Raw genomic sequence first — 117,939 nt, forward strand, 5'->3', positions numbered from 1 at the left:
AATTAACAAGGAGTAAGTAAAAAAATACACATTATACAATATAATATAATATACACTCGCAAGCTTAATAAAAAAGGCGTAATAATTAGTAATAAAACAAAGCACTTGATTTTTTTTAGTAAAATATAACTCTGTAATTCTTTATCAAACTTAACACTGCTTCAAAATGTTTTAATTTATTTTTTTTCTAACAAAAAGTAAAAAAAAGTCACCTCGTTTAGTATAAAAAGTGTAATGAACAAAATTAAGTACACAGATTCTCTGAGCAGCACCTTTCATCTGTTATTTTATTTATTTATATTATATAAAAATAAATTGTTTTTAGATTGTAATAAAAATTATTCATAAGAGAGCTTCAAATATATAAAATAAATTATTAAATTAAATTTGTGTCGCCGAATAAAAAAAATATCCTCATCAAAATAATAATAAGTTAATCAGACATTCGTAAGTCATTAGTATATCGAGGCTTGGTATACTCGAACAATAAAAAAAAATTGTTTTCGTCGAAATAATAATTTAGTTTTTTTCCCCCCAAATTTCACTAATATTTTAATAATTTCTCCGAGTGAATATTTAATAAGAATTATTATAAAATCAACAAATCAATAAAAATAAATTGAGCAATTTACAAAAAAAACATGATCGCTAAAATTATCTAATTGATACCTAAAATACATCTCATATTAAAAAAAAAAAAAAAACTGGTTAAAAAGCATAATAATTCATTATTAATTATACTGACGTTAAAATATTAATTGATGTCGCATTTATAATATTAATTATTTTAAAAACTTTTTTTGGATAGTGTCATTATTGCCCCCAGAGCATTAGACATGGATATTTTAATAATATATTAACAAATTATTACAGGATTTTTGACATAAAGTTTAAAATATATTTCAACGCAGTACATGATCGTGAACAGTTCAAGGCTGGTCTAAGTGAACTTCACTATCCATTAGCAGATCGCGTGACATTTCTGACAAATGAGTTAACTTCAAAGATTTGTCTTCCAATGTTAATTTAAAAATTTCTCATAATATCTTCAACAAATACTTTTCTTATTCAAAAAAGACGATTTCACCAGTAGATGTCAGTCGTGTCATCTTGGTCCATCAATGAATAGCGCCATTCGATTTATTATAACTCAAATTGGATTTATGTTGCCGTGTACAAAAAATCATGACTCAATGACACAGCATTGGTTATATTTTGGGTTCCCACAAGAACAGCCAACATAATACAGCACCGATTTATAAAGCATTTTCATAGACACAAAATAATGGTAGATTATCAATAACAGTCATTGCCGTTAACAGTACACCATGCGACAGCAGTACTGTAAAACGGGATGACTTGAACTGCCCAGGTGATAATGGGCCATCGCTAAAAGTACTTAGTGTCCCCTTTCCCATTTTATAGAATAGATTATGTAATATGTGCAAACATAGACACTAAATAACCACAGACAACAATCGTAAGCCAGCTGTTAGGATGACGAATGCATTTTCGCTTTTAGCTAGAGAGCTTAAAATCCATCCATTAATTCATTTGTAAAATTACAATCAATTAGCCTATTTCCAATAATTAAACTGTAAAAAAAATCACATGGGGAGGGAGGGTATCAGAATAAAATATCAATTAGTATAGTACGAGGCACGGACATGTGAATGCCAACCAAACCTTTTATATAATTATATCAAAATATTTTTTTAATACGGTACATGCTAGGATAGATTTGAAATAATTAAATTTTTCCAATTTATACAAAATACATTTTTACCAGCAAAAACGACAGGTAATAATATGTCCGTTGTACACGCGTCAACAATTATTTATCTGTCGAATCAGCGCGTACATAGCACTAAGGGGCCATCCATATATGATATCACACTCTAAGTGGGGAGGGGGTCCTAATGTAATGCAATGATTTGAGACAAAGGAAAATTTATAGAAAATGTAATCACAAAACTGACAAAAAATAAATTCATTGTTTTCGAGAAAAAAAATCGTTTATTAACACATTCGCGAACACATGATAGCTAATGTCACGTTAGTGATATGACACATTAAAAATTAAATTTTTTAAATTTTCGATTTAGATATCCGTCATTTATGGACGACCCCTAAATAAAATCTATAGTATTCAATCAAGGCACTGCTTTCGATAGAGACAAAAAGAATACAAAATTACTACGTATTATTAACATTATTCAAGAGTATCTTACAAAAGTATTGAAAAAGTAAAAATCATACAATACTGAAATTGACGACCATTCTCTTCTATGCACACCCAATCATCGTGATATTAAAATAATACTATTGAGGGATTAGAAATAGTAAAATTAAAAACATACCTTTTATATATTCATTTTGTAAATATTTCAGTATTTGCCTCTCTTTAAAAATAGAGTAGAGATAATATAATATACATTCAATATAGTCATATGGTATCAAATGCAGAACTATCCCAAATTGTGGGATAGTTCTACTTTTGATACCACACAATTCATATTATTATACATTAACTGAACCATTTAATTCATCAATATATTGTTATTACTCTATTAAACTTTTTTCATTTATAATGAACTGTTAAAAAATTATATTATTCAGTAATTCTTTTAAATATTATGCTTCATTTATCTAAAAAAAAACATAGTTATGTTTTTGAGACGTATTTTCTATCAAAATATACATAAATGCTAACATTTTATAAAACTAATGCATTCACTTCACAGTCAAAATAATATAAAAAAAAAAATACCTACAAACAGTACAATTTGCCTCAAATTGTTAATTATTATTAAATTCATATTGGAAAATTTATTTATGAACATGGCAATGTTGAAGATTCAAATTCGAATTTCAAAATAGAATGGAACAATACGAATTTGCAAATTACTCTTTGTAGGTAGGTAATCAATTTTTGACTATTAAATATAAAATTTGTTAATATCTATCGGTTTTATTTAGTTCGTCAATTAAGACAATAATTGTATAACAAAAAAATCCATAGTTTCATAAAATGTCACCATGTAATTGAAACGGCATGTAAAAAAAGCAGTCGATTAGTACGGATCCGTCATAAAAAATAAACAGCTATTAATAATATAAATAAATGATTTTGAAGCGATAATAATTATTAATATAATAAAAGGAAGACACATTCATAATGAAGTCAGCAACGGTTCATCGCTTCACTTTGATACTGAACGAGCGGCAAACGGACAATCGCTCGCCGTCCGGCATACTTTCGCACCGGTCACTCTTGTAACTACATTCACACGTAAGTCCTTATAATTTCAACCGACATTCCTCCGCAATACATCCTTCGACATTAGAACTTTTACATAGCATCTGAGGGGCCGCGCTAAATAGTTACGACAATAATAATATTAAACACTCGATATATAAACAAGTAAAAATGTAAATTTCCACTTAAAAATAGAACATAGAGGTAATTTTCAAAAATGGCCAACTCCAACTGCTATATTATACATAATATATATCAATCAATGTTTTTTTTTTCAAACCTAAAATAATTGGTTTAAAAATATTGTCCTCCTCTCAACATGCGTGCATTTATTTTTCAAATGCACGTAATTATAATAACTCAGTCTGCTTCTAGCTAAAATTTGGACTTGGCCACTTTTGAAAATCATAAATCAACTTGATCTCACATAAATTAGCAGACTCCACCAAAAATTAGCCAAATCACGTTAACCTGTCTCTTAACATGCCACGAAATCTGTAGTTCTGTGCTGTTGCAGTACATTACCGCACTAGTTCCACGACATGATAGAATATTGTCAAAATGGAAATAGCGGTTCTGGCAATAAGGCATAGATACATTTGTAAATATTTCTCCATCACTATTCGCTATTTATTATATCGATGATTTTAGAAATAGCTAAAAGGTAAAGTGAAATATAAAACATTTTAAATCTTGCGTAACATGATTTGACCTCACAGAATGGGCAAAGTTATCAGAAAGAAACTTATATGTAAGAAATGATAGAATCCATAATGGAGTTCCGTAATAGAAAAGTTTTTCAAACACATTCAAAAAATATTCCTGCAGCCCTATTTTAGCCAGTTGTGTTTATTGTTAGCAGAGGATTTAGCACTGTATTGCCATAGAAATAAATAATGGGCACAAGGTTTTTAACGGTTAAAATTTCGTGTAATAGATATGGCAACTTAAGTTGTCCCGCTATTCGAATTTGGAACTAAGCTCATCACAGTATAAAAAAAACCGGATGCTATGTCAAATCTTAGCTTGTGGCGCAGACAATTTATATTGATATGTAGATCTATAATGGTAAACATGACTACTTTTAATTCTCTTAGTAGAGCTTCATTATAACTGTGAGAAACAAATATCTTCACTTCGTGTAATGATATCATAATATAACAGCGCAATAAATTATCATCAATAAGGCCATTGAGACAAGCCCCGTAGACACCCACGCCGTTGACCTCATTAGACTTCGTCAGGGGCAAACTTGGAGTCGGTGTTGTTGGTGTGGTGATCGTTCTCATCAGGGTCGTTGGCGTGCGAGGGAGCTTGAGGTGGGGGCGTTGCAGCGGCAGGTGGGGGTGTCGCGGCGGCGGCCTTGGCCCCGGCCTCTAACGCTCGTATCCTGTTCTCGTGCTTCACAATCATCGACTTGAGGCGGCGGATCTCTTCCATGAACTCCGCCAGCTGCTTATCCTGGGAATAACACACATAGATAAAATAATGAATCTATGAATGGTGTAGCAGGTTTGACACACTACTAGTGTGTCCATGGACATAATACGAGGGTGGGTCAATAAGTCCTTAGAAAAGCCGACAGGTGGCGCGACTAGTACTGTAAGCGGTTTGTTTTCATGCAGCGGCACTACCGATTCAGTATGCTGCGAAGTTTCAATCAGATTGGTCGGGTTGTTGTGTGTTTCTCGTACATTTAAAAAAAAAAATTGCTTGTGGAAAATGGAAAATGGAGAAAATTGAGTTTAGAGCTGTTATTAAACATTTTAATATAAAAGGGTTAACAGCAAAGGAAATAAAAAATGAGTTGGATTTAGTTCACGGCATATCTGCTCCTTCACTTGCAACTATTTATAACTGGTTAAATGAATTTAAACGTGGTCGTACATCAACAAAGGATGAACCACGCTCAGGACGTCCTGTAGAGGTGACTACACCAGAAATGATCAATAAAATCCACGATATGGTGTTAAGTGACCGAAGATTAAAGTTGAGTGAGATAATTGAGGTTACAGGGATCTCAAAAGGTAGCGTCATTTCTATTTTACATGACAAATTGGGCATGAAAAATATTTCTGCAAGATGGGTGCCGCGTTTGCTCACAGTCGACAATAAACGCAATAGGGTGGTGGCCTCTAAAGCCCTGCATGAAAAATATTTCTGCAAGATGGGTGCCGCGTTTGCTCACAGTCGACAATAAACGCAATAGGGTGGTGGCCTCTAAAGCCCTGTTGTCGCTCATGCAACGCAATCTGGATGAATTTTTTCGTCGCTTTGTGACTGTAGATGAAACATGGATACACCACTATACTCCCGAGACGAAAGAACAGTCAAAGCAGTGGATTGCGAAGGCAAACCATGTCCAAAGAAGGCGAAAACCGTAAAATCAGCTGGTAAGGTTATGGCTACTGTATTTTGGGATGCACGTGAAATTATTTTCGTTGACTATTTGGAAAAAGGAAAAACAATAACAGGGGATTATTATGCATCTTTACTGGACCAGCTAAAAAACAAAATTGAAGAAAAACGGCCTCATTTAAACAGGAAAAAAATCCTCTTTCATCAGGACAATGCCCGTGTTCACACATGTTTACGATCAATGGCTAAAATTGAAGAATTGAAGTTCGAATTGGTCGACCACCCACCGTATTCGCCAGATTTAGCCCCCAGTGACTTTTTCCTTTTCCCAAACTTAAAAAAATGGCTAAGTGGACAACGTTTTTTTTCAAATGAAGAAGTCATCGATCGGACAAATGCTTATTTTGAGGACCTTCCGAAAACTTATTTTTCTGACGGTTTAAAAAAAATTGAGAAACGTCTAACCAAGTGTATTGAGCTCCAAGGAGATTATGTTGAGAAATAAAAAAAAAATACAAAAATAAAAACTGTTTTAATGCTTTTTTCTAAGGAATTATTGACCCACCCTCGTATTATGGGTAGAACGCAATTGCAAGCTGCATTTAAACCCAGATAAAGGAATCATTTAATAAATGCATGCCGGATGCGATGCGGAGGGTCATCTCTTTTCGGTATAAATGGCTCATGGTGAACTATGATGCGGCGAACTGCATATGAACAATTATAATCATGTAACCATTTTTTATATCTTTACATTTGCAACATTATATTCTTTTGAAATATCTTAGATAGCATAGTTATAAGAATTAGGTTGCATATGTGTGTTTCCGAGTTTTAAAATGATGTATATTTTTTTTTTAAATTGTGGAAAATCAACGTTTTGTTTGAAGATGGCAGCACATTTGATCGCAAAAAGCGACATCCTCATTCGTGTACTTGTAAATATCTACTCAGAAAGGTGTTTTAACAAGAATGACTTAGTTAAGTTAACTTTAGGCATCTATGCACCTGGAAATTAGTACCCACTATGATAGATATTATAATATATATAATTTTCTATCAAAAACACACAATAAACTAAACATGCAGTAAAGCAAAACTTACAGAGAGCGCAGGTGCGGGCGCAGCCATCGGAGGTGGCGTTGACTCCACGGCCGACGCAGTAACATCAGCGGATGGCGAGCCTTGCTGAGGAGTGGGCGACCTTCCCGCTCGGGGAGCCCGCCTGTCGAGGGCGTTTGACCGCTTCACCACCAGCTGCTGAGCGCCCCCGCCGGACACGTATCCCCCCTGTACCACAACACAACGGTCCTACCCGTGAAACTTGGTAAACATCTCCGCCCATCACCCAATGAATTGTTTGCTTTTGTTTTAATACTACTGCTCGAATTACGGCCGACACCATTAATCTGTAGTACAAGCAGAAATCACCGTTTTTTTTTGTTTTTTTCGCGTACCTAGTCGAAACTGCTACTTACTGCTTTCGAAGCAAACACTCTACCACTACTCGTGACTATGAGTATAAATATATGGAATAATTTAATATGGCTACGGCTTGAGTGAGCTCGCAGGTTTTATATTCAATACTAGAACGATCATAGTCGTTGGATCGATTACGTGTGGCACTATGTCACTAGTTTGCTTCGTGTCTGTCACTTTGTGTGATTTGTGGTTGCGACTAGCCGCCCTAATCGGCAGGAAGTCTAAAAGAAACAATGAATAAAATACCAACACACTTCAAGAACTCAAGAACATTATTGAAGACGTATTTTATCTATCTGTGCCCATGGTGGAGTAGTGGTAGTGTTTCTAAAGCCGTGAGTTGCGTGTTTGAATACTATATCTGCCGTCTTTGATCCAGAGCGAGGACCGAATGGGTTGAACGAACCTCCACTCTGTGGATGTTCGTATGCTTCCCTCTCCGGAAGTAGGACGGGAATCCGTCGCTCTTCTTTGAGTGCAATTTTGAAAGTTTAAATTCAGAAACTATTCAGTGATTTATTGTGTATACCCAAAACCATAAACTACATTATAATAAACATACATGTGATAAATCCAGACAATAATTACCAGTTTCAGTGCTGCTACCTAGTGCAGTTTAAATTCTAATCGGTGAGACGTTTGAACTATTCGAAAGGAATCAGTTTCATCGACCCGAGTTTCATTTGTCTCGGCTTTACATGGAATGTTCTTCACAAAGATTTGCATTTGAAGGCATATAAAATACAGTTAAAACAAGAACTTAAACCGAATGACCATTTGGTGCGTCGAAATTTTCCTGAATTTTTGATTACCCTATATACCAGAGCTGGCGAACCTTTTTACGTATGTGTGCCAAAAGTTCCTAAATGTTGTTTTTTGACTGTCTGATGTGCCGAGCATTTCGAGCGAGTTTTTCAGAGAAAAAAAAAATAGTAATGAGAATTCTATTTAAAAAAATTGAAAAAATATAATAATTGAGTTCTTGACTATTACTGTATTACTTAGTTTAGTTCTTTACGCACAAATTGATGCCAAAATTGCTCCGATCAGATGTGACGTTCTCTCGCTATAGTGCTCTCAAACATTGTAAGTAAATCGGTCAAAATCAGAGGTTCGCCGCTCCTCTTTCTCCGCCGCCTGTTGAGATCAGTGCGATAATATTATGTGCATAAAACCTAAGGACCATCCTACGCAATTTAAATTATATTGGTATTAGTATCTGTCTGCTATTTTTATACAATGTGATTTGTCATTTATGTATGAATTTCGTCGTTTCCGTTTGCGCATTGATCGGTAGGTATTATTAAAAACCGAAGAAAATACACATGGCTATGTCGTTATTATTTTTAATATAACATAACATATATTTATTTCTAAAACATTTTTGTAAAACAAAAATTTTATCAAAATATTATATCTATTTTTTTCTCTCCCTTCAAAATAAAACATTTGCATGCCATGCGAAATCATCTCGTGTGTTCCTAGTGGCATGCGTGCCATAGGTTTGCCATCACTGCTATATACAATAGCACAATGTTAGTATTAGAATGCCTTAGCGCTTGGCCACAGTGACGGGCGGGCAGCGGCGTGTAAAACTCAAATGTATAACATTTCACACACGGTTATACGTTTGAGTTGCGCACGCCGCTACCGCGCCGCCGCCTGCCCGACCAATACGTTCAAAAAAAATATTTACAAGATTTACTTATTTTACATTTACTTATTACGAAGCGTTATTTATCTATATACATATAATAATATATAAAATACATATATTGTTTGTGACCGTCTGCTGTCAGAATTATCTACAAAACTTAACTTAACCCGACATCTGGGTATTTCTTGCACTGGATACACACATAATAAATGAATAAGTATTCTTTTTTTCTTCTTTCGACCATGTCCGATCCTAATAGGATCATATGGGCCACCACAGAGTGGAGGTTTGTATTAACAGATTTAGTTTTTACGAGAAATGGATGTCAGCCACTTGCTCAACCTATTAAGTCCATACTCTGACTCATACACAAACTAAAAAACCATTTATGTGTGCTTGTCAGACCCAGGATTCGAACCTGGGACCCACGACGCTATAGGCCAACGCTTAAGCCGGGCGGTCATCATGGGTATGAATAAATATGCAGTCAGCATAAGAGGAGGTATTCGATTCTACGACATTCTAGTAAGTTAAATATTAATATCAAATGCTCATAATCTTATAACATCGCACAACATAAAATTATTTTATATACAGAATAATTGGACCTGAGAGTCTAGGTGTCGTAAGCGAAACACAGAGCCAAATAGGTTATGGGTGAGTAATACATATTATATTATATTATATTACAACACAATATTGGTAACATTCAATTATTGTCATTATAGAAATGAAAGTTTGAAATTGTAAAACCAAAAGCAAGCGGGTTGGCAATATCATGGCAACAATATATACACATTTAACAACGATTGATAACCGGTATTGGTGAATAGTTATATCAATCTGTACACCAGTGGCGAATGTGGAGGTAGGCTGTGGAAATCCGATATAAATAGTGCACACTAAACTTTGTCAGACAAACATATTTGTTTTCATTGATTTACGACTACAATGTGTAGACAGTAGAGTGTTTGTTAGTTTTTACTGTCACTTCTAGTTTGCTCATGAAATCTATCGAATCAGCATATCGAGAACAATGCTTTTTTCACATCTTAACCAACAGGGTACATGATTTCAAATTCAGATTGTATTGTGAATTCGCCATTTTGCTCTGCGGAAAAGCTGAGGTTATTTGAGGTGCTGAGAATTGAATGAATACAAAAGTACACCAGTGCCCAAGTTGAGTAAATCGACTTCAAAATTAAATATGTGATTGTAAATTATATAAAACTGTTTCCAACATTCTACAAATGATTCTTTATTATTTTCTACGAAATAATATTAATATTTATGCATGTTTATTAATTAATGTTTCAAATCAAATTTTATACGATTGCTATCAAAATATATATTGGGCATTAAATGCATATATATTTTCGTACAAAGCAAGTTACATGAAGCGCTTACCTACTTTCAAAAGCGGCTAAAACGGTTTTTCGACTTTCGGTTTTTGAGTTGGATATATGTTTTGATAAATATATTTGTCTAGTATGGTCTGAGTTTTAATTTCAAGCTCAGCTAAATACGTCAATATTAATTATTAAAAATCCATCTTAGTTTCAAAATCGGCTAAAACGGTAATAAAAGATATATGTTATTTAATTTATCTCAAAATTGCATAAAACCGTTTTAGCTGCTTTTGAAAGTAAGCGCTTCACATGTTCAAACTCTGTTTCACGCATAAACAGATATGTGCTGAAGTCAAAATTGCCGCAAATCATTTTTTTAATTACATGTTGTACTCGTTCAATTCGAAGGACCTAATTGATTATGTCGTTCAACAGTTGATATATACAGATTTATTCGGTTATTTCACACATATATTTTTGTCCCGGGGCATACGTTGTCTCGTGGTAATTTGAATGAAGATATTGGATGGCTATCTGAAGTATATTTTATATATTTTATAGTAAATAAAACCTTGAACTGCTTGAATTGAAAAGCTTCTGAATTTTCACGCGACAGTTGGGATTAGTTCGATTTCTGCGCCTGCGCAGTAGAACGATAGTGGCGAACCTGCCAGTAAAAAAATCAACTACACCGTGCAGATTCATTTTGAGATTAACCGATATTGACGACCTGTCAAATAGTACTATAAAATGATAACACCGTGTCTCGCTTATTCTTGAAGAATGAGATTGGAGAGAGTCAGCACTTTTACGTGTAAACAGTTATTATCGCAATAGTTTAAAATACCCACTATTGCTGCAAGTAAATCCATGCATACAGGCATTATGATTGATTTTTCTTATCAACATCCAAAGCGGCTGCCATCTTCTGCCACGATTTCAAGCAAAACATCCGGTCATCCATGATTGTAGTGTACATGTTACACCGAATGTGCGAAATTGACTATTACATGAAATGGGCTAAATTTTGGCTAATTCATGTAATAGTCAAGCCTGTTGCCTTATTCATGAATAAGGTAAATTTTCTGCCGAGTACATGAAGTCGCCAGGGCATGGAATTCTTAAACTGTCAACATGACAGCAGAAAAAGTAAATATAATACGGATGATTTTATTAGTTATAATTGGACATAATATAATATTATTAGGTTAGGTTGGCTTAGGTTAGGTTAGGTTAGGTTAGGTTAGGTTAGGTTAGATTAGGTTTTGAAATTCTGAATTATTCAACTGAATGTCCATTTTGAGGTTAGCTAACAAGTGTCAACAATACAATCGACCATTGCATGTACGATACCCAAGCACGAATCAAATCGCGAAAATACCTTTAAATAAAATTCATCCGTTATCATATTATAGTTCTAGTTTTTTTGCGCATAGTAAATGGACATGAACGTCATTTTAGTTATTGATTGGTATATTTTTATATTATAATCAATGACATTTGACACAAATTTGGTTAGTTGCAAAAAATACCACCGGAGCGCGACCACCTATTTCGACCATAGACAATATACGTATATTTTGACCAATCGACGAGCATTTCACACATTTAGTTTAGTTGCAAAAAATACCACCGTAGCGCTAGTATCTAATTTGTCCAAGACATGAAGTAGGCAGAAAAATTACTGCCAATTTCACGCACTCTCCAGATATTTTGTCTAATTCATGAATAAGACAACGGGCTTGCATTTTTCATGATTTAGGCAAAATTTTGCCCATTTCATGTAATATTCAATTTCGCACATTCGGCGTAACATACATAAGGAATATATTTCAGGTAACTATCCAATTTCTTCATTCAAAATCCCATTACAAATGCCCCAAGACTAAATTAACTTTTTGTTGAAATACAATAATAATTGTAATATAAATGATACAGATAGGGTTATAAAAACAGGAACACATTCAGGCAAAACATGGCAATGAAATGGAATTTGTTTTTGCCCCGCAATTTGTATTAAAAGATATGATTATTTACTACACATTGTGAATAAAATAAGCTCATTTCACTGGTCCAAATTGCTCGCCTGAAGCATATTACAATTCGGCTGTCACCATGTTTAGCCTGAATAGAGCCAATGCATATAAAAATAATAATGCTAAATAAATAATTATATTAGACAATATTTTACAAAACAAAAGCAAACATATTCAGGGGTAGCAGTTATGGGGGCGGGGGGGACAATATATTTTTTAATAAAAAAATTATAACATTATACGTACGTGTCTTTTTAGTCCTACGTGTGTGCATGCGTAAAACATATCGAAATTTACAAATTAATAATAAAAATGACAACGTTAATAATTGATGTTAGTCATTGAAAAACGTTTCACATTTAAACAATAAAGGTAGATATCGTCGGTGTTTTGTAAAAGGGGCGAATTAACCAAAATGCTATTTTACAGGAGGAGGATTTTTAACTTTTGACATTTATTTGTTAATTACCAGTTGATGATTATAAATGCCTAACAAGTTTATAATATAGCTTAGAAAGAATACTGTCTTTATAATAATTTTATATATGAAAAAGCCTAATATGTCACATTCGCTTTTTATTCGTAATACTAAGTGGATATTCGCCCTCATGATTATTGTTTTTAAGTACTTTCCTGCGGGGATATAAATTCGCCGTTTTTACACAAATCTCGATTGCGCCAAAATGGTTGATTCGCCCTTTTTACAAAACACCGACGATCCTGCCATCCGTCTGACTATTGTAGCAGAATTTCATGAAGCTAATCAGAACTTTAGCCAGCGTTTATAGGTGGACTCTACTTTTAGTATAAAACAATTAGTTATCGTTGACAATTGAGGTGCTGGGGGAGAAACTTTTGTCAACACAGTATCAATACTGAAGGAATCGCAAATATTTTACGTAGATCCCTCTCCTATCCAGTTCCTCAATTGTCAACAAATAATATGAATATTATTTTTGTTCATTAAGACCTGACTTTGTGACGGTTGTAAGGCTATCTTAGGGTCAACAGTGTAAAATCATCGATAATGCCTTTTCAGTTTTTCGTATTTTCTAATATTTTTTTCAAATCACTGACCTAGGAACATTATAGATCAGTATAACTAAATAACGAAAGTTGATGTATATATATATATATCGTCTCTGTTCTGGCAGAACACACTAACTGGAGAATACTAGTTTTGAGTAATTTGACTTTGAAGTTGTTAAAATGTTTGAAATGGTCTATCATGTGAGTTTATTAAGTAATCGTAAAAAGGATGACTTTAAAATAAAGACTGTTTATTTATTAAGAAAATTTCCAGACGGCAAAGTTTGAAATAAGGAACATTTTGGTATAACTAACTCAATATGTAATTTTTTCGAATTAGTGTCTTCTGCCAGAACAGCGATGATATATTATGTACCCGCTTAGACGTGAAAATGTTAATTTACCACATGTACATATCACCTATGAACTGTTAAAACTTCCATTGACAATTTTATCAAAATTATCAATTTTGACTATCTGTTATGACAATTGAAATTATTTACCAAACGCATGAAGCATTGGTTAAGCTGGTAAACCCCACAATTAATATTAACGTCGCTCAGTGTGCATTTCGATTTTCTGACACACTATGACTACCATTTTTTATTTTCATTGTGATTACTCACTCGACTGCAATAATATGTAATCAGTTTTACACAAATTTTACAGGATTTTTCAACTAAATAATAATAACGAAATGTAGTATTATTGACTGCTTATCTACTCATTGTGACGAATTCACTTTTCATATGCCCTGCAAATTGGCAAATAAATGTCATAGCAGTAGTGTGAAGTTATTAAATTTCAACTAACTTAACCGGTGGATCAGTGTACTTTTTCTTACTTAAACTTCATACATTTAGGCTCCATCTCTATAGAAGAAGGTTTTTTTCAACATATTTGTTTATATACCATGTGCGATGTAACATGTTTCATTTAAATGAGATGTATGTAGTCATCACATCCGAGCATTTACAAACACTCGATGATGATGTCGTGCCACCCAATACCTGCTGTTTACGTAATTCGAAGTCTACCTTCATCTTCGTGCTTCTAAAACAGTTTTTTGTCACATCGGACGTTTTAACAGTTCTACGACAATATATTTTTGTATTTATACACGCAAAATGCCATATTATAAATGGCTTCATTTTTGCAATCGTATTACGAATGAATGTGCTGTCTGACGCGTCCCTAAGATAGCCTTAATGATAAACACATACTGATTTGACAACAGAACAGTTGGATACTTACCGACGGCTTTTTCCCGACACGACTTCATATTTCTAAGACGAAACTAAATGGATCTAATTGTTATTGCAGAATTATTATGTCACAAAGCGAACAATAAAATATTAGCTTTAAAAATAACATAATATTAGCACAAAGCCTTCTTCTGACATCTCGTTAAATGTATCGCGTAATGCATTTATTTATAAGTCATGTAACGTTTCGTGAATCTGACATGAAGGGTTTTAAATTTTTTTTTCCTAAGAGGATGTTTCATAGTTTTTTTTACATTTATATTATTTACATCTAAAGTTTTACAAGTAGTTGATTTCGCATTTGCCGTGGAGTTGGGAAATCAACACCCATCTATAATTTCATCTATAAGTCTCACATTTGAATCCTGTGGCTAGATCAAATTCATATAGTTTTTCAATATGCATTTGAATCTAGAGCATGGAATGGCCCAACAGCCATTCCCTATAAAAAGGTCATCTCGGTAACCGTGGTAATAATTTATTTCACTCTTAATAGTAACCAACTATTTCTCGAAACACGTTACGACAATTAATATTCTGCGGTCTCTAAAATAATGATTTTCGGACGGAAGTGAATCTTCAATATCCAATATTGCTGGATATCGTCATACCCAGTCGCGGAACGTATTCCGAGGCTGAATACATTACCTTCAGCGAGATGGTGAGGGGATCGGCATTCTGTCCGGCCATCCATTCATCGGCGGAGAGCGGCGCTACGTCGCTGATGGTGTCGGGGTATAAGTCTTCTTGGAAGAGTTCTGATTTGCGGGGGACGGTCATTGATACCACCTTTAAATAAATAATTCTATTTCAAAAATCTGTGCGCGCCACTGCCAATCTCACTGCTAAATAGAAAAAAAATTTAAATAACCTGTTCATGACGTATGTACATATCATGTTTTGCATTGATAAAACCTTGAATAGATATTGCCTTCTGATGTATGTGTCTTTTAAATTCTGAAAACAGGTAGGCTGTTAAGATTCGACATAAAGAATGCACACTAAGCCAGAATACAATTCACAGATGGTGCTGGATAGTTTTTAAAATTCAATTAAACCCTGCGATACCAAACTATAATAGCCAGTGGCGAAGGCTCCCCTACTAGGCGATTATTTAAAGCCTATCTCCTAAGAAAAATATATCTTCAAGTATTTGATTTATATTAAAATAGGTAAATAAAAAATATGCATGCAAAATATAAAACAATTGAGAGTCATCTATTGTCAGTATTTAGAATACCGTTTAATTTAGTTGAGTTTCGAATAAAAAATAAGTGGCCACAAGCGCCATCTATTTTCAACTGAATTAGCTTCGGATTCCGATCGACAGAATCCAAACTACATTTTGTATCGCTATGACGTCACATAGCATCAAGCATGTCTGTAAATTTGAACCGAATCTATAAGCGCTACAGAATACGCTTACTGTAGACCCTACACTCCTTAGGAATATGTTTATTGACGATGTCTGTCGCTTTAAGCAAATAATAAATACATAAAATGATTTAAAAAATAATTTCTATTGGATTTAATGAGATATAATTAAAAATTGATTTTAAAAATAAAAGATAATTGTATCTTGTGATGTGTGTCATTGTGTTGTGTACATATTCAACAGTAGTAATATCGGATTATCTCCTTATTACCCGTAAGTAGGTATATCTGACAAGTATATTTTTTTCTCATATCTCCACAGCCTACCTCTTTCCAAAAGTCACCCTTCGCCACTGATAATAGCTAATAGTCAAAAAATACTTGAATACGTGTATTAATTAAGGCTCTAAGTACCAAAAACAAAAAAACTGACATTTTTATAGAAAAGTGTTCTACATACTAACGACAATAACTTCAACTATAGTCTAAGTGCCTCAAGCAAGTCAAAAAAATACAGCAAAATATTTAAACCTGTCGACGTTGTAAGTCCGTTGGCCTGTTTTATTTATAATGGTGTAAATAGCACTACAGTGGTCAACCTCATTCAATATAAAATGGCTGACGATGGTGTGTTGACACTTGCGAGTTCTTAATACCTAAAATTATAGAAGCTGGTGCGATTGCTTCACACTGTAAAACCACATTTTTCAAAAGGTCCGCTTCATCAAATTTTACTGCAATGACTCGGTATTTTGTAACTACAGGCAATACTACTTTTTGGTACTTAGAGCCTTATTTAATACACGTATTCACTTGTCTATCTATAAAATACCAAAAATTATACAATTAAATCGTACATAACTTTGGACAATAGAATATTTTTTATCTCTAGTTTGGTAGAAAATGATCCAACAATGTAATAAGTATGTATTTTTATGCCAACGAAAACAAATAAGTATGAATGAAAAAGTGTGCACAGTCTTGTCATATCGCCCAAAGGATACCAAAACTATTTCGGTTTGGTTTAGGCAGGGTTTAATTGATTTTTTAAAACTAACTAACACCATCTGTAAATTATAGTAGCTTAGTTAAATAAAAACAAATATGTATAAATAACGAAGTTTAATGTGCACTATTTATGGCAAATCTTAACAGCCTACCGTTCGCTACTTATTGCGGACGTGAAGATCTCTTCACATAACTTTGTTTGTCCGTAATGTTTTAACTTTGTTTGTTGTATCTTATATTGAAATATCATTAAATTCATTTATTTCTGTTAACCGTGCCTTTCTCTCCCATGGCACTTTTTATTAAATTACGTCTTTCAGTAAACTCAGTCAATGCTCACTTGAGAGCCTTGGGGCATCTGCTCCTGAGACACTCCCAGGCGTACTGCTGATGCTTCACATGGAAACGTAGGGCCTCGTGATACGCTCGATTAAGACCGAGTGTGGTGCGGGCGGGTTGGTTTGGAGGATTAAATTTAAGTACACAGTCAGAAGTCATACATACAATAGAGAAATCAAAACTACAAGTCACAGTGTTTCAACACAACAGATCTTCAACCCAATAAAAAAATATATTATAACACGTATTTCAAAATACAAAACATATTTTTTACTACCGGTTACAAAACAGCTAAGTATAAAAAAAATGTATTTAAAACTGACCTGACATAATCCAGAGTTGTTTAATCTATAGAATTTGGATATTTCACAGGTCGTTACGTCACACCCTCTCTTTGGCATCATGCCAATACCTGGAATCAGATAATAAATAAAATTCAACGTTCAGCTTACGATAAATAATTGTAACAGATAATTTAAAATTCTGATTTATTTAGCTTTGTACTATTTGAGTCATGTTTTGCGACTCGGGCTACTTTTTTTGGCATCTTCCGGCACTATGCACACTCACCAATGGTAAATGCAGAATACAACTAATTCTCGTTTATATACAAAATTAATAAAAGAATTTTTTCTATTTATATAGAAGGAACCTAATAGCACCTGTACATGTGCATGGATTTATTTGCACCAATAGTGTGTATTTTAAACTGTCACGATGATTGTTTACACGTAAAAGTGCTGTTCACTCTCCTCTGTATTTGACAGGTTCGTAGATAATTGGGAATCGTCAAAATATTCTGTGCAGTGCAGTTCATATTTTTTCCGGCAGGTTCGCCACTACCGCTCTACTGCGCATGCGCACTCACTATGCATGCAAGTACCAGTTCAGAAGCTTCTGAACTTTTTTGATCCATGTATGCAATCTTGCAACTTGCACGATAACACGTGTTTATACTTATATTAAACAAATTATCATAATGAAATTTGAATGATTCAAATGCCGACATCCAGAGAAGTATAAACTTCCTCATGTATGTATTATTTAAGGGTATATTTCCGGTAAGCGACGTCTTGGCATTAGGGAACATCCTGGCTCAAAAGACAAGGAAAAGATTGCCAAAACCATCGCACGACATCTGGCAACGGATACGGCACAAAAAGAGATCACAATGTGAATAAAAAACAATGCAAGAACGTTTTTACATCTCTGTGAGGGGGGCAAACATAATTAAATGACAAATTCTTTACGAGACGTAACTTTAATTGACTTTTGACGTACATGAAGTAATAAAGCAGAAATATTTTACCTCTCTGTGGGTCAGGCGTTTGGAAGGTATTGATGTAGTGGACGAATGGAGGCTCGGGCGTGATCTGAAATAAGACGAAGTCATCGAATTATATCGATCAGTCTACCAGTTCAAAGAATTTACAAATGGCATCAGTATATGGTGCATTTGTGCTGTCGGGCATACGTGCCTGTGAATCGTAGTATCACTTCTTTTATAACTAGCAACCAATGCTTCAAATCAATATCTGTGTTCGTCATTAGATTAAATATAAAAATTAACATACAGTACAATAAGCCAAAAAAAAATCACAGTACACCCTTATAATTGAAATGATCATAAATTATGTAAATCTGTCAAAACTTATTCAACTAAATCTCACCTCAAAGTACCGAATGACTGAGTCCCCTTTACCACACAGGAAGACCATGCTGGTGTCGGGATCGTAGAGGGGGAACATGACTCCGTTAGACGTGTCTAGTTCCACCATCACGATGGGTTCGTCCAGCGCGTCGGGAGCCCGCAATGAATACTGCCTTTCTGACATTTTGCTGAAACTGTTTTGCAACAAATAGTTAGGATACCAAAGATTGAATCCTTTATTATTTCCATATATACAAAACATTGATTTATTCCAGCTCCCTTTTTCAACCATCGAGTTACCAGGATTTGGATCAACAACGCCCATTTACTCCAATAACTCACCCGGTTGTGAATACAAGTCCGTGTCTGAGGAAGATAGCTCTCGATGCTTTTGTTCCCTCGTGACATATCGCTTCTCCTTCCAATTCACCTGTTCTTGGATCGATTAATCTGAAAATAAAGTAATTTTATTAGCAATATCTCAGATATTGAAAGCATGAATAATTCGTGGAAAAGTTTAGTTTTTTTAATCAATTTCCTTTTTTTGCAAAGTTATAAACATGACAGAATAAACGATTTGTCATTGTTTATTCGATATTAGCATTCACCTTAAACCTCATTTTCTTGCCAAAAAAATTAAATAATTATTGATTACTTTTATTGACGATTTATAAATGTGCTCGTTTACACGTGCATGGATTTATTGTTGACAGTACGTATTATCGCGGCCATAACAATAAAATGCATGTGTAAACACGTATTACCGTGCAAGTTGCAAGAATGGATCAAAAAGATCAGCAGCTTCTGAATTTTCATGCGATAGTTAGAACTTGTGCGATATCTGTGCCTGTGTCGGAAAAAATATAAACTACTCTAACTCAACCATGATATGTGCAGAACACCTTTTGTCGTGCGCATGAAGTAGGCGGGGATTAATTATCCCTGAATTCAGTTCTGTTAAAATCGGTTTCTGTCCGCAAAAAGTCTGTTTTACACGATATAATAGTATATCAACAGTTTTACAATGAATCCCTCATCTCGATCGGAGCATTACAAGAAACCTTTTCAAGGACAAACGCGAGCAATTATTGTTTTTTTTATGTTAGCGAATATTTAAAAGCGATGAAATAATATTGTTAAATTGGCAAGAGAAGCAACCATTAAGGGAATGATACGGGAAAGGAAAGAATCGATGGATCTGACAGGTAACACATTATTTAGTACTCCGAAAGGCAACAACATTTCGCAAAATTCATGAACTGCATACCGTAGGTACATAAAGTTATTTAATATTTCATATTGAAAGTAATTTTAACAATTATTATTGCAAAATTTACTACGTGTAATATAGATTGCTCCCCACTTAGCCGCACTTGTAATTGACAGAAAACAGGTGGACACGACTGACTTTCTAAACATTAACACTTACGTAGTCGAGTTATAATAACTGATTTATGAGGTTTGCACTATGATCGTCAGCTTTATAAGGTTATAAGAACTAAACAGGAAAGACACTCTTAAAAGAGTAATTCCAAAAGTAAAATAGATTAATTATTATTTTTCCGGCAGTTTGAATTTTTAATGGATTACTTCTATCTCTTCTGCTGTGGGTCATGTTCACAGTAATTTAATCATATAAATGTCATAGTCCTATGCTTCCAACAAGTGAAAAATTTACGATTACGATATTTAAGATAATATCATTATCTATGGTTACATTCGTTGGTGAAATTACGCTGAAATTACACAAAATGACGATCCGCATATATGTGCTGAAAAACCCGATTATTGTAGTCATCCTGTGTCACAGAGTGTAAATACGATGGCATAGAGATAAATGCACACAGAAAATGGCCGCATATAGTCAGACAATATCGTTTTTCTATTCCGAGGTTTTATTAAGACCTGTGTTACAAAGTGCAGTTTGGCGTATTGTCTGACCTGATTTTTTTATCTTTGCAGGTAGTGAGAAGTTTGGAGCCGTCCCAGTTAAAGCAGGCCGAGTAGACCAGGTCAGGGTGGCAGTCCAGCTGGAGCAGCATCTCCCCCGTGCCAACGTTCCAAATGGCAACCTGAAACATCACAATAAGCCACCTGTGAGAAAACAAAAGCGTTCATGGGAATAAATCGCACTACCTCAAAATATTTTCATTTCACGCCGCCCTAAAGATATATTTAATTACCGAGATGGGAGAGCCTATTGTTTACCAGTTTCTTTAAAACACATATTAAATATTATTATCGATCGGTGATTGGACCGGCATAGAGGTTATTACGTCCATGTTACTGGGCCCAAACAGACATTGAAAAAAAAACAACGAGAATTTCTCAAACCCACAATTCGATCCCGATGCCCATGACTTTATAAGCCGACATGATACCGCTCGGCATTGGCGAAGAGTGGAGGTAGGCTGTGGAAATCCGACAAAGATAGTGCACATTAAACTTTGTCAATCATGCTAATTTGTTTTCATTTAACTGCTTTTTAAAATTCAATTACACCCTGCCTAATCCAACCATAGTAGTTTAGATATGCTATGGGCGATCCGACAAAAATAGTGCACACTTTTTCAGTCATACTTATTTATTTTCATTGAATTAAGAATGGTATCGGTTAGTTTTTTTAAATTCATTAAGCCCTGCCATAATAGATAAAAATTATTCTCCTATCTATAAAAAATTGTATATCATTTATAAATAAATGAATGTTTTTTTACTGTTATCTACCTATTTATGGCATGGTTTACGCAGGGTTTGATTGAATTTGAAACCAAAACCATCTGCAAATTGTTTTCTTAGTTCGATGAAAACAAATAAGTATAACTGACAAAGTTTAATGGGCACTTTTTATGTCGGATTTCCACAGCCTACATCCACTCGGGTACAGTGGGCACTGTCTTTCTTTTACATATATATCACGAAGATTATATAACTGATGAGTAACGTTGTATGAATGCGGAGAACCTTAGTGGAAGTGACGGTGGAATGGATTACAGTGATTCCGTGCACAGTTACGACGATAATGTTGTAGATCATCAAAATGGAAAGCAAAACAATAGTTCCACTTCTATCATGTGTGGTTACTAGGGCGTGCAGAATTAACGAGAAAAAGCTTTATCAGTAAATATAAAGTAAACGCCGTTTTCCAGTAATTAATCAAGTATTAAAAAAGACGTTCCAGTATTAAATAACCTAATAAAAATAACATATTTTGTTAAGAAGACGATATTTATGATTTGAAAAATTTCAAAATATCTCATGCATATACACACGAGAAAAAATCTCAAAGACACCTGACAGGACTTGAACCTGTATCTGCTGGATTCGCGCCAGTATGCTTTTCCAATTAAGCTACGGGCATCTTACTAAATTACGACGATTGAAACTAGTAGTTGTTACATGAAATGCTTATTGAATTGCGTTATAATATTGGCTATCGGTTTTAGCATATTAAATTAAGGTAGGCATCAATTAATTTCTTAATTAATTCCGCGAATCCAGCAGATACAGGTTCAAGTCCCGTCGGGTGTCGTATTTTTTTCCACAAAATGATTTTTTCTAGTGTGTATATATGCATGAGATGTTTTCAAATTATGTATCTTCAATATATAGAATGTTACATGTACATGGTGATACCAATTAATTTAATGAGATGTATGAATCCCAGATTGAAAATCTTGCAAAAGGCAGAGTTAGATTAAAGTCCTATTATAATAGCATCGATCAAAGTAAATGATGAAATAAAAATTAAAAAGATGGTAATTTTGTAGATAGGCTGTTTTGTCAGAATGACGTTCCGCTGCAAGCGTTCAAGTGACGGGTGGTATAATAACCTGGTTGTCTGATCCAGCGGTGAGGAGGACATTCTGCGCGGTGGGGTGCCACACGACGAGCCCCACCCGCCGCTGGTGGAACACCAGGTCTACCACCGGCTCCGTCAGCGTCCGAGACAGACCTCCGTCTGGGATTTGCCATACCTGCAATAAATAAAACATCAATATCAACAATCATCCATTTCTGTTATGGGATTAAAATAGCTTTCTATCAATTTCAAATAGTTCAGACTAATAAAGAGGGACCCTTTGTATTTAAAACACTCTATAGGAAAATTAATGTTATAAGACCGTTAGAAGCCGGCTCCGGCCTAATCCCCGAAGGTGGTCAATATAGTGGAAGTTAACTGATACGACCGCATTATAATCGCTTGAGTTAGTCTTCAGTGACTGACGTAATCATGAAGATTTGATTCATATGTTCTGGAAAGGACGACACCCTGCAGCGGTATAACCTCAAGGATTCCATCAGCGTGGGTATTCGTCCTGACTCTGTAGTGGTACTGGAAAAGCGATCTACGCCCTGCAGGCCTCACATAGCGAGAAGCCTGTGCTTGTGCTATGCTGCAGAGTACCAGGGTGCAGTAAGTGACTAGTTGTGCGACTATTAAATTATCCTTATTATTGTTATCGGTAAAGAGTTGTTTGGGCAATAACGAGCTGGAGCCTTACTAACTTTGTTTACCACAACACTTGATGGCAATTCCTGCTTCCGATAGCTTCCAAGGTTGTAGTGCCAGAAAATACAAAGGATATTGTGGATTATTACATTCACACATTTATAGCAGAATAAGTGCACTACATTAATTATACTTGATCTGAAATCACTCTTTCACTCCTTTTTCACATACACTCAGATGCATAGAATGCCACTAAGAACTAAAACCTAAGTAGCCGTTATTCAGGTAAATAGTATTTAGTATTTAATGAAAAGTATGTGAGTGCATAATCTGCAAATTATGTTCATATTATAGCCAGAAATGAAATAAAAATACAGTTTTTAATGTTGTTTACTTGTTTCCGACAAAATGGAAAATTTTTGTTTTAATTTAATTAAATGCAATTTTTTTTGGTACCTATTCCACTTTTAATCAATAAATTAGGACCGGGTTCGTCCGCCTCAGAGGGACATTTTGGGGACAGTTGAAAATATCCCTCTGAGGCGGATGAAACCGGTCCTAATTTATTGATAAGTGGAATAAGGACTACCAAAAAAAAAAAAAATTGCATTTTATTAAATTAAACAACAATCATTCTTAACGTTAAATTAAAAAAAATAAAAATGGCAAAATAATTATATATAAAATTAGTATTTTATATACAATTTTAAAAAGAGGTATGGCAAATCATACTATATTATATAAAAATAAATACTTTAAAGGAAAATTATTAAGTACCGATTATATAGGCAAACATGAAAGACTTTCAGCATTAATCCATACACCTTATTATATTGTTCACATTGTCGACATTATGTTGACACCTATTTAGTAATATGTATATGAATTTTATTGCCATATCAATAACAAAATATATGATGAAAAAACACTGTAGGTATACTGTATCCATGTGACCATTTATTCAATTAACCACTGAGAAAGAAGTCATTAAATTAATTAATCTGAACATTTTCATACTTGTATCAATTGTACATCAATTGAAATATATTTTAATAATTACCTGGTCATCGGGATTTAACAATTTTGACAGCGCGACTTGCGAATTAAGATTATCGCATCTGTCATTCTACTTTGGTATGTGGGTTTCGTCGTTATTTCAGTTAAAATCGAGTTCACGAAAAAGCCTAGTTCAGACCAAAAACATCTCTGTATAAACAATGTTTTCGATCCGTGTCAGAACACAAAAATACATGAACAATTGTATCAGGATGTATTAAATGTTCAAAAATGTGTGTAAATGTTTCTTCAACTTTCGAATGATTTGCATATAATGCTCACTTATGATCTTTACAATTTTTTTAGTCCCAATTTTGTTTTTGAAAAAATATTGTCATTCAAAAAAGTTGTAGTTACTTTGACGACGCAGTCTTCAGACCCCGACGCGATCACATTGTCATTGTGGGGGCACCACGCTATGTCCAAAACGGGACCCTTGTGACCGCCCACCAGTGGGTGATCGGGGGGGATCCGTCCAACCTGAAAAGAATAAAAAATAATCAGATTAGAATACTAATAACAATGGCAGGAACAATGTTCTAATTTATTTGTTTATTTACCATTAGTGAACATTATGCATTACAAGATCAAGCGTTCACAACATGACAGGAAAATGTGAAGGGAAGAAAAAAGACAGTGAGATAATATACGTAAATAATATATAAACCAATATATTATTATTTAATATATTATATAATGTTATGGACAAGATGTTTAATCGGATACTATGCATAATGCCTGAAGGGAAAGTGATAATATTTGCATTATAATAATATGAATGCTTTGGGTCTGGTACAAGTCGAAAATGTTTCGTGAATGTAAAACAAATGTACATTCACAACAAATTCAAGTTTAATTGTTTATCTTGGCAATATCTATAATTTAATTATATCTATGGAATTAAATGAATCTAAAAATGTGTACAAACGAGGGCCGATAACAAAGTGAAGTTTCCGACGAATGAATCTGTAATTCGAAATGACTTCCAAATAATTTAATCAGTAGAATTAGTATTTAGTATGTCACGTCCGTTCCATTGTATTGGACGTTCCGTTGTATTGTTTGTGCGGATCATCAACACAACCCGGTGCGGTAAATTTACCCCCCCCCCCCCCCCAAAACACATACATACAATTTTTCATTAAAACTTACATTTTTAAGGCATTTAGTTAACCTAACAAATAATCCAGTATATCGGGTATTTTCAAAATGTGTTTTCCGCTGTATTCCTCATAACCGAATTGTACTGTATTAACTACAGTAAGTTGTATAAGATTTATTCTGCCAAATTTAGCGAAAGTCTGACAAAGTATTTGGCTTAAGTAATTATTATGATATGCTTTAACTTGCTGTAACTTTAACTTCCCTACTTTATAAATCACCATTACTGTGGAACCGGTGCGCGGTTAGAAAATTATACTACTAACAGAGATACAAAAGTGGGCGGTAGGTTAAAAAAGGTTGACTACCCCTGGTTTAGATGGTTAACTTATTGTAACAATTAGCTCTCAATACATAAATATGATAAGCCAACATCGATAGTCACCTTGTGTATAAAATACACCCACTGGATAAATTTTAAAGCGACTCAACATCTTAAAAATGATGCACCCTTAGGACATTATGCCTTTTTATAATTCCAAAGTTTCATGACAGAAAGTTCACAATTCGGATTGGATTTTCCAAGCTATGACGTCGGATGGACATGTTCTTCAATGGCTTTATAAATGATACTAAGAAGCTACTACACTTGCCAAAAACATAGATACTCCACTCCATGTCCAATTAAACGCTCCGAATAGTAAAAATAAACCAATTAATAAGTTACCTGAATACTAGTCAAAGGAATTGAAACCAGGTCATGCCAAGCACACCGTCCAAACGTAAAATAGACTATTAAAGTAACCACAGACAAAAAAAGAATATTACTAATCGGCTCGATATTAATAATACGTAACGCAGTGGCGGAAACTTCCTAATCTATTTTGACAGTTTGTTTTACGCTCTTAGCATAAACAGACAGACATACGTATAATATACAGACAGATTTGTATACATGTTACAGACATACTTAATATTATATAAATGTGGAATATATTAATTATAACACATTCGCCAGTGATGGTCCCCACCGTGGTTCCAATTATAGAACGAGTGGGCGTAGGAGATTGAGAATTATTTTTTTCGGACGAAAATAGCAGAGAAATTTGCGGCGCGTCGTTACATTTTCCACCACGGCGATTAGTAAGCTATAAAAACTTGTTGAATGGGACGCTTAGACTTTTGCACACTGATTGCAATATATATCAGTGTTATGTTATGACTCACACATACTTAATGGCGATTGAGTTGTACTATTAAAAGATATTGCTTTTGAATGCTATGCTATAATGTTGTCATTGCGTCCAACAGCTGGTGTTTGGTGTCTCGGTCAGTGTGAATTGATGTTAAGAAACAAATGTATGTTAGCAAAGAGTTTGGAATAGAGAGGGAGTCTTATGAACTATTTTTATTACAACACTTTAAGCGTCTCTCGTAGTCCTGTGTGTAAGGCATTGTCTTCGCAATCGGGGGCTCCGGGTTCAATACACGGTGAGGTCACAATATGTTTATGTGATTTTCTCACAGCCCAGGTGATGTGATTGTTTATCTACAACACTACTGTGGACTTGATGGCCTATAATAATTATAATGTCAATAAACAATATACATATATGTAAGAACATAAGTATATATTTTTATACCAGATTTTTTTATAAGAAACGGATGTTAGCATCTTGCTCTGGGTCCAAACACACATTGAAAAGGTGATTTTTTGCCAGACCCAGGAATCGATCACCCACGACATTATAGGTTGACAAGTGGTTGAATTGGTAGACAAATAAAAATTTTGTACAATGTACTGGAGATGGATGCATTGAATAATAGCGACCATCAACAAGACGGCGACCTGTTTTAACGTTTGGTTAAAATGTATGCATGTCAAAACTGTTGTTTGAAATATAATTGTATAAAAAAACTAGTTTTACGCTTGTAACAGTAATATTCAAGGCGTTTTTATCTCAGTGCAGCACTGGCAAATATATATCTGAGCATAATAGCGCTTGTACACATGCATGGAACTACTGTCGACAATTGTGCTTATTTTAAACTGTCATGACAATAACTGTTTACACGTAAAAGTGCTGACTGTCTCTCCAATCTCATTCTTCAAGAGTAAGCGAGAGGCGAGGTTGTCATTTTATACTACTATCTGACAGGTCGTATTGAAAATCGGAGCTCAAAATGAGTAGTTCGTTTTTTTACCGGCATATTCTCTATCGCTATCTCGCTCTCTATCGCTTTACTGCGCAGGCAGATCGAAAATAATCTTACTGTCGCATTGAATTTGGAACCTTCTAAACTTGTTTGATTTATGCACGCAATCTTGCCAACTGCAGGATAATACATGTTTCCCCATACATTTTATTACTGTGCACAGTAAATCTACGCACGTGTAAACGGGGTATAAAAGTGAAATACAACTGCCACAGATACAGATGGCAACCACATTTCAATGTGCCGACTAACTTCGGCTTCTGAGTAATTCTACCAGACAAAACGTTTCAAAACATCACCAAGTGCTGTATTATTATAATCTCATAAGGCTCCCTGTAATATAGCCAAAACTCTACAGCAAGCACTTCGTTAAGTTCTGTAAGCAGATATGGTAATAAACGATTGTTTATTTAAAACTTGACACCAAGCAATGACCATTTGAAAGTCAGGTGTATACAAACATTTCATTAGAATCAGCGGTGTGTCGTGATTCTTGAAAGTGGGTTGTTCCAACCAATGAATGATTGGAAAAGATTTATAGCAAAGATTCGTATGTAGTAGGCGATAGACAATACATACTTTTAAGTAAAAATAAATTACTGTGTTCGGTTTTTTTATGAATGATTGTTGGCCATTCACCCAACACATTAAATCAAACAACATGCTGTTTTTTATGCCCAGCGGTGGGATCGAACGTGCAACACATGACTTCAGAGCCTCTCTACTAACCAGGCCACCGTACGATCAAAGTAGTTGTCCAAAGTACTAATCCTACCGGTAGTGGGCCGATCATGTGTTGCTTGGGGTGGTACATTTTAAGGGGGCAGCAAAATATGGTATAACATGAAAAAATGTTGACAGTAAGTACTTTTTTAATAATTCTAGTGTTTGAAGGAGGATAAGTCAACCTAAAACATTACAATTTTATAGTGTTAAGGCCGTACATCAGTTGAGGCATGGTCTAAAAAGATCGTTGCTAGGCGATGCGCGGATTGCGGGTCGCGGGTGCAAATGACGCCTGTCAAACGAAATATTATTTGTCATATAAATCCAACATACGTCCATTATATGTTCTGTTTATTGTTCTATTAGTAACAATAATAATATATTCATTGACATGTTTTCTTTTTCTCGTAAATGGGTAACGTTTTTAGTCATCATTACACGATTTAAGAATTAATTGGCCCGTCGCCATCACGAAGCAAAGTGAGGTGTTTCTAGCTCGACGTTCTCTCACTGAATGCGAGCGAGTCCAAAATTTCGTCGCGCCTACAGTTGAAAATTATTTGCAGTTTCACTGATGCGTCACCTTAACTCAAATGCAGTGATTCAACAACTATGTCTATCTCAGACAACAGATTTAAGTACTTTTTTTAATAATTCCAGTGTTTGAAGGAGGATAAGTCAACCTAAAACATTCCAATTTTATAGTGTTACCATAAATACAGTGGGTCAACAACTATGTGTATCTCGGACAACAGATGTAATTAATTAATTAATGGTAGTAAGTATGATGAGGTTTTTTGCAGAACCAAACTGGCATGGAGCACATTTGGACTCCTGAAAAGCATCTTCAAAAGTGGCCCAGGAGGGGTGGGGGGGGGCGACGTGGTGAGATAAACACACACCTCAAATTTGGCAATGCGAAGCAATTTAATGTGATAATATTATGATGAAGCAGTAGTGTAATCAGTAATTACAAGACAAAAAGAACTTTTTGTATACAACATTTTTAAATTTGCTGTTCAATTATTATGCTCAATATGCTGAAACTTGTACTTGATATGAAGTAAATAAAAAACAAACAAACAAATAAACAAATATAAAATACTGAAATATCATTTTGATTTCCAGAGTAACGCATGTATATATTAATAATTTAGTAGCTAGGACCACCCACTTAGCAACCAATAATAGTGGATTGGATTACGGATTTCTACTGAAATAACTTTTTATACAAAACAGAATTAACTAATAATGAATTCAATTACACTTAAAGATGGCTAAAAGTATTAAAAGAATGCATTGGCATCGTGTTCTGATATATTCTAAAAGTTTCAAATGTCTAGCTAGTCGGGATGTTAGTTAAAAATCGATTGCAAGATTTGTACTGGATAAACAACCACCGGACAAATAAGAGTACAAGCTAATAAAAACGTTGTAATAAAAGTGAAACATGTGACTTTTTTTAAAATAATATTAGACACTCGTAGAAAAAGGTCTTGCCAACCCCCCCCCCCCCCCCCCGGCCTATACTTAAGATTTTCTTCAACATGTTTGGCTGCAAATCACTTTTCAACAATAAATCCAGAATTTAACGGTGAAACATACTAACTTGTGTTAAGAATTTAAAAGATTATCAGAATAAAGCTAAGTGTATAATAAGAATTAATATAATTCCATATGCATAGCAATATGTGGGTGGTATAAGAAAAAAAAAACGAAAATCAAATTGCAAGGAAAAAATCTTGATGTTGCAATATTGCTGCCATTAGAAATGCATAAATAATTATTGTGACTTATCTGTGCAGAAAGCAAATAGCCCACAAATTTCTAATAAAATATCATGGGTTTCCAACCATATTTTCATCAGGATCACATTTACATCCAGAAATGGTCGACTGGCACATTTTTTTTCAATGAAACCGACATAACTTCGACAGAGAATACTAATATTATTTTATCACTCAGCGATTGGATAAATGCCGTCATACAGTGGTATCCAAATAGTGCTAAACGTCCACAGGGACGTCCTAAAGGCTGCTAGATAGACAAACTCACAAAGTGCGATGAATGTACGTGGCAGCGAACAACTAGGGACCGCGAGTGGGGGAGCTAGGGGAGACCTTCATCCAGCAGTGGATCGACCCCGGTTGATAATATATTTGACAACTAAATCTTAATAAACTATTTCTTTTATTCAACGAATAAGAAACAATATTTGAGAATGTAACATTCTATATATTGAACATACATAGTTTGAAAACATCTCATGCATATACACCAGTAGCGAAGGCACCTTTCCAATTAAGCTACGGGCATACTACTTAATTACAATGATTTTATGCGTTATAATGTTGGTTTAGTATATTAAATCCAGTAGATAACATCAATTGACATAAAATAGAACTAACATCTCGGCTGATAATGAAGTACTCGCCACAAAAACAGTTGACATAAACTGATATTAACTGAACTTATTATATTATAATGTTGTATTAGATACAATGAGTAGTCAATATCAAATCTTTCAATCAAGCAGTTAACAAAATATAATTTCTTAATTGAATAATCGTTTCTCACATATAAATACTGTGTTTGTCCGCAATAGACATAAAACTACCAAAATAATAAAGCCATACTTTGTAATATTAATATAGACATGAAACAATACAACTATAAAAAACATGCATCCATATAAAAAAAACTAAACTTAGACGTTATACCATATTTAAATATAATTGCAATGACACACAACTACAGTATACACGAGGAGAAAAAACATTGGCTTCATTATCCATTGGTTGTAATATTAACGCCCACGGTGGCCGCGTGGCATAAGCGTTGGACTATCATGCCGTGGGTCCCAGGTTCGAATCCTGGGTCTGGCAAGTACACATATTGTTTTTCAATATGTGTGTGAGTCAGGGTATGGACCTAATAGGTTGAGCAAGTGGCTGTCATCCATTTCTCGTAAAAACAAAATCTGTTAATACAAACCTCTACTCTGTGGAGGCCCATATGATCCTATTAGGATCGGACATGGTCGAAGAAGAAGAAGTAATATTAAGTATTTTGGATGGTGAAAGTACATAGTTTTCTTTGATATTGTGGGTTAATTACTTTCAGCATAACTACGTCCAAATAAAATCAATCATTTGATTCTTTTTCCATATTGTCACGTACGTGTGCAGAAATGCATATTAAATGTTGTAAATATAAAAATCGTTATATATATGTTGGCATATTATTATGTTTATATATTATATGCCAAATTCGTATGATGGTGACCCCGTTTAGTAATAATAAAAAAAAAAATGAAACCAGATATCCTTCATTCTACACCTAATAGTATTTTGAGATTTTTAATTTTAGAAAATGCACGAAAAAAACACAAATTGCAAACATGTTCGCAAATTGGAAGATATTGAATAAATTTAATTACAATTAATTAGAATAGGAATTTCATTAAGTAATTTAGTTTGAGGATAAAACTATTAAAAAGTTTAATAAGCAAAATATTACATAGGACAGTGGCGAGGGGTGGATATAGGCTATTAAATAGTGCACTAAACTTTATCAGTCATAATAAATTGTTTTCATTGAATTAGGAATTATTAGTAAACCCTACCTAATGACATATTAAATGGACAACTCACTTCATAACGGCGCGCACGAGAAATTGTGCATGAAAGTCATTCACAGATGTATAGGTAGACGTCACGTGACCATATGACGTATCCATTTCCATTATGCGATACAAGCTTCGAGAATTTATAGTAATATAACCTATATTGTAATGGCGTATTAGTGTCATTACTCATCACGTTAGAAACAGATTCTAGGTTATTTACGACTTCTCGGAGATTAGACGCATGTGAGCCCAGCGCATCACAGGCGTCTGTCCAATGGTTTCTGTCATTCAATTGCATTGAATAAACATTCGTCAATATCTTAAAATGGCATTTTATCAATAATAAATAATACTAACACATGAAAAGTGATATCCCATCTTTCTTGGAGTGCTTAGTAGATTTTTTTTTACAATTTTTAACTAGGCACATTGGCATTTTGTAACACAACAATAACGGCAGAGTCGAAACCTGACAGTCAAAAATTTTGTATGGGCAGACCCAGCGGTGTCGCCAGACCGCTTGCAAGCAGAATGTTCATTTGAGCGTAGGATACCGATATTAAAATATGAATTTCGCCATCCGGCAGACCCGACACAAAGTGAGTGTCATTTTATTTTCCAGATGCTTCGTCCATATTAATGTCATTGACCCTACCTAACCCAAATCATAATAGTTTTGGTATATTTTGGTCGATACGACAAATTGTGCACACTTTTTCATCAGTACTTATTTGTTTTCGTTGGATATTGTTGTTTCATTTAAAGAGTATAGTAAAGGCTGGCTGTGGAGATTCGACATAACTAATGCACAATATGTCAGTCATATTTATTCGTTTTCATTGATCTCATCATCATCAGGGGCGCGACAACCCGGTGTGGGTCCTGGCCTCCTCCACCTGTCCCTATCCAGTGTGGCCGCTTTCCAATTTGGTACCCCCAGAATACGGCAGTCACTTGCAGCTCCATCTAACCAGCGAATCTTTGGCCTCCCTCTTCTTCTACGTCCTATTGGATTGCTGGACATCACTCTCTTTGCCGGTTCATTGTCATTCATACGGTGCACATGACCTAGCCATCGCAGTCTCCCAATCTTAATTTATTGAACTGCGCTGCAATCTTCGTACAGCCCGTAGAGCTCAGCATTATATCTTCTCCTCCAATTGGTGCCATCCCTGATCGGTCCATATATACGGCGGAGAATCTTTCTTTCAAAGATGTTCAGGGCTCGTTCATTTCGCAGAGTTAATGTCCAGGTTTCCGATGCGTAGGTGAGCACTGGCTTTACAAGTGTCTTGTAAAGAGTGCTTTTAGTTCGGCGAGATAGTAAGCGGGACTTAAAATGTCTTAACAGACCAAAGTAGCATTTATTCGCAGACATGATTCATTGATCTAAGAATACAAATTGCATATGACTTTTAAAACTCTATTAAACCCTGCCTACTCCAAACTATAATAGAAAAATATTTTTCTATCTATAAAATAATATTCAAAGTTATGTATAATTTTAGATATTTTATAGATAGACGAGTATTGTTTGACTATTATATATTATTGCTTGGTTTTCGCAGGGTTTAATTGAATTTTAAAAACTATCCAACACCATCTGCAATTTGTATTCTCAGTTCAATGAAAACAAATAAGTATGACTGTCAAAGTTCAGTGCACACTATTTATGTAGGATCGTAACAGCCTTCCTTCACCCCTTGCCACTGATATTATATTACATTCAGTTGGAAAAGAAATATATGCATCATGTCTATATAATATCGTCTCTGTTCTGGCAGAACACACTAACTGGAGAATACTAGTTTTGAGTAATTTGACTTTGAAGTTGTTAAAATGTTTGAAATAATGGTTGATCATGTGAGCTTATTAAGTAATCGTAAAAAGGATGACTTTAAAATAAAGACTGTTTATTCATTAAGAAAATTTCCAGACGGTAAAGTTAGAAATAAGGAACATTTTGGTACTCAATATGTCATTTTTTCGAATTAGTGTTTTCTGCCAGAACAGTGACGATATAATCCATGCGCTTTCCTTTCAAGTTCAGATTAAATGATACACTCATCCCGTTGATATTCTGTGTAGCCAATTCTTTTGTCGATGCGTCAAAGAAATGTTTTTGAGCGTTTGACAGTTTGACTTTTATCAATTTGGCAAACAGCCAAATGGATTGTCTTTTGTTTGATAACACAGGTGATAAACAAAGCTTGTACCGCAAAGAAAAGAATATTTTATACGATTGCATATTGCGCTATCTATTGAACACTATTTTACGGTAGTGAATCATGACACCTTACGAACGCTCATAGCAACCGGATATTTAGTTTCGAGAATAGATGTTTGCGGTGGTGGTATGACTTTAGGAGTAACGAGGAGATAAGAGAGCGGACCATGCACCCTCTCATCACGCTGTGAGTGAAGAGGTCACGTTGGACCTGGCTCGGCCACATGCTGCGGATGCATTAAGAGAATTTCAACCTGGCTTGCCTGTTATTTAAGCTAACACTACCTACAGAGTGTATACGGCAGAGCTACGGGATGTTGGTATGGCCCGAGAAGATGCAGATTCGCGAGCGACAGTGATTCTCACGAGGCGCCGTGTGGAGTGGACATAGTCAAAGAAGAAGGGAAGATTTATCAAAATCTGTTAGTTCTTGAATCAGTTGAATTGGTAAATAAAGATTACGGTATTTGCTATTCCATTTGTTTAATGAAATTAGACATGAGTGGCATTACTTATAAATCAAGGTCTATTATCTTTCCGTGGCGAAGGATGGAGGTAGGCTGTGGAGATCCGACAGAAATAGTGCAAACTAAACGTCAGTTATACTTATTTGTTTTCATTGAACTAAGAATACAAATTGCTGATGGTATTGGTTAGTTTTTAACCTTCAATTAAACCCTGCCTATAGCAAATCATAATGGGTTCAGAGATTAGAGAAAAAATATTATTCTATTTATAAAATATTTAAAATTATGCCATTAAATCATACGTAGGTGCAGTTTAATCGAACGAAAAAATCATCCGCAATTTGTATTCTTAGTTCAATGAAAACGAACAAGTATGGCTGACAAATTGTGCATTATTTTTGTCGTATGTCCACAGCCTACCTCTACTATTACGGTTTGGTCTATGTCTTCATAAACCGATATTGATTTAATTAAAATTGTTCATACGATATATTATGTTATGAAAACCAGTGTGCAAATATAAGTAATACATGCGGCCTGGCCCTAGTATAAAACTTAAATTCTAATGGATTTAAGTTTTATACAATTCCATTTGAGTCGTTTTTTTGCGACCCGGTTTTCGCCTTTCGGCATCTTCAGGCATTATGTGCACTCACCGAAAGGTAAATACACTGACAATGAATACAATTAATTCTAACTTAGGGTATATAATAAATAAATACAATAAATTAGGTAAAAACTTTATCACCCACCTATTAAGTCAACAAATTATATATATAAAATAGTTAAAGTGTTTGTAAAACACCCCTATCACTAATAATACAATCAATAGGCTTATACATCATCAACTCCCAATAATAGATCATTAAATAATAATCGATAAATACTATATTCAAGAGGACTAAAATTGTCCATACATCCGATCCTCTTTTAGCATGGCTTTTTTTTGTACGGTTTCGAAATAACATGGTTTCAAAAAAGTAGCGATTATTTTATATTTACACGGATTTTTTTGCTTTAACACGGTTTAAAAAAACCAAAAAGAATAAAAATACGTGTGTATGTACACATTTAACAAAAAATTGTGTTGCAATGGACCGCACGCCACTGGTGCATACATATGATGTCACCGGATGCCGCCCAGATATACATAGGTACATACATGGCGCCACTAGTCAGTCACTTCGGGTTCAATACGAGAGACGCGGCGCGTGTTTCGGCGTCAGCGTCATTAAATATTACCATGCGATGAGAGTGATTTTTTGCCAGGGAAAAACAGCAGTTAACGGGCACGTTTATTGTCAAGTAGCGACACTGAATGAATATATTTCTCTATGCTAAATTTAATTGAAATCGAAAACGATGTATTTTTATGTATAAATAATAAATAAATTCGATTTATTTTTGTGTTCAAGAATTTCGTATTTTGAGTTGATTTTAAGTAATGGAACCTATCTACCATTTTTGTATGGGTGCCTTATCTTTTTTTACATGGTTTTGTTTTGCACTGGTAGTCTTGTATCCCCCATGCAAAAAGAGGATCGGGTGTACTAGGAATTCAATGAAGTTGACTAATGAGATATATCAATAGTGCCTATCAGTCTTTAAAAAGTTACATTAATTAAACAAATATTCTTGGAATTTAATGGAAGTAACTAATGAGATATATCAATAATAGTATAAGGGAACTCACAAATAATGGGAACTGAAATGCGGGTAAGGAGTAGCAGGTGTCCGATCTCGAGTAAGGAATAATCCGGGATAAACTTGAAACACTTGTCAAGAATACGTCATACATGCTGACAACTGCTCTCGGTTTATGCATTGACGCTTATTTAATATTGGTGTATTACACAGACTATTGCACGTACATAATGCGTGTTTCATTTTCGTAGGACACTCACACATTCAAAACCATACATCAAAATGTTGTGTATTGAATATAGCCTATCGGAATTATATTTATTATCTGTTCTGTGAATAATACCTATCAGCTTTTAAATCCATTAGTTTTTAAATTCAAATTCCATCAAGTACCTTCGGTCGATAGTATTAATATTATAAATAATTACAAGATAAAAAGGACTTTTTATATACAACGTTTTTAAATTTTCTGTTGAACCATATAAACTTGACTTGACTAGCTAAACGATCAAAAAAATTTGTACTTGACATGTCATATTGATTTCCAAAGTAACATACGTATAGATTAATAATTTAGTTGTTAGGACCCCAGACTAGCAACCAATAATGGTGTCGAAATAACTTTTCATACAAAACAGAATTAACTGAAAATGAATTCAATTCTACTTAAAGATGGCTAAAAGTATTAAAAAAATGCATTGGTATCGTGTTGTGATATATTCTAAAAGTTTAAAATGTCTAGCTAGTCGGGAAGTTAGTTAAAAATTGATTGCAAGATTTGTACCAGACAAAGATCCACCGGACAAATAAGAATACAAGCTAAGAAAAACGTTGTAAAATTAAGTCGAATAAGACGGCCCATAAGTCTGAAAAGGTTGATTGATATATTTCCTGTCTAGATGCTTTGATAATTACAATACAAAAAGAATATTGTCGGTTTCGAATACTCGACAATAGAATGAAATCTCCCAATAAAATCTCTAAAGACTGATTTGAATACCACACTAAAAATGGAAGTGCAAAACGTAAGTATTGATTTACGATTATTCATTTTCATCCTTGGCCTGCCTTAAATGCATCTCTTTGTATGGCCATAAGTATTTATACAGGGAAAAAAAACAAATATATTATACTGTACTGGGCGAGCAAGGTGTAATAACGTCTCAACGGGTAGATGACTTGAAGGCGATTGCATATTGCAATTAGAAATACAGGGAAAACATAGTAAATTTATTATTATCATGGGAAATAATAAAATTACTCATACATAACTTGAACACACCTCAGATATAATATACACAACTAGAAAAAATCATATTTGAAATGAAAATATGATGCTCGACAGAACTTTAACCCGTATAACCGATAGTATCGCACCACTGTGCATTAATTAATTATGCTACGAGCCTCCTATCTAATTGCGACAATCTAAACTAGTAAGTCTTACATGAAATGGGTATCAAATTGCGTTATATATAAAATCAATAGTCAATAATAACGCAATTTGATAAGCATTTCTTGAAGGACCTACTAGTTTAAATTGTCGCAATTAGATATCCCGTCGAGTGTTTCTCGGTGAGGTGTTTTCAAGTTATGTATGTTCAATATTATGGAATGTTAAATTGTCAAAATCTTGTAAAATTATTCGTTGAATAAAAGAAATGGTTTATTAAAATAAGTTGTTAATTAACTATTTCTTTTATTCGACGAATAATTCACAAGATTTAAGAATGCACTATTCTAATTATTGAACATACATGCTACACTATGCTACGAGGTGACATACTAATTACGACAAATTTTAACTATTGGCCTTTTCTTAATATCTGCTCATCAGCGCTCCTTTAAATCAAGCAAATTGGCAATCGGTTTTTTGTTTATTAAATCAAAGTAGGTACTGTTACATTCCCAAATGGTCCCCCATTTGGGGATGTCTCTGTGAATCTGGAGAGGCCCAAATCGATATCAAACCAACAAATAGTGTGTTGATTACGAAAATAAATATTAATAAACCGGCAACGTTGTATATGGTTGCCGGCGAAATTTTATATTGAGGAACTCCGCATTGTGTTGGTTTGCAGGCGGCCATAGTTTTTGTTTTGGCGCGGCAAACCGTGGCCGGCTACCAGACAGAAAACACTGTTTGCTCGCGCTACGCACATTTCGTCCTCCGTAAAATAAATTATATAAAATATGGTAATCTAGTATATATTAACATCAAATAAACTCATCGTTTCCATCATAATTCCGGTGTGTTAATTGACCACCTTCAAGTCCAAAAATCCAGACGAAAAACCATACTAAAAATAAAAGTGACAGCTTGCTATTCACTTTCGAAAATGGAGGGAAGTGACAGTACGTACTACTTCGATTACTAACCGACGTCACGGATTTCTCCAATAAATAAAACATTCTAGAATCGCCATCGAGTGTTGTAATACATTAAATTACTATGAACCTCTAATTACAGTCGAAATTCCTGGCTTTATAACTTTAACACACCTTTCTTGGTTTATTGATAAATATTGCAGATAATAAATATTGTAAAATTAAAGTAACAGGTGTAACAGATATTATAAACTATTGGTGATACATATTTAGATTGTTAGTGAAAATGTAGATTAGATTATGTTTTAGCTAATCTAATCTTGATATTTGTAAAAACAGATACATAAAAATATTTGGTACATGCCTTAAACAACAATTTGTAGGAAAAAAAGTTATGAAACATAAATTATCATTTTACTCCTAACAGAGAATACAGGCTCGTAGACTTTAAAAAAAACGAGGAATGGTTGTTAGCCATTCACTCAATCCATTGAGCATCTTCAGCTGCAAGCTATTTCCTATTACCCGCATCTATTAAAGCAGGCTTATAAATAGAACTACGATTTCATTTTTTTGGCGTGTTTATATAAAACTCTTTCAATATTAGTAAAAATAATTACAAGATAAAAAGAACTTTTTATATATCACGTTTTTAATTTTTCTGTTGAATCATAATATAAACTTGACAATTCTATGTAAGTATTAATAAATACTTTTTTTTGTACTTTATAGAAATACTGAATAAATATAGAATACTGAAATGTCATTTTGACATTTCATATTGATTTCCATAGTAACGCACGTATATATTAATAATTTAGTTGCTAAGACTCGATACACAAGAAAAAATGTGTACTGGACAAACAAGTTATGATATCATTCTTTCTACTTAATAATAATCATTCAATTACTGTAGCCAAAATGTTAAACCATAATAATTAGAAAGTCACTCCTTTTTAACCAAATAAACATCTCCGCATGAACAATTTCCTCTAATCTCTGTGTTCTGATAAATGATATTACACTGATGTCAAATAGTATTTCCATATTGAATTGATATCATATCACCATCTTTCTTGTGAATGTGAAATTTCAATTGTTTATACATTTTTAATGGGCAAAACTATTTCAGTGAAATATCTATGGGTGTCCCTGTTCAAATGGACTCATAGACCTGACATCCATTAAAACATTATTTATCACCTTAAATGAGCTCTAATTTTTCTATTTAATATTTTTCGAGCTCTAAGTTCTTTTAATGATTGCAATCGATAAAAAAAATCAATCCGAAATGTTTCGGTATTATGTTTACCAATCCCAGGAATCATAGGCATCGAAAAATTGTCCGGGATCCCGAGATTGGATTCCCTACTCCTGAGCATCCCAACCCTGGACCCAGCTAGGTGGAGTTATCAGTACCTGCTTAGTAATTAATATTTCTGTATTCTTTTTAAATTTGAGTGTTTTTTTACATTGCCCGTCATCACAAGTAAACCTAAACATTGAATATGGTCTCTAAATCTAAAAAAGTTACTGATCCCTGATTTATAATATAGGCCATATCTCCAGCTGCCTAGTGGCCATGGTATAATAATAATCCACAGTTTTCACGGACTGGTATGTCAAATGGTATTTACTTGAACGTAAACAATGTAGCCAATAGGATTTCAGTTTATAAATCCGGTGCCAAAAAGCGACGCAGTGCAGGTGTAGTTAATTCATAAACAACAAGATTTATTGAAGGAAGATTTTCCAAGCACATGCCAAGAATTCAATTATGAAGACATTTAAATTTCTATTAGGGCAACATTGTCACAATTCAAGAGCTTGGGTTATAATTAGAAGGATTCATACAATCTTTTTGTATTGCCCGTAAAACCTCAATAACAGGGTAATTCGGGCAAGGGTGGTATCCATTAAACCAGAGAAACATTATATAGTATTTTCCGAATATATATGTTAAAAAATTAATGAAGTTAGTTTGTTTTTAATTAAGTATATATTGTATTTACACCAATGATGACCGAGCGGTAACGTGTCGGCTTATAATGTCGTGGGTGCCGCCATAGAAACCCGGGTCTAGCAAATTCACATGTTATTTTTCAACATGTGTTTGGATCCAGAGTATGGACCATTAATAGGTTGAGCAAGTGGCTAACATCCATTTCTCATAAAAACAAAGTCCTATTGATACTATCTCCACTCTGTGTAGGCCCATATCCATATTATGATCATCTTAGGATCGAATTTGATATAATGTAATATGTATTTAACACAGTAGACTAATGAGATAAAAATGCGAAAGCCAGTTGCCATAGACCACGAATTCGACAGCAGTTTTGGTTAATGGCTTAATGATGTTAAAACGGGGAACTCGGAAATAATGGGAACTGAAATACCAAACAGCTGTGGAATAATAGGCAACCGGTCTCGAGTGTCGAAGAATATGGGATAAACTGAAATACGTGTAAAGAATACGCTTGTCCTTCGTTCTGATAACTGCTCTCGGTTTATGTGCTGACGCTCATTCAATATTGGTGTATTTGAAGGTTGCAACACACATTATTACACATTGATAATGTGTGGTGCATTTTCATAGGACACTCATATTCATTTCTTTTGTATAAAACTATTTTTTGCTTTGTTTTTTTTCCTCTACCTTGTTTTTTCTCTAACTGATTATTTGTAATTTTTATTCTAAATGTCATGTTGTGAACGTCCTGAATTAATTATTTGTTATGTACTCAATGTGTCTTTTTTAAATAAATAAATAAAACCTTGCGTCAAAATGTAGTGTATTGGGGAATAGCCTATCGGAATTCTATTTATTGAATGTGTTGTGGGTTACAACCATTCAACGCAAAAAATAAAAGCCCTTGAATGTCCTGAAATATTACCAATATTGAATGTGCGTTGTGTTTACATAAAAAAGTTGAATGCATATTATAATACAGATATAAATATTGAAAATAACATATTCTTTAACAAGTGTTTATCCCATATTTCTCTACACTTCCGCCAACCAATAACGCTTGGGAATAACTGCTATACAAACACGTTTTTGTGCGAGCATTTCTAATATTTTAATAATCCAGATTAATAGCATTGACGAAGGTGTGTCAATTCTACTTTAGTGAGGCTTAAGGCTTAACGCTAGAATGGCAAAGATAAGGAAAAAGATATAGTAATTCCTCAGACCGCACAATCGGAATTAAAAAGTTATGTTTAAACCAATATTGATCGGGCTGACGATAAGGCCACAGAATAGATTGTAGCAAACGACACAGGAAATAATAGGCAGGAAATAGGAAAACGATTATGTACACCATATGTTGTAATTAGATAAAGCTGCACTTACTTACAACAGAAAAAAATAACTATTACTTATATTATGAACATACATAATTTTGAAAACACTTCTGAGAAAATAATATATTATAACCAATAGAAAAAATCTTTTTGAAAAAACTAAGACATCCAGCAGGATCGAACCTGCATCTATCGGGTTTCATGCCCATGCACATAGACCACTATGCTATAGGGGCCATACTCAATTGTGACAAATTTTAACTAATGGCTCTTAATACTCTCTGATGAGCTTTCCCAATTGAATTACTATTGGCGATCGGCTTTTGTATTTTAAATCAATGTAGGTATTAGTTTAATTACTAACCGACGTCACGGATTACTCCAAGATTTTTTTGTTGTAACTTACTTGAACTTGCTAATAATTTTTTATAGTGCAATTTTAATAGTGTAAAATAACAGAAAGAGCTTGTCCATCTATACAGTGAAATTGATATGTAATTCCATCGTCATATTTTTACCACAGCCAAGAAAAATGTCTTCTGTATGTGAAACTAATATTTCCACAATTAATAATTAATGAAGTCATCCAAATGACCAGATTGTCTTCTAAAACCTTTCAATAAATCGTTTTCATGCTTTGTCAAAATGTTCCCCATTATTTTAAGCAACTATCTACCACAATAGTATGCACGTAATTACCTATATTCAATTTAATTAATAACTATTAACATAATGCGAATGACACCAATGCTATTTTCATTTGTTTTCTTCATCCATCATCGACTTCAAAATAATGTTTTTTTAAATTGGAACTGAGTGGAAGATCCGTGCGCATTTCTGGTATACAATTTAGGAAAATGTTAAATTATGTAGGTATCAAAAATATACGATTGCCGTTTTCATTTCTTCGATACTTATTTCAATACACACTTCTGATAATTCGTTTGACATGGCCTTTATAAACCTTATAAACGAAAAGAATCATATTATTTTGCTTTATTCATTGGATGTTTGCTACACAAAAAGAGCTCTTGAAACGTTTGACATATTTATCTAGAGCTCACACTTAAAACATAATATTATATGCAATCGGCGAAAAATTGAAAACCCTCTCGAACGAATGTGGATTAATATTTTTGTCGTTTTGAAAATAAATAATCTTATTTAAGTATATTTGGAAGGTTTCACAGGTAGAAGGTTTTCATTGTGGTCAGAACAAGTCACAGGAAACAATAATCATTGTGGTGTAACTCGATGAAACATTCATTCCATGTCAAAGATGAAATCCCAAAAGAAAAAAAGCTATTGACAAAATAATTGATAATATAAATGAATCACTAACGTGGCATTTAAGTAATTGCATGATAATTATCTATTCGAGTCAACTGAAAACTTGGTACAAGTCGGAGGTCTTTTTACTGGTTCTCCGCCACCGTTCGCTGTCTTCTGTCAGTGAGCGCAGTGTTGCCAACCGAACTATAATTATAGTACATTTTGGTTCGCGTACTTTTAAAAAAAGTATAAGTACATCAAAAATACCACAATTTTGAAAAATGGAATTAATTGAATTCGCCAGTTGTGCGAATAATCCCCATTCCTGATTTCATTGCGTTTAAAAGTTGTCTACATTGTCGATGTTTAAAGTTCCGTAAAAGGTTCGTACTTCAATCACAGCTAATCGTAATAACGTGAAGCGAGGGACGTAGTAAGTATTATCTATATAATATAAATAATATAAAATCTCAGTGTGCGATATTAGTCTATGGACGTAGTCTTGCGTTGAATACTCTAAAAAACTAACGTGACAGTTAATGACGGCGGCCAGTGTTAGCATTTTTCGGTCGTAAGAGGTGTTTTAATAAAGCAGGGCATCGGAATTTCTCGAATTCTCCGTTATGTTTATGTGACAAACAAAAAACTTACATTTTCAACACGTCCTATAATTTTTGCCGAAATACTATGTCTTGGACTGCGTACTATAATTCGATGACAAAAAGATAGCTGAATTCCAAAATGGCGACTAACAGATAAAGACGACGGAGAAGCAGTAAAAAGCACCAAGTCGGTTATCGGGAAGCCAGGCGGGAACAGCGCTAATTGTCATAGCCTATTTTGGCAAAATTTATGAATTACAGGAATGATAACCTAACCTAACCCAAGTAATTGTGCCGCAGAGGTGGCCATGAGCTTTCATATTTTTTTTAAATACAAAAACAGTTTATTTGATATAGACAATTAAGTACCTACTTATAATAAATAGCTTTTTCTGTCGGTGCATCGGCTTTTCGATCCAATAATCGAAGATTTAAAATTGATGCACCATTATCACAAACTAAGATTATATGAGTTAATATTAGGTTGGGGTAGGTTAGGTTTGGTTTGATCTAAAAAGGAAGTTGTAAAATCTCATGACCACAACTGCGGCACATTTACCCCAACCCAACCTAACAAATAATCCAGTATATCGGCTATTTTCAAAATGTGTTTGCCGCTGGCTTCCCCATAACCGACATGTACCGAAAACTTTTTTATTAAATAATATGAAGCGATAGAAATCATGGAATTGTGCAAAATTAAAATCTGAATCTTCCTTTCAGCTTGTAACCATATATTATGATAGATAGATAATAATTATCCAATTGAATGATAAAATCTTGAGGAATCATTTTTGTTATCAGTTGTGGAGATAGGGAGATCGATGGGTTTGTAAAGAGTTTTGAATTGAATTACATACCTTATTGTGCGGTAAGACGATAAAGGCACCTCCTCCGGCAGATTCTACGATGATTGCGAGAAATTTGGGATTGACAGCGCAAAATGTCGAATCCCAGGAACTTTTCGAAACTCGTATGTTATCATAACATTGTTCCCTTTTCAGCGCCTGTCCATAGACGTGGCGGAATTTTGAACTACGTACTACACGGAAAGACATCTAAAACAATTAAATTAACAATATTTAAACATTAAAATATCACTTTGGTTATACGCACAGCACTGAATTCGAAACCGCACAACTCCAATAATAGAGTATAATTTTGGAATACTCGATTCTAACCTCAAAATTGAACGCTCGCTGACCCAAATACAGCGGAATGACAGCTAAACTAACAACAGATTAAATTATGGAGTACTTACGTTTAATTATATATTATTAGGTGGCTTTTTATCATTTATAACTTATTTATCACAGACGCTAAAATAGACGGCACAGTTAGACCGGATTATTAAGAAAATACTCACTGTTTAACGATGAAAGACGCGGGCTGGAGCGAAAAACCGACCAAAGCCATATTTGGTAATGCTCGCAGGGCATTTCTTGCCGAACACTTCAGAATGCATACTTGCGTCATCTCTCGATCAAATATGAAATTATTTTTGGCGACTTTACCTAATCATAGATACCTACCTATAATGGTATATTTTATGCGAATTTAATTATAATATTAATCGATAGAATTTTTTTAAATTATATTAAAAATTTATATGTTTATTCAATATTTATATGAATTTTAATGGCATACCTGCCTACATAAATATCTTACAAGCTTTAAAAAATATTAAAATGTTTAGGTAGGTACCTACCCAATTTTATAAGTATTTTTTAACCATAGACAATTTTATTTTTCAACATATTTTTAGTACCTACTTTTAAAAATGTTTAGTTTATGTATTTCACATAATTTAAAAACGAATCATAAATACTAACCATACCGAGCACAATCTACAATTTACTTAGTTGTTTACACATCATTTTATTTATTTATTATTGACTCTATAATCGATATTGTCACCCACACGAGCAGGTTTGATGAACAAATGATTGTTAACTTCTTCACCGCGGAGCATTCAATTACTATTTAATTACCACATTTAAATAACATGCTAATTATATCTAATGGTCAACTAATGAGGTCACAAACGCTGTGCCGTCAGCGGCTGATAGAACCATTCGCTCAAGTTATCACGACCATTATCTAAACACCCATTGAAAAAACAATATACCTATCAGTTTTCCAGATGCATGATTTGAACCTCATGATCCAAGTTTCAGTAACGAACATTCTATCAATCATTTATCGTGAGTGCATTTTTGGTCATTTAATTTAAGTTTGAAATAGATCGGAACACAGCTCTATTTCGAGACATCCTCAAGACTACCGCTCTGTTTTGTGGAAAAATTAAAAATGTTACTTTGGCTTGGGAATAATTATTAAAATAATTACATACATTAATTTAAATTTTTTAATAAAGTTTAAATAGACATTTGACATGTCCATACCTCTTTCTACATGCCCTTCCTCATCAACGTTGACTGCTAGCGACTGGTATTCTCTGCAGATAGGAAAAAATTCATGCCCACACATCATGTGCAGGCGGCATGAGACGTCCCATGATTCATGTGCTTCCAGTAAAAAAAACGGGGGTCGAGCCCATGTATTCTTCACTAGCATTCAATTGAGATGTGATTTATACTGGAATTGTTGTACAGTGGCACCATGGATACAGCAAAAGTGATTGGCAGTTCAATTATTGGTATTGTTTGCTACAATGTCTGCTTCCCTGCAGCCCTCGTGGTCCAGTGCGTTGGGCACTGGGCTCTCACCCGGGGGCTCCGGGGCTCGACTCGGTGAGGTCGTATATTTATGTGGTTTTATCAAAGCCTGGATATTTATATGATTGTTTCGCGTCTACTACTGCACTACTGTTTCACTACACTACTGTTATTGGGCATCATGGCCATGTGTACATATATTACCTACATAAATACATGATATTACATATATATAATTATTACATGTAATAATAGCGCCTGTACACATGTATGGATTTACTGGCAGCAATAGTGAGTATTTTAAACTATACTGACAATAATTGTTTACATGTGAAAGTGCTGCTCTCTTCAATCTCATTCTTAGAGAGTGAGCAAGACACGATGTTGTCATTTTATGGTACTATTTCATACTACAGCACTCTCTCAGTAATCCGCAACCCCAAAAACCAGACAAGTGTCCAATTAGTGAAAGCGGCGGATTATAGTGCATACCTACATACAAAATATGGTAAAAATTAAAACAGGTAAGTATTTCTTAAAAATAGTTTTTTTGAGAAATTTGTACTAGCAAATCACGGTTTTATTTATAAGTAATCAAAATCTAGTATTTACTAAATTATACATATTTATAAACTAAGTTTATTAACTAAATATTAAACAATAAAACACAACCAGTTGTTCAGTGAGGCAGATATTCTTGAATGGCTTAGGATTCCTGGCTTTCCCTATGACCAAAAGCTTCATTTTGTGTGTCTCAGTTGCATTGGAGCACAGCATAACTGTGATGCGGCCCTTGGGCACTTTCCTCCTTGATACATTTCTTTCTTCGCAATGAACATACGTTTTATGAAGGAGATGTTTCCAAAATAAACCCGTCTCATCTACATTGTATACTTGTACGCGCGGACTAATGAATTTGACAATCGAATACCGGCGAATTATAGAGCTTGATTTTTTGCTTTCAACTACTAAAAATAACGGTGGATTATAGTAGTTGTCGGATAATCGAGCGGTGGATTACTGAGAGTGTACTGTATTTGACAACTGGTGAAAATCAGTCAACCTGAAAATTTGTTGTTTGTTTTTTTGCCAGCAGGTTTGTCACTATCCTTCTACTGCGCAGGCACAGATTGAAAAAATCCTACTGTCGCATGACAATTCAGAAGCTTCCAAACTTTTTTGATTTATGCATTTGTTACGCCAAATGTGCAAAATTGACTATTACATGAAATGGGCAAAATTTTGCCTAAATTATGAAAAATGCAAGCCCATTGCCGTATTCATGAATTAGGCAAAATATCTGCCAAGTGCGTGAATTCAGCAGTAATTTTTCTGCCTAGTTCATGCATAGGGCAACTAATCAAACTAACCGAATGTGTCAAATGTCATTGATTATATAAAAATATACCAATCAAGAACTACAATGACGTTCATGTCCATTTACTATGCCTAAAAAAAATCTAGAACTCTGACTATGTTAACGGAAGAATTTTATTAAAAGGTATTTTTGCGATTTGATTCGTGCTTGGGTAGCAATCATGCATTGGTCGATTGTTTGTTTGTGATAGTATGATTTGATAGTTTGTTGACACTTGTTAGCTAACCTCAAAATGGACATTCAGTTGAATTCAGAATTACAAAACCTAACCTAACCTAATAATAATATTATATTATGTCCAACTATAACCAATAAAACCATCCGTATTAAATTTACTTTTTCTACTGTCATGTTGACAGTTTAAGAATTCCATACCCTGGCGAATTCACGCACTCGGCAGATAATTTACCTAATTCATGAATAAGGCAACGGGCTTGACTATTACATGAATTAGTCAAAATTTTGCCCATTTCATGTAATAGTCAATTTCGCACATTCAGCGTAACACATGCAAGCTTCCAACTGCAGGAAAATACATGTTTACCCATACATTTTCTTGTTATGGCCGCAATAATACTTACTGTCAACAGTAAATCCATGCACGTGTAAACGGGGAATAATGCTAGCAACAGTAGCAATTAATACCTGAGACAACTGAGAATCACTTTTGCTATGGTGTGATTATAGAATGATTTCAGTATACCTACTGTGACACCCCCGTATGGTCCCCATTTGGGTGTGTCTTTGTGTACCTGGAGACGCCCGAATCGGTATCAAAGCCAACAAATAATAACGGCTGATTGCGAAAATAATTAAATAATGTATAATACCACTAATAAATAATATCTGACCGGCAACATTGTCCAAAAAAAACACGTATGGCAACGTCGCATTGTGCACAGCTCGCGAGTCCAACGGTTTTTTTTTGGCGCTGAGATCGCGACAAGCAGCAAAATCGCGAACGCGTACATTTTGCGCTCCGTAGAATTAAATGATAAAAAATGTAACCATATAGTATATATTAACACCAAATAAACCTCGTCGTTTCCGAAACCATTCCAGTGTGTCAATTATCTACCTCCAAATCCTAAAACGCAGACGATAAACCAGAAAACAAAACCCAAAGTGACAGTTGAGAAATCCACAGCCACCAAAATGGAGGGGAGTGATAAGTGGCGCCCAACGTGGGGCTACGCTTCTTGATTTTGATCGTCTGGAATCAAGAAGCAGGTGAAATTTCTTTCACCCGGACACACCCTGAGATTCAAACACCGGAATAGGAAACGGCGAGGAAGAAACATCCAGAGGCTTGCCTCTGGTGGCGCTCAACAAACTATAATAATAAACAGTAGAAAGAGGATGCTGCCAAAGCCAAGCCAGTGAAGAAAAGAGCAGAAACACCCGGATTGCGAAGTCATGGCTCCCGATGTACTCCCGACCAACTGCATCCGCCAGCGAACTTGGCCCACGGACGAGTGTATCGGGCAAGACCCTGGCTCCAACGAGGGAAAACGGCGTCAAATGCCCTGCATCATCAGCCGCTTGAGCCCTCTTCGTCAACAGCAGCGTGTCTGTGAGCCTTGCAATCAGCCCTGGCCCAGATGCACCATGATGAAGAGAGCTACAAAGCGGCCTTCTTCAGCTGAGCAAAGCAGCCTCCATCAGCGGAAAGCAGCCAAGCAGCATCCTCAGCCATTAGCATCATAGATTAGTCAGTTTTAAGTGTTTTGTGTTTGGAAGCGATGTATAATAAGTTATTTCAGTGCTCAAAGTGGAAAATTTTACAACCCGGAGCGGTTGTATGAGGCAGAATGGCATTCCGGTCCATTTCGGGCCCTGATATATTTTTAAAATTATTTTTATAAACTTTAAAGCCATTTTAAGTATAAAATTAAGTTTTCGCATATTATATTAGTATAATATCAGTGCAGTGCGTGTAATTCGATAGCCGCGGCAGGGCAAGCGAGCAAAAAAGGGGGTCGAGTAATGTGCCGGTATGCACTTTCGTGAGGGATCGACTGATTTTCGGACGGTCGCTGTTGGGAAGGCTGGGTGCGACGTCCTCTCTCAGCATCCGCCCGTACGGTAGGCCTGGGAGCCGCGAACCACTACGCCCACAAAGCGGCGTAGTGCTGCATCCGAAACTCTCCGTTTGCCGACGGTCCGAGGGTGTTGAGAGGGCTGGGCGCGACGCCCTCCTCTCTCAGCAGCTTTACGGTGGGCCCGGGAACCGCGAACCACTATGCTACAGTGCTGCATCCGAGTCTCTCCGGCCGCCGACGTACCGGTGGGGCTTCGATCCTTCAACGTCTAGAGACGCAACCACCCCTTATCAAGCCACCGCACTGTCCAGTTACACACGCTATCGTAATCAGCCCTTAGTTGGCCCGACCCCATTCGGGCCTTTCCAGAGAGGTGCGCTTGTGACACCCCCGTATGGTCCCCATTTGGGTGTGTCTTTGTGTACCTGGAGACGCCCGAATCGGTATCAAAGCCAACAAATAATAACGGCTGATTGCGAAAATAATTAAATAATGTATAATACCACTAATAAATAATATCTGACCGGCAACATTGTCCAAAAAAAACACGTATGGCAACGTCGCATTGTGCACAGCTCGCGAGTCCAACGGTTTTTTTTTGGCGCTGAGATCGCGACAAGCAGCAAAATCGCGAACGCGTACATTTTGCGCTCCGTAGAATTAAATGATAAAAAATGTAACCATATAGTATATATTAACACCAAATAAACCTCGTCGTTTCCGAAACCATTCCAGTGTGTCAATTATCTACCTCCAAATCCTAAAACGCAGACGATAAACCAGAAAACAAAACCCAAAGTGACAGTTGAGAAATCCACAGCCACCAAAATGGAGGGGAGTGATACTACACTGTAAATGAAATGGTTGAAAATCAAATTTTAAAAGTAAAACACGAGTTATTAAGAATATAATTTTATTATGAAATAAAATGGAAACATATACAAAAATACAAATGTAACCAAATTGCTTTTCTTTGTACAATCATGAGTCCTTAATTGTAGCAATTGGGCAGTTTTATTGAATTATTTATTTATCGTAAGTTGAAGCAATAAATTAATAAAAATAATAATTATTATTAAAAAATCAAAATATAAGTGATAATATTTCATCATGGCATTTAACAGACAGAACTGGAATATACTGGGTAGTTTCAAATGCTGTTAAATAATTTTTGTATCTGCACAGAATTTCACTAATTCACAAGCTTATTTAAAAAAATTATTACTGCTCACTTTGATATTGAGGAAAAATAATAAATGACTCGTTTTCACCACAAACAATACTTGATAATACAAATTGGAGCATTTTCTTTTTATAAAAAAAAATAGAGTTTACAGCCAATAGTGGATTTTATTTTTATAAATTCTTGAATAATGCAACAACCACAAGTAAAACAAGATATGGTAAATTAACCCTAGAATTAAAATTAATTATCTCACTGTCACGATTTGAATTGAATTATAAAAAAAATGAATTCTTACTTCCAATAATCTATTGGTAAATACATAATATGAAAAAAAAAAAAGTGAAAAACAATCTTTCTTTAAATGGGTGTCTAAAATTAAAAGAACTTCAATTTAAATACATAATCAACAAATAAATTAAAACAGAAAAGAAAAAATCATATCTCTGATGACATTAAACCAATGACATTATTAATGGACGACGCACTCAATACAGTAGTTAGTAAGTAAATTCGCGCATCCGCATGTATAGGTAGACGTCACGCAATTTCTAGCAATATGACCTTTATTGTAATGGCGTTAGAGCAGTGTTTCTAATGTCAATGTTCATTTGAGCGAACCCGTTCGAACCGAACCATTCGGCAGACCCAACAAAAACATCAGGAATTTATAGCAATATCACCTTTATTGTAATGGCGTTAGAACAGATTATGCCATTTGGCAGACCCGGCAATAAAGTGAGTGTCATTTTTTTTTCCAGATGATTCGTTCATATCATTATCATTGCATTAAACGGATTAATTATTATGGAAGCGACATCAAAACATTGATAGACTGATCAAGTATGAATGCTATCATTTCAAGTGAATAATAGAGAATGAATAAAATTAATTACACACCAAATTCCAATTTCAAAATGTGTTTTGCTGAAAAAAATTAGTGTCTATGGAATGGGATAGCATTTCAATTGTTTTAAAATACAACAGATGTCAAATTACAAAATTTATACATGTCAAAAATCTGGACACAATATTACATATTTGACGCTTTTATGACAATCTGTCACAGAGCACAATAAGTATATTATAATAAGTGTTTCCAGTTAGTAAGGGCACAACAGTCCGCCAAGAAAGTTTAAATGAAATTATTGCCAATCAACAATCAATCTCAGTATCACAATATTCTATGAAAGTATCATGTTTTTATATCACAAAATATTATATTTTCAAAGTACTGGTTCGAAATTAAAAATAATCTTAATTAATGAAAATTAAATTATTAATCAAAATCACTAAATAACGATTCATTTTAACAAGGTTTTGCACAAACAAATTATCACTCAATCGTACACTAGTAACTAATAAGACTTTGGTATTAAATCATGATTGAAAAAGATCATGGAAGACATCCACAATTAATTTAATATAAAGATTGATGTGGTAGGCAATTATTGATTATATTTAATAACAATACAAAAATACCAAAGCCTCTTGACAAGAGGTTTGTTTCAACAAATGTTGTGGATGGTTTGCAGATCATTTGGTTTCGCCTGTGTTTACATCAACAGCGGATTGGGTTCTGTTCCCGCAAGCCCAAAAACTAACCAAACAGCTTGAATTGCTTTCACATGATATTTTTGTGCTATGAAATTTATTTTCCAGAGCCTGCACTGAGAAAAAAAATATTTTTTTATAGAACGAATTATTCATTATTTAAAATATTTAAATGAATAATCGCAAAAAAACGAAAGCAGTTTGTCATACATTGTACATACAATATAATACCCATCAAATTTTGATTACAGCTACCATTTTTCGATGCGCAAAGTACAAAATATTGATAAATTGCTCAGCTGACCCAAAAGCGATCTTCGACAATGGTACTCAAACCGAGTGAGTCAAAAACAAAGTCTATCGCAGACAATAAATGTCAATCGACAGAGATATGTATGACAAGATTGCTTGCAGAATTGAAATGGCATGAACCGCACTTGGGCGTCTGAATGGTATCTTCAAAACTGAAGTCTTCTAATTGTGCCTGGAGCGTAATGAGTGTGCTACCAACGCTTACGTATGCATGTCAAACACGGACCCTTAATGTAATCAGAATAGCAAAATTACAAGTAGCCCAACGTTGCATGGAAAGGTGTTGGTAATAACACGGAGATCACAAAAAAACAAATGGATAAGGCGGCAGACAAGAACTATGTGATGTAACACAAAAATAATAGGAAATGCATTACCTTCTGACGGTGGTTGTAAGTAGGTACGATTGTTGAGTCTGAAGCACATTTATAAATAGGCATTAATGTTTCTCAAGTAAACGCAAAGCAAATTCAATATTGGTAATATTTGACGACATGGGCTAAGGCGGCTCTGTATTTCTTGCGTTTAATGGCTTTCCCCTCATTGAATCATACACCAACACAGTCATCCAAAGTCATGGTATATATGGCAACTGACTTTCGCATTTTTATTTTATTAATCACCTGTTCTGTGGTGTAAATGGCTACCCTAAAGACGCCCTAAAACCCGCTGGATCGACGAACTCATTAAGTTCAACAGATGTACAGAGGACGGAGAAGGATGGAAGAAACTAGGGGAGGCTTTCATCCAGCAGTGGATCGACCCCGGCTGATGATGATTACAAAATATTGATATTCCTATGGCTACCAATTCAACTGCAATAAAAACGTTTTAGAATCGCTGTAATGCAAAAATTTTATATGAATCTCTATTATATTCCAAAGTCTTTGTCCAAGTTGGTACATATTCGCTAAAACATCAGCAAATTTACTGTTTTGGAATATCAAGGCAACCGCACAAAAAATGTCAAACCAGCACAAGTCAATTTGTTATTTGAGTGAAGAAACAAACCTAGATTAAAAATAAATAAATGATACATAATTATTTTGCTGCAGATTATAATGGTAAAAAGAAAATTAACACTTTACGATCTGAATATCTTCAGATCAGTCCTGTCACCCTCGTAAAACAGGTCAACCTTGGACGGGTACACGACCCGGACATTGCCCTCGAGGTCGACGATTTTCATTTGCTTCACGTGGAGTTTGTAATAGGTCGGCTTGGCGGCTGGATCTGCATCAGCATCAGACATTCCGCCGATTCCCATGGTTAGCACTTCCAGCAGGAAGGCGTCCAGGACTTTGCGGGCAACTCCTTGCGACGCTGCCGATGTTACTTCGACCAGCATAGATTTGGACTCATGAGACATCTAAATAGAGAGATCAATTTTTTTAAATTTTATTAAGTTACAACCTTTACAACTACAAATTTGTTTTTCCCAAAGTTATCAGCAATAATTAGAACACAAAATTAATGCAGTGAGTCAAAAACGGAGTTTCCGCCTATAAGCCAGGAAAGAGTGAGCTCCTCACTGAATACCTGTATTACAATTACTTAATCAGCATTTTTGTTTAATATACTGTAAATCCGAAAAAACCCTAGAAATTTTCAATTGCTGCTCGCATACAGTGAATTTACGATCTATTGTTCTTGAAGGGACCTGATGAACCAGATGTTAATGTGAGAAAACAATGAATGCTCCATAAGGGATAAAATAAAAATTCTTAATTAAAATTAGAATTTGGTTTAGAGTGGATACAGTCAGACTCCACAGGAGCACGACATATCAATCAATATTATACTGTTTACAACACGGAAATATGGGGATGACTGCGGTTGACGATATAAGGAGTCAGGTGACGAATTTTCTAGTGGGGGGAGGAAGAACCGGTTTATTCACAGTAAAGTTATTCTGCATGAAAACAATCAATCCAAGAATAAATAAAATTTTAAACCATCAGTGGGGAAATTGTTGATGAATAGAGGAATTATCAATGCGATTTTGAATGAACATTTTTCAGTATCTGACCAGGTGAATGATGCATGTGGGATAACGATAAATCAGGGAACAATTTGTAGATTGAAAATTCGCTGTATAACAAAAGTCCCTTGGCGAGTGAATTACATATTTCACAACAAAATTAGGCCTCCAGTATATCTATAACTGTAAATAATATTACGTTGATTGATTTACGATATAGCAGGTATGGCCAATATGTCTATCGTCGAGCTAATATTTGGTCGATCATGGCTGTATTCGTAATTTAACAGCTCAACTGCAGGAACTATAATAACTGTTATAAGGATTATTTGATTTCAGATTTGCAAGTCAAATGACAGCATTCCCCCAACTCATATGAGGAAAGATCAACGGAAAACAGAAGAAAACACCGCATTTTGTGGCTTAAAAACCTCCATGATTGTTTCAGGTACCAATTGATAAAGTACAATCGCACTGATGTTCGCCGACATCCGATAGCGGATCGCACAAGAATGAAGATTTAAACTCACAAAACTTTGTTTAATTGGACCCAAAGTTTATACAAATTAAAAAAAGCAAGAATGTGTTAGATATTTTTTAAGTGAATAAACTTTTCATGTTTTCTTCCGCTGAGAATGGTACACTTTCATCACGGAATGTGAACCAACTAAGAATTATCCAATCCCAAATCTGAATTGTCAGTTATTAATGATAGATAGTAATGATCGTAGGTGAAATACGAAGAGTTTACATACCTTCGTTAATTCGCTATTTGTGATGGGAGGGAAACTGATTACATTTCCAAGGCTATCTTCTAAGCATGGGTACAATGGTTTTCCTTCAAGAAGGTACAAATATCTGTAAAGAAAGAAGAAAATGTAATTCACAAAATATATATAAAATGACAATTTCATTCATTCAAATTACACAGGCAGAGTAGATAACTCCCACAAACTCCGTCATTCAAGTTGTGATTGTATTATGCTGCACGTCGCGTACTATCACGTGATGTCCTGTAGCAAATTTTGAACCTTTAAACGAACATTGTCAGTGAGAAAAATCTGCCGAAATTACCAGAACAGCAATGAGGTCACCCCACTTTGTACCTCATTGCATCGACACCTGCATGACTCAATGAACGTTTTTAAAGTTCTGATCATATTGAGGTGCATGTCGCCTACTATCACATGACGTCATAGTAAGCTGCCGCTACGGGAAAAAAGTGTGTAATGTCATTTTTCATGGTGTTTAAAATGTTATCAGACTGATGCTTCCATCTCGTAGCATATTTTGAACCTTTAAACGAATATTGTCAGTGAGAAAAATCTGCCGAAATCACCAGAACAATGAGGTCACCTCACGTTGTACTGCACTGCATCGACACCTGCATGACTCAATGAACGTTTTTTATCATTTTCTACATGCCTACACATTTTCAGTATCATGTCAAAATCGCATGTTTTTGTTTTTAGCGGTTGGCACTATACCTATATTTTATTTAAGAATGTTGTCTATTATCTATGGTCTGCAGGTTGGGTTGGGTATTATCTATGGATGTAATAACGCAAGTAATTTTAACGTACGCACACATAGAAACGGTTCAAATTAATTTAAAATAGCAAGAATAATGAATAATAATTCAAAATACTAACACATTAGAGTTGGCACTCCCCATCATTAAATTTACAGAGACGGTGATCGTTCAAAATATTCTGCAAAATGACGAAACCATAGACAAAATTTTTCGCCGTGGCAGTGTGACATGCATCTCAACATAATCACAACTTTAGAATCTCTTTGTTGAGCCGTGGACGAAATAGAAATATTCCAACTCCGACTCGACGAATGGGGTGATGTTTTTGATGGATGGACTGGTTTTAAACACATGATGTTGACATTCAATTTTACAACAAAGGATCTTAAGTGCTAACAGGTAATATTATAATGGTTTCTATAAAAGGTCAATCCTAATACTATGGTCGCTATCGCTGACAATACAGGCGGACCTCGACTTACGAACGTTCGACTTTCGCACAATTCGCTATTTCGCACATTTCAAAAAAAAAATCGTTTTTTTAAAACGTCGCGCTGGCCGTGGGGTTAAGATATCCCCTTCTCGCTCGCTCACAAGCAAGTGCATTTCTTGCGTCACTTGCATCCTGCTCACACCCGTCACTTTGCTTGTGAGCTAGCTAGGATAGGTTTAGTCTTGCGCAGGAGCGCGTGCAGGCGTTGTCGTGTTGTGCGTTTTGCTAATTTTCTTCATTTGAAATATTTCACCCTAAAAATTTATAAACATGAGTGAGAAACGAAAAAACTGCAGTGTTGATACGAACAAAAAGAAATCAAGGACATATAAACTTCACATGACGTTCTGATTGCGGTGAATCTTTTGCTTCAATCGGACGTTCGTATGATACAAATAGGTCTACTACGATATGTTCAATTTTGAAAAATAAAAATGAACTTAAGGAATACGTTCAAAATTGTGGAAATATATTATCTTTAAAGGTTGTTTCCAAAAGACACGGCATAGTTATGGATGGAATGGAAAAATATTTGTCATCATGGATCGACGACCAACATCAAAAAGATGTCCCTCTGAATATTTCAATTATTCAAGCGAAGGCTCTTAGTTTGTACGAAGATTGGAAGGCTAGAAAAAGAAGGTTCTAACACGATTTTTCAAGCAAGTAACGGTTGGTTTATATTAAATTCACTGGAGAATCGGCTGATGCGGATAAAGATGCTGCAAAAGAATTTATTTCCTCACTATCCAAAATTATTGAACATGGAGAATATTCCTCTAGCCAAATATTTAATGTAGATGACACAGGTTTATTTTGGAAAAAATGCCTAGTCGTACATTCTTATCTAAGGAAGAATCAGTTGCCCCTGGGCATAAACCATCTAAAAACCGATTGACATTGCTTATTGGTGGAAACTTGGCTGGTGATTTAAAATTGATGCCAATGTTAATTTATCAACCAGAAAATCCCAGAGCATTGAAAGGGAAGGATAAAGAATTGCTTCCAGTAATCAAATAAAAAAGCCTGGGTTTACTGCGTTAATATTAAAAGATTGGTTCACTTTACATTTCGTGCTAGCAGTTAAGCAATATTGTAAAGTTAATGATTTACCATTTAAAATAAGAAAAAGAAGAGTGGCAAACAGTTAACTCTTGATAACTTTTTAATGGAAACACCCGCATACCCCACTTAAACATGTCTCTTAAACATCTTATATTTACTTGATAAATACATATTTCAAAATACACACAATTTAATTTTTTTTTACTTCCCTCTACTTTCGAACATTCAACATTCGCACATCTTTTCAGGAACCAATTATGTGCGAAAGTCGAGGTCCTCCTGTATTCAAATTATTCAGGTTGAATCGGGTTCTATGAGTTGACCGCCTTAACGATCTTTCTTATGTCATTTACAATGTGTTACATTTATATTTATAGCAATTGCGGGAAATTGATATTTTTCAGAAGTATTTGTAAGTAAGTTTGAAAGCCAGTCGTGTACCCTGCTCAACCCAGAAACCATGTAACACGACATTTTAGTTTGGATAATCAAGCTCCACTGCAATGGGTAAGGATGGAGGTAGGCTGTGGAGATCCGACAAAGTAATGCACACTTTGTCAGTCATACTTATTTACTTTCATTGAACTAATACAAATAAATTCCAGATGGTGGTTAGTTTTAAAAAAAATCAATTAAACCCTGCCTAGAGGCAATCATAATGTACATAAGATGGTTTAGGCAGGGTTTAATCGAATTTTAAAAACCTTCTGCAATTTGTATTCTTAGTTCAATGAAAACAAATAAGTATGACTGACAAAGTTTAGTATGCTCCATTTACATCGGATCTCCACAGCCTACCTCCATCCTTCGCCACTGCTCTACTGTATAATGAAATATTCACGCTATATTAGAGCTATAAAACGAACCCAAAATCCAATCTCATGCTATACATTTCAAGCTAGTGGCCGAAGATAAATCTTCATATCAAGGCCAGAAAATGGCCAACCAAAAACATACTTGTGTATTCCTGAATAAACGTTTCTCTTCTTCTCTTTCCTAAGGTTCTCGGCTTCCTGCTGCAGCTGAGCAAATAACTGCTGCCCTGAGTATTTCTTATTCCTTGTAAGCGGCTGGATCCCAATCTTTTGCGGTAAACGAGCTGTGTAGAGCAGATCACCTAGAAATTACCATCACATTACTTTACTTGAGACTCATTGATTTAAGTTTTATAATTTTTTGTTTGAATCTTAGTGCACAATTCCAATGATAGAAGTAATGCTTTCACCGAACGCCACTGTTATCTAGATAGATTGTGTTCTCACCTGGAGGTAGTTTGGCGAGGTCATGCGTGGCGATGGTCGCCGCATTTCTCTTTTCGCAGATGGAATCGTGCAACTTTGTCTGCATCTGAATAAACTTCTTAAAGGTATCCTCCGTGAATGTCAACCCGTCAACAATGCAGCATACAATGTGTTGCCTAACGGACTTCACATCGTCGGTGATCTTCACGTTGAGAGTGTCGTCGCCGAAGTGAAGCACGTGCATTTTGTGGCACAGGTTCTCGACGGCGTCCTCTTTGGACTCCGCCGCGTCGTTTGTCTCATTCTTTTTGTTTTGTTGTCCCTTCTTGCTTTTCTTGCCGCCTTTTCCTGGCGCGGCAGAGTCTACAGCGCCCGCCTTGGGACAGTTTTGGCGGACGTAGTCGACGATCTGTTTCGTTCGGCATTGATCAACTAGTTTGAACAGGCGATTGTCAGAGAGAGTATTTCCTTTTAGGTTTATATCTGCAATAATAAAAAAGTCAATTAGATTATTTTTTAACATGATAACCATCAAAAATGTCATAAGTAAAGAAATAAAACGGAGACTCGCATTCTTGATGGTCGTACAAATATTCTGATGTACAAGACGTTGATCCGACCAACACTGACCTACAGGTAGTAGTGTTGGACTTTTACCAAATCCGATGAGTGTGCGCTCGATACATCATTATCACACAATAAGGTTACGTTAGGTATGGTGTAAAAAGAAAGTTATAAAAAGTCAAGCGGTTATCTGCGGCACCATTACCTTATTTTTAATGAAACTAGACAAGTAGTTTTGAAAAAGCTCAGAAACATACATATTAGAAAAATCATAGAAAAAAATTCATCGAATAGGACTTGTTGGGTTGTATTAGATGTTTTAGTATATTTTTATGATTCATTTTTTGACATTTCACTCTAAAATCAAACAAATTTAAGTTTATTGTGAATAGTAACACATCTATGATGCTATGGAGCAAGGTAAAAATACAATTATTGTTTTTATAGTTGAAGTCTTGGGACCAAAAACCCAACACAAAGTTGCGATCACGTTAAGATCACTGTAATACGAAAATAAGTAGGTTGGGTTAGGTTAATGGTTTCAAACCTGATACCATTGCAATGTGGATTATCATAATGCATAATAAAATAAATCAAATTCATAGTATAGGAATATATATAATATAATATACCTTTAAGTTTAGGAATTTCTGAGACTTCTTGAGGAATAACTTTAAGTTCATTGAAACTAATATCGAAATTTTTCAACACAGGCAAGACATTAATGGCACCCGGTATTTCGGTGATTTTATTTCCATTAATTTTAATGTCTGCCAAATGCGCATTATCCGCGTAACAAACGTCAGGGAACGCCGTCAGTTCGTTATTCGACAAATCCAGGGAAATCAAACAGGGCAACTTGCTAATGGACGGAAAACTTGTCAGTTTATTGTTACTGAAGTTTATACTAGTCAACTGTGGCAGATTATTCAGACCATCTGGTAGAGACTCTAAACGGTTTCTTGAAAAATCTAACACTTTAAGTTCTCGGAGTTTGTATATGTTGACGTTGAACTTGTCTATTTCGTTGGCGAACAGCAAAAGCGACCGCAAGTTGACCAGCCGATGGATGTCGTCCTGCACTTCTTTCAGGCACGTTTCGCTGATGGTGAGCAGGTTTATGCTCTGTAACGCGAATATGTGGCGGTCCAGCCCCGATTTTGATATTCTGTCGGATATTATCGCGCCGGATAGCTTAATTTCGTGGCGTTTATCTGCCGCAGCAGCGGAAATTTCGGGCCACGCTGACGACATTTCAAATTTTGACAGTAATAATTTTTTGTCTTTGGTTTGATCGAATTGTGTAGGATTGCAAGATGACGAAAACTATTTTTTATCATTGGTACATGTATCCATGAGTCATTTTGAAAATAAATATCAATTCTTTATTGACTTTTTGCAGTTGACAATAATAAATGGAAACATGACGTATATTTTACTTTCTTTCCTTTTTAAATTATTCCAAACGAGAGTTGTGATATTGTAAAGTAAATAACACTTAAATACACTCCTCAGTAAAAAATATTGAAAAATTAAAATTGAAATTAGGTATGTAGGTACATAGGTACCAAATTTATTGTAATATCAATAAAACCAAGGAATAAAAATTACCTACTTATCTATAGTGTTCTCAAACGGTAAAAAATTGGTAACATTAGACCCATAGACAATTACTGCTGTCAAACTCAGTTGTCAAACACACGTGCTGTGATGTCAAATTGACGACGCTAAAGTCATTTAAGAAATATTCGGTTTATTTGATATAAACCATGGCCAACAATACATGGGAGGGTGTAAAGCCCCCGCTTAGCGAATTTGTGCTCGAAGGAATCAGAAAAATGGGCTTTACAAAGATGACACCTGTCCAAGTAATAATTTACTTTATAATTCCTAAGTGATACTTGGCTATATAAATCTATACTGTATTTTTATTATATTTTCCAAAATACTGATGTATATGTTAGACCGAATGTGTGAAATTGCGTATTACACGAAATCGGCAATGCTTTGCCTAATTCATGAATAAGGCAACGGGCTTGCATTTTTCATGAAATAGGCAAAATTTTGCTTATTTAATGCAATACGCAATTTCACACATTCGGCGTAACATATATAAAATGACAACTGTTTATTATGTCACTCTTTATTAACTTTTTCTTCATTTTAACACAACAGGCCATAGTACCGTTAGTAGTAGTAGTGAAATAATCACATCGACACACAGGCCCTTATACCTAGTCCAGTGCGTAAGGCAATAGCCTTTCATCCGGGGGCTCCAGGTTCGATCCTAGTGAGGTCACAATATATTTATGTGATTTTCTCAAAGCCTGAGTGTTAGATTGTTTCACTTCATCTACTGCATTAATGTTTCACTACACTACTGTCGTTGGGCCCTCATTGCCTGTGGCGGTGTTAAAAGAGAATAAGTATATTATTAAATGAATTAATTTTTAATCACTTCGGTATAATGTGACATCAGCAGAAATCGAACCCGGAGTCCTCGTATGATAAGCAAATGCATTGCGCTTTAGATAAGGAGAGCGTATCATATTGGCGCCCCAATATCTCTCATTCCTTGTCTAAATTATTGAACATTACTGATAATGCAGTGCGTTTATACCATAATTCTATACCTGACAAAATATACATTTTTTAAATATGATCCAGAACAAGCTAATGGGTTGAGCAAATGGCTAACAACCATTCCTCCTTAAGATAATCTCCACTCTGTGGACGGCAATATGCTCTGCTTAGAGCTCAAATACACAGTACTGCAGTTAGCGTGCATCGGCGCAGGTCTTGCTTGATTCCAAATGCATCAAGTAAGACATACGTCGACGCATGCTAACTGCTGTATCGTGTGTCTGAGCTATTGGGGGTGAAAATGGAAATTTAGTAAACTTAAATAAAATTGTATCATATGTCAGAGTTTCTTTACCGGGGGAACTTTTTCAGGGTCTAGGACGATTTGGCACCGGACAACTGGACGCCACGGAATTCAAAAATAAATAGACGTTAGGTACTTATATGTACTTTAAAAAAATATATTCAGTATTATTATTTATATTTCAATGATTATATTATGATTTAATAGTTGGTGAGAATGTAAATATACAGACGTAAACAATGATTTAATCGTGCATATGTTTAAGTTCCAACGAAAAAAGAGTTTTTTATTTTATATATAGCCTTAGGCATGGAAATTCTCAATCCGTGATAAAGAATACATTCTGTTAAGGTGACGCATCAGTGAAACGCCAAATAATGTTCAACTGTACGCGCGACGAAAATTTGTACTTGCTTCGCATTCATTGAGAGAACGTGGAGTCGGACGCACGTCACTTTGCTGCGTGATGGCGACGGGCCAATTAATTCTAAAATCGTGTAAAGATGACTAAAAACTTTACCCATTTACTTTAAAAAGGAAACATGTCAATGAATATATTATTATTGATACTAATAGAATAATAAACAGAACATAAAATGGACGTATGTTGGATTTATATGAGAAATAATATTTCGTTTGACAGGCGTCATTTTCACCCGCGACCCGCAATCCGCACATCGCCTAGCAACGATCTTTTTAGACCGTGCCTCAACTAATGCATGGCCTTAAGAGTAAAATGAATTCAAACTACTAGGTAGTAGATATAAAATGATTAAAATACCTCGTCTACACGTGTCTACGACAGTGCGGCGTCCAATTGTCCGGAGGCCAGTCGTCCCATTCCCACTTTTTCATGTTGGAAGGCTGTATTTAGTTAGCCGTAATCTAATAAGGGCGTATTCAGGAAACTTCAATTAGATGTATTTCAAAATGTATCTATATTATTCGATAGAAATCGAACAACTACACAATATAATAAGTAATATAAACAAATTAATATATCAATTCATTCCAAATGGCGTTTATAATAGCATGGTCCACAAAGTTAAAGGTTTCTCTCTCTGATCTACTCTGTTACTAGATTTGTATATTTATCTCCTGTCTCAAATACTCACCCAAATGACATCCACCTGTTATTTTGGACAATATCTGCCACTTTCTTTTTTTATTTTTAGGCAGCAACAATACCGTTATTACTAAGCAGCAAAGATGTCGCTGCGGAGGCGGTGACAGGATCTGGCAAGACCCTCGCTTTTCTGATACCACTTGTGGAACTACTGCTAAAAAGGGAAAAGACAACTCCATTTAAGAAATATGACGTCGGTGCCTTAGTTATTTCACCCACGAGAGAGCTGGCAACACAGACACATGATGTAATATTTTATTTTGTTTTATGAAACGGATATCTTATGATACGAGATAATAATGACTATTCTTAATTTGTGTTTTAAAATAATACTATTTTATGGTAGAAATATATTATATGTAATCATTAAAATATTTCTTCTTCTTCTCTGGCACTACAGTCCGAGATGGAACTTGGCTGCCTTAGGCAGACTCCTCCACTCTGTCCAGTCCTCCAGTCGATCACTCTTAGTGCTAGCAAGTCTCTTCGTATGTCATCAAGCCACCGAAGTTGTTTTCTTTCAATTGATTATCATTCCTACAAAGTTCACTTATTGTTTATGCTTAGGGCTCTAATATACCACAAATTCTCCATTTTTGGGTCATAAAGACTTCTTACAATGACAATTTTACAAAATATATTTTTCAGGTACTGGATCATTTTCTAAAGATGCCAGAGCTATCGAAGTTTACGCAGAGACTTTTGGTCGGTGGCAATTCAGTGGATGACGATGTGAAACTACTGAGGGAAGATGGTGGAAATATATTGATTTGTACTCCGGGAAGATTGGAAGATATGCTCGCCAGGAGACAAGACTACAATTTGTCAATACACATGAAAAACTTGGTGAATAAACATCAATTAATTATTATCATCTGAGTTAACACTTACATAGTAGTACTTTTTTTTATGAAACTGTTTTTCAATCTGCTGTAAATTAGCCTTGGCCTGCACCTCATTCCAAGGACTATTGGCAGAAACCATTGACCCAAATAAATAATTGTCATATCTCAAATAAAATAATATGTCATATATTTTGACGACATTCCCCAAAATTAATACATACCATCGACCAAGGGTGCTTGATGGAATTTGAATTTAAATTCGAATTGATTTAGTTTTGTACTAATGACAATTTAATGCGCTTTAAATATTCAAAATTTGTTTTTATACTCGACCCTTTACTTAGTAGGTAATAAGGTACCTTTTTTATTGCACAAATTGGTTATGTTATGCCGAATGTGCGAAATTGACTATTACATGAAATGGGAAAAATTTAGGCTAATTCATGTAATATTCAAGCCCGTTGCCTTATTCATGAATTAGTTAAATTATCTACCGAGTACGTGAATTCCCCAGGGTATGGAATTCTTAAACTGTCAACATGGCAGTAGAAAAAGTAAATTTAATACGGATGGTTTTATTAGTTATAATTGGACATAATATAATATTATTATTATTAGGTTAGGTTAGGTTTTATAATTCTGAATTCAACTGAATGTCCATTTTGAGGTTAGTTAACAAGTATCAACAAACTATCACAAACAAACAATCGACCATTGCAAGGTTGATACCCAAGCACGAATCAAATCGCGAAAATACCTTTTAATAAAATTCTTCCTTATCATATTATTATGGTTCTAGATTTTTTTTGCACATATAAATGGTTATTAACGTCATTGTAGTTATTGATTGGTATATTTTTATATTATAATCAATGACATTTGACACATTTGGTTAGTTTGATTAGTTACAAAAAATACCACCGGAGTGCGACCATCTATTTTGACCATAGATAATATACATAAATTTTGACCAATGCATGAACATTTGACACATTTAGTTTAGTTGCAAAAAACACCACCGTAACGCTAATATCTAATTTGTCCAATGCGTGAACTAGGCAGAAAAATTACTGCTGAATTCACGCACACGGCAGATATTTTGTCTAATTCATGAATAAGGCAACGGGCTTGCATTTTTCTTGATTTAGGCAACATTTTGCCCATTTCATGTAATAGTCAATTTCGCGCATTCGGCGTAACAGTTATATAAGTGATAATTAACTGTGTTCATTGTCAGTGTACAGTTACTACTGGTGCCTGAAGATGCAGAAAGGTCAAACTCGAGTCGCAAATGAAATAGTTGAAAAGCAAATCAATTCGATTGTATATAAATGTAATTTGAATGTTTTGGCTTGATTTTTTATCCTCCTTCAAACACTAAAAATATTGATAAAACAAAAATTAACAAAATTTTTTAGCATAATAATAATAAAGAACAATTTGACAACGAGACCTCATTTAAAGAATGTTGTAAAGACAGTTCTGTAGAATTTACAGTAGAAATCGCATTCATATTAATTAACTTTGAGGTCAATTAATTCAATTTGGTCACTAGTTCAATCCTCAGCAGGCCTATTCTTAACAGTTATAACTTTAGCACATTTCCGTTATTATCATTGGTCAAAATTAGCACGTTAGGAATTCTTTACACTAAACAAAGTGATTAAACAGTTAGCCTCGGCTATCTTTAATTCTTGGTAGACATGTCGTTCAAATTTGGATATGTTCGTTCAGCTGAACCCAAGCGAATAAGACTGAACACGAGATGATAAAGCCGAACTAGCGCCATCTAATCTATTAGTCATGTCATATGGTTTTGGTTCCCGAACGTCGAAATGCGCAAAGTTTTTTCAATAGACATTAAACCTTTTAACCTCAAACAGTCAACATAACCTACATTTTGCCAGACATGTCAGCCGGACACGGAGATGTTGATGTAATTATTTTTCAAAACATCTTGCATCTCAATTCTCAATATGTAAAATTGGGCGGCTCTTGTGGTGCAGTGCGTAAGGCACTGGCCTTCCACCCGAAAGTTCTGGGTTTGATTCCCGGTGAGGACACAATATTTATGTGTTTTTCTCAAAGCCTGAGTGTTTGTGATTGTTCAAAATTACTAACAACCACCTTGTACGAAAAAGCAAGGACATGGTTATTAATAATTAAAAAAAAAATGTAAAATTGACGTACTCTGTCTCGTTCTCACGTTAAGCCACGTTGATACGGTCCAAGTACGATCCAAGTACACTTGGACCGAGTGCCATCCAAGCGACAGCTTCATACTAATTACTTGTATCCTAGCTACTCGGACCGCATCCTACTCATCCAAGTTAGACAACAGTTAGTTAGTTACAACAGAGGCGCAGTTAAAAGATATCACCTTTTGACAGACCTTCAGACAGTTAACTTTCTTACATAATTAACCGCCGGAATATGAAAAGTGATAAATGTGATATTATATTTATCACAACTAGCTCTTTTTCGATGTTAAGTGAAATATTAGAACAAGCCTGCAGAACCTCATTTGTCTTTTTTGACCAAATCTAGCATCGTTCTTAAGTTGCATTACTCTACTGTTGTTTCTAAGGTGTCAAAAGTGATTTAGTTGTAATTAATGCTGGGAACAATTTTCAACCCTGATAGTAAAACAATAATGATATTTGACATCCATTTTCAGGAATTTCTAGTTCTCGACGAAGCAGACAGACTCTTAGATTTAGGTTTCCACTCCGTCCTGACAGCAATCCTCGGCTATCTACCACGCCAACGACGAACCGGGCTATTCTCCGCTACACAAACTAAACAATTGGAAGACCTCGCACGCGCTGGGCTGCGAAACCCTGTCTTAGTCAGCGTGAAAGAGAAATCATCCATCAGCACACCGATATTACTGGAAAATTTCTACATGATCGTCCAGCCAGAAGACAAACTCCTCGCAATTATTACATTTATAAAAGAGCAGAAGATTAAAAAGGCATTGTTATTTTTGCCGACTTGTGCATGTGTTGATTACTGGGGTAGCGTTTTACCGAGTGTCATACAGAATATTCAGTTCTTGGCGCTCCACGGAAAGATGAAGCACAAGAGGCCGAGAATAATGGAATTGTTTCGAAGTGCCGAGAAAGCGATTCTTCTTTGTACTGACGTATTAGCTAGGTATGTTAAAGTATACCGCTTATAAAATTAGTTGCATTGTGATAATTTCCTTACCCAGCGTAATGTAAAGCAATACCTAATTTTACTTATGATAAAAACATTGAACTTTATTTCTTTTTCGATCCCTGCGCATCAGACTAAGCAATTATTTAGAGCCCACCTTCTTAAAACAGATTTTAATTACTAATGTAGGTATTTATTACAGTGAAACCTCGATATTACTGTCTGACATTAAGTTTAATATACCCAGAGTCAATATTCGTCCTCGTTACCATTATTTACGAAATCGAAGAATACTTTATATGCGTGTTTGTTGGAAAATATCAAGATACTACTTAAGTCAGGAGTTTTATTGGTAAAGCTCTCTCTGTAAAGCAATGGCGTGGGTCTTTTCATTCCAAATTTTTTCCAAGAATATTTCTTTTTTTGAGTTTGTTCCAAATTATCTATGTTCACATCCTTTTGCAGAGGTATAGACATTCCAGAGGTGGAATGGGTACTCCAATGGGAACCACCAGGCAATGCGGCATCTCTGGTGCATCGAGCGGGTAGAACAGCTCGCGGCGGACTCCCAGGTCGCTGTTTGCTACCGTTGCTGCCGGCCGAGGAGGCATACATTGACTTTATCAAAAGAAACCAAAAGGTCGCTCTCGAGGAAATCAAATTGAAAAACAACGCTGGTGGATTTACAGATGAACAGAAGGACAAGGTGAACTTGAATTTTTTTCACTATTGACCACGATGCAATATCATATCGCAAGTAATTTTAACATTATGCGTATGTAGAAACTGTTAAAATTAATTGAAATTAGCATGAATATTGAATAATAATTCAAAATACTAATACATTAGAGTTAGCACTCTCCATTATTGAATTTATAGAGATAGTGATCATTCAAAACATTCTGCGGAATGACGAAACCATAGACTAAATTTGTCGCCGTGACGCGATTATAATGTAATCGCCGCGAAGGAGGATGATTTTATTTAGATTTCTTAGTAGACTGCGGCAAGTTTAACGTGAAGCGTGGTCGTTTCGAGAACTACATACTGACAATACTTTCATAATATATCGCAGCGCCACGACGGCGGCCATGACACTACAACTTATAATTTTCACATTCTAGTAACTTGATCAACCCAATTATTTCCACTATGAATTATTAACAGTTAACCCACAGTGTATTGACTAAAATAATTATATTTTCTACATCATTTCAGGTCATAAGCACTATCCGTAAACTTCAAGTAAAAGATAGAGCACTTTTTGACAAAGGCGTCCGTGCGTTTGTGTCTCACGTTCGAGCTTACAGCAAACACGAATGCAGTCTATTACTGCAAGTCAAAGAGTTATCTTTGGGACACTTGGCTAATTGCTATGGACTTCTAAGGCTACCCAAGATGCCTGAGGTCACCCCGAAGCATCAGGAAGAGTTCAGAAATCCAGAATCAAGTTTGGATTTCAATAAAATACCGTATAAAGATAAGCAGAGAGAAGTCAGTCGGCTAAAGAAATTGGAAATATTTAAAGAGACCGGCCAATGGCAGGGGGGAAGCACGAATAAGAAATTCAAGAAAAGCGAACCGTGGAAGCAATCTAAACAACATAAATTAGATAAAAAAGAAAAGAGATCGGAGAGGAAAGAGAAGAAAGAGAAAATGAAGGCTTTAGAAGAAGAGGGAGGTGTTAAAAAAGCTAAGAAACGAAAAGCACAAATGAGCAAAGAAGATATGGAAGAGTTGCTCAAAGATGTTGCCCTGTGTAAAAAATTAAAGAATAAAAAGATAACCAATAAAGATTTTGATAAAGAGTTTGGTATAGATTCTGACTGATTGTTTCTTGTTGTTTTGTATATTAATTTTAATAAATGACTATTCAATTATTACTTCATTGTTTTAATCCACTGATTTATATTTCATTCTACAGTAGACTCCCGATTATCCGAGCTAATGGTGGGGAGAAGGGGCGTGGATAAACGAAAAACACGGATTATTCTAACGATGGTTTTTTTCTTGTTAAAATACTATATATTCATTTCTAAAGCAGACAATTATTTTAACACGTTTAATACTCATTATCACTTATTAAGAAAATCTGTGATTTTGTTTTGTTATGTTTTCGGCAACGGAAATCCTTGCCTGCGAACCCCAATCATTCACGTGGTCCAGTGGAAGGTGTATGTCAGAAATAAGACTCAATGGATGTTAATCTTCAGAGATATTTATTTGTCATGTATTAATTTACAGTTACATGTTGTAAATAAAAGTGTTCGATCGGCAGTGAAACAACTCGATGAGAAGAGTTGAGTTAAGTTTGAAAAAGTTTTATGGTCCGAGTTGAAATATGAAATAGTAAGTAAGTAATATTAGTGACGCTTAGTTCACGTACAAGGGTTTATATGTGTGTAGTAACACAGCTAGATAGGGTTGATCATAATATAATATTGAGTAGGTACATTGCTATAGTCGAAATCACACCGATCGAATATTCTTAACAATGGCACACAATTATTAGTAACTTGGGTGTCGATGAATTAAACAAGAGGCAATTTATTGTCATTGGATATATCATAGATAACCGTTCGCAAGAATCTTTTAATGATTTTTATAGCGCGCGGCCTCCAATACTTTCACATCGGACATCACCTACAGTCTGCGCGGACATCCCCACCATCGCGCGTCCCCACTATCTGGCGTCCCCACTGAAGCGCACCAGCGTTGTCACCTGGACGGTGAGGAAGGGGCTAAAACGTAAAAAAGGGGCGACGGGATGCTAAAACTGAAGTTCGCCGATGTTCCATTGGCTATTTTCTGGATTTCGGTTAATAAAAAATATCCTCGGATTTCCGACAAGGCTATCGCAGTTCAGCTCCCATTTTCGAGTCAAAAAAGTCGGTTACGGCGCTATTTTACTACGCTAGTAAGTATTAATATTTTAAACCATGTGATTGTCGGACACAATTTATTATTATTGTATCAATACTCGACAAATAATTATTCCTAACCTGACAACTAACCATAATTATATTAATAGAATATAACCATACAAAAAATCGCTAAACATAAAATCAATACCATTAATTTTACCTCGAACACTATTTGAAAAACGCTATTTTAGAGTATTACACCGTCTTTAACCTTAGCGATAGGTAGGGGGGCCCACCAAAGATCTTAGGCTGGGGTCCCCCTTCAGGATGTGGAGTCCATGTTTTGGTGTATAAATTGTTTTACGTGTGGTGTGCCGCGGAATTCTGGGAAGACTTGGTGTGTCATGGGTTGGAAAAGCTTGCGGAGCACTGGTTTAGACGGCTGACTTATTGTAATTGTTACAATACGTGCTAATACTTCGATACAAAAAATGAAAAACTACCCTCGATAGCAGTTATGTGTATAGAATAGATGTGCAGCAGTGCTATTCTTAACTTTTATCACAGTAACACTTTTCCGTTATTTTTATTAGTTGAAATTAATACGGAAGCAATTCCATACATAAGGCATACATACATATTCCACTATAATTGGTAATTCGTCGTGTGAAATACGTCACTTATTTGCGAAGCTCGGGTATGCTCGTGGAGGCCACCCGAACCACGGAATTTTGTATTGAAACGTCAAACAAGAATTGAACATATCAACATAACCTACAATTTTATCAGCTATGTCATTGCAGTATGTATTAAAAAAAATATGTTACTACTCGCCACTCGATATTTGACGGCTCGTGTAGAACTATAAATTGTGGCGGCAATCGTAACCCGTGACATGATTATTTTTCAAAATAGTCACATCTCAATTTTCAATAATATATATTTGACATACTCTATCTCACTCTAAAAGTTAACACAACCAAGAGCGGGAGTGCTTAATGATAGCGCTTTTGACAGTTATTGTAATAATAAATTAACTGCTTGAATATAAGGTGATATATTTATCACATTTTGGATGTTAAGTGATATGTTAGAATAGCCTCGCAGGGGTCCTTTTTTTGGTTCAATTTCATACATTTAGTCTCCATCTTTGTGGAAGATTTTTTTAAACACCTTTGGTAGGTATATACGGTTTTAGAGAAGAAATAAAAAACAGTTTCTGTGGTAAAAACATTCTATTTATTGCAAGTGAAAAAATATATTATTTTGAATACTATACAGTATAAAAGTAACACAAAAAAATTGTTTCATATAAAATTGTTCTATGGCAGTTTACTTATTAAACATTTACATCCTTATAAAATTTGGGCAAGAATAGTCATTGAGTATTAAAAGTCATAAATCAAAGTGTATCTATTAAGCCTATAAATATACCACATTTCCATGAGGCTCAATCGTTTTGGCACAAAACAAGACATAGTCAAAGTGACAAAGAAGGTGATGCTAACAGGCTTGATGTAAGTACAGTCGACAATAGTAACCGTACCAATAATCTCAATAGTCCTGCCTAATTATTACGCACAAGAGGATATAGCACCTGCGTATATCCATGTTTAAATTGGTCCACTATAATACACATTAAAAATAAAGTTTGATCGTTCACGCTGGTAATTCCAAGAAGCCGATATACAAATTAGCCTCAGACTTCTTGCACACCTAGTACAGACCTACATACATCTGCCCGCAATGTATAAAAACGTTTAAAATGTTTTAATACAGATGCCCGTGTTTATTAATTGTATTTCACGGCGGATGAAAAACATGTGCAAATACACTGACAAACAAACAAATGTTGGCATGTTCGCAAGAAAAACTTTACTCTTCTATTGGAAGTAGTGATAATATTGTCTTGTAGTGTTGTTTTACGCTGTCCGCCTACTACAGCGTTTGACCGTCAGCAGGGTCGCCCGCATAGGGTGTAGAGGGGGCCACAACTTTTATCAAAGCATGCAAATTTGTATAAACATTTAATTTGACAGCAACACTTGGTTGGTCTGAACTAGGAACTAACTATAACTAAAGGCGAAAGATTTATACGTATTGAAGGGAGTAATAACTATAAAAGAATATAGTCACTTCAGTCTTGGATATATCAAAATGTAAATAATAAACAATTCTTTCTGAAAGCTAGCAACACAAATTTATACATAATATTATGTTCAATCTTGAATCATTGGATGGCAAATTTCTTACTAGTATTAAAAAAGGATCAATCATTAATAGATAGTTAAAATCGTTCATATTCTGTTACAAGCAGCCTCTGTACAAGTTACTTAAGCTTCAATTACATTGAGCTTCTTTACGAGTTGTTTGTTGGCGAATTTATAATCTGCCTGTAAAGTCGCCCAGTGTAATCATCGAACATGTTAGCTTGTTCGATGATTACACTATGTGACTTTACAGGCAGATTATAAATTCGCCAACAAACAGCTCGTAAAGAAGCTCAATGTAATTGACGCTTTACTGATATTATTAAAAATACATAATGATTAAAATTACAGCTATAAAAACATCGATTCATTTAGATTTGTAGCATCCATTTTGTTTTTTATAGTCCATATTCTTTAACGAGCTGTCCAGCGATGACGAGACGCTGTATTTCTGAGGTGCCCTCGTAGATTTCCGTGATGCGGGCGTCTCTATAATGCCTCTCCGCAGGCATGTCGCTAACGTAACCCATTCCACCGAGAATCTGAAATCAAACATATTATTTTAAATTCCAATTTTTCATAATAACAAAACTTTGATAACGATGATATTTGGCAAAATTTCCATTGGATTTTGCAATTGACCTGAAGAAATTGCAACATTTGCCATAGTTATTTGTATATATTTTATGATTACTATATAACAGTGGCGAAGGGTGGAGGTAGGCTGTTAAGATCCGCCATAAACAGTGCACATTAAACTTTTTTAGTCATATTTATTTGTTTTTATTGAACTAAAACTACAATTTACAGATGGTGTTAGTTAGTTTTTAAAAATCAATTAAACCCAGCTTCGCCACTGCTATATAATAATTATATTATTATCTCAGGGTCTGTTCTTCCCTACTCATAAAAATGTTCTATACGAAAAATAATAAAAAATAATCTTGGCGTGGTAGTGAAGGTAAACTATATTCGTACCTGAATACATTGATGCGATGCAAACGTCGCTGCTTCGGAAGCGGCAAGCTTACCCATAGCCGCCTCTTTGGTGTATGGTTTCTTGTTGTCCTTTAACCACGCTGACCGCCATGTCAGCAACCTGGCGGCTTCTATCCTCAGCGCCATGTCAGCTATCTTCTGCTGGATTCCTTGCAACTTCAAGATGGACTTTCCGAACGCCATTCTCTTTGATGCGTATTCCATTGCTACGTCTAGAGACGCCTGTTTAAAAAAAACAGAAACTTCAATAAAACTTGAACCAGTGATTCGAACTTAATTAGGGGGCTGAGGATTAAAGGGTACAAGGAGACATATAAGGGAAAAAAATGAGTTATTGGCAGTTTTCAGGTCAACACAATATATATTACCTATGCAAGAAACTTGTCCGGAAACTTGTACATATACAGTTCGCCGTATCACACTTCACCGTGAAATGTTGTATTGGAAATATATGGCCGTATATTAAAGACCATTCAACCTCTTTGGGTCGTATAGTACTGACTTAAAATTCATCCCAAAATGAAACGCGGTTCTTTTCGGTTTACACACACAACCTCTTTGGGTCGTATAGTACTGACTTAAAATTCATCCCTAAATAAAACGCGGTTCTTTTCGGTTTACACACAGGAAGCCAGCAGCAAACAAATTCAGAAAATAGCCGATATACTGGATTATTTGTTAGGTTAGGTTAGGTTTTCATTCTTGAATTCATGAATTTTGCCAAAATCAGCTATGAAAATTGAATTAATGTTCATATTGAATCTAATAAAATTGGAGACCGTATAGTATACAGCCATCTCTTTCCGATAAGAAAGCTCACGACGAACTGTGCCATGGTGAAATGTTTTACGTACAATTTACATATAACCATCATTCTCTTTGGATCGAACATGGTAGAAAAAAAAATATTATGGAGTCGATTTACATAACTTAGTTAGCTATCCACTTGAATCTCATCTTCGAATCTTCAGCTACTTAATTATTATGACCATTAACTGCACTCGGCCATCATAGTACATAAAAACTCTATCTACACAGAAGAAGGGTTTTCTTTCGCATAGTATCAGGGTCAATAGAATAAAAAAGGATACTCTATCGAACCAAATGTCATAATACATCTATATGATTTTCTCAAAGCCTGTTTCTGTAGATGTTTTGTTCGGTGTTCCATTTTTGGACTTTATAGCCTGTTATAGCGTTAAAAAAGAAAACAATTAAATAATACAACTGACTTGAGCGATTCCAAGGGCCTGCGACGCGATCCCAATTCTCCCCGCGTCCAATGACATCATGGCGATCTTGAATCCGGCTCCAGGCGCTCCAAGTATGTTCTCCTTCGGTATGGCGCAGTCTTCAAATATCAGATTGCAGGTGGAGGAACCTCTGATTCCTAATTTATCTTCTTTTTTACCCAACGAAAGGCCTTTCGTCGGTTTCGGAACAATGAATGCCGAGATGCCTGTCAAAGTAATCAAATACATTACTGAATTAATCAATGGTAACAAAAAACAGGGCATTCGGATATTTACAGAGAGGCAGAGTGACAAGCATTTTTACGAGAAAAGGTTATTGGTCATTCACTCAACCTCAACTGATCCATAATAGATATCAAATCACAAAGTTTGGCCCCAAAACTAGGCGGATCTTTGCTGTCGGAATTAAAATGTGCTTAATTTTAATCGTTAATTAAAAGTTAGATGACGTATTCTTTGCCCTAAACACAGACTGATTTAATAATAATGAAAATTATCTGTGGGTCTATTCTATACAAAAGGCGGCTATCGATGGTAGTTTATCGTATTTATGTATTGAGAAACTGTCAAAAGAGCTATGTTTTAACAGGGTTTGGGTCGAAATCCCGAAGGCCGGAAACCCGAAGGCTGAAATCCCGAATGCTGAAATCCCGAATGGCCGAAATCCTGAATGCCGAAATTCCAAATGCTGAAATCCCGAGTGGCCGAAATCCCGAATGGCCGAAATCCCGAAAAAATTGGTTTTTGTCTCTCCTGTACAAATTTGCGCAATCTTAACACTTATCTTGAATTGCGCAAATTTTACAGGAGAGACAAAAAACCATTTTTTGTGGAAAAATGGAAACGAAAATATTAATAATTGTCAAAATATATATACATTTTTCTTTATTGCATTTTCTTTTATAAAAAGTAGTATTTTTGCTTTCGAATTAGTAGTTTGTTGAGAATTATTACTGTTTGTATTTTTTTATATTTTGGGATTTCGGCCTTCAGGACTCCGGCCATTCGGGATTTCAGCCATTTGGGAATTCTACATTCGGGATTTCAGCCTTCGGGATTTCGTCCGGCACCTGTTTTAACAGCCCCTTTCTTGGCTGTGTTGACTTTTAGAGCGAGATAAGACAGTTTTGACCTTATTGTAACAATTATAATACTATAAATACCGTCGATAGCTGCCGATGACCGCCTTGTGTATAGAATAGACCTACTGGTTAGAATATTTTTTTAGTTGTTAACTGGATTGCGAATTTGACAGCTACGAAATAGGACCACCGAATTTTAACACCATTCTTTTGCGCTAGGCTTTATATTATAAGATAGGCTATAGCTTAATCCACTGGAACCTTGTTCCGGATCAAACACAGATTGAAAAGCATCATCCGGGTGCTCAGGGTTTAGATTCCTGCTGAGGTAACAATACATTTATATACATTCCTCGTTGTTTTTATGATTGAATGTCATTCGGCCTCATGGCATGTTGTAGTGTCAGGTTTAGATGTTTTAGGTCAGGCCAGGAAACTGCATGACTGCCAAAGAACGTGGACTTTTATACACATTTCATACTAGGAATTTTTAAGGTACTTAGTTCTATTTTTTAATCGAACAATATTGTATGTGTGGTTCTATTGGTACATAATTATTTCATTATTTTCTTCTTCCATTGGCAGCTCCAAAAACAAAATGGCAGCTCGCATTCTGGTTGGAAGTCTATTGCTTTGTCTACATAACCTACATACGCATTTCTCGATGTTTTACATTCGTATTTAAAAAAAATGGTCAACGCATTGCTTTTGGCAGCCTATATTAAATTTACGAGGAAGTATCATTCCACAGGTAAATTTTATATTCAAATGTCTGTTTTGATACAGTAATAGATGAATGAAATGTCAAATTATTGAAATTGAATATATACATTCAGGTTGTATCTCTATAGAAGAAGGTTTTTTTTTAACATCTTTGTTGACTGCATAATTTATGTCCATTAGACGAGTGACTTGCCAGCCCAATGATATTTCGATCATAATACAAAAATTGTTTTTAAAAGGTAGTCATAGAATTGAATAGATAACAGACATTCTAAGTGGTAATGCAAATAAACATGTTGCAAACGCAAGAGGTCAAACTACACAATGGCACACAAAACAAATGTTGATTGTATGATAACGCGGGGGCAAAGCTTAACATAAGGAAACTAAAAATAAACAGAATAATGATAATTATTTTGTTACATATTCACAAAAATTAACGGTATGTATTTTAATTCTATTGTTAATACAACTTGTTGGCTGTCGTAGCTGTTTGCTCTATTGAGTGGTATAGGATAGTGAATTACGGACACTAGGCGAGTATGAAATGCATCTGTTAGAATTGGTAATACAATAAGTAAGATACGGATTTAGTATAAATATGCAAAAAAACCTTTTTATAGTAATAAGTAAACAAAAATTCGGAGATGTCCGCCTGATATTGTGCAAAGTTCTATGAAGAGGGTGGAGCATGTAAAAATACCTCGGTTGTCGTCTACACGAAGACCAGAGCTCTGACCATGAGATCAAAATCCAGATTGAGATTGTAAGAAGCTCTTTTGATAACATGAAACATTTCTTCTGCAATCTATATACAGGTCTGCAGGGTTGTCGCCTGGACATTAAAGGATCAGACAATAAGAATACTGGAAGCTTTCAAGACGTGGGTGTATCGGTAGATATCATGAAGATACCTTGGGCTGACCACATTACCGATGAGGAGGTTTTAAGACAAGAGAAAAGCTGCATACTTGAGCCATATTTTTCGTAATGAGAAGTACGATTTACTCCATCTCATAATGCAGGGAAAGGTAGAGGGCAGCAGATTCGTAAGCAGAAGATTCTCTTAGCTACGCAATCTCCATACATTGCTTAATGTCCAAGTAGAATTATTGGAAATAAAAAGCCATCTTCGAGTAGTCCAGTAGTTTTCAAACGTAATTATTTCACAGCGCTTTTAGTGTATGAAAATTCTTTTACGGTACTCACAAAAATGTATTGTTCTCTTCAGAAATACATTCGACAATTTTTTTTATATTTTCCAAGCTGCTAATCAAAGGTGTCCCATTAGAATCAGACATAAGATGTTTGTATCAAGACACCCAATCGGTCAAATCGATCAACAGACCAGAAGGGCCGGGAAACTGATACACCCCTGTTACAGGCGGGCTTCTCCCGGTGTAAAATAATCATTTAGTAGCTTAAGTCGAAACGTAACCCTGACCTCTAGAAACGGCTTTATAAAACATCTAATCTGATTCCTTGCTCAACCACGTAAGTATTTCTTTTAATTTAAAAAGTAAAAATGGTGATGGATGAAAGAGATAATTTTAAGACTAAATATAAGGATTTAAATATAATAAATTTTGCCGCGCATTGTGCGTGAAATCCTCGCGCGCCGGCGCCAGGGTCAGGCTCGTGATTCGCCGAATCAAAGATCACGCGATAAAATTTGGCCAATCACGAGAGTCCTTTTTTTTGCTGGATGGCGTCGGTACGAGGAATTTAAAAAGAAAGAAAAAAGGATGTTAGTAAGCGTCCCCTTTCCGATAGGTACGGACCTGACGACTACCACTGTAAAAATCCCAAATATAATTTGTAAAACTAAAAATGTAAAATATAAACAATATCACGTTACGAGCACGAAGGACTGTGTTTTATTTACACTCCAACCGTTCGAATTTCTTTTTTTTGTGAATCCGGGGTTCGATGGACACCTGAGCTAGCCGCTGGAACCCCGAGGATCTCAAAACCTTGACTGCGGTGGTTGGACTGTGTAGAAAGAAACACAACATTACTGTCGCTAAGGCGGTAGAGGGAGCGTGGCAGACAGAATGGAGTGAAAACATTTCCTGGAGACAGTCAAGAACCACATTAAGTCATAGTACCGAAGATGAACAGACATAGTCAATCTATTCACCTTTATGTTTGAGACTTTTGTCGGTGGTTGCGAAGATAATGCCAGCTTCGCTTTCGTAACCATTTGTAATCCAGCACTTTGTCCCGTTGATAATCCAAGAGTCTCCGGATAACTTGGCGGTGGTGGATGCAGCTCCAGCATCAGATCCATTACCAGGCTCGGATAAAGCAAAGCATCCTATTTTACTACCTGAAAGAGAAATTATATAATATTAATTTACACAACATAGCTGAGCTGACAAAGGGTTTGTTGTGGTTAAGAATTGCAATATCCAAGAGAATTTTCAATCCCAGGACTTGTATTTCCAATACCGGAATTATTATTTCCAATACCTGGATTAATATTTACAATCCCGGGATTGGTAATTCCAATACCGGGTTTAGTATTTCCAAACCAGGGATGCTTAGGTGAAAATAAATTATCCTCTACAACCGTCATAGAATTTCAATATTTCATGGATACCAATTGAACCACACTATATAATATATATTATGGAATCAGGTATTGTAAACAGATCGGTGGAGTTATTTTAATAAAATACAGCTAAGACTCTTTCTAGAAATCTAACAACGATTGACTCACATTACAATCATCGCTTCAACTAAAATTTAACTATTAAAAAAGACATTTTTAATAAATCTGAAAAAAAATCTATTGAAACACAAACATTACCAATCAAGGAAACAATAAAACATTTAATTAGTCAACCACCAAAATAACATGGATATAACTCAGAGCAATTACCATAAACAAGGCGGTTATCTACAATAAATTCTTAGCATCCAATTGGGAGATTCTATTCGGATGTATTTGGAATCAAGAAAGACGTGTTAACCGTGCTATTCCATTACATTTGACAGCTCGCTGTTAACGTGGTTATGACCAACCGTGTTAAAAAATATTATACCTGACAGTTAACTTTCCAGGATAATCAATTGCATGAATACGACATCATATTTATCACTATTTTTATTGATTTTGGAGTTAGAGAATAGCCCTGCAGAAGTACTTTATATTACGATTGTTGACTCCGTACACTTATAGCTTAAACTCTTTGGGTGCGATACTATCTAAGTCATAAAGAAAACAAAAAATATTAATAGAAAATTCAATTACCGTTTGTAAACGGAGTCACACTTTCCGTCTTCTGTTTTTCACTCCCCCATTCCATAATTGGCCCGACATACAGGCTGTTATTCACCGACATGATCACGCCTGCCGAAGCGCATCCTCGGGACACTTCCTCCAAAGCGATGGAATATGCCAGATAGTCGAGACCGCTGCCTCCATAATTCTCCGGCACTGCTATTGCCATAAGCCCCAGTTCGCCCATTTTCTTGATTTGATCCCCTGGGAAAAGGTGCTCTTTGTCGAATTTTGCAACATTCGGTTTGAGTTCTCCTTCCGCAAAGTCACGGCATGTCTTCTGCAGCATTTGGTGGGTGTCTGATAAGGCTGACAGCGAGGCGATACCTCGGGATTGAGCGCCATTCCCTGTCGAAATAAATAATTAGCATATTGTCATCGAGCTATTGAACAGTGAACGTAGAATATAGGTTGTATTTTATCTGATATTCCACTTGATTTTTCAGCAAATTACGTGAAAAATTTATTGGTTCCTTAAAATACAAATATATTTTCAATATTCAATGACTATCCTATGAAAATGAAAGTTTTAAAACCATTTTTTTAAAAAGAAAAACTATTTTTAGGGATACAACAAATAATAGTAATTATGATTTATTTTAAATGTACCTAATTATGAAAACACAAGTTATATACAGCATGAGAGGTACCTATTGTCATTTTTTTACGACAGTTAAAAGGTTACATAAAAACTTTAATAATTTTATTTGTTTAATTACTTGATTATAGAAAAAAATTGGCAAGTTGCCTGGGTAATATTACCCATCTTTCAACAAATGACATTTACATGTAGGTATTTGGTTTCACTATATCACCTCCAGAACCAACGTAATACATAGTTTATTAAGGATTGGTTGTTAGCCATTCGCTCAACCCTACCTATAAATGGGTAGAGGTAGGTAGAGATAGAAAAATAACAAGGTCAAGTGGCGAATTCAGAGACACTGAAAAAAACAATATTCGGTAGCCATATGGCGGAAATAAGCTTTTTTAAATTTGGAATCTGATTTTTTTCAAAGGCACATTACACCGCCAACTGATCTTTGAGAATGGAGCGTGTAAATATATCCATGCGATATTATAAAATACTAGCTGAGCCAGCTGGCGGTCGCCAGTCTGTCTCGCTAGGTCTTGCAGACGGCTTGGCGGTGTTGGATTTTAATATAATTGTGAAGTATGCATAGATGGCGCCATATTTTTCCCTTTGGGATGGGCTACCACTGACATTTTAATTTTAATACAATATATGTGTAAGTATGTACAGTTAAATATGATAAATAATTATACATCTCAATCATTCGAATATAAAGCAATATATTATGTGATTATCATAAATAGCGATCCAATATAACGTGATATTAATCTCCTTCGGGTCCCATTGAGATAATAGAAGAAGGTTAGCAGTGTAAAAAATGAATTAAAACATTATTTTGTTACATTGTCTATAAAAAATAAATGCTTGCAGTCTTAGAATAATATTTAAAAAATCAAAATTTGAATTAAAAATTAACCTTAAACAATATAGTTTCCCGGTACGGGACATTCATATCGAGACAAATGTTGATAAATAATAAAGCAATACATATTATATCTGATAATAATAGGAATTTATAAGACCTAAAGATGTGGAATCAGCTTAAAGAGGCCTTCATCCAGCAGTGGATTGATACAGGTTGATGACGATAATGACGATATAAATGGGTAGGTATATAAAATCACAAATTTAAAAAAAAATATAGCAGTTTATATGACCAAGAAGAGTAGAATTAGGTTGGGATAACCTTCATCTTAGAGGGACCTTCATCTTAGAGGGGCCTTCATCCACCGGTGGATTGATTCAGGCTCACAATGATAATGGAAATATAAATATATATATAATATAATATCACCGATTTTGATAAATACAGCAATTCAAATGACAGAAAAGAGTAGAATCAGGCATGGGAGGCCTTTATCCAGCAGTAGATGGGTTCAGGTCAATGATCATAAGGACTATAGAAATAGGTATAATATAGTAGTAGAATCAGGTTGCGGAACCCTTCATCCAGCAGTGGATTGATCCTGGTTGATGATGATGACGATATGAATATGTGGATAAATGTAATATCACCGAATTTGATAAATATAACAATTCATGTGTAAGTAAGGAGTAGAATAAGGCTGAGGAGGCCTTCATCCTGCAGTGGATAGGTCAAGATTGATGATGATAGGGACGATAAAAATAGGTAGATATTATACAATACCTATCACACATTTTGATGACTATAACAATTCGTATTAATTTCTTTCATTGTTTGCAATGGCAACTTTGTTAGTTTAATATGACTATATTCTGATCTATGGAAATTATTAGCCTAGGTAATTATTCAATAAAAAATAGAGTGAGTGAACAGCCACAAAGAAGTATTTTAAAAAATCAAATTTGGATTATCACGTTATCTATGAAATGGCGGCCAGTGGCGTACACCGCTGTCGGAAGATATTATACCTAGTGAATTGTACCAAAATTATGGTTTTTTCAGCGGAAAAAAGTACGCCAATGCCTACATTACGATATTTGAAAAAAAATAATCGAATTCGTTTGTCAAATAAAGGATTAGAAGGTCATAAGCGACGAAGACGTCAATCTGTTAGGCTTGACCAGTAAATATGTCGATCCTATACGGTGTGTAAGAAAATATCGGATATAAACGTCACGTACATGTAAAATCATGGAAAATTTCTGAAATGTGTTCAATTCAATCGGTAGATGAATCGGTAGCGCACATTTTGAAGTGAAGATGTAAAAATAACAATAAAATGTCGCTTAAATGAGCTGTTGGTAAGTTTTCCAAAATCTCTTAGGATAATAATATATAACGGCTTTCTACCAACAATATTTTCTTATCAACAGATAGATATCAGCGTTAGGTGCATAAAATACTTAATAATTTGAATCATTTATGTATATTAAGAAAACGTTCATACTAACCGACCTAAAACAGATAAATATTTCCTAGCGATCAGTCTGGCAGCCATCGTGATATTGTATTTTTTATTATTTTGACTTTGGTGACTTAGACATGCGTCGTTCTCGAACGAACGTATCTTTTAAAACTAATCTATAGCCAGCGAACAAATCGGTCCCGTGTCACCTGGCGCTTATGTCGTTCGAGGCGAACGAGATTCGCGAGAGTGCTCGCGCAGTATATAGGAATAAACGTGGATACGAAGGACACGCTGCCAGGCGAACTGAATATGTCGTTCCGTTGAACTAGAGCGCGCGCGCAGTATAGGAAGAAACGTGGGTGCGAAGAACACGCTGCCAGACGAACTGAATATGTCGTTCCGTTGAACTAGAGTGCGCGCGCAGTATAGGAAGAAACGTGGGTGCGAAGAACACGCAGCCAGACGAACTGAATATGTCGTTCCGTCAGTGCTCGAAATGGAAAATTTTACGAACAGGAACGCTCAATAATTTTTCAAAAATGTGCAATATTAGATATAATATCTGTAATATAAAAAAATATCTTAGTTTTACATAATGTACTTTATAAAACATTTTCCTCATCACCTTCGCCCGAATCAGTTGTTCGTAACATAAAAAATATATCATAATATAAGTTTACGAAATCGTTTACTAAAAAATACATCATTCATAATAATAATTATTATACAAATAAGTATAACTAAATGTAAGTATATGAATCTAATTGGAGTAGGAAACATAAAAATATATGAAATAATGGACAAACCAATACAATTGTCCATTTGTTTCGTCAGTAGTGTGAATAAAAACATGTAAATAAGTGTAAATGGAAACATGAGTGAAAATACTTTATCGTTATTGATTTTTAGGTTTTCACCACGTGTACTTCTTCCTTCTTTCCTCGATATCATATAATATCTCTTGATAATGGCCTCTGCAACAAACCCGAAACGTCGAGCAAAGAATGAAGAATTTCACACGCTGAAAACCCAAAAATCAATAACGATAAGGTATCTTATCTTCAAGTCTCAAACAGAAGATAAGTACATTGGTTAAACCAAGTTACATGCTACTTTATTTAAAGCTAGTACCTAAATTGGAAATATTTTGATTAAACAATTTTTTAATCACATCAAAATCCATCATGTACGAAAAAGTAGGAGCATGGTTCATAATAAATTAATTTAATAAAATTAAGCACTTAATGAATACACCAGTTTTACGAATGTAGCATTCATTATTAAATATGCATAATTTTAAACAACCCCAGACTTGTAGATATTAGAAAAAAATATTCAAATATTTACACCATGTGGGCATGTGGGATAATTTATTCTAATAGGTTTCTGATGTTGTTGAAACTATTAATTATTATGTAAGTAAATTCCCATTGGATTCCTCTATGATTTTATTTAAATGTATGCTACCTCTTTTATTTCGTCAACATCTATCGCATGAGTTTTCGCAATGTATTATTTGCTCAATGCAATCTATATGTTATGTATTATATAATATATAGGTGCATATGAGGGTGAGAAGAAACACGTCACACAGTGATGTTCCTAAACAAAATGCCGCGTCAATTTTTCTACAGTATTTTAAATCTCCCTATGAGACTCAAATACCTCTGTAATAAGGAATCTATTCTATGAATATATAACAAAAAATACCTTTGCGATAATAGGTATATGAAATTAATAACTAATACGTAATATTTATTCGCTTTTTATGTTACTAGGTATAAGATAGAGTTTAGACACTTACCCAAATCACCGGAGTGTAAGGTACTATTCTATACCCAACTTCTATAGGGAAACAACTCAAAATACATTGTTCTAAGATTTCGTCGTTACCACTTGGCAATACCTACACAGTTTTGTTATTTTTACTCATTTGTACTCTGCTATTATTGTACAGTAGGTACCTATATAAAAATCCTTAGTACTATCATAGTACGAGTACCACTATGTTTGTGGTTTGCATAGTATGCGACAAGTTTCTCCAATCACAAGACAAACAATAATTCAAAACACCAACAAAAACTCACAATCAAGACACAATAATTATTATAGTACCTACTTGATTTAGGTGGGTATGTACTTTTTTATAATTATTATGGTTTTATAAATAAATACTACGACGATGTAAACGACCACGACCACGACCTCTTGTTAGTCGAGGATTGCTGTTTAAACTAATATTTTGTAAGAAAATTTATTCTTTCAAAGCCCTCAAATCAAAAATTACATGTGCTATTAGTTATTGTTTATAAAACCTTTTTTTGAGACAAAAAAATCTCTTCCTTACGTAACATTTCTGTCGATTTGGGAGCAATAAAAATCTTCAGCGACAATATTTTTTTCAATGCACAATAGTTAGGATTCATTGTATTATTATTGAATAGTAAACAGCTTTGCTACTTAGAAGTTTTGTGAAACAAAAAATATGAACTAAGTAGGTACCTACCTATATTGATTTAATGATTTATTTCAAAGGACCGTATTACTATGGTTATTTTAATATCTTCAACAATATATTTTTTCCATTAGCTTTATTTTCTGTATAACATGAAGGATAGGTAAAGAGTTTAGGTAGGTACCTACCTACGAGTATTTTTTCACTGCGAAGTATTTCTGCCCGAACTAAAACCGAAATAAAAAATAAGAGTAGGTACCTAGCTCAGCATGATATGGGTAATACTATGAACGTTTAAATTTGTTCGTTCCCCCTGATGAAGATGCCCATACACGCAAAAATTGTACAGAGACCACTGACATTTTAATTTACTTGCACAATAGCGTTATTAAACCTCCTCGGTTGTATATCGCTCCATACCGATGGGAAGACACCTTGTTGGTTGCATACCATCTAATATCAACAGGTCGACTAATGAACGGCCTCGATTGTCTTATGATGTATTGTGAAAACTATGAATGCGTCAAGCCTACCTAGTACCTAAAGTTAGCTATCCTATATTTTACGCAATCGTCAATCGGACAGTTATTGTTTTGTTTCTTCCATCCATTTCTCTCCCGTTTCATTCCATAAAATATTGTGACTTCCACTCCCGTATTGATTACAAATTTAATGTACTCAAAATCATAACTGTTTGGGAACCCGCGATTTACACTCTTACCCAAGTCAGCTAAGCCCTGTGGTTCATACCAAAGGGTCTAAAATCCAAGCTTGGTAGATACATACACAGAGGTAATTTATTTAGTCATAAAACATTAATTAACAAATGAATTATTTTTCACAATACCTATGTAGATATTTCATATGTTTTAATTGAAAATCAAAAAAAGTTGCGTAGTAATTTAACGTTATTATCGATATTAGTAGTAGGTACCTACCCTAAATAAATGATGTATTTTGTGATTTTGTCTGAGAGCAAAAAAAACTTGTTGAATAGCACTGAAGAATAGAATAATATACTATTATCTCATATTGTCTTAAAGAAAACGGAAGAGAGCAATACAGTCATGTAAGGGTGCTTTCTTCAATAAAAACTGTATTTTTTATTATCAGGCATGGGTTGTCTAGAAATGCATTGTTAGGAAAAAATATACCTAGATGCATTTCTAAGAAATTTGCCTTACTGTGGCACCCATTTGTATCGACATGTACGAATTATTAAAAATCAGGGGTAGTCAACAAGTAAAATCATTGTTTAATAAAAAGATTTTTTTTTTAAATATATTTATATACCAATTCATATTCCTCAATTTCAACACAATCTGAACCGGAACGCTATATTAAATATTCTGATGAGGCTCGAGAATTTTACGAGACATCTCGCTATCAGGATTCCACGAGAAGGAACGGTAGATTCGAGGAATCCACGAGACGGAACGGAATTGTCAACGAATTCACGAACCGGAACGGCGCTCCGGGGCGTTCCGCTCCATTCCGAGCGCTGCGTTCCGTTGAACTAGAGTGCGCGCGCAGTATAGGAAGAAACGCGGGTGCGAAGGACACGCTGCCAGGCGAACTGAATATATCGTTCCGTTGAACTAGAGTGCTCGCGCAGTATAGGAAGACACGCGGGTGCGAAGGACACGCTGCCAGGCGAACTGAATATATCGTTCCGTTGAACTAGAGTGCGCGCGCAGTATAGGAAGACACGCGGGTGCGAAGGACACGCTGCCAGGCGAACTGAATATATCGTTCCGTTGAACTAGAGTGCGCGCGCAGTATAGGAAGACACGCGGGTGCGAAGGACACGCTGCCAGGCGAACTGAATATATCGTTCCGTTGAACTAAAGTGCGCGCGTAGTATAGGAAGAAACGTGGGTGGGAAGAGCACTGCCATAGTTTAGTTCAACTATTTTTTTCATATGTAGTTTCATGAAAACGAGTCTAGCGAACTAGTTACCTACCTAGTTCGCGAACTACCGTATTTTTTAACATATAGTTTTATGGTTACGAGATGAGACAAGCGATCGAATCTTATTTCTTCGCCAACTGGATTGTGCACCTTTTTTATATGTACATTCAGGTTGAAGGTTTCATAAAATCTTTCCGTGAATACGTTGCCAACGGTTTTTCGAATAAAAAATAAGTAGGTTTGTAGGATCTAATCTACTAGTATGACAGTTTGGATCTGTCATTTTTTGATAGATTTTTACTAGAAATTGGGTGTAATTGAATAAAATTAGAATGTAGTATGTACCAACTCGTAGATCATCTATAACTTGGACAATTATTTTTTATTAAGTTTTATAAAAATTAAAACTAATTCATTTTAATTAAGTATGTACAATATTAAACATGTATAACAACATGCACATTAATTATTTTATAACTAGCTATTACCAATAACGAATGTAACGATAATACAACGGTGTCGTTAACCCTTTTACAATAATGTAGTAGAAAAGTATGATTTGACCATTAATAAAATTAATAGAAGTCCAACACACTTATTATAGGTAGTTCAAACAAAAATGTGTACTTGCTAAAATAAATATTATCCAGAATCTGTGTGGGTATAACGAATTTGTTTTTTATACAGGTTTCCACTCATGTCAATATGTAGTTATAATTTGTAAGTTAATTTGCAATCTACAGAAATAATATCTAAGTAGGTATTTAAGATCTACGCAAAATTATGAACTTTTAATCTGTAACATACGAAGGTAGGTAATCAAAATAAAGAATATTTATCTGAGGCTTGTAATATATTTTCTATTGTTAATTTAATTCTACGGTAGTCTATTGTTATATAATCATTCAATTAATTAATAATTAGCAGTTAACCAATGCGTAAGCCATAAGGCATTGGTCTTTGGGTAGGTATGGATCTAATTTTAAAGTATGATAATTTGGATCTGCCATTTTCTAAATAGATTTTATTGGAAATTGGGTACCTACCTATATAAATGCAGCAAATATACTTACTTACACGTTTGTTAATAATGCTAACTAATACCTAATAGTGGCGAGGGGTGGAGGTATGCTATTAAGATTCGATATAAATAGTGTACACTAAACTTTGTCAGTTATGCTTTATTTGTTTTCATTGAACTGAGAATACTACATGCAGATCGTGCTGGTTAATTTTTAAAATTCAATTAAACCCTGCCAAATCAAACCATAATAGTTTAATATGCTATTAGCGATCCGACAACAATAGTGCACACTTTTCTAGTCATATTCATTAGTTGTCGTCGAATTAAGAATACCTACATCATAATATTATATTACACATGGTGTTAGATTTTTTATAAGACATAATAATATATGGGTGGGAATTAATCGCACATTGCAATAATCAAAATTCACAAGAAAAAATAACTTATATTAAATATAATAATAGATATTTAAATCTATGCAAAATTATAAAAGTTAAATAGGTACCTTGTACAGGTTTGTGATATAACGAATAATTGTCTATTGCTAATTTAATTCTACGGTGGTGGACATATTAATAAGTATATTCATACTATTGCATTGAAACTTATTTATCTGGAAAAAATAGAGACTGACAATTTTATTAATTTTTTTTTTTTTTTTTTTCTAGATGCCTTTATGGATACCTCGCATTTACTATCGAGGTTTCTTAAGGACTTTGGCACGCAAACTACTCTACTTGATGCTAGTCAAATGAAAATTGTGCCGGCTGAGAGAATATGCCTTATTGAAAACTGTTCTTCTACCCGCATCGGGTATTGCTAATTTGAATTCGGCCAGGGCCTATGATACCGCCTTGCAAAAACCCTGGAAAATTCTTAGTAGCGCAAGGCGGACGTGATTCTGATGAATATTTTGTCGTATTCATTGGGAACTGAGGACTGTGATTTGTAGTCGAGTTTTTTCCCGTGGTAAAAGAAATGTCGCATTGGACTAATGTTCTAAGTATATACTTATCCTATCTTATATGATTGCAGTCACTGGATCTGAAAGGCATGAATCATCTTTACATGTCACCATTTATTATTTTTATTCTTTTTATTACATCAATACAGAAATTAAAAAGGGCATCTCTTCCGGCCTCGTTTGCCATGGTCCCCGGAAGGTCTCGAATGTCCGCATCTGCCATCTGTAATAAAAAGTTCAGGTTGTGCCGCTCCTTGCTAAAGATTTGACAATCTAGGAGTAAATGTAGGACGTCCTGGTCGCTTCCGTCGTCGCATGGACACTTTCCATCAGATGTTATTTTAAACCGGTGCAGGTATGCTCGCATGACTCCGTGACCTGTAAGAATCTGAGTCATCTCAAAACACAGTCCCTTATGCACCCTGACGTCTCGTGCTGCTAAAATTGAAGATAAAAACTTTCGGGTCAACTCCCCTGTCGATGAGTTTATGTATCGTGAGTTCCATTCGTTTTTCACCATATCTGAAATTGTAATTTTCGCGTAGCTCAGAGGAAATTTGTCATAAGCTATCGCAGTCTTGGGTTCAGAGGCACCATGCCGAGCCAATTTGTCAGCTCTTTAATTTCCTTCTATCCCGGTGTGTCCCCTTATCCACTTGAAGTGCACCTCGGGGTGGCGCCGTATTAATTACATAATAATATAGGTACTTATTGTTTTTTTATTTATCTAGTTTCAAAAATTATTTAGTTTTTAAAATCATTGCTAGATGTCGTGTTTAATTCAATATTCTGAATTCGCACGTGCAATGTCAACGCATGGCAATAAGTTATTCAAACAGCTCAAGATATGGGCGTTCGGGATGGGCGAGTGTACTTGTTCACCCGACGCAGGGGGTACCGTGGTTTTAATGCGGTTCCTTAGCCCTAGGGCGTGGCTCTTCCATTGCACTTTGGCTGGGCTGACCCCTTCGAGTTCCGGTGATTATTGGAATTCGGGCGCGTAATTTTTGATATATGGGGGGGGGGGGGGTGGCGACGAGATTCCGTAATTCCTACGCGCTAGTACTATACATTTTATTACGGCAACAAAAGACACAATAGACCTAATCTGTCCGAACAAATCACAATCCGTAATTGACCTATTCGGTCGGTGTCCTCATTAAGTGACTCATTTCCCATATCAACAGTGAGCTTAATGTCCGCATGTTTTTTTATTGAACTACACCTGGCGGCCGGGCGATTTTGCAAAAAATTCGCAAAAAACTGCAATTTCACTAAATTCACTATAACTTGTAAACCAATTGAGATATCTTAACCAAATTTGATTTGATGGCTTCCAGATACTTCGCCGCATAAATCAATGCCATTTGAGCAGTGGTTCTATATCTGTGGGTTGCATTTTTATGTGGTGTAATGAAAAAAACTTAAATCTACTGAAAGGTCTTTTTTTTAAATATGTAAAATCTACTTTTTCACATTGTTTTCTTTGTTTTTATGTTCATATGTGTGAGAATTGAATTGGATGAACTCTTTCAATACAATTGTAGAATACAAATATTTTAGAAAATCATAAAAAAATAAATTATGGATAATAACAAATTCCACCTATCATTTATGGGTTGATTGGTAAATACACAATTGCAACTTGTGTTTACGTCATCGATAGACCTATATTGAATCTGAAGATGCCGAAAGATGAAACCCAGATAGTTAGAACGATTTAAACCATGAAAAAGTACACTATTCTCAAGAATTTAGCTGTAAATAGATTATTTTACTTGAAACCATATATGTTTTGATGAATCGAACAAATACGATAATGTTTTATCATATTATAAATACCCAAAGTTGAAAAATCCCTGCTTCTCAAATCAATCATCCCTGTTGCAGATTCACCCCCATCCCCATGTAAGTTTGTTTCCTTATTTTTTTCAGTCATTCTGAGAAATCATAGGTTCATATTACTCTTATTAGTAGGTATTAAAGAAATCTGGGTAGTGTCTTATAAGTTTTTATACAATCTATATAAGTAAATTGTATTCAGTCTCTACTGAACTATCGGTCAAAACGTCGCGAAAATTGCTCTTCTCTTGCTAATCTTTTATGATTGTAATCTTCATATATAAATTTTATTTTTATTCACCTCAAAATGGGCGGAGGAGATGAAACATATTTAGAAAATTTTATAAACAATAATATGTGTTTGTTATGTGACCCAAAAAACTGGATGCCAAATGAGTGGTAAGTACAAATTATATTATAGTTTAAATGGACAGATTCTATCTTTACCGCGATAAAACTTACGTAACCTAACAGTTATGACCAATAAATTTATATCTGCTATGTAACATAAAATAATATATTTCAAAGAAATATTTTTTTATTTGTTTCGTAAACATATGTTGAGAACCTCTGACACTAAGTTTGAATAGGTCATACGATACTATTATCAACTTCCCCATAAACACGTCAATAATTGTTTTCGGAATGACTCGGCACCATAAAAAAATGCCATGTGGTCCGGCCTATTCATAAATCACTCCCCAAAGTGTTGCTAACCAATACTACGATGTTGTGTTAGAGGCCTCAAGGTGCACGGCGGTGCACGGTATGCATATATGCATCGGAGCATCAGTGTCACGCTTGTTTTATTACGCGTGTATGTGTATCCTTGCTAAGCAGTGAACTAAACCAGAAAAATTTAAAAATACAAAAATATTATAAAAAGGCACGTGCTATTCTCACACACGTCAGTGTACCATCTAGCATTATTTTTACAAAACTATTTAGTAAAAATAATATTTTATTTTTTGTTAAATAATACGTTGATGTGTACACCACCATCTCTCATCGACATTTGAAAGCAAACTCAATTATAACCCAGTATTTTTTCAATAGAATGTAATGTAAGCTGTTTAGTCAAAAATATTATAATAGACACAAAGACTACGAATCGTTCATAAATTCAATGCAATATTTTTTTTATGAGGAGTGTAAAGTCAACTAGGGTGACTGCTATAGTAATGGGACAGGTTTAGCTATGGGACACCTCAACTTTAAACTCCCAAAATAAGATTAGCTAAGCATTTCTGTAAGTGTGAAGGAGACAGATCTATTCTGTCATTTCCTCTTTATATGACTGCATTTGTATTTTTCCGGTGCTAGTTGGCTCTACTTACAAAATATAATTCTTAGTTGAAGTCACCTCAAAATCGCAAACCCACCCTAAATGTAAGTGTTTCCAACTACTAGAACAGATTTTAATATTTTTAAGTAATTGGACAGCCTGTCCAATTAGTGTGTTTGCTTAAATTTATTTAATATTAAATGAATTTTTGTAGACTTTAATGGTTCGTGCTTATTTATTATTAGCTTATTTACAAAATTTCAGTTGATTAGCTATTTGCGTTCATTTATTCACTGGGTGTCCAATTACTATAACACTGTACTGTCCCATTACTGAAACAATTTTTTTATTGTGTTTCAGATTCTACAACATGGGTTATTTATAATTTTTGTCATTTGAAAAATTTAATTATGTATTTAGGTATAGCCTTCGTTTAGGCTAAGACTTTAGGTATCTAAACTAATCTGTAGTTTGATTTAAATGCTGTGTCCCATAACTGTACCATTGCCGTCCCATTACTATGTCAAAGGTGTCCCATTCAAAGAGATTGGACTCCTCCCCCAGAGGTAGCACACAAATGTCAGTGTGTACTCGTTTTGTGAGAGAAAGTGTTACTTCTCTGAAATTAGGTACACTTTGTTTGTTTGTTAATAATTAATAGTATGCATATTGTTCCGAAATGCTGTTACTCATTTGTATTCTTCCATTATTAAACATTTTTTTACCGAATAATAACGTATAATACGTATAAATCGAGAGAATAACTATCATATCCGCCATGTTGTTTTACCACACGAACTTGAAGAAGCTCCAGAATACCAACATTACCAACTGTCTTTCTCCGATTCGTATTTTTTAGTACATAAATGATAGCGTGTTCCCTCTCCAGTCTTTCAATCTCTTTGGTCCCATTACTATGTTTTATCATTTTTTTCCGAAGAATGTAAATTTTTAATAAATGCTTTTGGTTCTATTATTTTAACATGCATTTTCTTAAAATTCATTCAATTCCGCATCTTTACATATCAGATATGTTCCCTAGAGGCTAATATTCTTTGACTTATACACTTTTTAAAAAAGTCCTTTCCTTAAATGTCCCATTACTATAGCATTCACCCTACCTAAGTATCTACCTACCAACCGTGTAATGTCTTTGGTATCTACCTAATCTTCCAAACCTTCCAAAGCATTTTAATTAATTTAACAATTAGGCAAACTTCCGTTAAAGTTTAATAATTCAATTTTAACTAATATTTATAATTTATTCACTACGATATCTAAATTCTCCGTTATTGATTTTTATTAAAAAGATTGTATAAATTAAATGATAGTGTTTATGGTTTAATTTAACATACTTTTGTTGCACGTCCACACTTTCAACTTGCAGCAAATATCATACCACTCAGGGGGCCTCTGACATTTTGTCGATTTGACAGATATCGAAACTCGATTTTTCAAGATGCTGGGCACAATTTACCGAGTTGCGTTCAAAAGGACGTCAACATTCCTTTTAGTTGTCATGGCCGGCACGTTTTTCTTTGAAAGAACTTTCGATGTGGGTGCAGAGACCATTTTTGAAAATGCGAATAAAGGAGTAAGCATAATCCTTCACACATGTTATATAATATTTTTCGAATCCCGTTATTTATATTTAAACAATACTATTCAGTGACTTTTATGCATTATCTGTGAGTCTATATTAAAATATCACATAATCCAGATATTGTACCGGACACAGGCATGTCCAACTTCAAGCGGGCTGTAATTTACCACTCTTCGTAATTTTTTGGATGAAAATTAAACAACAATTTATTTTCTGACAGCTTTTCTTCAAGGTATACCCACTTTTCACTCTCTTGAAGCTCGTAGGTCACTTCAGCTCTCAACACATTTTTGCCTGCTCTCACTAGGGATTTTTCTAATCCTGACATACTAAAGACTTTGAATTTATATGTGTCAGTCAGGTCCGTTTAGACGTCAGTTCTGTTGTCAGCTTGTGAGTTTTATATTTCTATTAGAATAATCAGAAGATTCCATGTCCCATAATAATATAGCCTTCCTTTTTTCCACTTCATCAATAAATAATTCTGTATCAAAGTATTCACGCTCCATTTTGAAAAAAAATATTGTCTATGTTAAAACCATAATGGTTAAAACTAGCCGACAAATCACTTCCACGCACGTTGGCGATCGCGTTGTTACTGGGCGCAATAATTGGCGGCATTGCGCGAGGTCGAGATTCTAGCGATTGACCTGCGCAGTACGCACAAGAGTCGTCACGCGCGAGTGCTTGTGGGCGGCTCAATAAGATCACATGTACCTGGAGAACGCGCAACTTGTTACTCGTGCGCAAAAACGCGCCATGTGGGCAGGCTCTAAGCTTACCACGGAAAGAAGTGTTTAACGCTTCCCCTTCTAAATGCACACACTTTTTATATTTCACTGTTTAATTCCGATTGGTCTATAGTGCTTTCGACCAATATCCATTCCTGATTTACATGATCATTGGAAAAAATCATACGTATGAAACGTCTAACTCGTAACATTTACATCAAAATAACTGGCAAGTTTCATTGTACCAACTTACAAATTCAAATCATAATTAAATCCTTTCAGAATTGCCATCAAGTGATGGAATTATAATGTCGTGGGTCACAGGTTTGACTCCTGGGTCTGTCAATACACGTATTGTTTTTCAATTTGTGTTTGAAGTCATAGTATGGACCTACATAATAGGTTGAGTAAGTGGTTAACACCCATTTCTTGTAAAAACAAAAATCTGTTAATACCAAGGCCTGAACAAAAACGAACCATAAGTGCGAATGAGAAAGCATTCGGCACGCTTATATCTCCGCAAGATGCGTTAGAGAAAGATAGAATTTCTACGGCTGAATTAAATATTTTTTAGAAACGTCGCCGGTAAATATTGATTTGAATGATTACATTCATTTAAAAACTGCTAGCATGTGTTGCTGAAATTTATTGTTTTTGTGTTAAATATAAAGTTAGTAGTGGTAATTATTTTTAGTTAATTTAGTAAAAAATATGTTTAACTATGTTGTGTTTAAATTTGGTAGCTATACTGAGGAGCAACATGATGGTACAATGTTTCATAGTTATTAAAATTGAGGTTCTACTGTACGTTATACGCGAGAAACACAGCTTCATTTTGTCGAACAATAGTCACACTTTTTATATTATTACTCTGAGGTTAATATAAACCTCCACTCTGTGGAGGCCCATATGATCCTCTTAGGTTCGGACATGGTGAAAAGAATAAAAGATGTAATTCTAAAAGTTCCTGCTTCCTCTTGTTAGTCTAAATTCTTGACAATACTGATGATTTTTTTTCTCCTTTTTTCCAGAAACTGTGGAAGGACATCAAGCACAAGTACGAATAAATGGCCACCGATCACCTGTTGATTGTTCAATAGCAAATATTTATAAAATTTAAGTTAATAATGTATCTGTTAAATAAACCATAATATAAATAGATAAAACTTGACTTTTAATGCATTCATTTCTCAATAAATTAATGTTTTCCCCTTAACATTTGGTCAACCATCCATGTAGGGGATTGAGCGAATGGCGAACAAACTACTCAGGTAGAAGAATTCATTATCTCCCTACAGTGAAGTGTCCATGATACTTTTATAGTATTATAATCATCAGAACTGGTTACCTCCACCTAAATGGGAGATCTGTTGACACCAGTTGAGTATCTTATTGAAGTGGACAAAACTAATACTGATGATTATTAAATGTGGAATAAGTACCTAATGCATCTCAGATTAATAAACAGATTGAGTGTTTCTATAAAAAAATAGTTTGCTGAGGAATTTCAGCCAATACTGAAAATCGCCTGCGGCAGTTTTTTTAAAGAATAAATAATTTCTGCTAGTCAGTGTAAATAGCAGACTGGGCACAAGATATCTTACTTTCAATCGATCTATGCTTGATAGAGATATTGAAGAAAACCGTCTTGTCTATAGATGAAAATTAAGCTGAAAAAAGTTTGGTGTAAGACATTTTGCATTGCAGATCGATTTGTAACGTACATCAATCACACTTTTGTACTTGTACATTTACTTGTCATGACTGCACTGAAAGAAAAACACCTTGTGATAGTGCTGTAAGCAGAAAACAAGTTTTTTTTATATACTGAACGTTCACTACTTTCATGAACAATCTCAAATAACAGTATAATGAAACATCGTATTAAATGCAACCAATTGAGCAAATGGTTAACATCCATTTCTCGTAAAAATATAAATCTGTTAACAAACCTCCACTCTGTGGAGACATATGTGATCTCATTTGGATCGGACCTAGTTGGTCAAAAAAAAATGTAAGTAGGTACCTACCTATACAATATCATTTTTCTATAATATCAATTAAGTCCATTTACCTGGGGCACCTAAGACCCGTTTCCGACGGGACACCGGTGTCGCGCTGAATATAATATAGGAGGCCTTTGTATTCGAATAAACGGGCCTTTGTATTATGTTTATGAATCTCCCAGAGCTAATGAGTCAACGCATACTTTCGCGTTATAAATTAGAACATAAAACTGGCTGGGGTAATAAAATCAAGTGTATCGGCGGTTTGAGAATGTAGTGGCCGTTGGAAAAGTGCACCGGACACGCGTTGACTCATTAGCTCTGGGGCGTTCGTAAACATAATACAAAGGCCCCTTTATTCTAACACAAAGGCCTCCTATATTGTATCGAGCGCGACACCGGTATCCCATCTGAAACGGGCCTAACTTTGATCATTGTGAACTTTTTTGACTGTGTATGCTTCAAATTACATTCAATTTTAAAATGATTTTCTTTTCTAGTAACATTTTAACCATAGATAATAGATTTTGACAGCTGACACTTAATTTCAAAATAATATTTAATTTCTATCAACATATTAGTTTATTGTTTATCAATGGCTCTAACGAAGTGTATTTCCAAGTTCAAATTCCAAAAGAGATTCCTTACAGCTTTCAGCTCGATTAAAATAAGTAACAGAAACCACACACAAATTTCAGATGACGGAAAAACCCATTTTGGATTCGAAACTGTAAATGAAAGTGAAAAGGCAGGAAAAGGTCAGCAATGAAGAAAATTTATATCACAATAATTGTTAGAACAGATGTGGTCAAAACATGACCCGAGTCAATGAAGCTATTTTAATTAGAGTCTGGTTTTCATTCACTGCAGGGCATAGGCCTCTCTCCTTCACCTCCACCCTACCCGGTCCTTTGCTGATGCTATTAAACCTCTGAAAATACAGGTTCATATGATATAAATCAGCGATTTCCAAACTGGGGCGCGAAAAGTTTAACACAATTACTATTAATATATATATAAAATTTTGGCTAATTCATGTAATAGTCAAGCCTGTTGCCTTATTCATGAATTAGGTAATTTTTCTGTTGACAGAAGAAAAAGTAAATTTAATACGGATGGTTTTATTAGTTATAATTGGACATAATATAATATTATTAGGTTAGGTTAGGTTTTGTAATTCTGAATTAAATTATTCAACTGAATGTCCATTTTGAGGTTAGCTATCAAGTGTCAACAAACTATCACAAAAATTCAATCGACCATTGCACAATTGATACCCAAGCATGAATCAAATCGCGAAAATACTTTTCAATAAAATTCTTCCGTTATCATATTATAGTTCTAGAATTTTTTTGCGCATATGATACACCCCTGTTACAGGCGGGCTTCTCCCGGTGTAAAATAATCATTTAGTAGCTCAAGTCGAAACGTAACCCTGACCTCTAGAAACGGCTTCATAAAACATCTAATCTGATTCCTTGCTCAACCACGTAAGTATTTTTTATTTATAAGTAAGGGCCTTCGTCCGGTGTGTGAAAATGACATATTGGGCGGAGGTGTAATTAAGATAAATTTAATTTAATTTAAAAAGTATAAATGATGATGGATGAAAGCGATAATTTTAAGACTAAATATAAGTATTTAAATATAATAAATTTTGCCGCGCTTGTCGGCAACGTCCAAATTTCGACGCGCCTGCGCCAGGGTCAGGCTCGTGATTCGCCGAATCAAAGATCACGTGATAAAATTTGGCCAATCACGAGAGTCCTTTTTGCTGGAATGGCGTGGGTACGCGAAGTTTGAAAAAGAAAAAAGTAATTAGTAAGCGTCCCCTTTCCGATAGGATAGGACCTGCGAAACTTATTGTTAAAACAAAATATGTAAACGTTTAAAGAAAATGTAAAATATAAGAAGACCACGTTACGAGCACGAAAGACCGTGTTTTATTTATACTCCAACCGTTTGAATTTCTTTTTTTGTGAATCCGGGGTTCGATGGACTCCTGAGCTAGCCGCTGGAACCCCGGGGATCTCACATAGTAAATGGATATGAGCGTCATTGTAGTTATTGATTGGTATATTTTTATATTATAATCAATGACATTTGACACATTTGTTTAGTTGCAAAAAACACCACGGAGCGCGATCATCTATTTTGACCATAGATAATATAAATGTACATTTTGACCAATCCATGAGCATTTGATACATTTAGTTTAGTTGCAAAAAATACCACCGTAGCGCTACTATCTAATTTGTCCAAGACATGAACTAGGAAGAAAAATTACTGCCGATTTCACGCACTCTCCAGATACTTTGTCTAATTCATGAATAAGGCAACGGGCTTGCATTTTTCATGATTTAGGCAAAATTTTGCCCATTTCATGTAATATTCAATTTCGCACATTCGGCGTAACATAGCCACAGGTTTGCAGTTTGCAAATGCATAGTTTATAAAATGGCCGTTAGTTATAAACTACATAAAAAAAAGGTTGTTTGCAAACCTGTCAGAAAATATGAAGACTGATTTTATAATACCTTACGCTGGCTATCTCGTGAAAAATGAAATAAAAGGGTCAAATCATAATGTTGAAATTTGTTTAGGAACGATAATTTTGTTGTTAAACTTGTCTATTTGGTTGAAATTTTATTCGCTGATTTAAAAACACAAAGTGAAGGCATTCATAAAAAATTAGAGCTTTGGAAATCAAAATTACAAAAAAAATTAGTTCACCATGTTTCCACTTTTAAATTTCTGCGCCAGATATATTGAAGCAAACAAAAATCTATTTAAGTACTGAGTTCTCGGTTTGTTTGCTAATCCACTTTTTATATTATTTTATTAATAGTAAAAAAAGCCGCCTGCGGCGCTGCTGTGTTTCAGGTCTATAAAATATTTTAAATATGTGGCTGTGTATTGCATTTTGATGTGACACCTTTTCATTTATGTATTAGTACATTGTTGACTATTTGATAAGGTGTCTGTATTATTTAATGAAGTAAAGGGAGGGAGGCGCCAAGATTAGATTTTTTTAAAAGGGAGGCGTAACAACATAGAGTTTGGAAACCACTGGTGTAAATGATCCCCTTGGTACTGTCTTTTGCTGTAGCTTGACCACCAATTCGCAGTATATCTACTTATCCTGGACCTGTCAGATCAGATCACCAATGCCTTTGACGTTTGAGCCAGAACCACCTACGCTTCTGCTGCCCTCTGCCATTCCCTGCATTATGTGTCTTAGTAAATCATATTTCTCATTAGGTTGAAAATATGACTGAATTATACAGCTCATAGCGAAGACACATGGGCAGTAAATTCATGCAGCGTGACCATAGAGTATAGATACATCTAGACACCACCCGTTGCATTGCTAAATGAAGCTACGTGCCGTGCGTTTGGTTTGTGGGCGAGCGAACACATTCGCCTACAATTGTTCGAGACCATAGACCATTTCGCTAGTGCTCGCCCAAAGTGCTCGCACTGGACGCTCAGAATTAAAATATAATTTTCTATTTTTTTACGTTATATAGTATTTTTAAGCGGCCAAAATGAAACCATTAGGTAAAGATATCCATAATTTAAGTTATTTTAAAGAAACACTAGGTCACTGATATTGAAATAAATAATAATATACAAATAAATTGTCACGAACATGTATCAACTTACATATGAAACGTAATACCATCATCTTCTTGCTTATCAGTACGGCTACCATATTTTAATACAACACGGAGAACCACCTTTCCTACTTAATTAACTAAAAATATATACCACTGACTTTGTGTTTAACACAAAAAATAGCAAATTTAGCAACACGAACTCGCAGATTATCGATGCTACGTGAAGCGATTCATCACGATTTGCTAGCGATACTTTTGGAAACTGACTCTAAAATATGTAGACCTTTTATCTTACTCTAGCGCGTGTCGCAGAGATTATAAGGGTGCCCAATACTTTCTCACTCGCACTCATGCATCGTTTTTGTTCAGGCCTTGAGCGTGACAGTTTGCGTAAATTTCGTGAAAATTGAAGTGCTGTGTGTCTTAGCCCTTATCTGTATTTGATGGTGGCTATAAGTTCTCTTGGCTTATTGGCAGGCAGGCGACCATTCTACCACTGAACCACCGATAGAAAGCACTATGAGCTTGGACTTGTTACCTGACCGGAAATGTCCGAGAATGTGCTCCGAGAGAGAAAAGATGCTGAAGTTGGTTCAACCAGTTGTTGGACCCAACGGGTCGTCCGACCTGGTAGCCACAAAGGCCGATTTTATTGCTTTTAAAAAATTTGCGGCGCCTTACTGCGGGCGTGAAGATCTTTACATAAATTTTGCTGTCCGTATTGATTAGCTTCATATTTTATTATATATATATTATTAAATTCCTTTTCTTTTTGTTAATTCTCCGTACCTTTCTCTACCACGGCACTTTATATTAGAGTCAAATCATTAGGATCAGTCAAAGCTAACTTGAGAGCGTGTCGACCTCAGTTTTCGGTATCTGCTTCTGAGATATTACCAGTGCGGAAAACTGCTAATGCTTTACACCAAACGTGATACGCTCGATTGAAACCGAGTGTAGTGCGAGGCGTGTTGGCTTGGAGGGGTCTGGCCTCTGTTTCTTTATAACAATACAACAGGCCAAGAAGCCCAATGACAGTAGTGTATTTAGTAAAATAAGTGAAACAATTACAAACTCCAAGGCTTTGAGAAAATCACATAAATAAATTGTGGCCTCACCGGAATCGAACTCGGAACTCTCGGATGAAAGGCCAGCGCCTTACGCACCGCACCACAAGAGCCTGGAGCATAAACCGGTTTATGACTCTCTTGTATTTCGAAAAAAAACGATTGGATCAGATTGGGATTAATTAACATTTCACCAACATAACATTTGTTTCAGTTAAGGAAGTGTTCGAAACTGTGGCTGATAAATATGACGTAATGAATGACGCAATGTCGATGGGAATCCACAGAATCTGGAAAGACATCTTCATTCAGAGATTGTCACCGATGTACGGCACCAAGTTGCTAGATGTCGCTGGGGGCACAGGTAATTCATATGTATTGCGATTAATTTTAGCTTTTTTATATAATTTTAGGTAGGCATTACCTAATTTACGAAAACTTTGTATTTCAAATTTTAGAGTGCCTTATCAAATTTTCACACTCGTCACTAAAATATGGTTCTTGTTTTGTAGGAGATATATCTTTCCGATATATCAATTTATTGAAACAGTCTCCGGGTTACAACACGAAGAAAAATATTCAACAAAGTCACGTAACAGTGTTTGATATCAATCAAGCGATGTTGGACGTTGGAAAGAAACGAGCAGAGAGGTTTGTTATTTATTTTTATTACTGAAATGAAACTGATGATGTTTTTGGATACAGCCCAAACTGTCCGGAAATGTGTACGAATGCAGTTCGCTGTATCACACTTCACCGTGAAATGTTGTATCGGAAATATATGGTCGTATATTAAAGACCGTCCAACCTCTTTGGGTCGTAAAGTACTGAGATAAAAATCATGTCTAAATAAAATACGGTTCTTATCGGTTTACAGGATGCCAGCGGCAAACAAATTTGGAAAATAGTCGATATACTGGATTTTAGGTTAGGTTAGTTTTTCATTCTTAAATTCATGAATTTTGCCAAAATCAGCTATGAAAATACTCCACGAACAACACATATTTTTTTCATTTTGTTGCTATAGAGATAACCGTATAGTATACGATCATCTCTTTATTCGATATATCCGATTAGAAACCTCATGGCGAACTGTGCTACGGTGAAATGTAATATGTACAATTTACATGTAACCAGCCCAAACATGACGTGATGTTTTAACACTTTGAACCCTTACACTTCGCTGGGCACGTAAATATGCTCAAATAAACCGAGTCTATTTTGCAATGGGCATTTTAACATGCCTGAAATCAAATTTGCTGCAGTTAATGTTGATAAGTAATAAAATAATTAACGCATGTCGAAAAAAATATTTGAATTAAATTACGTGTTGACAGATTGTCCTCAGAACGGAAAATGATTAAAGTAACTTCTCGGTTTTACTTTTTAAGTTAGCAACATGATTTTCGTGCTGCCACCTGGCTGTTGAAATCGATAATTATGCTAGTGGTGATAAAGTTTTGCGGAAGTATGTGGCAATGTAATGCACAGGACCGAGAAAAGTGGAATCAGCTTGGAGAGGTCTTCATCCAGCGGTGGATAGATTCAGGCTGATAATGATATAGCAGATTATATTTTTTACTATAACGTGTTACAGTGAATGCAGTCGATGCGTCTTTCTCTAAGGTTGAATTTGAACTGAATTGAAAAGCTATTTTGATTCTATATTAAACAAACATTAATGGTGTATGCATGTCATTCATAGACATTTAGTTTGATAAGGAAAGTGGATACCTATAAAACAATATCCCTTATGCGTCAATTACATTGAGCTACTTTACGAGCTGTTTGTTGGCGAATTCACAATCTGCTTGTAAAGTCACCCAGTGTAATCATTGAACAAGCTAACAAACAGATTGTAAACAATCTACCGAGAAAAGTTGAAAGCCGGTCAACTTTACACGCTACACGCCGGCGTCTGGGCCTACTGCGTCTGCTCAGTAGAGCGCAGTAGCAACCTCCCGGTAAAAAAACGAACTACATTCTGTCAAAATAGTCGCTGGCTTGTGGCTTCTCAGCGAATGGAAAGTTATGTGTGTTATCATCACAGTCGCAGTAGCTGAATTGCCCGCTATTAAATTCGCCAACAAACAGCTCGTAAAGTAGCTCAATGTAATTGACGTATTAGGAAGGCGTTTGAAACAATGAGAGATAAGGATGAATTGTATTCTGGACGTTTAAAAACACAAATATTTTGCTCGATTGTAGGACATTTTCATTACCAAAATACCTAATCATGATATTTTATTATGTTCTAATGGGAGGAAAAGTGCTATAAGAAAATATAATATGTCTGTATTTCTTTGTTTCAGGCTTGGCTATGTGTCAGACGAAAAACTGAGTATCGATTGGGTTTGCGGTGATGCAGAAGACCTTAAAATACCCGATGATAGTTTCTCCGCTTATACGATTGCATTCGGAATCAGAAATTGTACCCATATTGATAAGGTACAATCACATTGATATTTTAACAATGTTGCAATACATAATAATCATTGATTGAGTTCAAAATCAATCTTAAAATAAGTATGAAACTGTATCACCACTCAAAGATAGTTGAAGAGCGCCGTCATATGCACTCTGTGGATCAGTTGCGAAGGTAGGCTGTTAAGATCCGCCATAAATAGTGCTCATTATACTTTGTTAGTCATACGTATTTGTTTTTATTGAACCAAGACTACAATTTACAGAATATGGTATTGGTTAGTTTTTAAAAATCAATTAAATTGACTAACCAAACCATAAAGGTTTTGGTATATTTTGGGAGATAGGACAAAATTTTGTTCACTTTTTCATTCATAAGAATACATATTACACATATTGCATTAATTTTTTTAAATTCATTCTGTTTCAGCATTCAGCTGCTAAACTAAACTATAATGGATAAAAAATATTATTCTATCTATAAAATATTCAGTTATGTATGATTTAATTGCAGATAGATAGACGAGTATTTTCTGACTATTATCTATTATGGCTTGGTTTCGCAGGGTTTAATTGAATTTTAAAAACTAACAAACACCGTCTGTAAATTGTAGTTTTATTTCAATGAAAGCAAATATGTATGACTGACAAAGTTTAGTGTTCATTATTTACGGTGGATCTTAACAGCCTACCTCCATCCATCACCGCTGGTTTGCAGGATATGGTCAGAATGTTTGCCATTCATTTAATTTACATTATTGCCAACATAAGAAATAATAGTCACTCTTGAAATTTGCTTCTCTTTTCAAAAAATATAATTTTTGTCTAATTTTATATATGTGTGACCAGTTATTACTAAGCTAAATTATTGATTTCATAGGTCTTGGATGAAGCATACAGAATATTACAACCAGGCGGCAGATTTATGTGTCTAGAATTCAGTAAATTGGAGTCAAAACAGCTTCAATAGTGAGTATTCTTGTACAACTTGATATGAAATTGTGTTTCGGTATTACCAATCCAGCGCATCTATACTATAATCAAGGCTGCCATCAGCGGCTATCGAGCGAAGTTTATCATATTTGTGTATTCAGGTATTCTAATTGTTACAATATCGACCCTTAATCGGCAGAACAACGTAAGCGACACTTTTTGGTAAATTGCGTTTTAAATTGAGAACTGTTCAATATCACCTAGCGCGTAAGTGACAAAAATATTAGAGCCCGATCTCAATCGCATGACATTTTTTTAGGGTCTGTGCCTTTTAGCGTTTCAACTTGTATCGCATTATAAAGTAGAGCAAAACAACGTAACCGACGTTATTTGATAGTGTAAGCTACGGTACGGTTTATTCGGTGGTCCGTCTGGTAGTGAGTTGTTCGAAAACCGATTTGGGAGCAAAGCTCGCGCCGTCCAGTTAAACTGGCTGAGATAAAATAAACCTGGTAATAGAGTTTATTAAACAATAATTACCCGCCGTTCCATCTCACTACTGTCGGAATAATCTACGAAGAATAGTATCTTCCTGTAGATTTTTGAAATGTTAAAAATGTATATAAAATTTATACTGAAAATTTGGATTATTTGAATGAATCCACTAATGTCGTGATTCGGAATGTTTTCAGAAACGTATTTAATAGACAGTAAGTTCAACTTGGGTTTTCATCTACCAAAAACGATAATAGTGTTCTTTTTGCGAGAAAGTAACAAATATGTCTGGTGACGACAGACTTCAGCTAATTGAAACGGATACTTACAAATGTCCCCTTACCGTAAAGGATAAATGCAAGGAGATGTTCTTTAATGATCTGGCCAAAAGTAAAAATCACAATGACGTTTTGTGCGCAAGTTTTGACCTCGAGAAGGTGCTAAACACTCCCTAGTCGAAATACGCATACTATAATGAAAGTATCTACGAAAGTGGAACAAATAATGGATACTGCTTTTTATGGGGTGAAACTGATGGTAAACGTGGCAGTAATGAGATCTCCGCAATCATGCACAAATCTTTGGACAGGACTGACAAAGCGGGAAAAAATCAAGGAATTATTATACTGTGATTGGTCAGAATAAGAACCGGGCAACACTGGGTATGCTATCTTATTTTATGAAAAATTGAACTTTCATTGAATTGATAGAAATACATTTTCTATTACCAGTGGGTCTATTCTGTAATTTATCGACCGCTAAAGTGATAAAGTGATAAATATTATCAAACTTAGGGTAGGTTTGTATTATAGAATTAGCACGTATTGTAACAATTACAATACGTTGATTGTAATTGTTGCAATAAGTACTAACACTTTTATATAAACCTACCCTAAGTTTGATAATATCTATCACTTTAGCGGTCGATAAGTATAGAATAGACCCACTGGTCGTACTACGATGCCGGTCGATTCCATTCATGCGACAATTGAGTCATTTATATTCAGAGTAGTTTGGGCACTATCAGAATGACCCACTATCATTTCCAACGCTAGGTCATCATTTCATATGCAGAATTCCGTGACTGGAAATCTTTCGCTGCTACTTGCATTCCTTCAAAGTTCAAAATTAAATTTGGTGAATTACGAAAGGCATAATTTAAAAAACTTACCAAATATTGTACCTACTCTGGTGACAGTAGGACTAAACTGTTAGACCTAGAAAATGTCATCAGATCCTGATCAAGTGCTGTGATGCTTTAAGTGCAGCCACCCTTGCTGTATAGTGCTAAATCACCAATATCGGAGATCGAGTATAACGATCTTAAAAGTCTCTGTGTTAAATGTAATATCCCTCAGAGATGACGGATGAGTTTATGAAACTGCCACATGGATTATCAGTGGAAGATACTTTACCGGAATCCGATCAGGAAGATGTGAATGAGGATAATACAGCGATTACTGCTTAAAAAATGTGGGACAATAATTTTTTTGTAAAACTGAATAGTTGAATTTTATTTTATCATAATTAGTAGGTCCCCATATTTAATTATGTACGAGTATATACGTACCTATTTCATTTGGAAAAATAACAATACTTGATCATATTAATAATATAAGCGAAACCTTAAAAATACCAATCATTTATTTTTATTTTACCCATATGTGATTAAGTATCTACAAGCAAAAATATTAATTTAAAAAGTCAAAGTATTTTTAATTTATTTAACAACGCCCCCTTTCGTAAAATAAATGGGGACTTAGGTTATTTATTTTAATACTTAATTAGTAATGCCCTGTCATGATAATTAGCATGAAATTTATAAATAAAAACGACTACGCCAAATAGCGTAAGCGACAGGCCTGGAAAAAATATTGCGTCATAGACATAAGCAAAACAGCGTTACCGCCACTATTTCGAAAACTAAAAGCACTAATACAATTGTTTTATAATTTCCGTATAGGCAGTAACCAATTATTATTAACCACATTAACAGAATTCATTTTTGGAACTAATTACGGGAATAATTTTAAAAAAACCTTCTCTAAAATTTATGAATTGTCGCTTACGTTGTTCTGCCGATTAAGGGTCGATATGTTAGCCGGCTAAACTGTCAAAGCTGTCTATCTCGCTCTAAAAGTTAACACAGCCAAGAGGTGCTGTTAAAACATGGCACTTTTTGACAGTTCAGCACATCTATTCTATACACAAGACTGCTATCAGTGGTTATCGAGGGTGGTTTATCATATTTTTGAATTGAGGTATTATAATTGTTATAATAAGTTAGCCGTCAAAACTGTATATCTCGCACTAAAGTTAGCTAGTTAGTTAAAGGTGCTGTTAAAACATAGAACTTATTGTAACAATTATAATACATCAATACAAAAATATGAAAATCTACTCTCGATAGCAGTCTTGTGTATAGAATAGATGCGCAAACGGTTAACTTTTTGTGACAATTAAACGCTTCTACATAAATATGATAAACTACCCTCGATAGCAGCCTTGTGTATAGAATAGATGTGCAGAGAGAACTAAATTATTCCTACTAATGTTACCAGTCCTGCAGAATCTTCGTCTCCCACCTTTCTCTGAGGTATTAATATGTCTTCTTCTTATTGTGCCATCCCCTAGTGGAGGTCGGCCACCATCAAGGCGATCTTATATTTGTCGTCTGCTACCCGGAACAGTTCGGTGGAGCTGCACTCGTACCAATCACGGAGGTTCTTAAGCCACCAAATGCGGCGCCGTCTGCTACGCTTCCCATTGATCTTTCCTTGAATGACAAGTTGGGGAATGCTGTATTTTTGTCCTCTCATAATGTGGCCGAGGTATTGTAGTTTCCTGGTTTTGATACTACGTAGAACTTCTCGGTCCTTCCCCATTCGATTGAGAACTTCAACATTTGTCACCCGGTCAGTCCAAGGAATTTTGAGGATGCGTCTATACAGCCACATCTCGAAAGCTTCAAGTCTCCGTGACATCTCTTGGTTTAGCGTCCATACTTCCATACCATAGAAAAGAATTGAGAGCACATAACAACGTACCATACGCAGTCTCAGACCTAGGTTAAGATCTCAATTGCTAAGGAGGCGTCTCATTTTGAGAAAGGCGCTCCTTGCGATCTCAATTCTAGTTTTTATTTCCTGAGACTGGTCCCATTTCTCATTGACCCATGTACGAGGGTGGGTCAATAAGTCCTTAGAAAAGCCGACAGGTGGCGCGACTAGTACTGTAAGCGGTTTGTTTTCATGCAGCGGCACTACCGATTCAGTATGCTGCGAAGTTTCAATCAGATTGGTCGGGTTGTTGTGTGTTTCTCGTACATTTAAAAAAAAAATTTGCTTGTGGAAAATGGAAAATGGAGAAAATTGAGTTTAGAGCTGTTATTAAACATTTTAATATAAAAGGGTTAACAGCAAAGGAAATAAAAAATGAGTTGGATTTAGTTCACGGCATATCTGCTCCTTCACTTGCAACTATTTATAACTGGTTAAATGAATTTAAACGTGGTCGTACATCAACAAAGGATGAACCACGCTCAGGACGTCCTGTAGAGGTGACTACACCAGAAATGATCAATAAAATCCACGATATGGTGTTAAGTGACCGACGATTAAAGTTGAGTGAGATAATTGAGGTTACAGGGATCTCAAAAGGTAGCGTCATTTCTATTTTACATGACAAATTGGGCATGAAAAAAATTTCTGCAAGATGGGTGCCGCGTTTGCTCACAGTCGACAATAAACGCAATAGGGTGGTGGCCTCTAAAGCCCTGTTGTCGCTCATGCAACGCAATCCGGATGAATTTTTTCGTCGCTTTGTGACTGTAGATGAAACATGGATACACCACTATACTCCCGAGACGAAAGAACAGTCAAAGCAGTGGATTGCGAAAGGCGAACCATGTCCAAAGAAGGCGAAAACCGTAAAATCAGCTGGTAAGGTTATGGCTACTGTATTTTGGGATGCACGTGGAATTATTTTCGTTGACTATTTGGAAAAAGGAAAAACAATAACAGGGGATTATTATGCATCTTTATTGGACCAGCTAAAAAACAAAATTGAAGAAAAACGGCCTCATTTAAACAGGAAAAAAATCCTCTTTCATCAGGACAATGCCCGTGTTCACACATGTTTACGATCAATGGCTAAAATTGAAGAATTGAAGTTCGAATTGGTCGACCACCCACCGTATTCGCCAGATTTAGCCCCCAGTGACTTTTTCTTTTTCCCAAACTTAAAAAAATGGCTAAGTGGACAACGTTTTTTTTCAAATGAAGAAGTCATCGATCGGACAAATGCTTATTTTGAGGACCTTCCGAAAACTTATTTTTCTGACGGTTTAAAAAAAATTGAGAAACGTCTAACCAAGTGTATTGAGCTCCAAGGAGATTATGTTGAGAAATAAAAAAAAAATACAAAAATAAAAACTGTTTTAATGCTTTTTTCTAAGGAATTATTGACCCACCCTCGTACCTAAATATTTATAATGGGTCACACGTTCGATTGGTTCGCTGTTAATGACAAAATTTGTGTTGGTGTCTGGTGTCGCTGTTTTTGATACTAGTAATAGTTTTGTTTTCTTGAGGTTCATTTTTAAACCATAAGAATTACTGACCTCATTAACCTTTTCTACCAGTTGATGTAAACTCTTTAAACTATCAGCAATCATATGTAATGCACACATTATTCTTCTTTCAGTTTCTATGATCAATACTCCTTCCAAATCATACCAGTGATGGGTCAACTGGTAGCTGGTCAATACAAACCATATAAATATTTAGTCGAAAGTATAAGGAAATTTCCAGACCAAGTGAGTATTTTATCAAATTATTCTTCTACTCGAGAGCCAGATGCGTGGAATGTCAGGAATTATTGTTAACGTTACCGTTTTAATGAATGGTGAAAAAAATGTCAGTAAATCATTCTGTGTGCCAAAGGAAGAAAGCGCTAAGTCTTACATCGCTACTTTTCAGAACAGCCAAAAGAAGATTAATTTTTAGACCATTTTGTACGGAATCTCCAATGTTGCCATATGGAATTTAGTAATTCAGAGGTGTTGATTTGATTTATCCTTTTTCTCATATGTGCTATCCGAATGGGAATGGCTAGGGCAACATTCAACTCGATGCAGAGTGTCTGGGACCACGATTGTACTCGATCAAAACCAAATGCCGCCTACTCTACGCTTGCATTCTGACGGTGCTGCTATACGGTAGCGAATCATGGCACCTTACGAAGGCTCAGAGCAACCGTATACTGAGCTTCGAAAACAGATGTTTGCGGCGGATACTTGCTGTGCGGTGGTATGACTTTAGGAGCAATGAGGAGATAAAAGAACGCACCAAGCTGAGAGTGAAGAGGCGACGTTGGACCTGGCTTGGCCACTTGCTGCGGATACCAGAATAGAATTTCAACCTAGTTTGCCTGTTCTTCAAGCCAACCGGATTCCGGCGTCCTGGAAGGCCGCTAAATACTATATAGTGTGTATACGGCAGAGCTACGGGATGCTGGTTCGACCTGGAACGATGCAAGACTGGCAAGCGACAGGGTTTCTTGGAGGCGCCTCGTGGTGTCCATATGCTCCAACTAAGGGACGGATATTGCCGAAATCAAAGAATTATTATGGTTTATTTGCCATCTTTAACTCATTTTTCAATTTTTAAGACTTTTTTTTCTCAAAGCCTAGGTGTTTGTGATTGTTTCACTTCTATGACTACACTAATCAACGGGCCTCATAGCCAATTGTAGAGCTAAAAAATATCTAATATATAGATATACCACGTCTGCTTATGTGTGGATCCCAGGTTCGTATCCTGGGTCTGGCAAATTCACATGTTTTTTAGTGTATTTGGAACAGAGTATGGACCTAATAGATTGAGAAAATCGCTAATATCCATTTCTCGTAAAAACAATGTCAATACAACCTCTACCCCGTGGAGGCCTATATGATCTTTTTAGGATCGGACATGGTGAAAATAAAAGTATAAATATTTTCTTGGAAATAACTATTGTATTTTTTACTTTTTCCAACAGGAAACATTCAAAGAGATGATTGAAAATGCTGGTTTCCGACATGTCACTTATGAAAACCTCACATTAGGAGTATGCTCCATTCACTCAGGCTACAAGCTTTAATCACATTGAAATGAAATTCTAATGTCTCGGGTGAATTCAATTTTACATTGAATGAGTCATCGTTCATCTGTGGTTTTATCAGAGATCTATTTGAAAATCTTCATGTATAAAATAGCAACAATGAACTGAATCTGAAACTAATATGGTCCAATGGTCTCCATAGTCCATAGATCGTTGAACTGTTAAAACCTCCGATGTTAATAAGTTTTTATATTATTGATAGTTGGTTTATGTTAGTTTTGTAGTCGCATATTCAGATTTACAAAATAAAATGAAGGTGCACCTTAATTTTTGCGCGTATAAAAGCAATTCGTCTGTTTCAAACAAAAACAAACCATAAGTGCGAGTGAGAAAACATTCAGCACTCTTATATCTCCGCAATATGCGTTGGAGTAAGATAGAATTTCTACGGCTGAATTAAATATGTTTTGTACACGTCGCCGGTAAATATTGATTTGGAAAAAAACTGGGGTCACGTGTTGCTGACATTTATTGTTTTTGTGTTAAATATAAAGTTGGTTAATTTAATAGAAAATATGGTGAACTATGTTGTTTATAATTTAGTAACTGTACTGAGAAGCAACATGGTGGTATAACTGACAAGATTTCATAGTTAAGTTAATAATAATAAAATTGAGATTCTACTGTGCGTTATATGCAAGAAACACGGCTTCATTTTGCCAAACAATACCAGCTCTCTTTATATTATTACTCTGAGGTTTTAACAGTTTGACGACATTATGTAAATCTTTGCCTGAAATTGTAATTATTTTTTATGTATGAAAATATACTATTATTGTTAGCCAACTTTGTTTTTATTGATTATGAAACTGGCGACACCTTTAAATACTATGAAATTATTAGGTCTGTAACTGTGATAACTCATTTAGTGCTGACAACGCGGTTGGCGCGTTTGCATTACCTGGTCATTAGATATAATTAACATGGTATTTAACCGATTCACTGCGGAGCATTTAATTACTTTTTAATTACCACATTTAAATAACATGCTAATTATATCTAATGGCCCCCCTAATCAGGACACAACAGCTGCGGCGTTCGCGCTGTAAGGATAAATGTGGTAATTAAATATTAATTAACAGGTCAGCAGTGATTGTGTGAAGTGAAACAAGAAAAGGACCTCTGCGGGTCTATTCTATACACAAGGCTGCTTCTGGTCCGCTACGGCAGCTAAATAGGGAGGGAAAGTATCGAATTACTAACACTTATTGTAACAATCATCATAATTGTCGTAATGTGAGTATTGCCGGTATATTGTGAATGATTAATTCTTCAAACTGTCACACCTCTGGATATAGTTGTCGCCTGTCGGCATGGCCCCCACAAGGGGGCCCCCCCTGACAGGGCTCTAGCCTGGGGGCCTGGCATAACAGGTCGACCAGTTAAGTGAGATAAACACACCACAAATTTGCTCTAATACTAAAAAAGTCTTCTGCGGCGCCATTTCATTAGTAGAATTTTATTTTTAGCATTTCTCGACTAATAATAATGAGTATTTATCCAATATGGCGAAGGGTCGCATATTACTTGGATATCACAAATGGTGGTCGCAATCAGTGCTCCATAATATGAAGCCGAGAACTGACAACTTATGTGAATTTATTTTAAAATACCAAACATCGCAAAAAATACACGGAACACCCTTTATATTACATGGAACCCTGAAGTTCCGCGGAATACCATTTGGGGAACACTACTGTAGAATATTACACTGCCTTTAATCTCGACGATAGGTTGAGGGTCACTGCTAACATCGTGGCCTGGGGCCCCGCTTCAGGTTGTGGGGGCCATGGTCGTCGATCTCTATATAATGTGTATAGGGCAAGGAATGCTGTCGGGGGAAGGTTAAATACAAAGAGTTTGTTATTTAAAGAAAACCGATTTATATCCACAATTAATAAAAAAATCCAGATTTATAGAGTGGCCTAAAATTCTGACAATTTGAAAAGAGTTGTGTCAACTTTTAGTAAATAGATATATTTTTCCAAACATAACTAAAACAAGACAATATCAATTTTTGATTCAATACTTTTTTCATCAAACAAAAGACAATAAATTATGCTTTCTTCAATTTTAATTTTTTTAAGTACTCACGGATTTTGTTCTATTTCTCGTAAAACATAGTACTGTCCTCTGCGGACATTTAATTTTCAAAATATAACATCAATATCATACGACGAAATTGTTACAATAATTTAAATCATCGTAGCAATGGAGATACTTTCTATAATCCTATAATGTGTAGTGTGTCGAATAACTAGTTGAGATTGAAGTACAGCAGCGCTCCTCTACTTACAGAAATATTTACCCTCTCAGGCCTGAAGATGCCGAAGGGTGAAACAATGCAAATCTAAATGGGTATTAAAAATTCAGCTCATTGCAATTTCAAAATGAGATTATAATTATTGAACATACATAACTTGAAAACACCTCGTATATGCCTACTAGAAAAAATACGACACCTGACAAGATATGAACCCATATCACTGGTATCACGCCAATATACTTTAACCAATTAAGCTACAGGCCTCCTACTTAATTACGATAATTAAAATTAGTAGGTTCGTCAGGCGTCGTATTTTTCTAGTAGGTATAAATAATATTATATACGAGATGTTTTCAAGATACGTATGTTCAATATCGTGGGGTAACTGCCAAAAGTTGGTAAGCCTAATTGCAATTTGACATGCTATATAAAATTGGGCATAATGTTAATTTCTTTGTGCTTTATGTGCTTATTCTATATTGGATGGCCTTGAATTTTTTTTCTAGCATATATATTTTTACATAGACACATATTTTTTGTCAACTCTAAATACCTAAACTATTGACTTGCCAAATTTTGGCAGCAAACCCGGCGATATACGGAATGTTACATTCTCAAATCTTGTGAATTATTCGTTGATTAAAAGAAACTGTTTATTAGAGATTATAATTATATAATATTTTATATAATGCAATTTTTGTTTTCCTTTCATAACTTTACCCTTTTGCGTTGCAAGTAGAGGAGCAGCTGTATACGAAACCGAATACATATACATGGTACAATAGATGAAAATAAAATTTTACTATAATATACATACATACTACCCTCGTTTTGTCTACATAGCCGACTAAAATAATACTAACATAAATAGATCCAAACTACAAAGATTCTTACATGTTTAATTTTTGTGCTTGTCAGTGTAAAAACAAAAAAACTATACCAGAAATTAATTAAAATTGGCTGTTATGGTGTTTTGAACCCTCTGACTGCCACACTTTCAAGATGGCGCCAATTTTTCAATCTCGCGGCATTTTTTATTATACTATTTCTTGATATATTGTTAATAGTATCTACAAAAATCTCTCTACTGTACATATTATCCGAGTATGTAACTGTAAGACAACTGGCCAGTCAAAAGGTAACTTTATAGTCGAGTGTTTACATCTACGGATGTGACTTAATGCCAATTGAATTGTTAAAATGGCATTCAAGTCCTTTTGCTAGAATAATCAGCGGCCTGTATATAAATTTATTCAATTAAGCCGCTCATCCTGTAGAATCCACTTTTGATAATAGCGTTGCATTTTGTAAGTCACGCCGACTAAGTGCCGTGTTTTGAATAAACAAAATAAGATATGGTACACCGATTGGTTTGGACAGAAAGATTCTATATTAGTTTTAATGAATTGAAGGGGCTGTTCAATCAGACGATCTTTTACTTTGAAACTATTCTAAGAAAGACTGCCTCCAGCGTAACGATTAATTTGTTAATTAACAATTAATTTTTATCACTTTAATACTAAAAAATCACTCTAGGATATAAAATCACCTTCCGTAACTTTCATCGATGGTGCCAGACAGTTGGTAAGTGCAATTTTAATATACTTTTAATACCGAGCGTACAAAGATTAATATTTTTTTTTTATCTAACTTTAAAAATTATGATTGTTGTCAAGTATACGAATGTTAATAGTTAAATTGCCACTGCGATTAATCAGTTAAGTTCGTAATATATATTATCAAATATGAGGTAAATAGAGATAATAGTTATTGTAAAACAAGTGCCGTACATTTTAAATGGTTACTATGAAATTTGCGCCAATGATTTTACTAACTTCTAAGCCAGAACACAAAACTGACAAATCCATTTTGATATTTTGGATTAATAACATCCAATTCAATTATCAGGGACGGATATATTACAAAAAACATTTTCTTTTACGATATAATGTATGTAATTGTATTTTTTCTGCCATAAACAATAACAGAATTATGTCAATAAACATTTAAACCTTTTATGTACTCGCATACGGCCAATATTAATTCGCCATGAATTTTTAAATCAAGTTACAAAATCATATTACTCGTCTTTCAGGAAATCTTGGGATTTACCTGTGTTGGTAAAGGACTATTAATCAAGTGGAAATGATGGAAACTTGTAACCCCTAATGTTGGCACCCAAGCTAGAGTATCAAATAGAATTTGGTGTGGAATGTGTCGCTCGTGCGGAGACTGCACGTAACTCGACTTCGCTACAATTTAGACCTGACTCCAAACTCCTGAGAGCTCGACTAATTCTTCAAACTGGAGAGATCATTACACTGGAAAAGCTTACTCTGCCTTCATTGTCGGTCGAAGTGTTGAGATGCTTTTTGAATATATTCACATCTGTCTCACCTGAAGCCTGCACAGTATTCACTGAGAGACATCACTCGTTCACAATGATTTGCATATCAACGCCATCTAGATCTGAAAACGGTATCGATTTGTATACGAGTTATGACTTAGACCCGACCTATATTCAGACCAAATGAGTCAATGGAATCCAATAGATCCTGCGCTGGTAATACGCATTCTGGCTCAATATTGCGTAGTGCCTCGTATGTTAATGCCGGACTATGAAAAATATTGAAATTGCAAAAGGTTGCAATTCCCAAGAAAACTTAAAAATAAACGACATGAAAACAGGCAATACGTCATACTGGTATCTCATGACATTTCATTATAATTGATTATAAAACAATATAATGTATTTTTTTTAGATACTAATAAAAAAAAAAGATTTTGTGATCTGCGACTTATGTCTAAATTTAACTAGACTACATTGTCTGGGACTAAAAAGGTTAAAAGTCTATATAACCCCTTTCACGAGACAAAATGACTTAACTGTGAATTGGCACATACGCGACTGAAAGTGTTTTTCCAAGAACCCATATTTCAGTTGATATTAATTAATCTATCCACACACTACCTATATGTAATATTCGAGATATAACATAATATATAGGGATTTTTTCTTCTTTATATGTGTAGACAGGTGAATAAATAAATACATCGTCAAGTTGACGTAGTCTTGACGCAATATTTCATAGTTAAAAATGTACAATACGCACCAGAAATGTTGACAGCAAGTGAATAGTCAGTAAAAATTCTTGAAAAATATTTACCGCACAATTTTAATGTGAAGTGGAATTTATTTCGTGTGATCGTAATAGGTCGATTACAGAAAATACGTTTTATGATAATATAATATTTTAAGTCAATATTTTTTTACAAGGTAGTTAAACATTAATAATCAATGATAATTTTATAATATTAAAACTGTTAAATACTTAAATTTTTTTAATCAAACAAATTTAAAGTTGCCATCAAATCTGCTCGTCTATTTAAGCAAAAAATATTTCGTAAGAGTTCATTTACAGTTTTACATTGATAATAATCTTTTTTTTTACATGAAGCTTAAACCAAATATGCAAAATGACCTAACCCCACACAAAATGTTATGATGGCTTATGTCATCTTGTGGCTTGTCAAATTTGAGTTGGGTGATTTATCTTATTCGATACAGCTGCAAGTTAATTGACTGCGTGTTTGTTATACTGAATGAGCAAATGAATGAAAACATAAGACCAACCCGTGAGGAATTGTGTCTTAAGTCAAATTCTATTAGTGTTGTTGTTGCGCGATTTCACGTTGATTTACCCACGTTCAGTATAGCCCCGCCCTGCAAGTTTACAGTGTGGCACATGAAAAAAACTAAAATTATGTCACCACGCGCATACGGAAAACTATAAAAATAAATTTATCCACTAAGCAGATCTGTTTAAAAAATTTAATTATTCAAAAAAAAAAACAAACTTCTACATCATAATTTGTGATGTAATCAAATCCACCCATCTTCGGTAAATAATATACATACATAC

At 35.0% G+C, this 117,939-nt stretch overlaps 6 protein-coding genes across 16 annotated transcripts; 3 read left to right on the top strand and 3 right to left on the bottom strand.

Annotated features, from left to right (window-relative positions):
* Positions 1–2,687: 2,687 nt before the first annotated feature.
* On the bottom strand, positions 2,688–45,263 carry coro (protein coronin). 4 transcript variants are annotated; one of them, XM_085950775.1, is made up of 12 exons: positions 45,204–45,263; positions 44,698–44,895; positions 24,674–24,796; positions 22,641–22,784; positions 20,749–20,879; positions 19,150–19,257; positions 18,827–19,001; positions 18,466–18,529; positions 17,480–17,568; positions 15,084–15,224; positions 6,722–6,907; positions 2,688–4,720 (listed from the first exon to the last, which is right to left on the bottom strand). In XM_085950775.1, the coding sequence occupies exons 2-12, from the start codon at positions 44,893–44,895 to the stop codon at positions 4,490–4,492; spliced, it is 1,590 nt and encodes a 529-aa protein (XP_085806901.1). In that variant the 5' UTR covers positions 45,204–45,263; the 3' UTR covers positions 2,688–4,489. The 4 variants fall into 4 exon arrangements, with proteins under 4 accessions (XP_085806901.1, XP_085806900.1, XP_085806899.1 ...); XM_085950774.1 differs by having other exon boundaries at positions 45,099–45,263; XM_085950773.1 differs by having other exon boundaries at positions 2,935–4,720; positions 6,722–6,928.
* A 6,618-nt stretch (positions 45,264–51,881) lies between these two features.
* On the bottom strand, positions 51,882–61,135 carry LOC147069376 (leucine-rich repeat-containing protein 47-like). The gene is made up of 5 exons (XM_085950885.1): positions 60,495–61,135; positions 59,320–59,781; positions 59,015–59,174; positions 55,721–55,823; positions 51,882–54,353 (listed from the first exon to the last, which is right to left on the bottom strand). Exons 1-5 carry the CDS (start codon positions 61,114–61,116, stop codon positions 54,069–54,071), a joined length of 1,632 nt encoding a protein of 543 aa, XP_085807011.1. The 5' UTR covers positions 61,117–61,135; the 3' UTR covers positions 51,882–54,068.
* A 399-nt stretch (positions 61,136–61,534) lies between these two features.
* Positions 61,535–69,756, top strand: LOC147069377 (putative ATP-dependent RNA helicase DDX55 homolog). Its single transcript, XM_085950884.1, has 6 exons — positions 61,535–61,730; positions 63,925–64,122; positions 64,524–64,721; positions 67,398–67,876; positions 68,345–68,585; positions 69,098–69,756. Exons 1-6 carry the CDS (start codon positions 61,632–61,634, stop codon positions 69,707–69,709), a joined length of 1,827 nt encoding a protein of 608 aa, XP_085807010.1. The 5' UTR covers positions 61,535–61,631; the 3' UTR covers positions 69,710–69,756.
* A 2,203-nt stretch (positions 69,757–71,959) lies between these two features.
* Positions 71,960–83,323, bottom strand: Arc42 (Activator-recruited cofactor subunit 42). Of its 8 annotated transcripts, none has more exons than XR_015071206.1 (7): positions 83,272–83,323; positions 80,267–80,644; positions 79,151–79,339; positions 75,185–75,411; positions 73,932–74,174; positions 73,268–73,495; positions 71,960–73,097 (listed from the first exon to the last, which is right to left on the bottom strand). XR_015071206.1 is itself a non-coding variant. In XM_085950777.1 (6 exons), the coding sequence occupies exons 1-6, from the start codon at positions 83,312–83,314 to the stop codon at positions 73,352–73,354; spliced, it is 1,224 nt and encodes a 407-aa protein (XP_085806903.1). In that variant the 5' UTR covers positions 83,315–83,323; the 3' UTR covers positions 71,960–73,351. The 8 variants fall into 8 exon arrangements, 4 of the variants coding, with proteins under 4 accessions (XP_085806903.1, XP_085806906.1, XP_085806905.1 ...); XR_015071205.1 differs by having other exon boundaries at positions 71,960–73,100; positions 73,261–73,495; XR_015071208.1 differs by having other exon boundaries at positions 83,268–83,323.
* Positions 83,324–94,076: 10,753 nt separating this feature from the next.
* ox (ubiquinol-cytochrome C reductase complex subunit oxen) lies at positions 94,077–96,209 on the top strand. The gene is made up of 2 exons (XM_085950782.1): positions 94,077–94,303; positions 96,075–96,209. Exons 1-2 carry the CDS (start codon positions 94,169–94,171, stop codon positions 96,108–96,110), a joined length of 171 nt encoding a protein of 56 aa, XP_085806908.1. The 5' UTR covers positions 94,077–94,168; the 3' UTR covers positions 96,111–96,209.
* A 1,353-nt stretch (positions 96,210–97,562) lies between these two features.
* On the top strand, positions 97,563–112,535 carry Coq5 (ubiquinone biosynthesis protein COQ3, mitochondrial). The gene is made up of 7 exons (XM_085950783.1): positions 97,563–97,807; positions 101,951–102,100; positions 102,249–102,387; positions 104,049–104,184; positions 105,041–105,129; positions 110,293–110,404; positions 111,628–112,535. Exons 1-7 carry the CDS (start codon positions 97,645–97,647, stop codon positions 111,727–111,729), a joined length of 891 nt encoding a protein of 296 aa, XP_085806909.1. The 5' UTR covers positions 97,563–97,644; the 3' UTR covers positions 111,730–112,535.
* The last annotated feature ends 5,404 nt before the right edge of the window (positions 112,536–117,939 follow it).

The sequence above is a fragment of the Rhyacophila brunnea genome, unplaced genomic scaffold (genome assembly GCF_057557595.1).
Source record: "Rhyacophila brunnea isolate RB1 unplaced genomic scaffold, BYU_Rbru_1.0 scaffold_23, whole genome shotgun sequence".
NCBI classification, from domain to species: Eukaryota; Metazoa; Arthropoda; class Insecta; order Trichoptera; family Rhyacophilidae; genus Rhyacophila; species Rhyacophila brunnea.

Excerpts from the sequence above, each read along its gene's own strand:
- coro (XM_085950773.1), bottom strand. The coding sequence starts at position 44,895 with ATGTCTTTCCGTGTAGTACGTAGTTCAAAATTCCGCCACGTCTATGGA. Across the intron at positions 24,797-44,697 it reads TCGTCTTACCGCACAATAAG|GTTGGACGGATCCCCCCCGA; the intron begins GTATGTAATTCA and ends TATTCTTTTCAG. Across the intron at positions 6,929-15,083 it reads CCCTCACCATCTCGCTGAAG|GACCGTTGTGTTGTGGTACA; the intron begins GTAATGTATTCA and ends TTTCACGGGTAG.
- Coq5 (XM_085950783.1), top strand. The coding sequence starts at position 97,645 with ATGGCTCTAACGAAGTGTATTTCCAAGTTCAAATTCCAAAAGAGATTC. Across the intron at positions 97,808-101,950 it reads AAGTGAAAAGGCAGGAAAAG|TTAAGGAAGTGTTCGAAACT; the intron begins GTCAGCAATGAA and ends CATTTGTTTCAG. Across the intron at positions 104,185-105,040 it reads ATTGTACCCATATTGATAAG|GTCTTGGATGAAGCATACAG; the intron begins GTACAATCACAT and ends TTGATTTCATAG.
- Arc42 (XM_085950777.1), bottom strand. The coding sequence starts at position 83,314 with ATGGCTGCCAGACTGATCGCTAGGAAATATTTATCTGTTTTAG. Across the intron at positions 80,645-83,271 it reads GAAATATTTATCTGTTTTAG|GGAATGGCGCTCAATCCCGA; the intron begins GTCGGTTAGTAT and ends TTATTTCGACAG. Across the intron at positions 74,175-75,184 it reads AGGCCCTTGGAATCGCTCAA|GCGTCTCTAGACGTAGCAAT; the intron begins GTCAGTTGTATT and ends TTTTTTAAACAG.
- LOC147069376 (XM_085950885.1), bottom strand. The coding sequence starts at position 61,116 with ATGTCGTCAGCGTGGCCCGAAATTTCCGCTGCTGCGGCAGATAAACGC. Across the intron at positions 55,824-59,014 it reads GTTTATTCAGGAATACACAA|ATATTTGTACCTTCTTGAAG; the intron begins GTATGTTTTTGG and ends CTTTCTTTACAG. Across the intron at positions 54,354-55,720 it reads CAAATAGCGAATTAACGAAG|ATGTCTCATGAGTCCAAATC; the intron begins GTATGTAAACTC and ends CTCTCTATTTAG.
- LOC147069377 (XM_085950884.1), top strand. The coding sequence starts at position 61,632 with ATGGCCAACAATACATGGGAGGGTGTAAAGCCCCCGCTTAGCGAATTT. Across the intron at positions 61,731-63,924 it reads CAAAGATGACACCTGTCCAA|GCAGCAACAATACCGTTATT; the intron begins GTAATAATTTAC and ends TTTTATTTTTAG. Across the intron at positions 64,123-64,523 it reads TGGCAACACAGACACATGAT|GTACTGGATCATTTTCTAAA; the intron begins GTAATATTTTAT and ends TATATTTTTCAG.
- ox (XM_085950782.1), top strand. The coding sequence starts at position 94,169 with ATGCTGGGCACAATTTACCGAGTTGCGTTCAAAAGGACGTCAACATTC. Across the intron at positions 94,304-96,074 it reads TTGAAAATGCGAATAAAGGA|AAACTGTGGAAGGACATCAA; the intron begins GTAAGCATAATC and ends CCTTTTTTCCAG.